The 121,896-nt window shown below is 51.9% G+C and overlaps 1 protein-coding gene across 2 annotated transcripts; it reads left to right on the top strand.

Annotated features, from left to right (window-relative positions):
* The first annotated feature begins 1,351 nt into the window (after window positions 1-1,351).
* AACS (acetoacetyl-CoA synthetase) lies at window positions 1,352-53,754 on the top strand. 2 transcript variants are annotated; one of them, XM_059893641.1, is made up of 18 exons: window positions 1,353-1,663; window positions 6,158-6,261; window positions 8,212-8,332; window positions 9,294-9,407; window positions 13,927-14,024; window positions 22,166-22,280; window positions 22,469-22,550; window positions 26,207-26,354; window positions 31,152-31,232; window positions 35,300-35,424; window positions 39,551-39,615; window positions 39,751-39,873; window positions 41,739-41,852; window positions 42,526-42,651; window positions 47,683-47,752; window positions 48,325-48,383; window positions 49,199-49,401; window positions 51,870-53,754. In XM_059893641.1, the coding sequence occupies exons 1-18, from the start codon at window positions 1,531-1,533 to the stop codon at window positions 52,005-52,007; spliced, it is 2,019 nt and encodes a 672-aa protein (XP_059749624.1). In that variant the 5' UTR covers window positions 1,353-1,530; the 3' UTR covers window positions 52,008-53,754. The 2 variants fall into 2 exon arrangements, with proteins under 2 accessions (XP_059749625.1, XP_059749624.1); XM_059893642.1 differs by lacking the exons at window positions 35,300-35,424; window positions 39,551-39,615; window positions 39,751-39,873; window positions 49,199-49,401 and having other exon boundaries at window positions 1,352-1,663.
* The last annotated feature ends 68,142 nt before the right edge of the window (window positions 53,755-121,896 follow it).

Genomic DNA, 121,896 nt, shown 5'->3' with positions numbered 1-121,896 from the left:
GATTACAGTAAATAAAACTTCAAAATACATCCCATCCCATTTTTCTCTCCATCTCCACAGCCACCATCATCTCTTGCAACATCATCGTAACCAGCCCCCCTGCTTATGTCCTTACTTCCTGAAGGCTATCCTCAACACAGCAGCCAGAGGGATTCCTACGACAGCTATAGTCAGAGCATGTCCTTCTGTTCACCACCTTCCAATGGTCTCATGTCACCCAGGGTAAAACCAAAGTCCTCAGCGGTCTCCAGGACCCACCTGAGCTTCCACCTCTTCCTTTATTGACCTTGTTTTCTACTCTAGGTCTCTCTAGTGAAAGACATTGGCCTTCCTGCTAGTTCACTAACCACGTCCAACACTCTCCTGCCTCAGGACCCTAGCACCTGCTGTTCCCTCTGCCTGGAAACTTTTCTCCCAGATACTAAATAGCTCACTCCTTCTTCAAGTTATCGATAGAAGTACCCTTTTTAATGGGACCTTCCCTGACTTTTTTTTTTTTTTAACATATTTATTGGAGTATAATTGCTTTACAATGGTGTGCTAGTTTCTGCTTTATAACAGAGTGAATCAGTTATACATATACATATGTTCCCATATCTCTTCCCTCTTGCGTCTCCCTCCCTCCCACCCTCCCTATCCCACCCCTCTAGGTGGTCACAAACCACCGAGCTGATCTCCCTGTGCTATGCGGCTGCTTCCCACTAGCTATCTATTTTACGTTTGGTAGTGTATATATGTCCATGCCACTCTCTCACTTCCTGACAATCTTTTTTAAATAGAAACACTCCTCCCATGTTTTCTACCCTCCCCTGATTTTTCATAACACTTATTACCTTTTATTATATGAGTGATAATCTACATATTACTCTATTATGTATATTATGATACTCATTGGTATACTGTTTTCTATTGTATATATTATACTATGTATGACATATATATAATGTATAATATTTGTTGATTGACTCCGCTTCTCCCCACACCTGTCCCTCACCCCTTATCTCTTGTTGACAGAGGGCAGGAATTTTGCTTCGCTCTGTGCTGTATCTGCAAAGCCCGCACAGTGTCCGGTACCCAGCAGGCGCTCGGTAAATTAGGGCAGGAAGAATAAATCAATCGGGAATGAATGAACATATGAACGAGCCGGCGGCCTCTGGCTCTTGCCCTCCGGCGCTGCTTTAACCCCTTCGTTCTCCAGGTGAGGTCGGGGAGACCGGGCCCAACGCGCCTGCGCAGCCCCACCCGGTCGGCGGGCTCAGGCTCTAGTCCCGGCGGCGGCAGCACTCCTTTGCGAGGCGCGGCGCCCGCGGAGGGTTACACTCGGGGCGGAACAGGACCTCCGGTAGGCGGGGCCTTCGGGGGCGGGGCTTGCTGAGAGTACAGTTAGGGCTGCATCTCCTCTTGCAGTTGCTCCACGTCGGCCGCTCCGCTCGGCCTCGTGTCCCGCGCCCCGGCTTCCGCCGCCGCCCGCGGCCCGGTCCCCATCCCCGCGCAGCCCCGGCCTTCCCGCCGGTCGTCCCCGTCGCAGCCATGTCCAAGGAGCCGCGGGCTGGGCGGGAGGAGATCCTGGAGTGCCAGGTGATGTGGGAGCCTGACAGCAAGAAGAACACGCAGATGGACCGCTTCCGGGCGGTCGTGGGCGCCGCCTACGGCCTGGCGCTGGGTGAGTGCGGGGCGCGCGTCCTGGGGGCTCCCCGGCCACCTCCCGGGGCCAGAAGCTTCCAAAAATCGGGCTCCCCCCTTGGGGGTCCGAGGGACCACCCGACAGAGGGACCCTCCTCCTGGGGTCCCGGGCGCCGCCTTTTTCTGGGCGTTGGTGTCAGGGTCCCTTCTAGTTGTTGGAACGGTCTCCTGATTTCCAGTTTCCCTCCTCTGGGGGTTGGACGAGCCACTGGACGGGGGGGGCCCCTCCCCAGGGGTGGGACATCTTCTGACTGTGCGGTTTTGCCCCCTTGTCTGTGCGGGTTGTCACCTCCTCTGCTTTCAGGGAGCCGGTCTCCTCTTCACTGCGGCCTCCATCTCCCGGAGAGGGTTCCCCATCTGGTCCTGGAGCCCCTGTGGACTGAGGGGTCCCTTGCTAGGCGTTCCTATCTGTGAGGTGTGCTCCCTGGGGTCTTGCCGTCCAACCTTGGGGGCTTCCTCCCCGACCCAGGGCCTTTCTGACTCTTAGCTCTTCCCTTCTGTTGGTGGGGAGTCACTTGTCGGCCAATAGTACCTCGTGCTGCCCCCTCATCCCCCCCCAGGCTGACCCTGCTAGAGGCCAGCATGGATTCTGGGCACTGGGGAGAAGGATGGTCAGGTGGGAGCCTGCCTCTGGGACTGGGGCCGAACTCCGTCCCCTCACGTGTTTACACTCCCAGCCCCAAACCGAACCTAGTCAAGGGCCCCCCTTCCAGCTGCCGCCCTGGCCTCAGGAGCCACCTGGCTGGGTGTGGACCTGGGCGAGGAGGCCCTTTTCCGGATGAGACGCTCTCCCCCCGCATCTACCTGGCTGGTCCACCTACCTTCTGCACTCTCCCCGCCTCAGGGGTTTTCAACTCATGATGGCCCTTTCCCTCCTCTTCTGGCCCCCTCCGCTGGCCGCAGGGACTCCTGTGTTTCTGTTGGGGGCATCACAGTTCTCAGGGAGCCTCACAGAAATGGAGACGGGAGTCGTCTGACTTCTTACATCGTCCCCTTTCCAGCCCAGTGTCAGCCTCTCCCCTGGGGCCCTCGTTTCCTCTTCCCTGAACTGGTAGGTTTTCCTGCTTCCTGCTTCTCCTCCCTCTGCGCTTCAGTACCGCCTGCGTGCGGGCTTTGCCAGAGCAGTCTGGATGCACACGTCTGACTCTGTCACGCCTGGGCTCCAGGGCTTACAGTGGCTCCTTGTTGACCGTGGATTTGCAAACCCTGCCGCCTGGCAGCTTCCAAGTCCTCCACAGCACGGGGGTGTCATAGCTTCCACCGAGCTCCGTCCCTTGGCTGGCCCAGCTGCATCCCTCTCCCGCCCTCCTGCTCCCTGGGCAGCGAGCCCCCTGTAGACAGGTGTGGCTTATTACTCTCCGGGCCTTCTTTCGGGTAGTAGTTGGTAATGTGTGTTGGATTGGGGGATAGACTTTTTTTTTTTTTTTTTTTTGCCACACTGCGTGGCTTGTGGCATCTTAGTTCCCCGACCAGGGATTGAACCCAGGCACTCGGCAGTGAGAGCACAGAGTCCTAACCACTGGACCACCAGGGAGTTCCCTGGGGGACCGACTTGCTTCCTAGGAAGAGCCAGGAGTGGAACTGCATTCTTCTTCTGTGTTACCGTGCCTTGGTTCCGCCTCTCTTTCCTCTGCCAGCTGTTCCCCCTGCTGCTTTACAGGATGATTTCACAGAAGGGCAGTCCTGTGAGGTGCGTGAGACCACGCTGTAATCTGACTACCGGGATTTTGAAGTGGCTCCACCACTTCCTAGCTGTGTGATCAGAAGGAAGTCACCCGATCTCCCGAGCCTTGGTTTCCTCACCTGTAAAATGGGCGTAATGAGAGGACCCGTATCACTGGGTGACAGATGATCGGGCCGAGCGCCTGCCCGCACCTGGCCTGGGGGGTTTGCTCAGTAGACACTGGCAGAGACACCAGTTGCTCCCAGTCTGCCTGCCCAGCTCCTCTCTGCCCTTCACGGCTGGGACTGGTGGTCTGCGGGCCATGTCCGGCCTGCAGACTTAGTTCGGGCGGCTCACACGCTGAAAGACCGCATAGGAAAAGTAAGATTTGCAACTTCTTTTGAAAACCCAAAGGCCCGTAATGCTGGGTCTGTGTCCTCACATGACAGCATCAGCTGAGCTGCGTGGGGCTCCTCTCTTGGTCTGGGGGTGGCTTAGACCTTGGTTTTTTTCTTTTCCTCCTCTCCCACGCCTGATGGTTAACCCACCGTGCTTCTCTCCTTTCCGTGGGCCTGGCCCTGGACGTTTTGGTCTTTGCTTTAAGAGCCAACTCAAATGCTGCATTCTCTCTGATTATTCTCTCTGACCGTTTTCTCCTTTCCTCTGCTCTCCAAGTGCATGTAATTTGGACTTTCAGCCTGTCTTGCCTGTTCATTTATTTGTGAGCATTTTTTTTTTTTTTTTGGCTGAGCAGCATGCAGGATCTTAGTTCCCTGACTGGGGATCGAACCTGTGCCCCCTGCAGTGGAAGCGTGGAGTCTTAACCACTGGACCGCCAGGGAAGTCCTCAAGTGTCTTTATACCAAAGACTGCAGCTCGCCTCTGCGTGCCAGCGTCTGGGACAGAGCTGGCCGACAAATAGAAGGCTTGGTCTCTGTTCTCCAGCAGCTCAGGTGTACTTGCGGGGAGAAGGCTCGTGCAGAGGTAGCAGCGCTGAGCTGCGGGCATAGGGGTGGGTGCTGTCCGCCTGCTGAGCGCTGGGTCTCTCAGGATGCTGTTGAAGGGCGCTGGCAGGATCTTGAGCTGAGACTTGAAGGTGTAGGCTGGTCAGGATTCATTCTCACAGCTGGAGAGGAGGAAGCAGGTGAAGTGGCAGGTGAGGCTTACAAACTCGGGTGCCTGCAGGGACCCGGCAGGTGACAGGGGTATTAATAACAGCTAATAGTTAGTGAGCACTTCCTGCACGCCAGGCCCCATTCGGGAACTTGATGCGGATTAACTAACTTAATCCTCAGTAACCTGGCCAAGGAGCTGCGGCTTTGATCTCATTTCCCAGCTGAGAAAGTGGAAGCTCAAAGTCTTGGGTGAGATCTCGCAGCTGTGAGTGGTGGAGCTGGGCTCAGTGCTCGTCACTGCTGTGTTAGGTTGCCTCTCGCATGTGTGTGAAGGGCCAGGTGGGGCAGCTGTTACCTGCTTGAGCTGATTGTCACCGTGTGGAGTGACAGGGCATTAGCTACCTCTTGCTGCATTGCAGATCACCCCAAGACTTGGTGACATGAAACAACGGTAAATGTTTAGTATTTCTCAGTTTCCACGGGCCAGGCTTCCGGGAGTGGCTTAGCTGGTGGTTCTGGCTCTGGGTCTCCTGCGGCTGCATCCACCCGTGGGCTGGGGCTTCCCAGGGGCCGGCTCCCGTGGCAGTGAGTCAGTGCTGGTCGTGGACGGGAGGCCTCCGTTTCACGCCGCCTAGGACTGCTTGAGTGTCCTCACAACATGGCCACCGGCTTCCTGCAGAGCAAGTGATCAAGGCGGAAGCTGCGGTGTCCTTAGGACCTTATGACCCAGCCTCACAAGGTGCACTCGGTCATTTCCTTAACAGTCCGGCTCAGCCGGGGGAGGGGACGACACAGGGACGTAAATACCAGGAGGCGACACTCGTTGGCCGGCTTCCGTGGCCAGATGTCCTGTCTTCTCAGGAGAAGCCAGAAATCCTGCACTTCATTTGGAAACCGAATTTAACTTCATCCCATTCAGTTCCTGAGCATCGCGCAGACTGAACTAAACGTGCCTGTGGTCCGTCCCCCGGGCTTCCAGATCGCAGCCTCTGAGCTGGGGGGGGACGGCGGGGGACACGTGTGGGCAGAAGCCCCAGGAGCCCCTGCTCGGCTGGAGAATCGTGTTGATCCCTTGGCTGAGTCGTGGACGGTGGGAGAGTGTCCGCTCAAAGCCCACCCGCTTCTCCGCCGTCCGCTGGGGTCCTCGCGATGCTGAGATGCCGCTGTGACTGCTCGCTCCCCGGGTCGGCAGGCTGGTTACATCCTCCGCCCTCCCGGATGCGGTGGTGGTGCCCTGTGTGATGATGGGCTGTCCAGGTCTTCAGGGGAGGCCCTGCTCCATCTCTTGTGTCAGCCCAGAGGAGTTTTTGGTGCTGGAGCTCTTGGCAATTTGTGAGGACCAAGGTGACTTAAAAAGCACTTACATAGATTGCCTGAGGCCTCGCAGCTAATAAATGGCCAAGCCAGGATTTGAACCCAGGCCTTCTGGGTCCAGAGTCCATGGTTTTAGGCATGCTGGTTAAGATATAAAATCACCGCCTCGTGACTTTTGTTCATTTGGGGACTAGCGGTGGTGGGTTTGCTTTAACAGAAACTAAGATACCCTGCACTCCCAAGACCCTCTCTCATCAGGTGCCTTTGAACCCCTCAGACACACATAACTCCTCAGGTGTATCCATCTTATCACTGAACCAAGACTTTCCTCCTAAGATTTGTTGGAGTTATGTGCCTTTTTTTTCTTTCTTTTTTGTTTCAGAAAATTACGATGACTTATATCATTGGTCAGTTGAGTCATATTCGGACTTCTGGGCAGAGTTCTGGAAATTCAGTGGAATTGTCTTCTCACGCACATATGATGAGGTAAGTAGAGATTTTGCTTACTCATTATCTTTTCGTGGTTCTGATCCAAAATGAAGTGTTAATTTTGAGGAAGACTAAATCATATCTTCTTTTAAATCCCCACATCATCAAAAAAAAAAAAAATAAATAAAATAAATAAATAAATAAATAAATCCCCACATCAGCGGGAAAAAGTCATTGCCCTAGAGAGTTGGCAGGAAATTGTGTTGGGGTCACGGACCTCATGGGGACTCTGCAGGCTCTGGACCCCCCGATGCGTGTGGACCCAGCCCTTGTCCTGGGAATCTGAGTGATCCGAAGAGTAGGGCATCGCTGTATTTTTATTTTATTGAAATTTTTTAGAATTGCGGTAAAATACACATAACACAAAATTTACCATTTTATCCATTTTAAAGTGTACAGTTCAGTGATATTCCATACATTCACGTTTTAAAAATTTATTTGTTTTATTTATTTATTTTTGGCTGCACTGTGCGGCATGCGGGATCTTAGTTCCCCGACCAGGGATGGAACCTGGGCCCCCCGCCGTGGAAGTGTGGAGTCTTAACCACTGAACCACCAGGGAAGTCCCCATACTGTAATTGTTTTTTCTTTTTTAAGTTTATTTATTTATTTATTTTTGGCTGTGTTGGGTCTTCATTGCTGCGCGCGGGCTTTCTCTAGTTGCGGTGAGTGCGGGCTACTCTTTGTTGTGGTGTGTGGGCTTCTCATTGTGGTGGCTTCTCTTGTTGCAGAGTACGGGCTCTAGGCACGCGGGCTTCAGTAGTTGTGGCACGCGGGCTCAGTAGTTGTGGCTCACGGGCTCTAGAGCTCAGGCTCAGTAGTTGTGGCGTAAGGGCTTAGTTGCTCCACGGCATGTGGGATCTTCCCAGACCAGGGCTCGAACCCGTGTCCCCTACATTGGCAGGCGAATTCTCAACCACTGCGCCACCAGGGAAGCCCCCTGTAATTGTTTTTTAAACTATCAGTAGTTTTGTTATTTACCTGGATTTTAGAGATTTTTATTTATTCCCTCAATAAATATCCAGGGAATAAGAAGTCTGTTGTGTGTTTGGTTTGATTATGGGGTGAGCCATTCTGAAAGGTTCACCTGGAGAAGAAACCAAGGTTCCAGCCCTGAGGGAGGAGGCACGGATCCAGATTCCTAAAAACTGTGGCGGGGTGTCCGGTGGGCCGTGCACTTTGATCTCCTGGTTTCCACGCTCTGGTCAGCCCTGGAACACGCGGCAGCTGCCGTGTCTGTCTCTCTGTCCTCTTCTCATCAGCATCGCTCATAAAGTAGGTGCTTAATAATTAACAGACTAAATTAGTGGGGCGGTGTTTTCCCTTGGCATTAATTTACTTTTAACTTTAGTGAGGAATAATTGATACATATAATTTGTTTTTTTTTTTTTTTTTTGGTCGCGCTGGGTCTTAGTAACAGCAGGCGTGCTCCTTAGTTGCGGCATGCGAACTCTTAGTTGTGGCATGCGTGTGGGATCTAGTTCCCTGACCAGGGATCGAACCCGGGCCCGCTGCGTAGGGAGTGCGGAGTCTTAGCCACTGGACCACCAGGGAATTCCTGATACATATAATTGTATCTATTTCAAGTGTACACGTGAATGATTTGATACACATGTGCCTTGTGGAAGGCGTACCAAGATAACTGACACATCCGTCACCTCACACAGTTACCTTTTTCTTTTTCTTTCTCTTTTTCTTTTTTTTTTTTCTGTGGTGAGAATGCTTAAGATCTACTCTCAGCAACTGTCAGGTACACATTTCTGTTCTGCATTCATTTCTGTTTTCAGTTTCAAGCCTTTGGGCCAGGTCAGCGTTCAGTCTATACAGCGATCTAGTGATGCCTTGGGCCGGCGAGTTAGCTGGCCTCCTGTGACGCAGAATCGCTTCTGTGTATCTGGTGTTGCTCTCACACACGTGCGTGTCTCGGTTTGCTGTCGTCCTCTGTAGGTCGTGGACACGTCCAAAGGGATTGCGGACGTCCCTGAGTGGTTCAAAGGCAGTCGCCTCAACTATGCGGAAAACCTCCTGCAACACGGGGAAAATGACGGAGTGGCCCTTTACGTGGCACGTGAGTCCCGACAGCTACTCAGATTTTCCTCTCGTGGTGTGACGGGGCCACGTGTGCAGAGAGGCTCCGAAGCACTCAGAACCTGCAGCGTATGATTTCCAAACAATAGCTCGGCACCTTTTTTTTTTTTTTTTTATGGTGAAAAACACAAAATACTAACTTTACCATCTTAACCATTTTTAAATGTACAATTCAGTGGTGTTAAGTATATTCACATTGTTGTGCAGTAGATCCCTGGAACCTTTTCACTGAAACAACTTTCCAAAGTGTTTAGTGGAACTTTTCCACTAAACACTGATTTCCCCTCCTCCTCCCCCAGCCCTTGGAAAATTATATTAAAAAAATCACAACCAGGGCTTCCCTGGTGGCGCAGTGGTTGAGAATCTGCCTGCCAATGCAGGGGATGCGGGTTCGAGCCCTGGTCCGGGAAGATCCCACATGCCGCGGAGCAACTGGGCCCGTGAGCCACAACTACTGAGCCTGCGCGTCTGGAGCCTGTGCTCCGCAACAAGAGAGGCCGCGACAGTGAGAGGCCCGCGCACCACGATGAAGAGTGGCCCCCACACCGCGATGAAGAGTGGCCCCCGTTTGCCACAACTAGAGAAAGCCCTCGCACAGAAACGAAGACCCAACACAGCCAAAAATAAATTAATTAAAAAAAAAAATCACAACCAAATCAAAGGATTCTTCACTTAATAAAAACATTCCCAATAGTAAAAAAAGAATCTTTAAATGGCAAATTCTGGGCGTGCGTCTCAAGGACGCCTTTTCCCAAGCCTTTCTTTTCTGGAACGTCAGGTAAACCTGCATCTGGTTTACGTCCCCTGCACCTGTGTAGCGTCTCCCGGGCGCGTATCTCTAACCTGTGTTTTAACAGGTGTGAGTTTTCATCCGTGTCTGTGACTCAGAACCTCTCTTTTTAGGATGGTCCGAGGATGACCTGTCCTTTTTCTCTTCCCAGGGGAAGGCAGGGAGGAGATCGAGAAGGTGAGTTTTGAAGAGCTGCGGCGACAGGTGGCTTTGTACGCCGCGGCGATGAGGAAGATGGGCGTGAGGAGAGGAGACCGGGTCATCGGTGGGTACTTCTGGCGCCTGTCACAGTGGGGGCAGGGGGGTGGCTTGGAAGGAAGGAGGTGGCGTCGGGTCAGATTGCACGCACACGGCTTCGCGTGTGTACACGTGCGGCACAAACCAGACGAAGAGGGACGATCGTTGCAAGGGCGGCCCAGCCACAGTGAGCTGGGCTGTGAGGGTCCCCGGCTCCCGGCCTCCACGTGGGCATGTCCTCCTGAGCCAGTGCTCACAGACGTCTACTATTATTATTAATAATAATTTTTTAATGCATTAGTTATTATTTTTTTTTAATGAAATGTGGACCTTAAACTAAACACAAACCAGAAAGTTCATCAGGTCCTTGATGACAGAGCCAGGACCCCTTCCAAGGTCGGGAAAAGCTGCTGCAGTTTCTGGGCCTGCCCACCTCCAACTCGATGCTTTCCTGAGGCATTCCTGAGGGCTGGTTTCCATTCTGTGATTTTCGCCATCTGTGCTGACACGATTGTAGACTGATTCCTAATCCCCAAAACCCAGCAGAGGGAGTTTTATCAGTGGAGAGACTCACTAGACTGATGTCCTCTGACCCACAGACGCCAGGGCAGGTGCCGCCAGCCTGCTTGTTTCCCAGATGAAAAACCGAGGCCCAGAAGAGAAAAGTAAACTAACCATTTTTTTTTTTAAATTTGGAAAGGATTTTATTAAAAAAAACGGGTGTTGATTTAAACACTATAGACAATTTCAGTTCATAAGGTCGTTAACTGAAAGTATGTGGATATACTCAGCCTCTGGAGATAATAAATAGAGAGTTACTTTTTTTTGGCCAAGCCACTTGTGGGATCTTAGTTCCCCGACCAGGGATTGAACCCGGGTCCTCGGCAGTGAGAGCACAGAGTCCTAACCACTCGACTGCCAGGAAATTCCCTGAGAGTTAGTGAGGCGTGAAATCTGACAGCCAGGACACTTCATCACACATCTGTTGAACAATGGATTGTAATTATTTGGTGCCGCGGTATGGCAGCGTGCGCCTGGGCCCGCGTTTCCTGGTGCCGGGCTGGTGGCCCTAGGCCACGCTGTTCCTTGGGATCCCCGCCTGGGCCTCCTCGCTCAGCGCGGCTTCTCCCACTTAGTTCTTCCTGGTGAGAATTTGTTTAGCAGCATCCGCTCCCTGGAGCCAGGAGACCTTCCCTCGGTGCCTGGCGCTGCCTTTGGGCCTGTGGGTTTGGATGAGGACTTTCTCCTCCCTGGACCTCGAGTTTCTGCATCTTTAAACAGGGCAGCAGAGAGGCTGAGGGGCTTGTTATGCAGAGTCTCTCGTGGGCGGAGAAGTTATGTGGGCTTTCTTGCCCCTGCCCATCCACACGCACCCCGGGAGGAGCTGGTGACAATGACGGATGTGTCCAGGGGTGGTTCCCAGTCTGGGTCCGGCTGGGGTTCTGTATGCTTTTTGCTGCAGTGCTGGGGTCAGAGTTTAAATTGCTCTTTCCGGGATCAGGCATCAGATCTTATTCTTAAACCAAAGAAGAGGGCTTCTCTGTCCTCTGGCCACACGACTTCACTCGTGGCACCAACCCCAGTGGCATCGATGGTGTCCATCCCCTGCTTGGAGGCTCGCTGACCCCCGCTGCCTCCAGGGTGGGAACGAGAACCTGGAGCCGGGTCGGCGGCCCCACGCGCTCGCTTCCTTCCTGCCTCCGCGCTCCCCTCCTGGCCCCTGTCCTATGAGTGTCCGGCAGAGCCTTTGTTGGGAAGCCGGCCACTGCCCCACCTGCCCCCAGCTCTGTCCCCAGATGGCCTCACTCAGGGAAGCCCCCTGGTTGCCCCTGAGCCAGGCCCTCCTGTTGGACCCTCTGTCGGCATCTTGTTTTCATTCTTCAAAGGATGCGTCATTGGTAGTCATCTGTTTGGTTTTGTGATTATTTGAGCATCAGTCTCCTTTGTTTGGCTCTAAAACCCACGAGGCCTGGGGGTCTGGCTGCTGGGCTGCCCTCCCCACCTCCGGGGGCCATGGGACCAGGGCTGCAGGCTGGGACGTCAGCAGGAGAAGCCACCGGGCTTGTTGGCGTGACCGTGCCTCTCCCGGGGGACTCACTGCAAGTGGGCACTCGGAGTGTGTTTGCAAAGAGGACAGCCTTACCCTGTGTAAACCACGTGAAGGGGCCAGACCCCGAGTCTCCTTCTCAGATGATGGAGCTGGGCATGGAGCGACCGCTCGCTGTGTTACTTGACTGGAGAGGAATGAATAGTAAAGGATGTGTAAGGGATGTGCCACATTATCGCCTGTCTCAGCCCTGGATGGAATGTTCTCCTACAGATCCAAGGGTTTACCCTGGTTCATTGAGGTCTCTGCTCAGAAGCCATCCGTGCTGTCCTGTGGAAAAATCCATCACCACTCCCTCTGCACCCCGCTTTATTTTCCTTTGTCGCCTTACTGCCTCCTTGAAGTCACAGGATTATTTGTGTGTGTGTGTGTGTGCACACGTCTGTCTGTCCTCCAGTACCAGAGGATGGGGCTTTGTCTTCTCTTCACTGCTGCATCTCAGTCCGCGGGTACCTGGCGCATAGTAGGTGTATAATGAGTGTTTATTGGATGAATGCATGAGAGTGCTGGGTCAGAGCAGGCATTTTTGTGGTTGAAACCTCAGTATCTTGGGTTCTTCTTGGTCCAGTTTAATTTGTCTAGAAAAGGAATTCAAAAGGTTCTTCTACCATCCAGTAATTTTTCTTCCCTCCAATTTTCATTTTTAAAAATCTCCCTTTGAAGCAAACGTTTCTTGAGAAGGAGAAACGGAGAACAGGATATACTGGGGCTCCCGCTTGGCCGTGCTTACTTGGGGGACGCCTGCTCCGTTGCCCTTGACTTCTCAGAATCAGGCTGGTGCTTGGTGACACCACCTTCTTGAGTGTCACATCTTGGATTCTAATTTGACCTGATCACAGTTACTAGGACAGGGGACTGTGTTTCCCAGAAGAGAGCGCTAGGGAAGAGTGCAGAGGGGGACTGAATGGGGAGATGCTTGGAGGCCTTCAAAGATGCAGTTACAGCTGCTCACGGCGCTGTTCCTCGTCTGTGAAGCGGGCATCTCCTGGCTGCGTGTCAGGCCCCACAGCCAGCAGGTCACCCAGCCTCCCTGGGTGGTGAGTCCCGCCCTGCCTGGGGCGACGGCACCGTGGAGGCACCTCAGTACGCTCACAGCCAAGTCTCTTCTCGGCAGCCGACGTCCGTCAGCGGGCCTGCTGTGTGCCAGGGCTGGGCGGAGCCTGGGGGCCGTGTGAGCAGTGCACGACCCCTGCCCCACGGGACACCCAGCAGGGGAGATGCAGTGAACCCAAAGAAACGAAGTGCCCACCGCTGTGGTCAAGTAGGCAGTTCAGCGCCATGGGAGGAGGGGCAGCGGGAGAGCTGTCCCGGGCACCTCGGGGTGCTGGAGCCCAGAGGGCTTCTGTGTCACCCAGGGAGCCGTGCTCAGGGGAGGCCCTGGACCTTCTTCTCCCTGGTGCCTCGTGCACAGATCCTTTCCTCTGGAGCGTTTAGGACGATCTGTTTAATTGATCGTAGTCTTCTCGTCCATAAAGAGTCTCTGCCGCTATTATCATAAAAGCCCAGAGGACTTCCCTGGCAGTCCAGTGGTTAAGACTCCGCGCTTCCACTGCAGGGGGCCCGGGTTCGATCCCTGGTCGGGGAACTAGGATCCCGCAGGCCGCGGTGTGGCCAAAAAAAAAAAAAAAAAAAAAAAGCTCGGCTTCCTGCTAGATGGAGGGCTGAGTCCCTGGCAGGGTTGTAGACGTCTTGACGGCTCTGCTCAGTCTTCGTTCCCCTGCAGCCTCTCCTTCCCTCCCTCCATCCAAACATCCACCCACCAGCCGGCCAGTAGACCAATATCTGCGGACCTTGATCGGCAGGGCGTACCAAAAGGCATTGGTAAAAGCAGGGAGCAAGACAGGCAACGTCCCTGCCCTCACGGGAGAACCAGATATGCAGTTGCCAGTTATAATGATTATACTTAGGTGATTATTATGCTAGATCTGGTGAGGGAGAAATCCGGTGTGCTTTGTGGGCGACTGGCCAGGGGACCTGAGTTCATGGGGTGGCCTTGGAGAAGGCTTCCCTGAGGGGGTTCCATTTGCCTTCAGAGCTGAAGGATGAGTAGGGAAGGCTGGTGTGGGTGGAAGTGTCCAGGCAACGCAGGCAGCTTGTGCAAAGGCCCTGAGGCAGGGGGAGCTTAGAACTGAAGGGAGGCTGTTGTGACTGAGCCCAGAGTGGGAGGCGGAGCGGAGCGAGAAGAGGCCGGCACCGTGCAGGGATCCCTGATCAGAATGCGTTGGAGGGGGTGGTGACGGGAAGTGGTCAGGCTGGCGGCAGCGATTGGGTCATCCGAGCAGGAGATGTCAAGGCGGGTGGGTTGGGCCTGGCCCTGCTCTGTGAGCCACTCACGGCCAGCCCCTCTCCCCACTCCCACCGTGACTCTGGGAGGTGCTTGTGGAAGTCCGCGGCATCCTCACACCCTGAACCAGGCTTTCTCCCTGTATCCCCTCCACAGGTTATTTACCCAACAGTGTGCACGCCGTGGAGGCCATGCTGGCGGCCACGAGCATTGGCGCCATCTGGAGCTCCACGTCCCCAGACTTCGGCGTGAACGTGAGTCGGGGTCCCCTCAAGTGCCCTGGGTGTGTGGCCCCCGCGGGGGAACATTCCATGTGATTTCCCCATGACATCTTGGGTCGGGGTATGGGCAGCCGCGGGGCAGGACCGGCAAGGCTGGGAGGAAACGGTGTCACGATGGCCTCCCGTCTCCCCGGCTGGTGACTGGAGATCAGCAGGAGAGAAGGAGCCAGAAGTAGCTGAATCTCTTTTTAAGTCTAAAAGTAAACGATCCTTCCTTCCTTTCCAATGTTCCTCACGCCCAGCCGTGTGTATTGGCTGCGTTAGTGTGTGTTACACGCGACAGGCGGTGTTGTGAGTATCCAGCAGGAGATGCCCGGTCACGGCTCCGGTGACTTCATGACCACGTGAGGTTTTCTGATGTTTATCCTCTGCAGATTTGCTCACGGAAGGTTGGCTTACGGAGAATTTGCTCCATAATTGCCATTTCTGACCTCTTACTTTGGGGCTGAGCTTTGTGCTCTGTGCGGGAGGGTGGCGGGCCTCTTTATCCCCGTAGACCCCAAGGGCACCAGGGACCAGGGTGCGCCCGCTGCGGAGTGGCCCAGGTGGGGGCAGGAAGCACACACAGAGCCCCACCATAGGGAAGGAAGAAGCGGCAGAGTAGGACTTGCTGGGACCCCCACTTCCTGATCGGGGACCTTTCCTGGTTGCAGAACCTCGGGGATGAGGGACCCTCAGGAGCCACGAGGCCAGGCCCGTTAGAGGACATGCCGGGCGTCCACGTCCCTGACCGTTCTTCCTCTGCTCTGGGCGTGGGCCCTGTGCTGGGCACCGGTCAGTGCAGCCCAGGGGCCAAGGGCTGGCCTGGCTTTGCTGGCCGTGCATCCCTGGGTGAGTTACTTCCCCTCACGTGCAAAGCAGGGGCATCAGGAAGAGAGAGCCTCATGATACGAGCGTAGACTGCGTGGGCCTGTGATTGACGCGGGAGGACTGATACACTTAGGACACAGGTGCGGGGACGGCGCTCTTCCAGCTCCGTGCTCTGCAGTCCACGTGCCTTGTCCACAGGCTGGGCATTTTGGGTGTGAGCTTGATACTCAACCTCTGCCTTGAGGCTTGCTCTTCTGGAAAAGGTTTTCAAGGTATTTCTTTGCTTTTTAAAAATATTTATTTATTTGGCTGCACCGGGTCTTAGTTGCGGCACGCGGGATCTTTTTAGTTGCGGCATGCATGCGGGATCTAGTTCCCTGACCAGGGATCGAACCTGGGCCCCCTGCGTTGGGAATGTGAATTCTTAACTGCTGGACCACCAGGGAGGTCTTTCAAGGTATTTCTCATCTCCCCCCACCCCGTGCGGAGGAGGGACAGACGTGCTTCTGTGACACAGAGGCCTGGAGCAGTGAGGCGATTGGCTGAGGCCGGCCCTGGCCCCATGGGATGAGGACTGGGTCCCGCTGAGTTCGGGGAGGGGGTGGTCACCCCAGACCTCACTGCTGGTGGCCCTGGTTGTGCCTCCTGGGGCTTTGCTGGGCCTCTCCCAGATCGCCTCCACCCCGGACCACCCAGGGCAGCCAGGACTGACCTGAGCCCGGAGCTCCAGGGGGCCTCTTGGTCCCGAAGGCCCTCTGTGAGGCCATGTGAGCTGCTTGGGACCAGGCCGTCCTCGTGGGGGGTCCTGGAGGGTTGGGACCCCGTCCCTGGGCACTGTTGTCCTTGGATCCCTCAGCAGGCCTTGAGCTGTGCTGGGAAGCCGTGAAGGAGCCTCGGGGCTGGGGAAGGCACGTGGTGAGGAGGTTACCAGCAGGCAGGCTCTTGCCTGGGTTTGAATCCGCCTCTGCCGTTTCCTGTCTCTGTGTCCTCGGGGACACACCGTAGGAGGGCTTGTGAGGACAGCACCATTGGCACCCATCTAGGGTTGGGACAGCGCTCGACCTACCCCCAAGCTCAGTGAATGTCAGCTGTTCCTAATGAGTAGCGAGTGGGCGTTCTCGAGTGAATTGGAACTTGTAAGCAGGTGTGATGTTGCAGAAGCATTGTGGAGCGTGGGGGCGTGGGCGTGGCCTTCTAGGGCCCGGACAAGCCCCTGCCCGAGGGCGTCACAGCGAGCAGAGCTCCTGGGCTGGCCTCGGGTGGTGGGTCTGAGCCACCTGGTGCAGGGCGGGAGGCTCAGGGGACGGGCTGGGGCCCAGGCACCTCCTGCTTGCCTGTAGCAGCAGCTGGCCTTGACCCTGCGCCCATCCTCGTGGGTCTGTCTTGTGCAAAATGTCACCACCGCAGGCCACTCTGGCTGACTCTGGTCCCAGGTCCTGCTGTGTAGAGGATGCAGCCAGCGGGTGGCTCTGGAGCGGCATCCCCGGCGTTCCTCCCCTGGTTTGAGGCTGGTTCGTGTTTTCCGGGGTGGCGGCTCTCGCTGGAAGCGCATGCGCACTAGACGGCAGCGTGGCTCCGCCCCGGCCGCGACCTTCAGCACAGGTGCTTGCGGGAGATCTTTGTGGGCGTGATGGCCTGAGCCTCAGGAGAGCCCTCTATTCAGTCAGAAAGTGACAGGGCCAAACGCCGTTCTGCTAAGATGCTTCGCTCTGTCCTGAGTTCCGGGAAGCGGTCCTCATTTTGCTGGGACCCTAGTGTAGAGCCAGAGGCAGGTAGCCATGTGCACGGTCCTTTGGAGTGATTGTTGAGCAGTGAATGACAGTTAATGTATCAGCCTGGTGCAGGGCCCCCGGCTGCTGGCACCACCTGCCAGCTCCCAAGGGTGAGCCCTCCTGGCCAGGAAGCCCTGGTCCGGGTCACGAGACGCAGCGCTTGCTCACGTGGGCACCGGTACCTGTGTGCTAAGGACCTGGGACAAAGCAATGACTCCAGAGCCTCAGATTTCTTCTCTGTTCTTTTCCAGTAGCTAAAATCTGCAGGGAAGCATCTAGAGTTAATGACGAGGTGCGGCCTGGGGCGGGACAGAGGGGTCCCGGGGGCCCAGGACTGTCCTCTTCAATGGTTTGCAAATCTCTGCTTTAAAAGGAGGCTCCTGGGACTTCCCTGGTGGTCCAGTGGTTGGGACTCTGAGCTTCCACTGCAGGGGGCAGGGATTCGACACCAGGTCGGGGAACTGAGACCCTGCATGCCACACAGCCAAAAAGGAAAAAAAAAAAGGGAGGCTCGTGTTCTTAATTTCCGACATCACCATTTTACACTTTAGATGGTCTCCCGGTTTCAGTAAAGGGTACGTTGCTGAAATTTGCAGTGAAACACGAATGTTTTTCCTACTTTGAATTATTTGCTGCAAATCACTGAAGAATTTTCTCTATAATAAAGGGAAAATTGCCACTCTCTTGCAAATCCTGATTTTAATTATTTGGTTCTTTTACAATGGGGTCACATCATTACTGACTGTGAAGTAAGTTCTAGCCCCGTGGCGCACGCGTGTGGGATGGTTACCAGGCAGTTTACAGGTATGGGGGCGGGGTCTCCATACACGTGGATTCACCTGCCCACAAATGCGGTGGTGACCTCCCCTCGCCTTGCCAGGCTGGTGATGAAAGGACCCCGTCTGTTGGCAGGCCGTATGCCTGTCTGTGCAGGCTGCCCCAGGGAGGGATGGGGACACCGCCTTTGCTCGAGGATGCTGGGGACCATTCCTCACTTCTCTTGAAGCCCCTTGGCTCTGCGTCTGCCCTGCCCCTGCCCCTCTCCTCACCGCGTGCCCCTTCCTCCACCTCTCCCATGTCTCCCACCCTATCTGCTTGGATTTCCCGCCCGCGTTGGGCTCGTGGGCATCTCCAGGTGCGGCGCTGCTTGTTCTTTGGGTCCCCAACCTGCCAGCCTCACCAAGACCTCCAGGTCCTGTGTGCTTTGACGTTTGGTTTTTTCTGTGTTTCACTGTTTACCTTTGAGTGGGGGGCTTTTTCACAGACATCGGGGGAGTCCGACCTCTGATATCCACACATCTCAGAGGGCAGCCTGGAGCCCTCCCCCTCACAGAGCCCTTTCAGGTCGCTGCACGCGCGTGTGTGTGTGTGTACACGTGCACACGTGTGCGTTTGTGCACATAAATAGGACAGCTGTTCTTCTCGCACTGGGTGGCCGTCCACTTGATCCCGCATCGGATGGGCTCTTGGTTTCAGGGCCTGACTGGTTGCTCAGCGTCGTATTTGGGGCAGCTGCACAATCACAGGTGTGTTCCTTTCATCGTGACGTGAAAGCAGTTCTCGACTGAGCAGCCCTCTCCTGGACCAGAGCAGGCCAGCAGCTGGTTTCTGACGCTCAGAGATCCTGACCGGCTCTTGACCCGCCAGGAACACTGCCACCGTGTCGTGGGGTCTCCAGAGTCTTTCCATGGTGCCAAGTTCTGACCTCTGGTTGTGAAACACTTGTCGTCTTTGCTGTCTGTTCTCTCTCCCTGTGAGGAAGGGCCACCTCTGTGATGTCTGAGCCCCAGGTCACTGCTGTCTGGTCCTCCCACCTGTGTGGGCTAGCCCACCAGGAGGGACGCTGGGCGTCATGGAGAAATCTCTGCCGCCTTCCAGGGCTCTCCAGTCTGGCCTCATCCAGCTCCTCCCTGGCTCCAGGCTTTCTAGAAATTCTTTCACTTCCCTGGGCCAGCTCCCCCTGCCCGGGGCTCTTCTCTTGGTGCCCTCTGATCAGCACGGCCTCCCCCTCCCTCCTGGCTGCCGAGGCCGCTCCCCTACATGCCCCTGGGCAGAGGTGCTCTCCGGGGCCTTCCTGGGATGCGCTGGCCATGGTTCTCGCGTCCTCCTCCCGATTCGGTGTTCGGGGACCCCAGTCCTGGCTCTCTTCTGCCGCCCTTTGGTTCCCTGTCCCCAGGGCTGGTCTTTCCTGTGCGGAGTCAGCGCTGTGGTTAAGAGCGTCACAGTGGCACAGCGAGCAGGCTGTAACTCCAGCTCTGCCACCGGCAGGTTGTGAAGCTTTGGGCAAATGACTTACCCTGGTCCTGTCTCACCAAGGATGTGGGGGCGATCGCAGCCCCGCCCGCTCCTGGGGGCCTGACCTCAGATGTGTGAGTGCCCGTCACCAGCTGGAGAGGCGCATGTGAGCGCTCAGTGCAGGTAGGGGTTTTTATTGGCAAAAATGTTCCTCCCAGCTAAAGCGCGGACTCTCTGTCCCTCTTAGAATCCTGGGGTCCAGGCATACTGTTTATTTTGCTGTGTGGAGTTTGTACATGGCCACCTTGCCGAACCCGGTTCTAATGGTTCTTCTGGCGGGTCTCACCGGCTTTCTTCGTAGCCCTTCCTATCGTCCGCTGCTTGGTTCCCTCCTGCCAGCTCCAGGCTCCTTGCTAGACGGGGGCGCCAGGAGAGCGTGGAAGTCCGCGCATGGAAGCTAGTGTCTGTTCTTTACCAGGACTCTTTTTTTTTTTTTTGTGGCCACACTGCGGCATACGGGATCTTAATTCCTGATCAGGGATCGAATCTGTGCCCCCTGCAGTGGAAGCACACAGAGTCCTTAATCACTGGACCTCCAGGGAATTCCCACCAGGACTCTTATCTTTACCATCAAGAGTGATGTGTTTGCCATAGATTTCTGCAAGACACCATTTGTCAGTGAGGAAGTTTCCAGCTTATTAAAGCTTTTTGGGAGGAAAGCATGTTGCATTTTCTTGAAAGCTTTTAAGATAATCAAAAGATTTTTCCCTTTAATCTCTTAGTGTAGTAAATTACTCTGGTCTAATCTCTTTTTCGGTTTGTGTGTTCTCTGTCTCTTTCTGTCCTCTGTAATGGTTTATAGAAAAGGAATGTCCTAGTGTGTGAGGATTTGGTGGCACTTGCCTGCAATTCTGTACCTCCCTGGTGTCTGTGTTAAGAGGTGACCTTTGGGGACTTCCCTGGTGGCGCAGTGGTTAGGAATCTGCCTGCCAGTGCAGGGAACATGGGTTCGAGCCCTGGTTCGGGAAGATCCCACATGCCGTGGAGCACCTAAGCCCGTGCACCACAACTACTGAGCCTGCGCTCTAGAGCCCGTGAGCCACAGCTACTGAGCCCACGTGCCACAACTACTGAAGCCCGAGCACCTAGAGCCCGTGCTCTGCAACAAGAGAAGCCACCACAATGAGAAGCCCGCCCGCCGCAACTAGAGAGCAATGCGCGCAGCAATGAAGACCCAGCGCAGCCAATAAAAAAAGAAAAAAAAGGGGAGATAGACTTTTGACTGCTTTTTCTCCTGTGGTTATTGTCTCTTCAGGTGTTCTGCTGCTTCTTGAATCATTTTTGATAAATTTATATCTTCTTGGGGAATCATCCACTTCATCTGGCTTTTATGAATTTATTAACAAAATTGAACATAGTGCTTTGTCATTTATTATTCCCTCTTTCTGTAGTAAAGTGTGGTTTCCGATTTTGTATGGTTGTATGCCTCAGTTTATCCATCTGGAATATGGGAATAATAATTCTATGTCAGAGCATTAAGTGAGTGAATATTAGTAAAGTGCCTAGGACAGTGCCTGATATGTAATAAGTACTATGTAAGTGTTAGCTAGAAATATCTGTCTTCTTGGTCAGATTTGTCAAGAGGCTTATTTTATTGATCTTTTTGGAAAAAAGATTTTGGTTTTATTGATCAAGTCCATCATTAATTTTTCCTTATGGCTTTAATTCCTTCCTTTCCCCCCTCCCTCCCTCCCTCCCTTCTTGCCTTCCTTCTTTTCGTTTTCCTGGCTACCTAAACCATGGATATAGTTCACTGAAAACAATTAGAAACTGGAAACAAAAACATTTATAATTGCTTTGCTACTCCCCTCCCCCCCCCCCCCCCCCACATAGATTATAGGTTCCAAGGAGAAAGAACTCTGTTTGGTTGCCTGGTACAGTAGATGGAATAAACAAATGCTTCCTCCCCCTCTCCGCCCGCAGCTCTTCTCTGTTAATTCAGCTTCTGGTCTTGAAAGTCCGACGGCATTGAAAATAGAATCAGTCCTTGAATCTTTAGCCCCGAGAGTCTCAAATTTTATTGTGCGTTAGAATCGCCAGAAGCGCTTGTGAAAACACAGATTGCTGGGCCACCTCCAGACCGTCCAGTTCAGTAGGTCTGGGGCCCCGAGTGATGCTGTTGTCGCCAGGACCCCTCCGAGGGGCCCTGGCCTCCCCTTGTCTTAGGCGTGTGCTTTGCTGACTCCTGGGAGCTCTGAGAAGCGGTGCCTGGCCCACTCCGGGCCAGTTAATTAGCTACCTAATGAGTTTAATTAGTCGTCACGCCACAGATGGCTGTAACCTGCAGCCAGGGTGGAGACCCTGCCCATCCGGTCCTCACACGGAGGCTCCGGCATCACTGCTGGTGCCCTTGGAGCAGCCCAGGCACTGACCTTGAGCCGCTGCATTGGACCGAGGGATTAGGAGTGCCATCTGGGCGATGCCTTCCAGGTGCTGTTCTTGTGGATGGAAATGGCTCCTCCATGGTGTGCACTTGGCAGGCTGGGAGGGGAGCGGGAGGGGAGCCCATCCGAGAGGGCCTGTACCTGTCGCCCTCGGTGTCACACGCAGGTTGTATCAGTGCATCATGAGGTGGCGTGCGGCAGTTCACAGCAGTTCCAGAAACAAGTTCCGCATGTGCACGGGGGCTGCGCCTTCTCTCAGGGAGAGGGGTGTGCTTGGCGGGACGGTGATTCCATGTGTGGAGACAGACAGCTGGGCGTGGAGAGCCTGCTTTTTCTCACGGGGCTTGTTTACGAGTGTACACATTTGTGAGTTCATGCATTTGCTTGGCAAGACGTATCATTCGGGGGATTCAGGTACCTCTTGGATTGAAGATGAAAGGAGGGCCTAAATATGGCACCACTTTGCATACAGAGCTGCCTTCTGGGAAGGTGAGTCTCCACTTACATATGCCAGAGGCGCTGTGTTGGGAGGCTCTTGCTGTAAAAAGGGGGATCTCTGTGGTCGTGCAAATACTCACCCTGTGTTTTCCCATTTGATAGGCTCAGTGTATGTCTGTAAGTCCATCCGGTGTTTCTTTGTACCGATGCTTTCTTTGAAGTGATGGTCCTGGCTCGGGTGCATGTCCCGTTTGCTTGGCTGTCTTTCTTGGCCCCTGGGTGACGGGGACGCAGGGACGTGGCTAGAGCGCTGGACACGCTGCTTTTTCTTTCCCTGGAGATGCAGCCGTCCCGTTGGCTGCTGGAGGATTTTGCCTTTTGGATGAACAATGACGACTCTTTCCTTCCACTCTAGGGCGTTCTGGACCGGTTTTCTCAGATTCAGCCAAAGCTCATCTTCTCCGTGGAGGCCGTCGTCTACAATGGCAAAGAGCACGACCACATAGACAAGCTGCAGCAGGTCGTTAAAGGTGCGTGGGGGGCGGGGGACAGGGGGCGGGGGGCAGGGGTGAGAGCCCCCCGGGGGTCCCAGGAGCCCTGCAACAACGGAGCAGTCTCAGTCCTAGGTTGTGTTACGTTTCAGCAAAAAAGAAAAAGATTAGCGACTAGGGATGTTGTGTCCTGTAAGCTTGTGTTTTCTCCTCCCCGCTGCTTTCAGGACTCGCAGACCTGAAAAAAGTGGTGGTGATTCCTTACGTTTCCTCCAGAGAGAAGATAGACATTTCCAAGATTCCAAATAGGTAAGCCAGCCACATGCTGGTCACTGGTTGCATGTGAAACCCACTCAGAGTCCCACCGGGCTGCAGGTTCTCTGGATCTTTGCACCTGGAGTTGGAGTGTTTTAGAGGTGCAAGATGTCTTAGTTAAAAATCGTCCTCCTGTAGGTGGGGACCCGAGGACCCCAGGGGGAATCCCTTGGGGCCACGTGGTAACTTAGTGGCAGAACAGAGACTGTCCCAGGCATCCTAACTCTTCCTGTCTCGTGTCCCTTGGAAGTGGTGGGCTTGGATGGGGCCAGGCTGGCTCCCTGGATTGGCCACAGCAGTGCTGGACGGTGACTAATGTGTATCCACAGGTGCATGTGTGTGTGGATGTGCATATGTGCACACACATATGTACACCTCTGTGTACGTGGTTCATATGTATGTATCTTTGTATGCATGTATATATACACACATGCATCCACACAAAGGTGTACACATACATAATATGGTTTTTTTTTTTTTTTCATTTTAAAACCTATTTTTTGTTGCCGTTGCTGTTGGCATCTTCCTCTGCTTTTCTGACATTTATAAGCCAATAGACCACAGGCCTTGACATGGAATAGAATGGTGAGCACCTTAATTCTGCACAGAAGTTAAGAAAATGGATTATGATTTGGTCCAAGTTGAGATTCTTCCCAAAGTTCTTGTTATACACCTTTTCATCTCTCTTTAAGCCATCATAGAGGAGAGAGTTCTGAGATCAGGTGTGTTTACCTGTGCAGGTAAACCTGTCCATTTAGCCTCGCGTCTGGGCTGCAGGCAGGAGTCTCTGAGTGGCCTCAGGCCCCATGAGAAGCGGCGGCAGAGCCGCGGGTGGGGATCCTGTGTGTGCCGTGGTGGGGGAGGCCTTGCTATTCAGGCAGCTGGGGTGGATGCGTGGCTCAGTGGTTCTCTGCAGGCGCCCTCTGGGGGGCACTGAGAGGGCTAAAGCTCACGTGCTGTCCCCCAAGTTTCCAGTCGAGCTGGGGGGACAAGACACACCTGCAGGAAGGGGGAGCTGTGACCACTCGGCCCAGTAGACACAGCCATGCTCACTGAGTTGGGGGACAGGAAGTGCCCAGGAGGTGAGAGAAGGGCGTGGTTGCTTCTCTGTGGGGCCTGGGGGAGGTGACACCTGAGGGACCTTGAGAGGTGAGCAGGGTCTGGGGACAGCGGCAGTACCAGGGTTCCAGAGGCTGAAGGGAGCTGCAGCAAAGTGACTGTTCCCTTAAGGCCATGGTCTCGAGCCACACTGCTCGGGTCAGATCTCAGCTGTGTGGCCCTGGGCCAGTGATCAGTCTCTCTGTCCCTTGTTTTCCGCATCTGGAAAACGGGGATAACAGTACCTTCCTCGCAGGCTTAGCAGTGTGCATGAAGTTAGCTCTCAGTAATGTCGTCTGTCATCGTGGGCAGGTGACAGCTGCAGGCCAGAGGGGGCTGTGTCCTCTGGAGCATCCGGGTCAGGATGTGCAGGTCCTTACAGGCAGGCCGGGGGGCTTGGACTGTCCCCTAGACTGTGGGAACCCTGCCAACCTTGATAAATTACACCCCCGCCGTGAATATAGCTCCCCTGGTTTTATTGATGGGGCCGTATGCACAAAGGCCAGGAGGAAAACAGGGCGGTTTGCTGGCCCCGTGGTGGCCCAGCTTTTATTTTTCTGAATGTGTTTATTGGTGATTGATAGAAAGTGAGAGCATCCAGAAGTAACATTAATCACTTCGTTTAACTTTGGGCAGTGCGGAGAGCTCCACAGCCCCCGTCCCCCCAGGAAGCAGGCCCCCAGCGCTCTCCAGCCTTTGATTGCTGGGTGCCGCAGATAAACCGAAAGCGTGTCTGCGCCTCTGTGGGGGGCCTGCCCTTTGGGCTTTTCCTTTTTAGAAGAAGCAACAAAAGTAATCGCTATTTACTGTGATTTATAGACCGATGGAAAGAAAACGTTTTTCTCTGTGTGGAGCATCCGATTCGATTGGGCCCTTTGTGTAAATGGGATTTGGATGGGAGGTGGAGGCGGAATGGGGCTTTCATTGGCTGGAAGGTTCCACAGTGAATAATCTTCCTGACACTCTGGAGAGGAAGGGTCTGCTTGTTTACCGCTCAGAATTATTTGGGGTGCCCGTTTCAAATGGCCGCACCTCCCCCAAGAGACATCCTCATCTTTTTTTCTTTGTTTAAAGATTTATTTTTATGTATTTATTTATTTTTGCTGCGCCGGGTCTTAGATGCAGCGTGTGGGATCTTCGTTGAGGCATTTGGGATCTTTCAGTTGCGGCATGCATGCGGGATCTAGTTCCCTGACCAGGGATCGAACGCAGGCCCCCTGCGTTGGGAGTGCGGGGTCTTACCCACTGGACCACCAGGGAGGTCCCACATCCTCATCTTTAAGGGAGCCTTTCCATGTGAGACAGCACACTTCTTCACTTGCGTGTGCATTCATTTGTATTTCAGAGTAATTCTCCTTGGCAGTTTGCTGCAGGCCGAGTTTAACTGACTTCTCCCCCTTCCTTGAAAGAAAGTTCCATTTGACAAAACGGTAGTTTCGATTTTTTCCCTTTCTTCTCCCTTCTAAACCAGTGGAGGAACAGGGCCGGGGTTTTGGAATCGATGTTTCCGCCGATCTCAGAATAGAGAAACCACGTCTCTCCCAGGGTGGCTTCGTGGCTTCCGCTACCCTGTTTCTGCTCAGAAAACAGCCCCTTCAGTGGTTCTTGGTGACATGCAGTGGTGCTTTATGGCAGCTTTGGGGGCAGGGTAGGGGCAGGCTGTTTAGGCTGGAGCCGATAGCTGGGCTTAATTTTATTTGTTCCTGGACAGATATTTGCATCTGGCCATTGTAAACCTCAGGATACAGGAAAATAGTGAGAACAATTACCCCGCAGGTTTTCTGTCACAGAAAGTCTCGAGTTGGGACCTTGCACCACTTTCTGGCTGTGCCCTTCAGGTGTCAGAAGAGCTTACAAGCCGGCACCTCCTCCCCTCCCTTCTCCTGGGGGGAAGGGGAAGAATTCAGACTCCCTGGACTCCAGCTTGCCTTTGGGGAACTTGGGGAAACCAGGTGTCTGCTAATCAGACAGTTCGTAGCAAACAGGAGGTGCGCCTGGGCTCCGAGGACTTGAGCGTCACTTCAGACCCCCTCCGCGGAGTCTGCATACAAACAGCCAATGTGTTAATTGCAAGGGGTCCTTCTCCAAGCGCTTAGATTCTCTGGAGAGACAGCCCTTGGCCCCATCAGCGGTGCTAATAAAGCAACCAGAAATTTTCGGGACTTCCCTGGTGGTCCAGTGGGTAAGACTCCGAGCTCCCAACGCAGGGGGCCCGGGTTTGATTCCTGGTCGGGGAACTAGATCCCGCATGCCTGCCACAACTCAGACCCAGAGCACCCAAAATAAATAAATAAATGTTAAAAAAAGAAAGAAAAAGCAACCGGAAATTTTCACTCAGTTACTTTGTATTCAATTAGCATGAATCCATGAGCCCCGACTTCTCCCTTCTCTCTTGGGAAGCTTCCAGACAAGGCAGGTCCCTGGAATCTAGGTCGTCACCCAGGTAGACGTAGAGGGGGGCGAACGGGAGGACTCGACAGATTTCCGCACCCCCGCCCCACCAGGCGTTCTAGAACCTTTACCGTTTGTCTCCTGCGCCTTTTTGCCCACAGCGTGTTCCTGGAGGACTTCCTGGCCACCGGGCAAGGTGCGCAAGCCCCCCAGCTGGAGTTCGAGCAGCTGCCCTTCAGCCATCCGCTCTTCATCATGTTTTCGTCGGGCACGACCGGAGCGCCCAAGTGCATGGTGCACTCGGCCGGGGTAGGTCTGCACCCCGTCCCTGCCTGGGGGCTTCCTGCTGGCTAGGGCGGCACCCCGTCCCCGCTCTCCAGGTGGGGTGCTGCGCCGCGATCCGGCCTCGAGCCGGGCGGTGGGGGGGCTGCTGGCCCAGCTGCCGTGGCCCCGTCGCCACAGGGTGCCGGGACTCCACAGCGCCGCCAGGGCAAGGCCAGCGCCGGGCGAGCCGGTGACAGTCGTGCCGCACGCCATGACCCCTCAGGGTATTGTGAGTTCAACAGAGGGGCCCTGCCGCATTTTATTTTATTTATTTATTTTTTAATTAATTTTTCTTGGAGTAGAGTTGCTTTACAATGTTGTGTTAGTTTCTGCTGTACAGCGAAGTGAATCAGCTATATGTACACATATATCCCCTCTCTTTTGGATTTCCTTCCCATTTAGGTCACCACAGAGCACTGAGTAGAGTTCCCTGTGCTATACAGCAGGTTCTCATCAGTTATCTATTTTATACATAGTATCAATAGTGTGTGTGTGTCAGTCCCAATCTCCCAATTCCTCCCACCCCCCGCCCCCCCTCCCCCTTGGTGTCCATACATTTGTTCTCTATGTCTGTCTCTCTATTTCTGCTTTGCGATCAAGATCATCTATACTATTTTTCTAGATTCCACATATATGCGTTAATATACGATATTTGTTTTTCTCTTTGTGCCTTACTTCACTCTGTATGACAGTCTCTAGGTCCATCCACGTCTCTACTAATGACCCAGTTCATTTCTTTTTATGGCCTAGTGATATTCTGTTGTATATATGTACCACATCTTCTTTATCCATTCGTCTATCGATGGGCATTTAGGTTGCTTCCATGACCTGGCTATTGTAAATAGTGCTGCAGTGAACATTGGCGTGCATGTGTCTTTTTGAATTATGGTTTTCTCAGGGTATATGCCCAGGAGTGGGATGGCTGGGTCATATGGTAGTTCTATTTTTAGTTTTTTAAGGAACGTCCATACTGTTCTCCATAGTGGCTTTGTCAATTTACATTCCCACCAACAGTGCAGGAGGGTTCCCTTTTCTCCACGCCCTCTCCAGCATTTATTGTTTGTAGATTTTGTGGTGATCGCCATTATGACCATGTGAAGTGATACCTCGTTGTAGTTTTGATTTGCATTTCTCTAATTAGTGATGGTGAACATCTTTTCATGTGTTTTTTGGCCATCTGCCGGCATTTTAAACAGAAGGAAACAGGTTAGGTGAGAATAGAAAATATCAGCGCATCAAGGGTCATAGGAGGTGTTGGTGTGGTTTCTCAAAACTGTCATGTAAGCGCGGGTATGGACGGTGCACATGCCGGGCGGCGTCGCGAAACTTCTGTCTGACCGTGGGCTGGGGTCAAAAAGTTTGAAAGCCGCCGGGTTATGTTATAAAGTGCGGTTAACCGAGGGAGGACTTACCGTGCTGTGTCAGTCAGCTCGGGCTGCCGTAGCAAAATAGCACGGGCTGGGGGGTCTTAAGCAACGAAGATTGACTTCTTTGTGGCTCTGGAGGCTGGGTGTCCAAGACTGGGGTGTGGGCAGGGTTGGTTCCCTCGGAGCCTCTGTCATCGGCTCGCGGGGGCCGCCTTCTCGCTGTGTCCTCACATGCTCTTTCCTCTCTGCACGCGCATTCCCGGCGTCTCTTTGGGGTCTAATCTTCCTCTCTTCGTAAGGACACCCATCGCGGTGGACGAGTGCCCACCCTGAGGCCTCGTTTCAGCCTCCTCCCCTCGAGGAGGCCCGAGGCTTATCTGAGTGGAGAAACCTCACATTGTCAAACAGCCTTCTAGCTATCGCTTGGCCAGGGGGCGGTATTTGAACGTGAAATATAAAATTTCTCTTATTCCAGCTCATTTAGCTTTTACAGCTGTTCTCTGCTAGAGCATCTAGAAGCTGTTTGAACCCCTGCCGTAGAATCACTCTAACGCCTTATACAGCTCTTTACCCAGTGTTTTCATCAGAACGTGGAAAGGAGTTGACACAACTTTGTCATTACCTGGCTTTGGATCCAAGGGAGATCCGATGGCAGGTTGGGAATTATAACCGCCAGGTACACACGAGCCTGTTCACAAGCAGTGGGTGACTTCTCCGGAACCACGGAGTGGGAGGGAGGGGACACCGGGGGCCAGAGGCTTGATCTCTGGGAGCAACGCTGGCCGGGCCGAGCCGAGCGGCCTCTCTAGGAGCGAGTTCTCGTTGCGCACCATCCGGTTTTATCACACTGAGTCGAGCGTGTTCAGGGCCTGAGGTGTGCCTGCTGGCCTCGTGCTTTGCCTGCAGGGGGAGCCCTGGTGTGCCTGGTCGGAGGCTCGATATCCGGCCGCATAGTGTTTTTAGAAACCTTGCAGGCCCGAGGGCGTTGGGGGTGTGTGTGTGGGAAAACAGCACATTTTAGGAAAAACTGAAATGCCCAACTGTACTTTTATTTTTAGTGCTCCTTGCCTAGTGAATGTCCCCTTTTTAGGAGTGGAACATAAAAATGTATTAGATAAAATGTAGTTTGCTCATAAAATCGTCGTGCTCAGTATATTTAGAATATGGAAAAGTCAGGAAAAATTATATTAATTCTGGCTTCGCTGGGCTCTTGCATCTTCAGAGAAGTAACTGAGCATCTTGCCTGTTTTCAAGAGTTATCTTGAGAGGAAACGTGAAAACAGCACGGTGGGACTGCTGACAGCGCCCCTGGGGCCGGCAGCAGGGGCAGGGTTGGGTTGGGAGGTTGTGATCCTCGTTTGCTGGTTTGTGTTTTCTAGGCCCACAAAAGAGCCCAGAAAACAGCTTCCCTCTTCCTTCTTTTAAATTACTCTTCTTGCTTGAGATCCAGAAGCCACGCTGCTTCTACTTCCTGACGCTCAGGGAAAGCATTCAGACTTGCCATAAATATTTAGAAATTAAGGGACGCGCTATTGACGCGACTCATTAAGGTTCATACGGAGAGAAGCAAAGGAGAGTTTTGTGCCATCGAGAGAGTGAGGGTACTGAGCCGGTGCGTGCGTGGCGGGTTATGAATAGGCCGGGCTGACAGAGGCAGACCGTACAGGCGAAGGTGCAGTAAAGGCCAATCTAAGTGAAAAGGGAAATGGGAGGGGGATTTGCCGCGGTTCCTGTAATCCAGGAGCTCCCTGTCCTTTCTGTGGATTTGCCACGTGAACACTTGGCGTTCATCGAAAGGGTTTCTGACATGTTTGTTGTCCCCACGTGGTCGCCCGCCGACTCTGAGCGAGAGCGGTGTGCGTTGAGGGACTTTCCGCGGAAGTCCGTGACTGTCCTGGGTGGGCGCGGGCGTGCTGTCTCTGACCCCACAGTGCACGCACGGTGAAGCCACCGGGCTCTTGGCTCCCGTGTGCAGACCCAGGGGGGCCTCGGGGAACCCTCAGAACGGGCTCTCCCTCCCAGCGGCCTTTCTACCGCTGTCTCTCCCACCCCCATGTGGTCCGTCCCCAGGGCAGGCGTCCCCGCTGCGGGCCTGGTGATGGGGTGCCATCCAGGAAAGACTCGGATATAGGAGCGCTGGCTCTTGAGTTAGAGAATTTGTTGGGTAGGATTGTTTCTGTTGAGCTTTGAAAGGGATCATCTCCTCCTACTGGCTTGTTTTTTATTTCTCTTGGGTACAATGAGGGTCATCAAGGCTGGTTTTAATACGTGGGTCCCGGTAGTTCCTAAACAACCAGGGCCACCGTTGCCGTCAGCCGGCGGCTCCCGTCTGTGGCCACACTGAGTGCAGCGGTCTGGCCTTTTCAGGGGCTTCGGAGGGGCCACGTCCCTGATGTAGCCTTAGGATCTTGTGCGAGATGCATTGAAAGGATGGGAAAGCCGAGAGATGACACAGCTGGTTCAGGGTCCCCTTGCTGTGCTCTCTGCATTGTGCTTGGGGTCGGGAAGCTTCCAGTCCTCCCTGTGAGCCACAGACGACACAGAGTCATTTGGAACTCTGGGCTCTGGGCAGCGGAATACTCTACAGCTGTACGAAAAACCGTGAGGGACGCTCCCTGTATTGATAAATGGAAAAAGCAAACTGCAGGACAGTGCGTCCAAATAAAAAACCAGCATAAATACATACATGCAGATCGGCAAGAAGCATACGTGGAAGTATACACCGGAAACGTATACGGTTACTGGTTGCAGAAGGGGGCGGGGGGCTTGTCATGGTGTATGCTTTCGAGTTTCGGTCCAGGCGAATATACTGCCCAGTAAACATTAAAATAAAAAGTAATAGATCACATGTCGGGGTTGGGAGAGAGGGGTCTGACTGGGCGTTTGAGCTGAAAGCCGGGTCTCGAGCCACCGCTCGGCCAAGGAGTCCCTGAGCTCGGATCCGAGGCTCTCGGAGCTGCAGTCCCAGCAGCGGCTGTGCACCCCGGGGACATTCTTGCTCAGGCATCCACCTTCCCCGCCCACCACGAGGCAGCAAGGCTGGCCTGTAGTGCCCTGGTCCGGAGGTGCAGGTGTCCCTGCACCCAGCCTTTTGCCCTCATCTTTGTGACTCTCCGCTCCGTGATCGTCACTCCTCTCTGCCTGAGGTTGGTGGGTCCCCTGTGCCCCTGATCACCTGGCGCCCAGAGCCTGCAGGCCGGCAGGGTCGGATGAGGCTTTCCTCTCGTGTCCCCGGCGAGTCTCGGGTCAGGTGGCAGAGGGACGGGAGCACTGCTCGTCACGGCGAGGACGCTCAGAGCTCTGCCTCTTCCCTGGCCTCTCCTGCCCCAGGGCCGAGCGTCCGGGCTGCGCGCGCGCCTCTGCGCCCTCGGAGGAAGCAGCCCGGTTCACATGGCATTCCCCCGCTTCTCCCCAGGGAACCCTCATCCAGCACCTGAAGGAACACATTCTTCACGGCAACATGACCAGCAGTGACATCATCCTGTATTACACCACGGTGAGTGCGGGTGCTGTGCTGAGATGGGTGCCCTCCCCCTCCTCCGTGCCCCTCCCAGGACGGGCTTTGGTTCATTCAGGTAGGGAGGCCTTCATCTTTACTCTTCTTTTTGCCTCTCCACCTTTGCACATGTCAGTAGCCAGAAGTGCAGCTCGAGCCGCAGGCAGTGTGCACCAGACCCCGGGCAGTGTGCGCCAGACCCCGGGCCGCGTGCGCCAGACCCCGGGCAGCGTGCGCCAGACCCCGGGCCGTGTGCGCCAGACCCCGGGCCGTGTGCGCCAGACCCCGGGCAGCGTGAGCCAGACCCCGGGCTGCGTGCACGAGCAGCCCCTTCTGCGGGACCCTTCGCTCTTGCTCTCTTTACCTCCCTCCCAGCGGCTGCCCACTTGAGTCTCGGCACGGAGGTCGAGCGCCAGCTTGGCCCGTCCCCCTGTGTTGACCTCGGTTGCCGCAGGGAGCCCTGGAGCCCTGGAGCCCTGGGGAAATCTAGAGGAACCAAGGAGACTGTTAATTCAGTCTCTTGAGCCTGTAGAGGCGGGGATGAGTGTCACCTGACGGAAATCTGCGGCTCAACCAGGGGGACAGGAACTTATCAGAGATGCCACGAGGACGGTCAGTTCTTGGTCATGTGCAATAGTAAAGGGGCTCTGACCAGTTGAGGCGGAAAAGGAATTTACTGGAAGGCCGTGGGGCGGCGTGCTGAGAGGCAGAATAATGGCCCCAAAGGTGCCATGTCCTCACTCCCGGAGCCTGTGCGTGTCACCTGATGCGGCAAAGGGGCTCTGCAGATGTGATTCGGCTGCGGCGGCTCCGGAGCCCGGGAGAGTGTCCTGCGTTATCCGGGGCCCAGGGTGATCACCAGGGTCCTTACACGAGGGAGGCAGGAGCGGTGGAGCCAGAGGGGGAGGACGACAGAGCAGAGGCCGGAGCGCGGTGGGACCATGAGCCAAGGAACGCGGGGGCCCCGTGAAGCTGGAAAAGGCAAAGAAAGACCCTCCCCTGGAGCCTCCAGAAGGAACTCCCAGCCCCTCTGACACCTGATTTTGGACACCCGACCCTCAGAACTCTCAGACAGTACATTTCGGCCCCTGGGGTTGTGGCCGTTGTTCACAGCAGCGAGAGGAAGGGCGTGCAGGGCGGCTCGAGCAGTTACTTCCACGGCTGGGGATCCAGGCGCGAGACCAGGCGGGGCCTGCGGGCGGCTGCGCGGCCAGACGAGAGCCGAGAGCCGCAGCTGTACTGCAGCGCCGGCGGGAGGCCCGCTCTCCTGCCCCCAGGACGGAGGTGGCCCTGCTTCCAGCCCTTCACGTGGTTTAGCGTGGAGCGGGCGTCATCAAACCAAAGCTTGAGCTCAAGGCGCTGGGGGTGTTCCTGACCCTGCTGAACCCTGGAAGGTGAAAGGTTAACAAGCGGAAGGAAGTGCTGTTTATCCCAAGGGAAGAAAACTCAAAATCAGCTTTTTCCAAGACCGCAAATACCAAGAGGCTCCAGAGTGATTTAGCTCCCTTTCCTGGATGACAATTGCGTTCTGAGTTTTCAAGGAAGCAGAATGCTGAGGCGTCGTCCTAACCTGGGAGGTCGAGGCCCAGGCCCTGCTGCTTCCCTGGTGCCAGAGCCCCAGGACCCGACGCGGACACGGGAGGGAGCGCTGACGTGCGACCAGGGGCAGGTCGCCCCGTCCCCCTGTGCCCCCTGTGCCCAGCCGTAAATCCAGGGCTTTGGGCCAAATGATTTGGGTTTCTTTCAGCTGCAGGCTTTCCTTCCATCCCCCTCCCCCATCGTGGAACGGTGAGTGGTGCTGGGCCCCCGCCAGCCTCCGGCCCTTTCACACAGGAAGCCCAGCCCTGGGGCGTTAATGGAGCAGCGTTTTGAATTGCAGAACCCCACCCCCCGGGGCAGCTACAGCTCCGCTGATGTCCAACTCAGCTGCCTCCCTGGGACACGGTGATTCCAAAACACAGGGTTTTGCACCGAGGGGACAATGGAAGGACTCGAGGATCCAGAGCGATTCTCTCAAAGGCAGTTCACTTTTCTGGGAAGCATCCTGCCCACGAAGGACGGGGCTGTTGCGTTTTTCGGTGGAGGACGCCAGGCGCCAGCAGCAGCCTCGGGTGCCCCCAGCCGGCCCCAGCCAGGCCTGTGCTGTCGCTTACTGACTCACTTTAACAGCTGGACCGTGAGGTGGCCAGGAAGCAGTGCTGCCTATTACAGTAATTCCTCAGGAACTCCCCGGCGGCCCAGTGGTTAGGGCTCCACACCTTCACTGCCCAGGGCCCGGGTTCAATCCCTGGTCGGGGAACTAAGATCCCGCAAGCCGTGCTGTGAGGCCAAAAAAACAAGAAAAGTAAAAAAGATTCCTTATTAGAAGGAACTCAACTTAGGATGTTAAAACCCTTAAAAAAAAAAAACACAACTCAACTAAATGGAGGTTTTCGTGTGACCCCTGGTTCCCTTTGCCGTTTCCATGGTGCCAAAGGGGGAGCATAGGTTGGTCACCGCGCTCTTACCCACGTCACTCACACTGTTGTGACCTGTCTGGGGATTCTTAACTGCCACTTGGGTGCCACCTCACGTGGCCGCCTGGTCCCCGGTGGCGGGATTCTGACCTGGGGACACCAGGTGACCCGGGACACTGGGCCGCATCTGCTCCAGGCTCGTGGGTGGGCATCCTGCTGCCCTCTTACGGGGTGGAATTGGGTTGTTCTGCCCTCTGGACAGAGATTCCTGCTCCCTTGTTCCGTCGCTATATTGCTTTAGGCCGGAATCGCCTACAAATTCTCCCAGCGTGGATGGGGGTGCCATTGTCAGTGGGGCTATGAGCACTCTTTGGCTGTGAAATTTTTTTTTTTTAATGAAATAATGCCATTTTAATCTAAAATAAAGTAAAACCAAAGTCAAACAAGCATAAAGTTATCTTAAGTTTACAAAAAAACAAAAAAGTATGTAATTTTTAAAAACAAGTACCTACTGGAGGGATATAGAAACTGAGGAAGGATTCAGTATGTAATAAGAGCAAAAGGATAAACACACCAAGTAGAACAGAATGTGAAATGTTTTTTAATTAAAAAAAAAAAAATGCTCTACTTGCACGTGGTAAGCATTTCGTGCAGCACACGGGAACTTGGTGAGAGGTTGGCGTCTTCCAGGGCCCAGACATCCGCCCCGCTCACTCCCCGGCCCCTCGGGCCCTTTTGCAGGCCCAGGGGTGGGGCTGGGGGTTCTGTATACGAATGGGGCGCTGCACACCCTCTGCCGGGCTGGCTCTGCCACTTTACGGTCTGTCTTCGAGACTGATCCGCACCAAGCCAGGCCTCGTTCTTTTTGACGGCTGCACAGTGGCCGACTCCTGAGTGCTTGCTGGGTGCCAGGCGCCGTTTCCCACGTCCGACCTGGGTTGCCTGCTCCAGCGCCCAGGGTTCCCTGCATGTGTGCACCATGTGACCACGCAGCGGGCATCTCTGTTGCCTTCGGTCCCTTGTTGTCACCAGTGAGGCTGCAGGAAACATTCTCCGACATGTCTTAGTGCACACGTGTGCGTTGATCCCTGCCATAAACTCTTTTAATTTTTATTTTGATTTTGGCTTCATTGGGTCTTTGTTGCTGTGCGTGGGCTTTCTCTAGTTGCGGCGAGCGGGGGCTACTCTTTGCTACGGTGCGTGGGCTTCTCATTGCGGTGGCTTCTCTTGTTGCGAAGCACGGGCTCTAGGCGCGCGGACTTCAGTAGTTGTGGCATGCGGGCTCAGTAGTTGTGGCACGCGGGCTCAGTAGTTGTGACGCACGGGCTTAGTTGCTCCGCGGCACGTGGGATCTTCCCAGACCAGAGATTGAACCCGTGTCCCCTGCATTGGCAGGCGGATTCTTAACCTCTGCGCCACCAGGGAAGTCCCTTGCCGTAAACTGTTGACGGGGAATTGCTGGGGCAGAGCGTTGTGCATTTGGGCCGGGCAGTTCTCGGCTCCTTTGGCGAGCATCGGGTGGTTTTCTAGGGATGTGAGAGGCTGCGTGACGGGGCCGAGGGGAGCCGGCCCGGCGCTGGGTTGACACGTGTTCCCTTCTGTCCGCTCCAGGTCGGCTGGATGATGTGGAACTGGATGGTGTCTGCTCTCGCCACGGGGGCGGCCGTGGTCCTCTACGACGGCTCCCCGCTGGTGCCCACCCCCAGTGTGCTCTGGGACCTGGTCGACAGGATCGGGTAGGTACCCTGGATGCTCAGACACAGGGCGGCCGCTCTCAGGATCTGGGTGCCGTCTCTGGAATGCTTTGCCACCCTCCATGTCCCCCTCTTGGCGGGGGTGGCTGTGTGAGGGTGTGGAGGTGCCAGGAGTAGGTGAAGCTGTCAAGGAGGGTGGGAAGGGGCGGGCGCCCCTGACAGGGACTGACCGCAGATATCTGTGTAGTGAGGAGGGGGCTGCCCCACCCCCCAGGGCCCAGGGGGGAGCTCTGAAACCTCGGGCACCGGGAGAAGGAACGTGGTCTTTTTTTTGTAACTCTGGGTTCTAAGAACTTGCAGAGCAGCGGCCCAGAAGAGAGGCAGACGGAGGGCTGATGAGAGCACTGTTTCACACGGGGCCCATGGCCGCAAGGGTGACAGAGGATGACCCAGGCTGAACGCACATACCTGTTCGGGGGACGGTGTGGAGATGCTCATCCAGGGGAGGGCAGGTCTGTCTCGGGGGCGTTCCCGGCGTCTGGCCTTCCCACCCGCCTTTCTGCGAGCCCTCAGGGCTGGCCGGCGCCTTGAGGGTCTCCCCAGACTCAGCAGCGCGCTTCCAGACGCCCTGCTGCCGGAGCTGCAGAAGGGCGTCCCCGCCTCCCCGCAGTCCTGTTAATAGGGCGACAAGCGGGCATCCTGTTGACAGAGGCAGCGGCCAGCTAAGGGGCGGTGTCGGGGGAAGGGTGAAGTGGCCCCGTTTCTCCCCCAGCCCCCTCCTCGTCGTCATTGCCAGAAACTGTCAGAAGACCCTGTTCCATTGGCACTTTCTTTGCTGATGAATCAATCATAGCCAGCTGATGCATTCTCGCCACTGCGGCTGGTGGTCACCGTTGGCCTAATGATCGTGTTTCCAGGAACGAGAACACGGAAGCTGGCAGAGCTCCTGTGGCCCAGAAGTCAGCCACGCTCTGAAATGTTCTAATTACTTTACCTTTGAGTCCATTTACTTTGGGGAAATAGAAGGAACCACTAATGTTCTTAAATCCTGGGGCATTAATATTTTAAGTATAACTTTGGTCTGGGTGATATTTAAATCCTGACATTTGGCTCACAATATTAGCGAGGAAATTTATTTCCTAATGAGCTTGTTGCCAGTGAAAGGTTAATCAAATCCCTGGGAAGATCTTTGCCCTGAATACCTGTAAGCCGGGCTCAGGAGGAGACACTTTGGACGTGTATGCCTGTGCTACAGGAAGAGGGATGGAGAGAGAAAGGTATATCCCTGGGGCTTAGAGCTAATGAAGTTGAAGGATGGAGGGCCCAGGGAGACCTAACTTTGAGTGTGTATACGTGCACAAGTGTGAGTATGCACCTGAGTGTGAACGTGTGTGTGTATGTGCATGTGCACAGGTGCACGAGAGTGTGAGCACGCATGTCTGTGAATGTGTGCATGTGTGCATGTGTGCACGTGTGTATATGCATGTGCACATACACATATGTGCACAGGAAAGTGGGTGTGTGAGAGTATGTTCACACGTGGGTGTGAGAGCACCCGTGCCTGTGGACGAGTGTGTGTGTGCATGCATGTGATTGTGTGCAGGTGCGTGTGCAAGCGTGCATGTGAGTGCGTTCGCAGCCCTGAGGTCTGGGTCTGTGTAGAACGCACGTGCTGGGCCTCTGCCTTACATCCCGGTTTGGCCTGTGCCCCGGACGCCAGCTGAGCCGTGGCCTTGGCCGTCCTCAGGGCCCCTCTGGCCTGGCCCTTCACCCGGCTGGGAGGGCTCATCTGCTGAGGTCAGCGAGGCAGGGGCCACTCTGTGGCCTGTGAGGGGCGCCCGAAGGACAGCACGGCGCTCCGGCCGCCCACGCGGGTGACAGGAGAGGGGGCAGGTCAGACGGGGCGGATGCCTTCATTCCAGCTCTGCCACCTCCCGACGCTGAAGCAACACCAAATCAAACGTGCTTTCACCTAAAATCCTGTGGGTTTGTGGCAGGAGGAACGACTCTTCAGCGCTGGCAGGGCGGGCAGGGTCCTCGCAGTGCTATCTAAGGGCCTCTGATGTTTAAAATAACGTTGATGCACTTAGGGACGAAATCTTCGTTGATTGTCATCGTTCAGCCCACAGGCTTACTAACACGTTTCATAACTGAGCAGTTGTTTTGCAGACGTGAACAAGGTTAAAGGACGGATTGTCCTCTTTGTTTGGGATGTGTTGCTGGGCTCTGCAGGTCTAGGCCGGGGAACATTCTGGCTGGGGTCAGGGCAGAACTCTGGCGTCTTTGTCCAGGTTTGCAACTGGGCAGGCAGTTCACGTTTAGGACTGCGGGACGCGTGTTCCGGGCTAGGGGAGCGGCGAGTGCCGAGGCCCCAAGGGGACCGAGGTGGGGGCGGTGCGGGGGCTGGGAGGAGGCCCTCGCGGCCGGATGTGGGCAGTGGATTCGGGCGGTGGGGCCGGATGAGGGGGGAGGGCAGGGTCCCCCGGGGATTTCGGGGCTGTGCCGCAGGGCGGGTGTCTTCCGCGTGACGTGGCACCCCGTTGGGGCGTTGAACTCGGGGGCGCTCCACGATGCCCCCGCGAACTGTGGGGTCGCGGGCAGACGGGAGACCGGGGCTCAGGCTGGCGGAGCCTTGGAGGGGCTGCGGCTGCACGCGGCTCCTCGCGGGGCTCCGGGCTGGGGCGAGCGGGGGGGCTGCCTCGTTCTTCGTGGGGTGCCTCCCAGCAGCACTCGTGAGAAAGACACGGCGCCGAGCACACAGGCGAGGGCGCCCGCGCTTCATGAACTCTGTGCTTTTTAAACCGCCTTACACAAGCCCTGGAGACAGATGGGGAGGCCTGGCCCTTTCTTCACACAAGCAGGCCTGGGGCCCAGCCCCGGGGACGCGGTGGCAGTCTTTACACACCGCTGAGGGCACGGTTTGCAGACAGACACCTGCGACTTGGGGAGGGGGGGGGCGGATGGGGGATGAGCAGAAATTGGCGTGCTGCTCCGTGTGGTTGGTGGCTGGAGATCTCTGTTCCTGTGGCTGAGGCTGTCACTGCTGTCCGTCAGCGTGTGATGGGTCCCTGGTCTCCTGCTGAAATACGGGTGACGCCTTAATTCTCAGAGGTGATCTGGAATTAGCTAATCAGACTACCCGAGTTCATGAAATAAGTGAGGAGGGGGTGGGGATTGTGTACGTTTCCTGATCCCCACGACCTCCCAGCTCCCAAAACAGCCTTCACCGGGACACAGCGACCCAGGAGGCGTCTGCGGTTTTAGTGGTGGCAGGGTGTCCCGGTGAAGTGAAGAGAAGAAGGGGACAGGAGGCACGAAGGACAGTAGTTTTGAGCCGTGGATCCCGCCCCTCGCAGCCCAGCGGCCCCGGTTCTGTGTCTGTGCCTCTGAGCCCTGTCAAGCGCCAGACAGCACGTGGCTGTCTCCCTGGAATGGATCTCGCCAGCCAGGCGCGAAGGGATGGGTTTTGCCGCCCAGAGGGGCGAGGAGGGGCCTGGATTTCGTGGCCTCCTTCAGCCCGCAGGAGAAAACAGCCATTAGTTAGGAAGGTAGAGCTTTCGTGGAAGGAAACAGAACATGAAGCAACGCTCTCCCCTTGAAAACACAGTGATTTATACTCAGCATAACGTGTTGTTCTCAGTGCAAACTCGGGGATAAAGGACTAGATTCTAAATGTTCAAAAAGAGAAGAAGAGCGGTTTTCTAAGTTTCATAAAAATGTGAGCTTATTTAAGAAAGGGGGATGGGTCAGGAATTCCAAGCATGGCACCTGTCCTAACAAAAGCTCCCACGGCCCTCTCCACTTCCCTGGAAGACGATCGCGAGCGCTCAGAATTTGAGGGGTCTTGATTCTGTGGCCTCCTTTGGTCCCCCCGAGAGAAAACATCCTGCAGTTGGCAAGATGGTGGGTTTATGTGCAGACAGTTGTTTTAAGTAGAGCCGAAGGTTAAAGCGAGCCCGGTGCTCTGCAGACGAGTCCGTGCTGGCCTCAGAGTAACGCAGGTGTTGTAACTGGCTTCCAACTACATATTAAGCGTTAATTCAACCCAGAAAAATGACGTGTCTTGGATTTTGCAACCTTGTCCGAAATGGGTCACTAATTTGAGAAAGCTTTGGTGCCTGGAACATGCAAGAGCCTTGACAAGTTCCTGGTGTCCTCTTAACTTCAGCATCACCATCCTTGGAACGGGTGCGAAGTGGCTGTCAGTGCTGGAAGAGAAAGACGTGAAGCCAGGTAAGCGTGCCTCCCAGGGCGTCTGTTCCCTGTCTCGCCAGCCGCGGAAGTCAGATCCACCCTGTTACCTGGTTCCTGCAAGCCAGGCAGAGGGTGTCGGGTTTGGCTCTAATCTCTCAGTGATTCTGGCTCTAGTGGAAACTCACAGCCTCCAGACGCTGCACACAATCCTGTCCACCGGTTCCCCGCTGAAAGCCCAGAGCTACGACTACGTCTACAGGTGCATCAAGAGCAGCGTCCTCCTGGGCTCCATCTCAGGTACGGCCCCCGCCATGTGCCTGCGCCGTGGAGAAGGTTCTGGAAGAACCGGAGGACTCGGGGACCAGGCTTGGCCACTAAGCGTGCTTCCCCTGTGACCCAGCAAGCCCCCCGGCTTGAATTTATCTGCGTGAACGGTCAGCAGGGAGGGCATGCACGTTTGCGCGGTCAGTGTTCCTTATTCTCGGTAGTTATGTTCTAGGGAGAGGCTGCAACACTGAGTCAGCCGTTCCTGAACCTTCGCCGGGGGTGGAGAGTATACGTACACACCGCACACTGATCGTAACCTTAGATCCTAAACAACTCGTCCTGGTGCATTCTATTTTCTTTACAAAAGAGGAAACAAGGTTCGCACGTGCCAAGTGACTGGCCTCAGGCCACCCACTAGCTGGGGACAGAGTGGGATTCAAACCCGGTCCTGCCGCCTCAGAGCCGAGCTCCCCTCCCGTCCAGCGCATCCCCTGGTCCTCCCCGGAGCCCGCCTGGTGGGCAGGGGTGCTGCGGTCGGATGGGCGCGGGGCTGTCTGCCGGGCCGGCCCAGCCCATCTCGGAGCAGCCGTGTCTGTTAGGCTCTCGGCCTGTCCCTGCCGCTGTCCCGAGCACCCCAGCCCCAATCCAGAAGCAGCGGAAGCGGCACTCCTGCTCCCAGCGCTGTGCTTCCCTGGGGCGCGAGGCTGCCCCGAGGTTGCCGGTCACGGCCGTGAACGCAACTCTCCCGTCTTCATGGGGCGCGCCGGCCGGTACCTCGAGGTGTCTGGAGGAGGGAGGCAGGCCAGCACGCTTCGATTCTGCCCGGAATTAATCCTGCCCGTTGTTGAAGCGTCGAAACATTTTATGTGGGTTTCGATCGCCCTGCCCCACCCCATTCATATACGCAGAGCATGATCCGGGAGAAGACACTTCTTAAACCACAAGGCTGCCTTTTTAGGTGTACAAACAGGTGTAAAGGGGAGCACGAACACCAGTGTCCGGATCGCCGAGTCTAGGAAGGGACCATGTCGGGGCTCCGTGTATGCCCCCTGCCCACGGCCTCCCCCCCTTTCCTCCCTGGGCTGCCGTCTCCAACCGCTGTGCGCCCCGGCGGGCCCCGTGCGTGTCCCTGCACCCACAGAGTACCCCGCACGCGGGCACGTGTGAGGGGGCAGTTGTCACCGGCTGGGCCCAGGTCCAGGCGTTAATGCCACTCCCTCTTGATGGCACCCGGGGTCCGACTCTCTTTCGAGCCCCTCCCTGAAACGGAGCGTTTCGCATCCAGCATGTTCTCTCTTGCGGGAGACTCGCACTCCAGGGCCACAGGGTTTTTGCTTGTCTGATGATTAAGTGAACATAAACCACGGCAAAGAGACTCTGCACGTGACCCATCTGTCGCGGCAGTTCCTGCAGACAGGTCTGATGGGGCGAAGCTTCCACTTTCGTGAACCTGAGTCTAGGATTTCCGTGCGACCACAAGAGGTCATTTATTTGGTTTCTCCTTCAGCACGTAACCCTGGTCAAAACGATAAATCACCCGGACACGGGAGGTTCAGTCCAGTTTCTAAGTCACCTCCCCGCTCCCTCCCTGAAGAGAAGCTCAGCTCTCTGGGAATTTTTCAGTATTTATCTGGAGAAAGAGTAGTAGATATTTGTTCTCCGGGGTCTTTCTCCTTTATTGTTCATTAATAAAAAACATGGGCAGTTTGTCTCAGCCTTCTGAAATTTTTTTTTTTTTTTTTTTTTTTTTTGGCCGTGCCACGTGGCTCGTGGGATCCTAGTTCCCCAACCAGGGATTGAACCCAGGCCCTCGGCAGTGAAAGCCCGGAGACCTAACCACTGGACCGCCGGGGAAGTCCCGGTCGTCCGAATCTTAAATCTCCTTTTTTTTGCAGGTGGCACCGACATCATGTCTTGCTTCGTGGGCCAGAATCCTTCCATTCCTGTGTACAGAGGGGAGATTCAGGCCCGGAACCTGGGCATGGCCGTGGAGGTGTGGAACGAGGAAGGTGACGGCCCCCAACCCTTTCTCTCTCTGTGACGAGGTGTGAGTGGTAACTTGGATACGCTTGGATGTGTAACTTTGCTTGGGGCCAGTTCTCTAAAACCGCTGCCGCAGCTCGCAGACTGCCGGCCCCCAGGCCTGGCTGAACACCCGCTGGGCTCCCCCGCCTCCTTCAGCCCCTCCGGCTGAGGGGTGGGTGTTGGCCTGCAGCACAGACGGAGGGCCACGTGCTTGGAACGCCAGGCAGGCATCCAAACTTTGGGGGCGCTGAGGCCACCCCACTGCCTCAGCAGCCTCGTGCCCTGACCCTGACGAGGACCTAGAGCAAGATGCAGGACCCGAGGGGCAGCGCGATACCATTTGTGCAATGTTTAGAAACACGCAAAATGACGTGTTATTCAGGTGCATGTAGATGTGGTAAAATTATTAATCCACAGAAGGGCACAGTACAGGATTGAAGTCAAGAGCGAGATCGGGGGAGTGTGGTGGGGCGGTTAGCGTGGCTTTCAGTGACGCCGGGGTGACGGGCATGTGGGTGGGGCCGGCCGCATAGCTTGGATGTGTCTGAAGTACTCTGCAATAGTTCATAGCTTAAAGAAGGAGAGAAGGAGAGAAAGAGAGCCGGGGTGTTTGGCTGTGGCGTGTGCTCAGTGTATCTTTCCTTCCTCCCTGGCCAGGCAAGGCAGTCTGGGGGGAGAGCGGTGAGCTGGTGTGTACCAAGCCGCTCCCCTGCCAGCCCACGCACTTTTGGAACGACGAGAACGGCAGCAAGTACCGGAAGGCGTATTTCTCCAAATTCCCAGGTGGGTCGGGATGCAGGTGGAGCTGCCCAGATTCCCGCCCGGGCCGGGCCTTCGGTGTCTAATTCTGGATGTGCCTGCCCCCTGCCGCCGCCCCCCCCCCCCCCCCCCCAACAAAGCCCGGTGAGGCTGCTCGCAGCTCATTCCGCCAGGGAGGCGATGATGAATTTTTTTTTTTTTTTTTTAATTTATATTTATTTATTTATTTATGGCTGTGTTGGGTCTTCGTTTCTGTGCGAGGGCTTTCTATAGTTGTGGCGAGCGGGGGCCACTCTTCATCGTGGTGCGCGGGCCTCTCACTATCGCGGCCTCTCTTGTTGCGGAGCACAGGCTCCAGATGCGCAGGCTCAGTAATTGTGGCTCACAGGCCTAGTTGCTCTGCAGCATGTGGGATCTTCCCAGACCAGGGCTCGAACCCGTGTCCCATGCATTGGCAAGCAGACTCTCAACCACTGCGCCACCAGGGAAGCCCAATGATGAATTTTTGATCAGTATCTTGTCACCGTCAGCTTGAAGCCATCTTACGAAACCCTAATCTGGGTTTAGATTACTCTTAACCACCCTCTGTGCCCAGAGCCCCTTGGCCCGGAGCCCCTTGGCCCGGAACCCTGCTCCTGGGAGCCCGCATGACCCGCTGGTTTGCCTGCGTAGGGGCGGGAGGCCCGCTCGCTTACCCAGGCTCATCTGCCTGTTCGGGGAGAGATGCGTGTGCGAGAGGTGTCTGGCTGGGGTCTCCTCTGTCTTACACCCCATCATCCAGTCCTCGTGGAGGTGATGAGAGAAGAGAGCTTTTGCAGCGGGATGATTAATTCCCGGCCATCACTCACTCAGGCTGCCACCTTCCGTTCATCTTTGGAGTGGTGTCTTGCCCCAGAGCTGGAAAGTCTTTTTATTTAAAGCTCTGATTCCTGCCTCCTTACCTTATTTCGTAAGCAACCTCGAGTGATTGCAGCTATGTAATTCATAATGTAGCAAGTCTTCTGCTCCAGAGTTATTTACACCTAAGTACTTGCTCTCTTCAGCCTCTAGAAAGGTAATTCTATTTTGCATAAACCACATGTGGTGAATCAGAAAGTGGCAGGTGACCATCAGGGGTAGAAGGTGCCACGGGTCCATCCCGTTTCTCTACTCGGCCTTGCGTGTTCCCGTGTAATGTCCCACGTGAAAGCCATCGCACCTGGCATAGCACGTTGCATATGAGGGTAGCAGGAGCATCCGTCCCCGCCATGTGGCCTGACCTCCATTGGATGCCTGCTGCATTTAAGCCCCACGTTGGGTCCTGCCAGTGTGTAGCTGTTCAGACAGACTAAAGCAGAATAGAGAGAGAGAGAGGGAGAGAGGTTCCTCAAATGACCTTGAAGAGGAGTCGGGGCTCCTGTCCTAGGAAGGGATTAGAACCTCAGCTTGAAGATCCATCTAAGAAATGACATCTCTTCATCTTCTGCAACACCGCTCTTTGAAAACTCTTTTCTGTCACTTTTTGTTATGTATGCAAGGGTTCGCGTGATAAATGTCTCTCAGGATTAATTTCAGAAAAAGTCTTTATTTCCAAAGCTCTGCTATTCCTTCTTGGAGGAAACAAATACTTGGTGACCTGTTATATTTTCCATTTTTGCCTTGGCTGCCAGGAAACTCAGAGCTGCCATCATTGCTCTGTTGTAGCAGTCCTCTCACCCCAGTGCAGAGTTTCTGATTCTTTCAATAATCCCATCATATAGTTGGCTTTATAGGTAGCTTCCTCAAATGCTTTCTGGAAGTAGGTGTGACATACGAATAAATATGGAGAAACAAGGGCAGATAAGATAATGGGATCTGAAGCTGTTGGTCATGGTCAGGGTGGACACAGGCTGAACTTAGACCACTTCGCCAGGCCCAGCACTGAGAAATTCTTGGACCGTATAGGACATGGCTCGATGATAAAAGAAGACAACAACAAAGGAGCAAGGTCTTCCTTTCTGCAACAGGCAGCTGACTTACAGACATCACTACCCTGAAAAATTAGGCCAGGTGAAAATGTAAACTGACAAGGTGCCGATATGGAAAAGTATCCAAGAATTTATTAAGTGACAAACAGGAGTTCAGAACCGAGGGCATTGTATCCCTTCTGTGTGAGTTTTTTTTTTTTTTTTTATCCATTTATTTATTTATTTATGGCTGTGTTGTGTCTTCGTTTCTGTGCGAGGGCTTTCTCTAGTTACGGCAAGTGGGGGCCACTCTTCATCGCGGTGCGCAGGCCTCTCACTATCGCAGCCTCTCTTGTTGCGGAGCACAAGCTCCAGACGCGCGGGCGCAGCAATTGTGGCTCACGGGCTTAGTTGCTCCGTGGCATGTGGGGTCTTCCCAGACCAGGGCTCGAACCCGCGTCCCCTGCATTGGCAGGCAGACTCTCAACCACTGCGCCACCAGGGAAGCCCTGTGTGAGTTTTTAAAAGGAAATGTATGTATGTATGTGTGTGACTAATATGAGCCATTTTGATTTTCTTTGTGACTTTTAATTATTTTTAAAAACCTAATAAAAATTTAAAAGGAACTTAAAAGCAGACTTTAGAAAGATTTAGATCATTCTGATTCTTCAAAGCAATGATTTCAGCTCTGAGTTTCCTGGTAGCCAAGGCAAAAATGGAAGTATGATGGGTACAGGTGACTGAAGATGACAAATTCCAAATAGGAGACCAGGCCTGCCCATGAGCCATCAAGATTTTGAGCTTGATGAGATGGAGCAGCCAAAGCTGCCATTGGCCCTCATTAGCAAAACAGGTCCAGTGGTCATAGGTCCTTTAATAAGAGAAGCGTGTATGTGCAATGTGTTGTTTATTTATATTTACATTTATGTACATGGAAAGCTGGGCCATCTTTTTTTTTTTTTTTTAATGTACAGGTATACATGCTCACTCTAAAAAGATTTGAGGCAGTAGACCTCCAGGAATTAAAAGCAGGAGAAAGGCTGGGTTTGCCCATTCATCCTGGTGTATTTGTTCACGGGTCCCATCACTGAAATGGGAGAGTAGGAGGAGAAGCAGAGTGAAGCAAAATCACCTGCCATGAAAACAAGAGAGTTTGAACTGCAGGCCCAGGGGCATGGAAACCTAGAAGGAAACCCTTAATTTCTCTGACATGGCAACCGGGCACCAGAGCCTCCAGCCACTTGTGGATTCATCCCCTCAGCTTTGGTTTTGCAAGAGGTTGAAGCATGTCATTTCATTTTCACAAATGAAAACTTCTTCCGGGAGATTTGCATCTTCCTTTTTCTTTGCATTTCCAGGGATTCAGTAAGGATCAGACTCATGGGAGGTCTGACTCCATATAAGTCAGACTATGCGTTGATCCTGGCACCCAAGTTCCAAAATGAAAAAGGATTCCCAGGAGGTGGGTGGGACAGGCCCTGCTGCTGTGTCTGCAGCTTGCTGTCTCCTGGGACCACCATTTATAAGCCTGGTTTTCTGAGTAGCCATACAGACGTGCTTCTGCAAAACTTTGGCATGTCATTTGCAAGCCTAGGAATGACTTTTCCACCCGTTTGTGTAGGGGAACCCTTTAAATATCCGATTAGAAAGAAGAAGTTTCAGCCACAGCAATCAGACAAGAAAAAGAAATAAAATGCATCCATATTGGAAGGGAAGAAGTAAAACTGTCACTGTTTGCAGATGACATGATGCTATATATAGAAAACCCTAAAGTCTCCACCAAAAAACTATTAGAACTAATAAATGAATTTAGTATAGTTGTAGGACACAAGATTAAGATACAGAAATGTGTTGTTTTCCTGTGCACTAATAATGAACTATCAGAAAGAGAAAGCAAGAAAACAATTCCTTTAAAGCTGCATCAAAAAGAATAAAATACCTAGTGGGGAAAAAAAAGAAAAGGTTTTATTTTTTAGCTTGGGGAGGAGGGAAGAAGGCCCTCGAGGCCTCCCGTCCTCTTTGCTCAGAATAAGTGAGCTCATGAGGCCTTTCCTTCTCTTCCATGGCCTCCCAAGCACTGCACGCTTCCTGCAGGTGGGGGACCTGGGCTTCATCTCCGGAGAAGCCTCGGTCGTGGCTTGTAGCCACTTGCTGGGATGAGGGCATCAACAGAGTATGTTGTCATTGGAGGGGTAGCAGCTCAGAGTCACGGGCCGACTGGGTTATTAGCACTTACAGTTGGAACGTGTGTCAAGAACTGTGAAGGAAGAGATGGCATCCGTGAGGACCCTGAGCTGGGCCTCCTGGCAGTTCCCCCGTGAGGCGTGGCTTCCCTCTGCTGCTCCGTGTCGGGTGGAGGATGTGTCCAAAGCTGGGGCCGGATCCCTGGGGTCTATTGCTTTGCTGCATCCAGGACGGGGGCCTCCCCATGAACGTCACCAGCCCAAGGGCCCAGCTGCACGCTGCGGGCCACGTCGGGGTGGCTCAGGGCGCACGGTGTCAGTGTCACCTTATTCTTCCCTCTTTCTCCGCCCTCCACGTGCCCTGGGTTTTACCTGCTCGTCAAGCCTCTGTCCCCGTGGCTGGTGCCTCAGTTCAGGCTTAGGTTACTGGGACCATTGCAGTCGCCTCCCACCTGGTCATGCTCCTTCTGTTTATTCTGTTACAAGGTGGGCTGGGCCCCAACCCCTCCAGACCTGCTCCCTCAGCCACCCCAGACCACCCTCTCTTCCCAAGGCGGGGCTTGTACTTTCCCACCCTCCATTCAGAGGCCCCCCTCAAAGCTCCGTCGATCTCCCCAGTCCCCCCTTCACGTCCTCACTGCTGGGGTTGCACTCAGCCCCCATGAATTCCCGCAGCCCTCGTTGGTACCTGCGGGAGGGGCGTTTCTTGCGCGCTGCCGCATCTCAGACCTGGGTGTGGGGCGGAGCCCACTGGAAGGCGTGCGCTTGGGGGCGGGAGATGTCTGGCTCACTTCCGCCCCCAGCCCCACGTCACGCCTGGTTCTGGGCCTCGGGCGTGTCTGTTGACGAGAGTTACGTCGGTGTCATGCCTTCCGAGGGCATCTGTCCAGGCAGCCGGTCAGGATCCTGTCCCCTTGGAGTGACCGAGCCCCTCTGCCCCCTGGCAGGTGTCTGGGTGCACGGCGACTACTGCAGAATCAACCCCAAGACCAGGGGCATCATCATGCTGGGCCGAAGGTGAGGGCCGCGGACTTGGCTTCTCTAACCTGGGGCCACGCTTCCCGAGGCGTCTGGGCAGGGAGAGCGGGGCGCTTCCCGTGTCCGGGACCCTTCCATCTGCTTGGTCTGCGGGGTGGGTTGGCTGCCCCACTTTGGGCCCTTCCTGGGTTCTTCCTGTGTCAGCTTCCCTGGGGTGGGTCTGGGCCTGACCCACATTTCTGTGCCCCGCAGTGCTGGGTCGGGGGGCTTTGGGGTGGGAGGCCCGCGGCCGACGTGCCCCCCCGTGTCTTGTCTGCCGTTGCTACGGCCCTTCCCAGAGTGAAGGGAGGAGGGGCGCCCGCACCCGGGAGGGGGGGAACCTGTGTGGCGGGGGGGCAGGGAGGTGGCCGATGTGCCCACACAAAGGGGACCCCCTTGATAGCTAGCTTTGAGTTTAGAGGGAGAAAGGGGGGTGGTCGGGATCAGGAGCTGGGGAGGCCGCCAGTAATGACGGCATGTTGTCGTGGAAAGGGGGTGACTGTCCCTGGGGCCCCTGCGACGGGCCTCACTCTGGAGCCGCCGTGTGTCCATGACCTCGTCTCTCTCTCCAGCGACGGCACACTCAACCCCAACGGAGTGCGATTCGGCAGCTCGGAAATCTATAACATCGGTGAGCATTCTCTGTCCCGGCATTGTTCTCAAGGCATCCAGGAGCGACGCAAGGACTGTCTCAGCGGGGACCTGCTTTCCAAAGATCCCACCTTTTGGCATAACTCTTGCCCCTTTGCCTCCGGGCGTGAGAATCGACACGTATGAGCATGTCCTTCTTTCTAGAACATGCCTCGTCCACACTGCTTGTGGCTCAGAAAACCTCAGGACAGGATTCTTAAGGTCCTGTGGCCCATCCCCATTCCATTACATCTCATCCTCACGGTGAGCTCCATCAGGTTGGTCAACTGTGTCCACTCTTTATGGGTGAAGAAAGACGCACAGAGAGGTTGTGTGATTGCTGACAGTCACACAGCACCATCCAGGACGCCAGATAAAGACAGTGGGCCTCATGGATGCACAGTAGAGTCACCTGTGAGCCTTCAAAATGTCCCACCAGGGCCACGAAATCAGCCTCCCAGGGAGGCGGCCTCATGCAGATGACAGAGTCCCAAAGTCATGTCAGGGTTGTGTAATCAGGGTGGAATCTTGATCCATGTGATTCCAGCCTTTCTTCCTCCCACGAGTGGAGGACCCTCGCCGCGGCACTTGATTCCTTTCCTTATTTTTAAATTTGTAATTGAGCAAGTAAGGCGGGTGCCCGGCTCCTTGTAAGACGTCAGTCCTTCCAGCGCGAGCTACAGCCCTCTGACCCTGCTGGGGTGGGTGTCCTGCTGCCTGTTCCCCGGGGCTCTTGCCGGGGGGCGCCAGGGGAGCCACGCGGTCCCCATCAAGGTGGGACGGTGTGAGAGCGAGGCCCTGGCCCTGTCTCCGCAGTGGAGGCCTTCAAGGAGGTCCTGGACAGCCTGTGTGTCCCCCAGTACAACAAGGACGGGGAGGAGAGGGTGATCCTCTTCCTGAAGATGGCTTCCGGCCACACCTTCCGGCCCGACCTGGTGAAGAGGGTCTGCAGCGCCATCCGCCTGGGCCTGTCCGCCCGGCACGTGCCCAGCCTCATCCTGGAGACCCAGGGTATCCCGGTACGGCCCCCCAAGAGCCCGCGTGCTTCCGGAGCTCTCATCTAGACGCTTGCTCATGCTTTATATATAGTTGGTGCCCGTTGCCTGGCAACCCCATCCTGTTTTCTTTTCTGCCATCTCCCTCTCTCTGTTTTTTTTTTTTTTTTTTTACTCTTCCTAAATTGCATGTAAAGCAACTTCTGCTAAACACCAGTCCTCAGAGGGTAAGCAGGCCCAGCCTGGCACGTCCAACTGGCTTTTCCCCTGTGTGGTTTTAGCGTGTGCTCAAATTATTAATGTGAAAATTAATTTTAACTTTTTAAAGAGTCGCTGGGGTGCCGTTGCTCTTGCCTTTTAATTTTAAGTTCTGCCTGCAGAAAGAAGATTTGAATCTATTTAGAGGCACGGCTCCAGAAAGCTGCCCCCCCTCCCGCCAATACTTTGTTTCAGTTCGCAGTGGGGGAGGAGATGCACTCAGATCGGATCACGGCTTTAACTTGTGTGCTTACAAAACAAAGGCCTCTGTCAGCCGAGAAGGCCTCTGTGTATACACGTGTGTGCGCACACAGCAGTGTAAGTGCACAGCGGGGCCAAGCCCGCAGAGTAGCTGTTCACAGAGGCGGGGACGGGAATGGGTTAACTGGGCCACCAGGGGAAGGAGAGTCTGCCTGTCGCTCCCCCAGCAGGGGCGGGCGTGTGAGGTGCAGTTAGAACCAGGGCTTTTTATACCGTCCACACATTTCCTTTCCACTTTGGTTATGCGTAGGACGGGCCCCGCGGCCTGGGAGCTCTCTTGTCTCACTCGGCGGGCGACTCCCGGTGACACTGTGCAGACAGTGGCTCTCAGGGAGAGGAGGGACTTCTTGAGTCAGTGACACTCACTGTCTTTTCCCTGGTGAGGGTCTTAGGCTTCCCTTCAGTGGATCAGTTCTGGATCTGGAACAGTTTGGGGAACTAGAATGTGATAGTCCCCTCGGCTTTATTTTGTTGAGAACGAATCTGTGTCCTTTGCTGCCGAAATGGTGATTCCCAAACTGTATCTGCTCCCAAGAAGAGTGGAGCGATTTGCTGGAAGGTGAGGAGCGTCCCGGCCTGTCTTTCTTTCCGTCCTCAGCCTGGCTCTCGCCCCCTGACTTCCGGACACTCAGTTCAGCTCTCTCCTCCTCCGTCCGCTTGGCCTGTGGAGTCGTTTCGAGGGTTCCTGGGGCTTTTTTCAAGTGCCCTTGTGTTCTCAGATCCCTGTGGTCCGAACTAATGGAGCACTTCGGAGAGGATTCGCCCTGTGTCACCAGGCTGGCGGGGGTCCGGCGCAGCCACAGGGACTCGGGGCTGGACACGGCCAAGGTCACGGCCGGGGGTCTGGTCACACCAAGGGGAACACGAGCGGGCATTTGAGGCCCTGCCAGGCTGGAGGGCCCGGCGGCCACGACTGCCCTGATCTCAGCAGGTCTTCGTCACTGGTCACAGCTGACGTGCTGGCCCATCCTGACGGGAGGCTGTGCCTTATCTCTTGGGTAGGGGGGGTAGGGAGGGGGCCAAGCAGGAGTCCAGGGACCTTCTGCCCCACCCCCCAGCCCTTCTCACCAGGAAGCAGGAGCAGGATTTCTTGTAAAACAACGCCTTGTTTGTTTTGTCAGCTGATGCAGGCTGTTCTTGGGGCTTTAAAGCACAGAAAGCACGCGAGACGCTTGCATTTCAGGGCGAGAGGGGCTGACGACGCCTCAGTGGCAGGTGGTCCCTCAGAATCCGGTGCTCAGATCCTTAATTAGTTCACATGTAGACCGAGGTTTTCAATGAATGAATTTTAATTACATCTCAGGATAAAAAAAAAAAAAAGTGCCAGTGCGAGGAGAGATCAGGGCACCAGCGGCTTTATTAAAGGGCTCTCTGTTTGTTCCAGAATTTTCCTGGTCCCTAAACACTCCAGCACAGCTGCCAAATGACCATTGGGGTTAAAGATGAAACGCGTGCTACGAATTTTAGAGGGGCCTTTGAGCATTTGGACAGAGTCCGACTATGGGAAAAGCAGTGCCCCATCTCATTCAGATGACGGTTCTGGGGGAAGATTTGCCGGAAGTTTGGTGAGGCTCTTGGACGAAGCTCACTTTCCGGTGGTCGGGGACAGTCACAGGAAGCCAGCCCACTCCTGAAATAAGCTAGTCTTTCTAGTATAATACAGTGTAAGAAAGTAAATGTAAGCAATAAAGAGGCAGTGTAACAACGAGGCACGTCTGAGAGCTGTGTGCGCCTTAACTCATCGGCTTGCCCACAGCCTCGGGGTGGTGCTCTGGTCCCCAGTTTATGTTCAAGGGGACAAACCCAGGTTAAGGAACTTGCTCACAGTCACCCACCGAGAATCGCTCGCTCTCGTCGCCCCAGGTCACAATGGTCGTTTCGGCTTGGATGTGCCCAGATGTCAGAGCTGAGGGACTTTTCTCCCCTTCGGGTCTAAATGCTCTTTCTGTCTGCTTCCTCCCCTCCCCTGGCAGTACACCCTCAACGGCAAGAAAGTGGAAATGGCCGTGAAGCAGATCATCGCTGGGAAAACCGTGGAGCACCGCAGAGCCTTCTCGAACCCCGAGACCCTGGATTTGTACCGGGACGTCCCCGAGCTGCAGGACTTCTGAGCCGGGCCAGCTGGCACGTCCCTGAGCCACACACGTCTGTCCTGTCACTTCTGTGTGTTCAAGAAGTTACTTAGAGGGACTTCCCTGGTGGCGCAGTGGTTGAGAATCCGCCTGCCAATGCAGGGGACACAGGTTCGAGCCCTGCTCCGGGAGGATCCCACATGCCGCGGAGCAACGAAGCCCGTGTGCCACAACTACTGAGCCTGCGCTCTAGAGCCCGTGCTCTGCGACGAGAGAAGCCACCGCAATGAGAAGCCCGCTTGCCGCAACTAGAGAAAAGCCCGGGTGCGGCAACGAGGACCCAACGCAGCCAAAAATAAATAAATGAATAAATAAATAAATTTATAAAAAAAAAAAAAAGAAAGAAAAGACTTAACCTACGGCTCTTCGCAAAGGAGTTTGCACCAAGTCCGTAGGCTGGGGAAGAACGATTCTCTGTTCTGCGGTTTCACCTGGTGGGTCCCTGACTCTTCCACCCGCCACAGGGGGATCCTGACCTTCAGGGGCCGAAAGGGAGGGTTTGGGTTGTGTGTGTGGCAGTCTGGAGAGTGTGTGTCTTTGCACACTCGCAGGGAGGAGCTGGGGTCTCCTGTGCGTGCACCGGCATGGCTGACACCTGGTCCCCATCCAGGGCCCGCAGGCATCCTGGTGACGGCTCACCCCAGGGCAGTGACCGGCCTGCAGCCTTGTACTGTGGCTCCGTTTCCCTCTCTTAAGGCCCAGATCTCTTTCTTTCCTCTGTGTTGGTCTCCCGGCTCTGGCCGCCACCCTTCAGGGCCCATCTGTCTGCTGTGGCACATTACCTGTCACGGGGCCCGTCCCAGGGGGACTTTACAGCATCTCACGGCAGATTCTCAGGACCCCGGGCCGACCGCTCTCCCACTCTCTGTGTGTCACGGATGGAATCTGGGCAGCTCCTGGGGGAACCGTGTGTCACACCCAGCCATCGGTGCTCCCCAGAAGATAGAGTTCCAGTTCCCTTTGGAGAATGAGTGGGTTTCACGTTTTAATAGGATCTCTTAATTTCCCGGGCTTTGAGTGGTTTGAAATTTTTTTAATGTTAATTAAGTGTGTGGTGTGTGGGTGTTTGAAGGCGTGGGTGATGCCCACGCCGTGGGGAGTGTCACTCAGGGATGCGGACGAGCCCCCAGGCCACGGGTCCTGCTGAGGCAGAGCCGCTGGGCCTCAGGGGGCGTGGCCTCACTGCACAGGGGGCCGGGACCTGCACATCAAAAGCTTGTCGCCAGCAGCTGTATGTACTTTTGAATGTACTGTTCAGTTCAGCCTCTTAACACACTTCTGTCATCGTAATGTTCATTTTTGTATTTTTTAAAACCGAGTACGGTGAAAAACTTTCTTGAACCCTTTTTCTCGTGGATTATAGAAACGGGGCAGCACTGAGTTTACTGGAGCTAATTTATGACCACATTTTAAATGCAGAGTAAAGTCCGGAAAAGTGATTCTATCCTGGGATAGTAAAGAGGTTTCCCCTCAGGTGGCAGCTCTGATAAATGGGTGATAGGCAGAGTGTCCCATTCAGAAGGACTCTGAAGCCAAATCTCAGCTGAAAAAAAGTGCATCAGGATTGGCCAGCAATGTCTGTCATGGCTAAACGATGGATTGTTTCTTGTCAAGTGTGAATGTCAAGTATAAACTGGGTATTGTAAGAGATTGGATAGGTCTCTGCCAACTTAAAGGCAGACACACACACAATGTTTAATAAACGATTTCGAACTTCATAAAAAAACGGGGCAGGTGCTATGAGGCATTTAATACAGTAAGCATATACGTGTATGTGCACACACCCGTGCGAGTGGCGTGCTGCGTGTTTTCTCTGAAGCCGGGGCTGGATCTGAGGGCCTAAAGCTGGTGCTGATGGGCCAGCCAGGAGCCGCAACCCGCCGGGAGATGTTTGGCCCAGGTGGCGGGGGCATGTCCTGGGTCCCTGCTAGTTAGTGGCCGTGCCTGGTGCCCGAATGGCCCCATAGCCCTTCTCAGTGTGAAGCCAGCCCCCAGAGGAGGAGGACTTTCCTCACCCTGGGCTCCCCCAGGGCTCAGGGCTGCTGGGGTTCTGGATGGCACTTCCTCATCATTGCAGGAGCCGGGTGGCACTTGGGTCGTTCCTGGCTCTGTGTTGCAGCATCTGGGCTGCCTCCTGGCAGGGCTCATTTTTCTCGCGTCACGGCAGGTTAGAGGCCGCTGTAGGGCGGGTGCAGGGGCGATAGGTGCCCGGCTCCTCCTGTCCCCTGGGCTCCGCTGTGCTCGCGTGGGGCTGCTCACCCCCAGCGTCCCATCTGTGTCCCAGGCGGGAAGGAGGAAGCGACCAGGGCTGGGTGAGAGGCAAAGAGCCTGTCCCTCCTCGGCACCCCCCGCCCTTTGTATCAGCAAAGCAATGGCTTTCCAGGAAAGCCCAGCCAGTGCACACCTGCTTATGCCTCAGAGGCCAGAACTGGCCACAGGCCACCCCTCCCTGTGGGGGAGTCTGGACAGCTGAGTGCTTTTAAACTGGGCCTGTTACCTTTGTGTACAGGCAGACCTCATTTTATTGCACTTCGCTTTATTGTGCTTCGAAGATACCGTGTTTTGTTTTTTTTACCAACTGAAGGTTTGTGACAACCCTGTGCAAATCTGTGGGTGCTGTTTGCTCACTTCGTGTCCTTGTGTCACGTTTTGGCGATTCTCGCAATATTTCAAACCCTCCACCTGCAAAAAGATTACAGTTCACTGAAGGCTCAGACAGAATTTTTTAGCCATGAAGTATTTTTTAGTTAAGGTACGTACTTTCTTTTTTTTTTTATAATGCCATCGCATAGCTTATAGACTACAGTATAGTATAAACAACCTTTATTCGTGCTGGGAAACCAAAAACTTCATGTGACTCGCTCTATTGCGGTGGTCGGGACAGAACCGGCCATGTCTCCCAAGTATGCCTGTATTAGTTTACTCATGCTGCTGTAACAAATTACCACAAACTTAAACCAGCATGAATTTATTATAGTTCTGGGGGTCGGAAGTGTGACGCAGGTCTCGCTGGGCTAAAATCAGAGCGCCAGCAGGTGGTGTTCCTTCTGCAGGCTCTAGGGGGCGCCCGTTCCTTGCCTTCCAGCTTCTGGAGGCGCCTCCCTCCTCGGCTGGTGGCTCATCCCTCATCCTCAAAGGCTGCAGCATCTGACACCCCTGCCTCCCTCTTCCACGTACAAGGACCTCTGTGATTACCCTGGCCTCACTCAAATAATCCAGGATAATCCCCTATTTTAACACCTACCGATTAGCAAGCTTAATTCCGTCTGCAGCCTTAAATGCCCCTGGCCACATAACCTAATGTTTTCACAGGTTCCAGGGATTGGGATGTGGGCATCCTTCTGGGGGTGGGAATGGGATTATTCTGCCTACTTGGCTTCGCAAACTCTGCCAGGTGCTGTAGGGCAGGAAGAGGGAAGAGTGGTGGTCAGGAAGGCGTGAGCCCCGAGCCGGGAGGGTGGGCATTCGGGACCCCTGGTTGCTGACTGCCCCCGGGCTGGGCTTATCCTCCCCCTGTGACCGGCCTGCCAGCCTCCTTCCCAGGGCTCAGGTCAGGCCCTGGACCCGCGGCCCTCTCCTCCGGCCGGGTGCTTGGAAGCCACTTCATATTGACTGTGCCTGAGGAGTCGTTAAGGCTTAGTCGCCGTGCCCTTTAGTTCTGGCAGGACGTCCCAGGCCGGCTGAGCCCACGCGTCCTTATTAATAGGCCGCGCTGGACAACTTCATTAACGAGAGACAGATGGGCTGGAACAACAGCCCACTCCATCGCCCGCGGAGCCAGCTCTCCCGTGGAGTGCCTTGGCCCCAGCATCGCTCTTCAAAACCCCGGCATCTGCCGGCCAGCTGCACTGAGCCTTCCTCCCTGCTCCTGTCCTTCCCGTTCCCACCACCCATGTCCCAGCAGCAGCTCCAGGGAGCCTTAGGACCTGCAGCGTGGCCTGGCCGGGGCTGCGAGGTTCTGTGCCCCTGGTCGCCTCCCACGGGTGACAGAAGAGAGTAGGGAAGGAGAAAACGGGCAAGCTGACTTCTGGAAAAGTCTTCCATCCACCCGGCCCCGGATGCAGACCCTCCCTGCCGCCCCCGCCCTCCCCCAGCGTCACCCTGTCACCCCGAGCACCACTCGTGCACAAAACACAAGAACGGTTCCGGTTCATCAAGCAAATAGGTGTTGAACACACAGCCAAGGTGATGGGGAGCCTGTCGGATTCCGCCGGAAGCCCAAGCTGGCGTTGATGAGCCGAGTTGCCGTTTACATCAGCACAAACTCCTTCTAAAAGCCTGCTGCCATCATGTCCCCAAGCCTTGAAGGCTGTCATAAATGGAAAAGAAAAGGCCCGTTTAGATGATGTTTAAAATGCACTACGAGCTAAGTGCTGGCTCCTTGTCACGGCTGATCATCTTGGAGCGTGCCCTTGGCCGTCACAGCAGTAAGTGGATGGTCTCATAATTTCATTAGATGACTTCCAGGGGAGAAACCGTTGTTAAGTCAATTCATTATGCTCTGGAACAATTTCCAAACTTTTTCATCTTGGGACGCCCTCCCTGTGCTTCCTCCTCCTCTTTCTTTCCCTGGCTCAAACTGTACATCATGAGTCAGGCTAGGTTCTGGGGAGAGGAAAAGGGACAGCTTGGACCCAGTTTTCATTTTCTGGGCTTCGAGCTTGCCGGTCTCATCCTTCCTGCTCACCATTTACCTGCTCAGCGTGGTCTCATTCCTTTTGGTGTCCGCTTGCATTTTTCAATCATGACTCAGGATTTTCCTGGCTACATGTAACAGAAACCCCGATCCAAACTGGCTCAGGCGAAAAAAGGGTATTATTGGCTCACAGTGCTGAAAACTCAAGTGCTGCGACTAGCTTCAGGTGTGGCAGGATCCAGGGGCTCCGTGATGTCATCAGTGTTCTCTGCCCCCATATCCGCTCTGCCCTCCTCTGTGTTGATCACATTCTCAGATGGCTTCTCCTCTCAGGAGAGAAAGGTGAATACAGCTCCAGGCTACGTCCTCACAGGGCTGAGAGGGGAGAAACATTTTTTTTCCCCTAGTAGTTCCAACGTGAGTTCCCATGTTGAAGCTCATTGGACTGTTTGGATCATGTGCCCAAACCTGAGCCAATCACTGGCCAGGAGGAGAGACTATGCTGATTGGCTAAGCCTGGGTCACATGACTCTCCGGCAGGCGTGGAGCCGCCTTCTTCCAGTAAGCGGGACTGAGGGTGAGGAACGTGGGTCCTGGAGGAAAGTGTGGCTTTTCTTTAAGAAGCAGAGGCAGGGACTTCCCTGGTGGTCCAGTGGTTAAGACTCCGAGGAAGACTCAGCGCTTCCACTGCGGGGCGAGCGGGTTGGATCCCTGGTCGGGGAACTAAGATCTCACAAGCCGGGTGGGCACGGCCCCCCAAAAAAAAAAAAAAAAAAAGAAGCAGCAGAGGCAGCAACGAGCCCCTGTTTCTTTTCATCTTTTCTTAGGTGTCAGCCCTTCTCTTCTTTCCTCCCTGGTTCCTTCTTTCTCTAGGAGAGACTCCCTCTAACCTGTGTCTCTCGCCCTGCTCCTGGGCCCCTCCCCAGCTCGACAGAATCTCAGGTTGCTTGGAAAACAAGCTGGGTCCTGGTGACTTAGAATGGATTTCCAGATGAAGGAAACAGGGGTGGGCTGGGGAGAAATGTGCTCTGTTTTTCCATAACATAAACTCTGCAAAGTAAAGCCCTGAAATCTTAGGTTTGCCTTTAAAAGTCTGTGAGACTCTGGATTAACATCTAGCTGCCCCCCTCTGAGGCCTCTGCAGCCCAGGTGCTGGGCCAGGGGCTGCAGTGTGGGCAGGTGGGCTCAGCCCTCCTGGGGGGCCGACACATTGCCGCTGTAACTCCTGCCCACACCTGGGGCCCCTGCCCCCTACTCCGCCTCCCCTCCCCTCTCCTTCCTCTCTTCTCCTTCCTCCTCTCTCCTCCTCCCCTCCCCCTTTCCCCTCCTCCTCTTCCCCTCTTCCCCCTTCTCTCCCCACCCCTCCCATCTCTTGACTTTAGACCAATCACTTTCCCTCTCTCTGCCTCAGTTTCCTCACTCAAGACGTCGGATGATAAGAGACAACCACCTGCCATGGCTGGGAGAGGCTGCAGTGAGGCCAGAGACGGAAATCACTATAAACAAAGGCACCGGAATTGCTCAGGTCAAACCCTGTCTCACCTGCCTGAAGTTCTTCACTCCTCAAACCACCCCTCCTGAAACGGACTCACATCCCCTCTCCCCGGGAAGCCTGTCCTGCTGTGCCAGTCTGGGCTGACGTGTCCCGTCTGTAGTGGACACACCCTACAATGACCCCATAATTCCCACCCTTAGCACCCACACTTGTGTGTTAGCCACTCCTCTTGATGTGAGTGGGACCTGTGACCTGAGTCTAACCGATCGGATATGGCAAAGGTGAAGAGATTTTGCAGATGCAGTTTAGGTCCATAATCTCACTTTGCATTAATCAAAAGGAAGTCTATCCAGGTGGGCCTGAAATAATGACATGAGTCCTTTAAAAGAAGTTCCAGGCCTTCCCTGAAGTCAGAGACTCCAAGTAGCAGAAATTTCTGGCTTTAAAAAAGCAAGCTACCATGTATTCTACAGCCACAGGAAGTGAATTCTGCCAGCAATCTGAGGGAGCTGGGAAGGAGATCCTTCTCGAATCAGGCCTCCAGATAGAACACAGCTGGACCTCCACCTTTTTTATTGGCTGTGCCACGTGGCATGCGGGATCTTAGTTTCCCGACCAGGGATTGAACCTGTGCCCCCTGCAGTGGAAGCTCAGAGTCCTAACCACTGGACCACCAGGGACTTCCCCTGGACCTCCTGGACCTTGATGGAGCCTTGTGAGACCATGAGCTGTGAACCAGCTAAGCAGTGCCTGGACTTCTGGCCAATGAAAATGGTAAGATAATGTGTGTGTGTGTGTGTGTGTGTGTGTGTGTGTGTGTGTGTTTTAATACATTTATTCATTTTATTTATTTATTTTTGGCTGCGTTGGGTTTTCGTTGCTGCGTGCGGGCTTTCTCTAGTTGCGGTGAGTGGGGGCTGCTCTTCGTTGCAGTGCGTGGGCTTCTCATTGCGGTCGCTTCTCTTGTTGCAGAGCACAGGCTCTAGGCGCGTGGGCTTCAGTAGTTGCGGCTCGCGGGCTCAGTAGTTGTAGCTCACGGGCTCCAGACGCACAGGCTCGGTAGTTGTGGCGCACGGGCTTAGTTGCTCCGCGGCATGTGGGATCTTCCCGGACGAGGGCTCGAACCCGTGTCCCCTGAATTGGCAGGAGGATTCTTAACCACTGCGCCACCAGGGAAGCCCCGTGTGTGTTGTTTTAAACCTTTTAAGTTTGTGATAATCTATTCTGAAGCAATAGAAAACAAATACACCCTCTCAATGGCCCTGGCCTCAGCAGGTGTGATCCCACTCCGCTTAGCACCTTTCTGTGTGTGAGACCTGTCTCCTCAGCCTCACTCAGGCCCTTGAAGATGGGACTCTTCCTCCTTGTCTGTATCTCCACCCCTCAGTCCCAACCACAGAGTAAGCCTTCAATAAAAATGCTCATTTGAACTGGGACTGGCACCGTGACAAAAAGCCATCTCTCATCACAGGCTTCAGGCACAGTGGGATCCAGGAGCTGGGATAATGTGATCAGGTTTCAGCCTCATGCTCTCATGGCATCTTGTAAGGGCAGTAGGGTGTAGTGGTTAAGAGCTTGGGCTCTGGAATTAGGTTGCCAGATAGAATACAGGAAACTCAGTTAAATTTGAATTTTAGATACACAGTGAATAGCTTTTTAGTGTAAGTGTGTCCCCAATATTACATAGGACATATTTATAACAAAAAAATATTCATTGTTTATCTGAAATTCAAACTTAACTGAGCATTCTGTTTCAGTAAGTCTGGCAACCTTACCCTGGAACCAACTGCCTAGATCTGAATTATGGCTCTTCCGCTGTCTGTGTGACCATAGAGAATTTACTTACCCTCTCTGAGCCTCATTTCCCCATCTATAAAAGTGAGGATTAAAAAGACTATGCATCTCACAGGGTTGTGGTGAGAGTGAAGTAACCACATTGCCTATAAATAGTGCCAGGCATATAGTAGGCACTCAGTAAACATCATCTACTACTATAAAATCTTGTCCCTACTTTCTTCTGCAGAGGTGTTCATCTTTGACTTATTGCCTAAGTTCCAACAAAAGACCTGGGGAGAAATCTCATTGGTCTGGCCAAGGTCATGTGCACAATCACTGTGACCAGGGGAATGGAAGGTTCTGATTGGCCCCACCTGGTGGAGTGTGGTCCCCATGTCGGAAAGAAGCCCCGGGTCGCCCTGAGCAGGGGTCCTCAACCTGCGGTGATGCTTCAGGACCACTGGTGGGCACAGGAAACAGAAACAGCGTTTGCCGGAGGGTGCGGCTGGTGCTTATTTCCCACCCAGGCTGCGCTGGAAGGAGCTGATGAATATCACACCGCATCAAGCAGACGGTGGGCCTGCAGCGCTGATAATGATGGCCTGGGTCCCCTCTGTGCGCTGACGTCCGAAGCAGGTGCCAGTTGCCAAAGGCAACGAGCTTGTTTCTCGTCAGTCTGGGCTGTCCTGGTGGCCAAGGGCTGTGGCGCCTGCTGGAGTGTCTGTTTAGCTGTCCTTCTATAATGGACGGGGCTCAGGACCACAGCTTAAGGGCCTGGAGCCATTTGTCTGGGCCTTAGGCTGGCTGGTGCTAATAATAGCCAACATTGACCACGTGCTGGGCACTGTTCCAAGGGCGTGATCCTGACTATGAGCCTGGGAGGTCAATATCATCATTATCCCCATTTTGCAGATGGGGAATAAGGCACCAAGTTCAAGGAACTTGCCTGAGGTCACACAGGGCTGGATTCCAGCCCACGCAGGCTGGTTCCAGACGCTGGTCCTGACCTTCCTCCTGAACCTTTTGGAAAGGGCTTGCAAAGAATGGAGAGAATCCCTTTCTTGATAATCAAAACCTCATTATGTGGTCCTTTTTTTGGGTAGTTCTTTTTTGTGGGGTGGGGTGGGTAGTTCTTGCATGTCTAGATTGATATAAAAAAAAATCACACCTCAGTGAAAAAGATCAATTGCCACATACGGTTTCCAAGTCACTTTGACGTCGTCACAAACCCTCTCATATGTTTGAGCCTCTAATTAGATTTGGAGGAGAATCAATTCATGTGTCATGAAATTTTAAAAGACAACGTTCCATGAGTGGTCCTTCCCATTATTCCAGCTTGATTGAAATTGTGGGTTTTTCACAGGCTGCTATTTATACTCTTAAGACAATGGAGCTTCTAAAAGGATTCTGATTCTTAGGTCTTCATATGTGATTTCTGGAGAAGCGGAAATTTTCAAATTTTCATAATGATTGTGTTTTTGTGGCTGTTTTCCTTTTCTTTTCTTTTCTTTCTTTCTTTCTTTCTTTTTAAATAACCTGACTCGGCAGTGTCTCTCTCCCCCCGATGGGGACCTCAGGTTCTTGCCAAAGTATGTATCACATAATTGCTTTCATGTTCAGACCCCGCAAGAGCACGTTGTAAATGGCTGCGACACAGATGTGACAATTCCATTAGGCCTGGGTCCTTGCATGGTTGACCTTGCAAATTGAATTTGGGGAGGTGAGCCCTTCTGCCTGGCTGCTAGATTTCACGTTCGCAGTTTGGGGAGAGGCCTGGGGAGCTGCCGGCGGAGATTTCCGTGCAGGGCCCGCATAGCCGGGCATTCACTCCGGTGAGCCCTGCACCCGTCCCGCGTCCCCTTGCGTCCCCGGCTCTTCCTCAGCTCTCCAGAGGAAGGCGGCAGCCCATGATCGATGGGCTTCTGCCCACTGTGGCATTATTAGCCACTCTGTCAAGGTGACAATGTCATTTTTAATATTCCATCTTCAGACCTGAGGTTTTTTTTTTTTTTTTTTTTTTAATATTTTACTTATTTATTTATTTATTTATTTATGGCTGTGTTGGGTCTTCGTTTCTGTGTGAGGGCTTTCTCCAGTTGCGGCAAGTGGGGGCCACTCTTCATCGCGGTGCGCGGGCCTCTCACTATCGCGGCCTCTCTTGTTGCGGAGCACAGGCTCCAGACGCGCAGGCTCAGTAAATTGTGGCACACGGGCCCAGTTGCTCCGCGGCATGTGGGATCTTCCCAGACCAGGGCTCGAACCCGTGTCCCCTGCATTGGCAGGCAGATTCTCAACCACTGCGCCACCAGGGAAGCCCCAGACCTGAGGTTTATTTTTAGGTTGGGAGTCAGCCAGCCTTCCCAGAGAGTCAGCCGCAAAGACTTTAAGGGCATGGTTCTCGGCCCTGGGTGCTGGGGAGCTTTTCACCAATACGCATGCCCACCAGGCTGGCCTCTGGGGTGCAGGAAACGTTCTATATCTTGATCCCTGTGGTGGTTACTTGAGCTTATCTATGTGTGTGCAAAAATTGAGCTTTGGTGAGGATGTGGAAAAATCAGAACCCTTTGCATTGCTGGTGGGATATAAAATGCTGCAGCTGCTTGGAAAACCGTTTGGCAGTTCCTCAAAAAGTTAAACACAGAGTTACCGTGTGACCCAGCAACTCCACTCCTGGGTATGTACCCAAAAGAACTGAATGCCAAGACTCAAAACAGATGTTTGTACACCCATGTTCATAGCAGCATTACTCCCAATAGCCAAAAGGTAGAAACAACCCCCAAATGTCCATCAACAGATGAATGGATAAACAAAACGTGGAATATTATTTAGCTATAAAAGGGAATAAAATTCTGATACGTGCTACAACATGGATAAACACTGAGAACATGATGCAGGGTGATCCCGTGGCTGAGGTGGGGTCTGACAGGGCTCTCCACTGTAGAGTTCCCCGCGAGGCCCCATTTAACACAGATGACAGGAAAGAGAATGAAATCATGCCATTGGCAGCAACATGGATGGACCTAGAGATGATCACACCAAGTGAAGTAAGTCAGACAGAGAACCAAAAAGATCATATATCACTTCTATGTGGAATCTAAAAACTGATACAAATGAACTAATTTACAAAACAGAAACAGACTCACAGACTTAGAAAACAAACATCTGGTTACCAAAGGGGAAAGGGGGGGGGAAGAGGGATAAATTCGGAGGTTGGGATGAACATGTACACACTAGTATATATAAATTAGATAATCAACAAGGACCTACTGTAGACCCCAGGGAACTCTACTCAACACTATCATAACCTATATGGGGAAAGAACCCAAAAAAGAATAGATATATGTCTGTGTATAACTGAATCACATTGCTGTACACCTAAAACAAACAGAACATAGTAAATCAACTACACTCCAGAATAAAATAAAAACTGAAAAAAAACCCAAAAAAACCTCAGACAGCAGTAGATGACATTGCCTACCCTCATTGACCTTCCTGCCAATGGGAGGGAAGGAACTAATATTTCCTGTACACCTACTATGTGCCATGCCTTGGGTTACACACTCACATCCACTATCTCATTCAAATTAGCCTATTGATGCTGGATAATGATTTTGGGGGACTTTATTCATTAGAAACCAGAGAAAGCATCCTTAGCTTTCTCTGATTTCTGAATCTGCCTCACCTCACTTGAGTACCGTTTTTTTTTTTTTTTTTTTTAAAGATTTATTTATTGATTGATTGATTGATTGCTATGTTGGGTCTTCGTTTCTGTGCTAGGGCTTTCTGTAGTTGCGGCAAGCGGGGGCCACTCTTCATCGCAGTGCGCGGGCCTCTCACTATTGTGGCCTCTCTTGTTGCGGAGCACAGGCTCCAGACGCGCAGGCTCAGTAGTTGTGGCTCACGGGCCTAGTTGCTCCGCGGCATGTGGGATCTTCCCAGACCAGGGCGCGAACCCGTGTCCCCTGCATTAGCAGGCAGACTCTCAACCACTGCGCCACCAGGGAAGCCCGAATTGTTCCTTAGTTATATTTTGTTCAATTACTTTAACAAGTTGCCAAATGGAACACAAAGCCTGCAAATAGCATTAGATAGTTGTAATGAGACACTCAAATGGGTTACAGAGCCTCGTCTTTGCGTGCATATTTTTTTCCTCCGAGGAAGACAAACAGAAGGTGGAGGCTGGCCCTCGCTCTGCCCACCGGCTGCCTCCAATCTGGGGGGGGGGGGGTGGGGAGCAGCCTTTGCTTTTGTACAAAGGTCAAGTTCGGGAAAACGGAAACGTGTACGGGTGGCGTTGGAAGCATTTTAGGTGATGATGGTCACATGTAACACTAATTACACAGCAGTCACTCTCCTAGGCACACTTACACGGAGTAACGCATTTCATCTTCCTGCCAGGCCCCTGGGGTGGGTGCTATCATCTCCCCCATTTTACAGATGAAGAAATCTAGGCACACAGTCTGAGGGACTTGCCCGAGGTCATGCAGCCCGAAAGTTCTGGAGCTGGGCTCAAACCCAGGTGGGCTGGCCCCAGGGTCTGTACTCTGGACCACCACTTTCAATTTATTATTGAATCTCAGAGAAAAATGTGATTACCTACTTTATCCCGTAAGAGACTATCAATGAGATAGTTTCATTTTAGTCACTTCATTGTTAATATCTGAATGTCTTTCAGAGGCAGAAATGTGAATGTAACTTCCTAACATTTGTCATAGAGCTAGATCACAACACTGTGTCACATGGCCGTCCTTGACCCAGTCGCTAGGGCTGAGGGGATAGAACGTGTTGACACAACAGGCTATGGTCTCCTGCTCAGACAGTTTGATCTGTGAAGATGTTTTGACGGGATTCCACTAACTAAAATATGCACTTGTTGAACTTAAAGAAGCTGACTTGACTAAGAATGTTAGTCGGATGCTTGGAGTGCAAGTGACAGAAACCTGACACATCTGGCTTAAGGAAAAGGGAAGACTTTATTGGTTAATACGACTGAAGCCCAAGAACGGATTTCAAGCATGGCTGGATCCAGGAGCTCAAACAATGTTCCAATGCTCTCCGTCCATCTCACCAAGGGTCTGCTGTCCTCTGTGTTGGAGTCACTGTTGGGCAAGAAGGCCACCCGCAGTTCCATGTGTCCCCACCAGGAGGCGTGTGGCTGGATCTCCTTTCGAGGAGGCGTCTGCCATCAGCACCAGGAGTGCAGTTTGCTGACAGCCTCCTGCTGTAGCTCCCTCAGGGTCTGCCTGAGCTTTTGAGGCCAGGCCTTGCTGATCCCAGGTGACCCCAGCCAATGGTGGTGGGATTAGGGCTTGGTCATTTCTGCTCAGTGCTTATGCTGTTGCATTGTGTGGTCAGATCTGCATGATGGTCTGAAAGCTTCTGCCCACTCCTGCTTCCCTCCCCCCCACTTCTATTCAATATCTTTCACAAGTGTCACCTCCAATAAATCTCTTTCTCTCCTAACCTCATCTCAGTGTCTGCTTCCCAGACCACCCAACTAACACACCAGGGTCATTTTCTAAGAGGTTGGACTTCCCAGGGGCAAGGAACACAACTTTACCAAGAGTTATAGCAAAATTCTCGGGCCTTGCTTCCGTTGGTTGAAGTTGGGTTACGTGCTTATCCTGGCACCCTCCCTGTGAATCTGATTGGCCAGACTTGGGTCATGTGGCCACTTGTGGGTGGGTCATCCATGTGTAAACATCTTGACCCAAAGAAGAGAGCTGTAGTCCCCCAAAGGAAAATCCGGTCCTCTTGCCAGAATAGAAGGGGAATCATTGCTGGTCAGGCACAAACATCAGGTCTGCCTTGGAAGGCTATGAAATCAGAAGGCCTGGCCTTCAGCCAGCCTGTCACATCACCTCTTCTGGGACTCAGCATCCACATCTAGGACATGGGCAGATGGCAAGTGGATCCCACTCTGTTCCTCTTTCTCACTCTCTGTCTCTCTCTCTGTCTCTCACTTTATTTCTCTTTCTCGCTCTGTCTGTCCCTCCCTCTCAGCTGATCTCTGCTCACGGCTCTCCTAACAAATCCATCTGAGCCCCATGCTGTTTGCAGAAGTCCCTTCCAGATGGTGGGATGGATTTGAGTTGATAGCTTGGTGTGCTAATGACACAGAGCTAATTCTTAATAATGATGAAATGTGATAAAATCCTCATCTGGATCAGCTCCAAACCACACTCTCCACTGCAGACCTGGCCGCTGTCACCAGGACAGGTGTGATTATTCTGGAGCCAGAACTTACCTTGCAGTCTCGGTCCCTTCCTGGTACGGCCTCAGAGTTTGGAAAGCCAGGGTCATCTGAATCCAGGACTGGTGAGTTGCAAAGACCAGAATCTCTCTCAAAGATGCTCAAGTCCCGAGGGAGCTTACTGTAGGTGCAGCGGCCCCAGAGCACAGGTGTGCATCAGATAGAGTCGTACCAGTCAGGGTACCCGGATGTGAGTGATCCGGGTACAGAGTCCAGCTGCTTCAAGCTGAAGAGGAATTTATTGAAACGATGCCAGGGGAGCTCACAGGGTTGTTGAGAAGCTGCAAAAATATACTCCCCAGATAAATAGAATGAGGATGTCCAGACAGAGAGAAGCATGCCACAGAGTCTGATGAGGCCACTGCTGCTGGACCTGGATGCCCCTGGACACTGGATATGGCTGCTGCCACCAGAATAGCTTCTCCATGTCTCTGCTTCTTCAGGTCAGGAGTTCTCAATTCAAAGTCTAGTCAGCCAAGCTCTGTCACACACTCATGCCCTTGCTGAAAGGCAGGTCAGGCGTTAAGCACACAGACTCTGGAGACAGACTAGGTGGGTTCACATCTAGGCTCTGCCACTTATCTGTGTGACCCTGGGTGCCATGTGTGCCTCAGTTTGCTCATCTGCAAAATGGAGATGGTAACTGTGCCTACCCCCCTAGGGGTGTGCGAATTAAATGACAGAATATACGTGAAGCAGGTCGAAGAAGTAACTGAGCAAGCATTCTGAGTTTTAGGTATTACTATTATGCTTTTAAAATTATCAATTGTCACTGATGATGTAAGGCAGCTGCTGTTTCTTATGAAGACTCAGACAGTGGGGAATTCCCCAGATGTAGACAGGATGATCTATGTGACAGATGTTTCCCATAATAATTCCCTTTCCTTTCTCTACCGCTCAAACTTATTGCTCTTTTGAGCCCCGATTCCCCTGTGCTTTCCTGATTTCTCAGTCAATCGGGGGACATGCCTACCTGTTCCCCAGGATTGCTCCTTAACAATGAAATCTGAATGCCATTAAGCAGATCATGCATCCTCCAGTTTACCACGGTCCATACCACTCCCTATTGCTCTGCACCTGCCCTGTGTCGCTCATTTATGTTACTTAGCTTGATTCCTGTGGGCCTTTGAATTTAGCATCCTAGAACTAAAGAGCTGGGGGTTTTGGAAGACAAAAGGATAAAACCTAAAGGCTTTTGTATCTGCTTTCATGGAAGTCACATCCCCTCCTTGAGATAATAAGCCAGTGTCTGTCACCTGCTAGATAGGAGGGAAAGGATAAAATGAGTACACAATATTATCCAGCCCTATATGGGTATATATATTACACATCGCCAAAATCTCTGCACTGCCGTCAACCCCAAGGAGACGAGCAACATAATCTCAAAATCCCATCTTTCAGGGTCTGTGTCCTGGAATCATTCCCACAGCGAGTTCTGTATCAGTCAAGGTCCAACTAGGAGACAGAAATTACATCAGTAATTTGAACAGGAAATGTTGGCTACAAAGAATCATTAGCTAGGAAGAGGCGGTTAACTAACTAAAGGGGTAAAAGAAGGGAATTCCCTGGCGGTCCAGTGGTTAGGACTTGGTGCTTTCACTTCCAAGGGTGCGGGTTCAATCCCTGGTGGGGGAACTAAGATCCTGCATGCCACGCAGAGTGGCCAAATTAAAAAAAATAAGGGGGGGGGGGTAAAAGAAGACCCTGAGGGGTCCAGAAGTAGCAGGTACAAAAGAACAGCTGAGGGAAAGAGGATAATGAACGGACCACAGTTTCTCCCTCCTTCCCAAGGCTGAGATTCTTTGAAGAGGGCACAGCGACCGCATGAACACGCAGTCTGGGACTTCCCTGGCGGTCCAGTAGTTAAGACTCTGCGCTTCCACTGGAGGGGGCGTGGGTTCAATCCCTGCTCTGGGAACTAAGATCCTGCATGCTGTGTGGTGTGGCGAAAGTAGAAAAAACAAAAACAAACAAAAAATAAACCCACGCAGTCTGCTGGAGTGCAGAAGCGTGTCAGAAGGTGAAGGTTGCAGCTGGTCCGTATATACAGTCCTGCACTGCTGGAGGATGTGAGCTGCTCTCTGGGAGTGGCCCACAGGCTGGGGAGAGTGTGGTCTGAGGGCGTATTTAGGGCTGCCAGGTGAGGAGAGCAGGACCGGGAGCGCTGCCGAAACTTCTGTGTGAGAGCAGCTGGGCTTCTGCTCTGAATAAAAGAGGCGGGGCTGCCAACCTAATGCCTCTATGGACAGAGCCCAACATTCTACCAGCTGGCAGAGGAGAAACGCTCATGGGGCCAGCTCCAGTGTCCTGCAGCAGGGCAAAGAAGGATGGATTTGGGACTAAGAGATAATAATGTGACAACTGGCTCAGGGAGAAAGACCTGGGAGTCTGGGAGAGAAGGTTTCAGGAAAGTCTGGAGGAAGGAGAGGAGGTATGAAGTAGGAGGGATGTAGATCAGGAGGAAAGGAGAATTTTAAGAAATATTTCTGTGGACCATCCTTTATGGTAAAGTAAATGTAAATGTAAGTAAGGACCTTGGGACTTCCCTGGCGGTCCAGTGGTTAAATCCCTGGTGGGGGAACTAAGATCCCGCATGCCGTGTGGTGCAGCCGAAAGAAAAAAGAGACCAGGAGGTTGTTATTAAAAAAAACAAACAAAAAAAGGACCTTGAGTTATTTTGGAATTTCTTTATGACTGATGGACAGTGTTAATCTGACCACAATATAGTCATCCCGCAATGTAGTGTCCAAGGAGCCTGCTTCCTAGAGCGCCTGCAGATACTAAAATCCTTGGAAGCTCAAGTTCTGTGTATAAAATGACCTAGTACAGTGAATACAGTCTGCCCTCACATTCGCTGTTTTGGCATCCACGGATTCATGGTTGGTTGAATCTGGAGAGGCAAAATCTGTGGATCTGGAGGGCCAACTACTCTTCTGAGACTGGACCACTTGGGTCCTGGGTTTCTAAATGGCTTATGACAGTTTTCTGTTGGTCTAAAGCCATAAAACATAGGTTTATCATGAAGGTTTTCTTTTAAGGGATCCTATTTTATACGATGGGTTCTTGTCTTTCCATGTGTTGGACTGGGAATTTGGAAGTCCAGGTTGTAGTTCTGAGTCTCAAGTTTCACCACATAGCTGTGTGATGCTTGGCAAGTCACTTCACCTCTCTGAATCTCAGAGTTTTTAATCTACCAGATGGGGAAACTAGAGTCTGTTCACCCAAACTCTGAGGGATGTTGTGATGATAAGATGAGATCATGGGTATGAAACTGCTTTGACAAAAGACAAAATTTTATTCACTTACATGGAGTTGTCTGTAACCACACAGCTTGTATATTGGTAAGAAATGATTTTTGCTTGGAGGTAACAGGAAACCTCACTCTTGTGGCTTAATAAGGATTTACTTTTCTCATATATCAAGAATTCTAGAGGTGGTTATCTTTGGATGATGATAAGGCTGCTCAGTAATTTAAGGGCTAATCTCTGATTCTCTTGGCCTTCTCCTCATGGTCACAAGATGGCTGCTGCAACTCCAGCCATCATGGTGACATTTAAATCAGGAAGAAGGGCTAGGGCCTGGTCAGGTACCTCTGTTCCTATTTCTGGGAGGCGAAGGCATTCCCAGACTATCTCTAGACCTCTTCCATTCCATCTTACTGGACGGAAGTAGATCTTCAAGAGAGTCTGGGAAAATGACTATTCAGCTTTCTCATCTCTAAGAGAGTGAGGAGGTAAGAGAGAAAGAAGTTGGGAATGGACGCTGGATTAGATAGCTAACAGTGTTTGGAATAGCTGGCAAGTTTTAGATGGCAAAAACTAAAATCGTTCTGTGATGGAGGGGAAACAACCACAGAAGGATTTTGATTTCCACCTTTGTGATTCCCGCTCCTGTTTATTTGAGCCCTTTCATGGGGCCTGGCTTCATTTGAATAGCTAACATTTTACTTTGGAGGTGGAATTATATTAAAAATCAGATGCTTGTCATTATGCAAATGACTGTCTTGCTATAGCTTAGGATTTTCATTTTTCCATGAATTATTCCTTTTTCAGTGCTTTTCCCCCCACCCCTTGGAAGAAATAAAAACAACCACTGACTAATCAGAGGAATTTTCCAATCATTCAGTCAATGGATATTTACTGAGTGTCTTCTGTGCCCCAAGAGCTGTTCTAAACTCTTTGAAATAGAGGAAGACATGGTTTCTGCAGTACTGGAGCTTATATTCCAGTGGAAAAGATAAGCAACAAGTAAATTAATAAATCAAATACCAAATGAGAATGATACATGCTATGAAGAGGTAAAACAAGGCGAGTAAATAGATTTGCGGGTGGGGCGGGCTTCTTCAGATGGGGTGGTTGGCAAAGGTCTCTGAGGAGGTGATATTTCAGGAGACACTGGAAAGATGGGAAGAGGCCAGGCATGTGATGATCTGGGGCAGAGAAAACAGCAAGTGCAAAGGCCCTGAGGTGAACAAGCTTTTGGTGTGTTTAGGAAGGGAAGGAGAGCCAGCTGGCCGGCACACAGAGAGGAAGAGGACAGCAGGAGACGGGGTTGGAGAGGCTTGAGAGGCTTCAAAGCCAGCAGTGGAGAATCTCACTTCCAGTCAGTTTTTTTTTTAATTACGATTTCTTATTTATTTATTTTTGGCTGCATTGGATCTTTGTTGTGGTGCGCGGGCTTCTCATTGCAGTGGCTTCTCTTGTTGTGGAGCATGGGCTCCAGGTGCGCGGGCTTCAGTAGTTGTGGCTCACGGGGTCTAGAGCACAGGCTCAGTAGTTGTGGCGCACAGGCTTAGCTGCTCCGCGGCATGTGGGATCTTCCCGGACCAGGGCTCGAACCCCTGTCCCCTGCATTGGCAGGTGGATTCTTAACCGCTGCGCCACCAGGGAAGTCCCGGATAACCTCCCTTTCTTAAAGTCAACTGGACCATATAACATAACCTAATCACAGGAATAATCCAGGACTCAAATCCATCATATTCACAGTGCTGGGGATTATACAGGGCCCGAATCTTAGAATTCTGCTTACCAAAGAACGCATGAATGAATCCACCCCCCAACCCCCCATCTCTCATTCTTCCTCCCCATTGGAAGCCATTTCCCAGCCCCTGCCAGCCCAACCACATCTCCTTGTTGGCAGCTACACCTTTTGTTTTCTGGTTGCTGGGAGTTACCTTCTTTGGTCCATGGTGTCTGCAAAGCCCCCAATCTGGGCTATGGGTCTCCATTTGTGCCTTTTTAATAGCAGCACCATCCAACCCCAGGGCCTTTGCACTCCTTGTTCCCACTTTCTGAAAGGCTCACCCCACAGTACCCATGTCTCACTCTTTTAAATATTTGCTCAGATGTTGTCTTTGCAGTGAAGCTTTTTCTGACTCCCTTCCCTTCCACTCTAAAAATACTTCTTTACCTGTTTTATTTCTCTTCTTTGCACTTATTTTCATCTGACCTGCTATATATTTTGCCAGTTTATTTGGTTTATAGTCTCTCTCCCCATGCTAGAAGGTCAGCTTCCCCTGAGCAAGGAAATTGGTCTGATTCTCTGTCCTATCCCCAATGCCCACAACAGTGCCTGGCACAGAGTAGGGACTCAATAAATATTTGTCCAAAGAATGAGTGAGTGAGGGTTAAGGAGGACAGTTTTGACTTTCTTCATTTGTTTTTCCTTTTTTTTTTTTTTTTTTGCAAAACCTGAACAGGCACAAGTCTTCCTTCCCCAGGCAGCTTGTTATATAATCAGAACCTTCGTTCTGCAAGAAGCTGTCAGCACTGCTTCAAGCGGTTATACTTAGCGTTTTCAGCCTCTCATTTCAGCTGCATGAGCTCTCCCGAGGAGCCTTGGAAATTAGGCCTCATTTCAACAGGGAGAGAGGGCTCCTGGCACCAGGCAAGGTGGCCCTGGGGGCTGACGGGGAGCTTGTGGGTGGTGGTGGCCAAGCAGCCCTGACCTCAAGATCAGCCCATGGCCAGTGTCATGCTCAGAGCTTCCACCTCTAGGGATGGGAGGCGAGTTCTGTTCTGTAAATCACAAAGATAGGAGAAGCCGAGGGCCGGAGTGGAAAGAGAGTGATGGGGGTCAAATCTAAGCTCTGCCACTTGTTAGCTGTGTGTCCTTGAGTGCCCTCAAATATCCCAACGTCTCTGTGGATTCAGGCAACACAGCATCTCCAACTCGGAGACTCACTTGTGTTTCTGAAACCTGCAGCAGACATCAGCAAAAGCCAGAACACAAAACAGTGCCCACTGTCCTGGCAGGAAGCACTCACACCGTGCCTGGGGACCTACCCAACGACAGTGGAAAGCATCAGCCTCTTCGAGAGCCATCTCAGCCACTGGCCCACTCCTCAAATCCCAAGGAGTCGTGTGTATGAAGGTTCCTTCCACGGCCAGTTTATTTGAGATCTACAGACTCAACCTCATTTGTTTTATATATTCATTTTTATTTATTTATTTATTAAAAAAATTTTTTTAAAGGAATTCCTTTATTTTAATTATTTAATTATTTATTTATTTATTTTTGGCTGTGTTGCCTCTTCGCCTCTGCGCAAGGGCTTTCTCCAGTTGCGGCAAGCGGGGGCCACTCTTCATCACGGTGTGCGGGCCTCTCACTATCGCGGCCTCTCTTGTTGCGGAGCACAGACTCCAGACACGCAGGCTCAGTAGTTGTGGCACACGGGCTTAGTTGCTCCGCGGCATGTGGGATCCTCCCAGACCAGGGCTCGAACCCGTGTCCCCTGCATTGGCAGGCAGATTCTCAACCACTGCGCCACCAGGGAAGCCCTATATATTCATTTTTAATATACACTGTTTTATGCAATTAATAAAAGATTTCCACTTCAGATTAGTTCATTATACATTATGAATTCGTGAATGTCAAGGAGATGATTGCCATGAAATTTAGATGGTGTGGTTCCAAGGATGCTATACCCAGGGGGACTTTCGCCACTGCATTTAATAAACTCGGTGGCATCCCCTGCCCCAGAACAGGTGCTGGGTCTGCCTGGGGGCCACCGCGGAGCTCAGTACTTTGGCATCTCTAATGCACATGAATTTTCATGCCAGGTCCCTGCTTTCCCAGCCAATCAGTTTTTGTATGTGAGGTTCCATCATCAGTCCTAATAGCGCAGGTTGTTATTTCCTGTTCAAGTTCAACATGGTGGAAAAGTTTAAGCAGTTCTCAGTAGTTAATTGTGTGACCAAACTAGCGAGTCAGCTCTTCTGAGGGGTGGATGTGACCCAGAGATAGTGCTTTATCCCTCTGGCAGGCAACTTTGCGTCTTGACATCAGGAGTAGCTTTCTGACGAGATGGAGGAAGAGCACTGCGGTGCCTAAGACAGGACTTTGGGGACAGCTGGGTCTTGGTTCAAACCCCAGCTCTGCTTTTTGAATGACTTGGAGCAAACTGATTAAACCCCTGAGCCTCAGTTTCTTGATCTGTAAAATGGGGATAAAACCCCCCTCTGACTTTATTGGGATGGTTAAGCGTTTTGTTACACTGGAAGGTCTTAATAAACAGTAAGACAAAGATGATCATATTCAACTGATCAGATATTAAAGGGCACGCATACCTGGGCACTTGAGCTAATAATGGAGGGTTTCCTCCTCTGGGGTAGGGTAATGACTGGACCTGAACATGCTGAAAATTTCATTAATGATGCTCTGGTTTGCGTTTTTCTCTGCTTGTATGTTTAACCAAGATCTCCTGCCTTACTAACAGGTGTTGCTGTGAAAAATTGGGGTACTCCAGCTCTAGGGTTCAAAGTGCAGGACTTGCTCAATGTAAATATGCTTAAGGAAATGCAACCACATTTAAAATTCTTTTTTTACACACTTAAAAGCATAAGCATGTCTTCACCTCCGTCTTCTGCCTGCTGAATGAACGGGCATTTGGGGATTGTAAGGGTGAGGCAGAAGCTCCCTCGTCAACAGCAGCGTCCTTTCCAGGTCTGTTTTTCACACGGAATCCACCTGCAGTGGACATCTGTCCTTTGATTCTCTATGTACCCATCTTCTGAAAACAGCACCTTGGCTCTTCTAGGGAAACTCACCTCTCCCCACCGTGGGGGTGCGGTTTGGGCAAGCTGATGCCCCTCCCAGCTCCACGGTTGGACACATGACTCAGGCCTGGCCAATTAGCGTATTCCACCCCCTTGGGCACAGTGACTGGTCCAGGAATAGGCATGTGACCTCACTGTGGCCAATGATATTCCTTTCCTGCCATTATGCTGACATAGAATCCTGGAACCAGCCAAGCCTGAAGCCATGGACGCTTTGATTGTGTGAGCCAATAAATCCCTTTTGACTTAAGCTTGTGTCATTGTAAAATGTAACACTGCTCTGAGCCCTATGGTCTCAGACAAGAAATCTCTTGGCCCTTTGCAGGCTAAATGCAGCGATTTGACAAGACAATCAATTCCAACTTGGTTTCTCTAAGAGTAGGACCACATCCACCAAGCACTGGTCTCGTTTTTCCATTGATGTTTCCACAGTTCCACCCCAGTCCTGTGTTGAAGGACACACATCCTGTCCTGTGTTGAATCATTTACTGTACCTCTGCGGAGCTGCTGTGCTTTGAAAACCCGAGAAGCTAATTAACATTAATCCTGGCGTGGTACTAAATGCTCTCTAATTTTCCCACAGGAAGCTCCCCTAAACAAAGACTAAAGGATAAATATAATTTGTGAGAGAAACAAAAAATATCTAAAAGTGTACACAGGCATATGTGGTCAGGAGAAAGAACTACACAGACAGAACAAGCCCAGTATTTTCCTGACATTGGTACCATATCATCCCTCCCACACAGATTTGACCAAAGGGGAGCGGCTTAAAAAATATGATAATGAGTGATGATAACATTGCAACTAGTGATGATTTCACTAAATTTCTAAATTTCATGGCTACCATCTCCTGGATGTTTACAAATTTATAATGTATAAAGAACTAATCTGAAGGGGAAATCTTTCATTAATTGCATACACCGGAGAATGTATATGAAAAATGAATTAAATAAAACAAACAAGGTTGAATTTGTAGACCTCAAATCCAGATTTGAGCAAATGGGCACTGCCATGAACTCATAGGAATTTAAATGGGTGCAACTTTCCCGAGAGGCACTTGATGTGAAGGTCCCTCAACTGCACAGGTTTTCACTTGACAATTTGTTTTTTAGGATTACACCCTGAAGAGGTAATTATGAGCATGTATAAAGGTGTAGGAATGAGACTGTTGCTTTTGAACAGTGAAAAATTGTAAATGACGTCAAATGTTAGCCACGTGAAAATTGGTTAAACAAATGATGGCATGTCCAATGATAGGATTGCACTCATTAAAACTGTCATGTAGAAAAATGTTTAAATGGCATGGAAAGATGTTCATAATGTATAATTAAGTGCAAAGAGCAAGTTAAAACAATACTTGCCGTGTGAGCCCATTTTAAATAAATTAGTGGGAAAAACATTAAGATATTAGGAGTGGTTGTCTCTGGGGGGCGGGGGGTTATGATTTTTCAATCCTCGTATCTTTGAATTTCTGCCAGGAACACATAATTTGAAAAATAATTTAACCCTCACAGAGTCAGCATAAAGGAAATACAATTTTCTGTATTTTTTCTACCATTTGACTTAAGTTATTTTGTTGAGTGGTAAGTGCATATCAGTCTATTTGGGTTTTTCCTGACTTTATCAATTAGGCTGCTTTTGGCTGCAAGTAATGGATGTCCAAATAGCAGTTCTTAAACGATCCAGTTTATCATATCATCTCAATGAAGTGGAAGTCTGCAGGCAGCTCTTCTGGGGCTGACACTGTGGCTCAAGGGTTGTCAGGAGCTCTCTATCTTTCTTCTCTGCCATCTGTAGTTGGTGGTGGGTACTGCAGTGCCTCAAGGTCAAAAGAGGCTGCCAGAGCCCTCCTATCACACCTTTACTCTACAAGACACCAAGAAGAAGGAAGGAAGTGTAGAGGAAAAAGGGCCCTTTGCCTCTTTCATCTGATCAGGGAGAGCAGTCTTCCCACAACTCTCCTTTACATCTCATTGGTCAACACTGGGTCATATGCCTCAGTCAGAAAAGTCCCTGGTATGAGGCTTTGTGGTTGGCTGAGACCTATGAGAATCCATACCCCTGCTCCCAGGGCTGGACACACTGCCGCTCAAACCAACTGGGAGTCTGTTGAGAAGGAAGATAGAGCTATGCTGAGTTTCTGGGGGTCCTGGGTTGTGCTGGGGCAACAGTGGGTGGAGGAGGTGAAACCCATCCTTCTCGGGGGCTAATGGATCCTGGAGTCTGACAGCCTGGGGTCAAATCTGATTCAGCCACTCCCTGCTGGCAGTGTGACCATAGGCAAATTGTTTCATCCCTCTGTGCCTCAGTTTCTTCAATCAGAAAACAAATGGATGGTTGTGAGTTAAAACATGTCAGCCCCAAAGAATGGACAACAGGTGTTGCAACAAAAACTTGGACACAAGTGTTTACAGCAGCACTATTCATAACAGCCAAAAGGTGGAAACAACCCAAATATCCAGTAACAGCTGAAGGGGTAAACAAAGGTGTCATATCCACACGATGGAATATTATTCAGCTATAAAAAGGAATGAAGTACTGATCCATACTACAGTGTGGATGGACCTTGAAAACCTTGAGTGCCAGAAAGCCCGACACAAAAGAGCACATGTTGTATGCTCCCTTTTATATAAAATGTCCAGAATAGGTCAATCCATAGAGACAGAGAGTAGGTGGTTGCCAGGGGCTGAGGGAGGGGAGAGTAGCTGGGTACAGGGTGTTTGTTTTGGGTGATGAAAAAGTTCTGGAACTGAATGTAAGTGATGACTGCACAGCATCGTAAATGTACTAAATGCCACTGAATTGGACACTTTAAAATGGTTAAAACGGTAAATTTTATGTTGTGTATATTTTACGACAATTAAAACAAACCATGCAAAGCACTTTGAGCAATCCCTGCCCGGCAGGTGTTAAATACCATGTCCTTGCTCCTGATGAGTCTTTGTTCTGCTCTAGCATCTTCATTTTTCAAAAATTTTAATAATATTTATTTGGCTGTGCAGGGTTAGTTGCAGCACACGGGATCCTTTAGTTGCAGCATGTGAACTCTTAGTTGCGGCATATGGGATCTAGTTCCCCGACCAGGGATGGAACCCCGGCCCCCTACATTGGGAGCTCAGAGCCTTAGCCACTGGACCACCAGGGAAGTCCCTACCCTAGCATCTTTAATCTTGCTAACAACCCCAGCCCTCTGGTGCCTTCCTCACACCCACTCCCACCACGGCTCCTGGGCGTCCAGGGAACTTCTGTTGCTTCCAGGCCATGCTGGAAGTTACAGGGGGAGCTGTTCAGGGTGCTTTCTGCATAAACACTCTAGGACGCCATGCTTCCCGGGGGTCTCCCCACCCTCTGGGGCCCTACCTGAAAGTGAACTCCAGCCCCTTCTGTTCTCCATTTTCACATGCTCATCAGGGCTCTGCAGCCTCCCTGGGCTCAGCCCTTAATCTACTGTCCTTCATTCATTCACTCAGTTGACCACTATTTATTGGACATTCCCCTTGCCCTCAGCACTGTTCTTGACACCAGCCATTTGGTGAACAAGACAGGGGTAGTGGAAGAGACCAGCAGTCAAGACGTTTCTTCCTGTACACATGATGCCAGTAGTAACTGTTATGCAGAAAAATTAAGTGGGGAAAGGGGACAGAGAGAGATGGGGTACTTGAGGTCCTGGGTCCCCAGAAAGGTTGTCAGAAACAGGCGCCCTTCTTTCCATCACTGGTCCAGATATCCAGGAACGGTATCATTCTTGATTTCCTATATAAGTGAGTTTGATCGCTTTTTTATTTTATTTTATTTTATTTATTTATTTTTGGCTGCATTGGGTCTTCGTCGCTGCGCGGGCTTTCTCTAGTTGTGGCGAGCGGGGGCTACTCTTTGTTGCGGTTTGCGGCCTTCTCATTTGTGGCTTCTCGTTGCGGAGGCTTCTTGTTGCGGAGCACGGGCTCTAGGCACACAGGCTTCAGTAGTTGTGGCACACGGGCTCAGTAGTTGTGGCACATGGGCTCAGCAGTTGTGGCTCGCAGGCTCTAGAGCGCAGGCTCAGTAGTTGTGGCGCAAGGACTTAGTTGCTCCGCAGCATGTGGGATCTTCCTGGACCAGGGCTCAAACCAGTGTCCCCTGCATTGGCAGGCGGATTCTTAACCACTGCACCACCAGGGAAGCCCCGATCGCTTTTTTGAGAGGCTCCCCTGCCCCACCATTTACGGATGGCGGAGACGTGATTGAGTCGATTCTGTTCCCTGGAGAGAATGCCAGCGACGGTTCAGGTAACCGTGAGCATTTGCATTGGAAAACGAAGACAGTTCCTCTTGGCAAAGAACATCTCAACTAGTGAGTCACGATGGGGATCGCCGCCCGCGGGTTGGAAACGTTGGAGGTGCAAAGGATACGGGGTCTTTTAAAGCCTCTCCGAGTTGGGGGAGGTGGGGAAATCTCTCTGCTTAGTGCCCCCCTTGCCCCCGCCCGCTCCGCAGTCTTTCTTCCGCTGCTCAGGCCAGGCCCGCAGTGCCAGCAACAGCCACGAGATGGCAATGTCGCTCTATGCTTGTTGCCCGGCGGGCGCGTGGGCTGAGCTGGAGCAGAGCGGGGGGCGGGGAAGGGCGCCAGAGGGCCCGCCTTGGGGGCGGCTGCCTGGTGGGTAGGCGGTGGTGGGACCTCGGGGAGCCTAGCCCGGAGGAGAGGGCCTTGGGCCGGGGGCCGAGGCTGGCTTCTAGCTGGATCTGCCTCCCCACATTTACAGAACGTAGGGCAGGACCATTCCTGGCCTCAGTTTCCCCATCTGTACACAAGGGGGGAGTTTGAACTGTGTAATTCTTATGATCCTGCCCCAAGCTCTGAGGCCAGCAGGCTGGGGGTGAGATTCCGGGATTTGCTGGGTGGGAGGATGGGGTGGGAGGCCTGGGATCTCCTAGGTCGCTACTGGCAGTCCCTCTTGCCTTGCCTGAGCACCTTCAGGATCCAGGAAGGCCTTTTCTGCTCAGAATAACCCCTGAAATACTCCCATTAGATAGAGACTCAGGGGCCTGATTAATATGCAGAAATTCTCACCCAACTGCGGGATAGGCTGAGGCAGGGCTGGAGTTCTCATCTCTACTGATGTATGAGCTCAAGAGAGGGTTAGGTGCTTGTCCAAAGTCACACAGCCCAGGCGTAGAAAAGCCACCTTCAAAACCAGATCCTTCTCAGCCTCTGGTTCCACCATCATCAGCGTGGATCAGGGAGTGGGGGAACCGTGTCTACCTCAGCTCCCGAACAGCAGGACTTAGAACAATACGTGAGCGGGGCTCCAGAGGGAGTGGGCTGTGTGGAGGAGTCTATTTTAGGTGGTGTGGTCTGGGAAGGCCTTTCTGAGGAGGCGACATTTGAGCTGAGATCTGAAGGGAGAAGAGGCCGCGGCGGGAAGACCCGGGAAGGCTGGGCCAAGAGTAGGAGACGGCGAGAGCAAAGGCGTAGAGGTGGGAAGAGGGCGAGCCCAGGAACCTCCGGGAGGCGGGGCCGGCTGGGGTGCAGACGTGGGCCGGGTGGCTCTGTGGGGTGCGACGGGGTGGTCCTGAGTGGGCGGAGGCAGGCGATCACTGTCTGCCGTCACCGGATACCATATAACCCTTGGCCTGGGGACTCACTGGACCCATTCAACCCCTCCCCATGCACCCCTGCTAGAAAACGACTTCTTCTCCTTGGCCACAGCCCCTCCCCCAACCCTGCTGCCTAGTCAAGATGCCTGGGGCATCTTGACATAGACACCGTGGGTCACTCCTGCTTTGTGCCCCTGCGGTGGCTGTCCCTCGAGGTCCCTTGAGTTTGGGTTTTCCCCTCTTCTGAGCTAGAGAACTCGCCCCTACCATCACCCCACACGGGCCTGGCACACAGTAGGTGCTCCACTCAGCAAATACTTATGAATGAGTAAGTGGGAAAGAGAAGAGGTGGCTTTGGCAGCTGGGCACGCAGGATCCCAAGAAAGGCCTGGCAGCATCTCAGGGGAGACGGTCACAGAGAGGGGACAGGCGGGCCCCGTGCAAGGCCACCCCAGGCCCAAGGAGACCGCCCACCGTCCAGCCTGTCATGTGGCTCTCCCTGCATCCCAGGCTCTGAGCCCAAAGGGGGCTCAGCCAGGGCATGGGTTCCTTGCATAGGGAGTCTGTTAGCTGCATGGGGAAAATCCCTTTATGTCTCGCGATCAACCTCAGGTGGGCCTGAGACTGGCCACCTGCCCCTAGCTCTTTCTTCGTTCTTTTATCTAGCAAGAGCTGAGTACCGCCTCTGCTAATGAGCTTGTCTGTACTAATGAAGCAGATGCCCTGTCTGCGCCCCCCCTCGCCCCCCAATCTCTCCTTGCCAGCTGGGAGGTGCAGAGGATTGTTCTGATGTGCGTGCTGAGCCCACAGAGGAAAACTAGATACATAATAATAATGACCATCATGATGAGAATGATAATGTGGACAGCGGATCCCTTTACATGAGCTCTTACTTCATAGGTCAGGGGCTTTAGATACGTGTTCTAGGACACCAGGCAGATGCTGCAATGGCTTCCATTTCTCAGATGGGGAGACGGAGGCTGGGGAGGTTAAATGACTCCCTCCAGGGCACAGCTAGAGTGGCAGAGCCGGGATTCTCTGCCAACACTCCATGACTCTGAAGTCTTCCCCAAATTTGTCTTTGCATCACTCTCCGTACACTGCCTTATTGACTGTTTGCAAAGAGTTTGACCCACTTTTTTCACGGAAAACCGAGACTCTGGAGCCAGTGGCTGTTGTGATGGGGCTGGGGGCAGAGCAAAAACTCCGACGCAGGTGGACCCCTCCCCCCGCCAGGCCCCCGCTCTTCCGGCTGTGGGGCAACTTTCAAGGCATCTGAGGCCTGCGGGCGGTGTCCGCACGTGCGCCCAGCATGCTTCATCCATTTTGTTTCGCCCCCGTGGCCTAGCCCGGGTTGGGGGTTGGGACGCCCGGGGGGGGGGGGAATCTAGGACTTCCGGAAAACGGGTACTGTGGCCCCCGCCGAGGCCCTGCCCCCGGGCTGGAGGAATCCGACCACCCGGTGCCCATCCCCGCCTCCGCTACACCCCCGCGCGGTCGCTGTTTGACCCCGCGCCGGGAACTCGTTCCGGGGACCGCTCTGGCCCGCGCCCCTCCCTCCGCGCGCTCTTAGGGCCTGCGAGAAATGGGCAGGCGTGGCCTCTCGCTCGGGTAAAGAAGGGCCCCCGAGGGTCTCCGCTTCTCGCCACCCGTGGGGCGCCATCCCTGAGGCGCCATCGGTCTCGCTCAGGACCCCTGACCGCGCCCAGCCGGCGCACCCAGCCCCGATCCTAGGGCTCTGTAGGAACTCCTCAGGTAGCCCCCGACTCCCGGAGGCCACCCCTGCCCTCCCCTCCCCACAGGCACCCCCAAGCTGTGCCAGATGTATCCCAGGACCTCTGGGCTGCGCTCCGTCTCCCGGTCCCCGTCCCCCGCAGACACCGACCCTCCAGACGCCGCTGCCCCATTCCGAGGACCCTCCCCGTCTCCCTCATCCCGCGACCTTGGGAACTCCCGCCTACGGCCCGAACGCGCCCGGATCTGTCCGCACTTTGCCCAGTAGGTCATCCGTCCGGCCGCCCCTGTCCCCGCCAACGCCCTGGCCACCCCCGCAGGGCTCCCCAGGCCTCTGCGGCCAGGCGCCCTCCCCCGGGGACGCCGGGAAGTGGCACGTCCCGCCGCCTATCGCCGGGCGGCCGCCTGGTGCCCCGTCTCCCGGCGGCGGGCCCCTCCCCCGGCCTCTCCGGCCCCTCCCCCCGCCCGCCTCGCCTCCCTCCTCCCCGGCGCTCGCGCGCTCGCTCACTCTCTCGCCGGCTCGAGGGGCGGCCAGCTGCTGGCGCGGGCAGAGGCGGCGGCGGCGGCGGCGGCGCGACCGGGATGGGACGGGCGCCCGGGCGCGGGAGCCGCGGCGGCGGCGGCGGCGGGGGCCGAGCAAGTCGGGCCAAGTGCGGGGCCGCCGGCCAGGGCGCCAGGCGCTGAGCCCCCGCGGCCCCCGGCTCCCCGGCCGCGCACGGCCGAGCCCGAGAGAGCGCGCTGAGGCGCAGCCCGGGAAGCGCCGCCAGCGCCGGCCGCCTGCGACTGGGGAAGAGCGGCGCCCTGGGAGCGAGCCATGCCCGGTGCCCGAGCGTAGCCGCGGGGGCCGCTCCCGGGAGCCGCGGGCCGGGCCCACCGCGCGCCGAGGACCATGCCGCCCCCGGGCCGGGCGCCGCCGCTCGGGCTCCTGCTGGCGCTGACGGCGCTCCGGTGCCCAGGTAACGCGCGTCCCCGGTCCCCATCCCCGACCCCTGCCGCCGCGCATAAAGTTGGCTCCCGCACGGGGCGGCCACCTCCTTCTCAAGTCCCCGGTAGCTGGCGTCTCCCGGACTTGCACAGATCTGGGGAGACTCTGGGAACCCAGGGGTCTCCAGCCCGTACCCCTTTGCCCAACGCGAGAGCCCGCCCGCCTTCCTCCCCAAACCCCCAGCTCCCCTGCGGATCCGTTCAGGGCGCAAGGGGGGCAACCGGCCGGGTGCGCTCAGCCTCACCAGGCGGGTTCCAGGAACCGAGTCCCCTCCCCGCCCCGCCTTGGGGCAGCGTCCCCCCAGGACGCGGTTCCCGCGGCGGTTTTGCGGTGGCAGGGAGTCGGTGGGCCCCTTCTGCCGGTTTCCTGATGCCCGCGGACGCACCGCCGGCTTTCCTAGGACACCTGCGGGGCCCCACCTTGAGGTCGTCTCGGTCGGAGCCGTCTGGCTGGTCCGCAGCCCCTCCCCACCCTCCTGCTTTTACATCCCCGCGGAAGGTGCCCCCTCCCCAGGTGGCCTCCCCTTGGCTGCTGCGTAGCCCGCTGATCGCCTCCTGCAAACGCGGGCTGCCCCAGCGCCCCGACCCTAGGGCGGCCGGGCAGTTCAGGGCGCGCAGGGCCGCCTGGAACGTGGTGCTGGCCAGAGCCATTGCTTGGGTACCGTGGAGCCGGGCTCCCCGCTGGCACCGGCGCAGCTGTCGCCGAAACCTAGTGAGTGGGAAAGGCAAAATAGCCAGGTATTTTGGGTCTCCGCTGGAGTTTGGAAAGCTTTCTACCACCTTGGTGTGGCTACGTGTTGGTCCTAGAGGACGTGTATCCTAAAATGCCAGTTCCTCCCCTCCTCCCACCCCAAGCCGCGGAGAAAATTCTAAAGGCTCAGAGGAACCGGGAACAGTCACCAGCAACATTCATGTGCATTTGGAGAGCTCGGTTCTCCAAACCTGTTAACATCAGGACCCGTGATTTGGGAGCAGGTAGCTGTTGCTTGAGAAGATTCTTCTCATCTTCTTAATAAACAAACCACACAGCCACCCAGAACGCAGCAGCAAAATACAACTGTAACTTTTCAGCTTTAACTGTCTTGGAGGGTTGCAGTTAGTAGCAAACCTTGTATGCCAACTTAATGTGTGATGTATTTGCTTGGAAAAAGTAAATATTGTTTTCCTTCGAGATGCCCTTAAGTGACCCAAAATATTTAATAAAACCTTCCACTCGGAGAAAGCCTTTTGTCAGAGACATCCATGGGCATTCAGCTTTGGCTCAATTTAGAGAGCGGTGTTGGGCTTGACGTGGATGAATCTTTAATCTGCTTGGCTAATAAGCAGCTCTGATAGCTGTTTTGCTCTCCGCGTTGCTGGGGTCGAGGCTGTTTCCTCTTAGCTGAAGCCCTGGAGCCCGTTCCCCAAAGTGCACAGTCCCTCGGACCGGAAAATCGCAGTTTTGTCTTGATTTTGTCCCTGCACGGGGGGTCAGTGCTCCTAAGTGAATATCAGAAATCTCTCAGAGAAGCTGCCTGCCTAGTGCTGTGTTAAGGGAACATGTTGAACCCTCCGTTTCCCCCTTCCCTAGCAACAGAAGAGCTTGTGCCTGGCTCTGGGCGGCCCAGTCCTGGTTGGGAAGGTATGCCACCCCGGAAACCTGGTGCTGGCCCAGCTCCCGAGTCTCCCTGGAGGGGGGGGTCTCAGCTGGGCAGCTCATTCTGGCAGGTGCTGCTAGAGCAGAGTCCCCAGTGCCGTCGCCAGGTCCTTGCGAGCACATGTAAGCCTTTCACCGGTCCCCACCAGGGACACAAAGAGACGACAGTTTGATAACTCTATATTTAGCACCAGTTAGGAGAGCTGGGGGAAAAAAAAAACAGGGCTGAAATTCCTGAAAGGTACTTAACTGCCTGCCGTTGGTTGAAAGGTTCGGAGGAATTAGCTAGAGCATCCTTCAGAGCTGGTTGGATTTTCTGGATAATTTCTGGCATGATTTCCCGACCACGTTTGGCTGAGGCTCCCGGAGAGGGGCTGGAAGAGTTCAGAGGCGAGGAAGGACGCGATCTCTCCCCCATCACACACAAGGACTGTCTGCTTTGTGCCCCCTCCCCCCTCCCGCGTGGGTAGCTGCCATGGTAAAGAGTGTGGTGGGTGTATTTCTTTCAGCCTTGCAAGCGCTTAAACATATGGAACTGTACTTGGTAAGAGTCAGCACAAATCCCCCAGCTTAGTGACTAGGGGGCCCCTGTTATTCAAGCCACTTTTGTGCCTGCTATGGCTTTGCAAATTAGCGGCTCTGTTACTGTCCCTGCTGGGGAAAATGGACGCGCCTTGCTCCATTGACCCATTATGCTCAAGGTCTGTAAAGTCAGGGTGGGCGGAGAGCCCCCGACAGAGGGTCCTTGTGAGTGGCAGAGCCTGCTGGTTGGAGGGAGGGGGGAGACTGGCTTCAAGGCAGAGACGCTCTTAGCCGTGCCTGGCACCTTGGTGTGGTGTGTGGTATATTTCTTTCTCGTTACAACAGTGATGTGTGTGTGGGGTGCCCATGGGTGGTGTTTCTTTTCAGAGAGGTGGCACTGGGGTTGGCGGGGAGCCGTGTACTAATGCTGTCGCCTCCCCCCGGGTGATTTAAGGGCCGGACCATGGAGGTTCCCAGAGTAAATCATTTCGTCCCTGCCCCGCCCCCGCCCTGGATGCAGGGAACTTGGGAGGCATCAGGCTTCTGCTTGAGCTGCGACGCTTGAAGCCAGTAATGAGCGTGGTGGTTGCCATGGTCCAAGGGAGCACAAGAAACCCCTCGCTTGTGGGTGGGTGTGAAGTCAGGGAGGGTGGCCTCTGGGTCGGCAAAGCCCTTGCAGCGGCCTTGTGCCCCCTGCGTTGTGTGCGGATGGGTGCCTCCTTTCTTCTCTTCTGGCTCAGAAATTGAATGGGGATGGAGAGGGTGCATTTCCCTTCGAAGCGATGGGATTCAGCAGATGCTTCGCCTCCCATCACCGTGGGGAGACGGAGGCACCCTGGCACGAGAGGCAGCATCATGGGGTGGTCGTGGTACCACCACCCATTCCCCAGAGTAAATGAGTGGACTTGGAGAGCAAGAAGTGTCTTAAAGCATCTCCTCCAACAGCTCCCCCTGCAGGTGGCAGAGGAGACTCGGGCATGGGAAGTGACTCGCTCAGGGTCACACCGTGAATTGGTGTCAGACTGGGGCTTGTGGCTCCCACAATTTCTGTTTTTTAAAAACTCCTTGCCCAGGTCTTTCTCACCCTACACAGTGGAGCCTTTCTGGTCAAGGAGTTCTACTGTCTGGTCCTTTAGAGGACTGTGACTTCATTTAAGGAGCCCAAGGTCAAGAGACAGACAGCCGCTGGGGGTGGCTAAAATAGCAAACGTCAACTCAGAGAGGCAGGTAGCAAATCATCACAATGATGATGATGATGATGATGATGATGATGATGGTGATGTGATGGTGATGATGGTGACAATGATGGTGATGGTGATGATGATGATGGTGGTGATGGCGATGATGATGGTGGTGACGGTGATGGTGGTGATGGTGATGGTGGTGGTGATGGTGATGATGATGATGATGATGATGGTGATGATTATGGTGGTGATGGTGATGGGATGATGATGATGATGTTGATGATGATCATGATGATGATGATGGTGATGATTATGGTGATGATGGTGATGGGATGGTGATGGTGATGGTGATGATGATGGTGGTGATGGTGATGATGATGTTGATGATGATCATGATGATGATGATGATGATGGTGATGATGGTGATGATGATGGTGATGTGATGATGATGGTGATGATGGTGATGGGATGATGGGGTGATGATGGACACGCATGCTTCTGAAGTCGCTCCCTGTGTTGTGGGCACCATCGCAGGCATTTCCTCATATGAACGGGGTGAAATACTCACCACTCTGGCAAATGGACACCCTCGGTATTCACAGTTTACAGATGAGGATATTGAGGTCCCGAGATGCCAAGTAACTTGCCTGAGGTCACACAGGGTCAGGATTCCAGCCCAGGCGCTGGTCTGTGCCTTACGCACCACCTCACACAGCCAGATTCCCCTCCACAGCCTCGCGCAGAACTGTGTGGACAGACTCCTGGACAAGCCAGACTGACATTCCAAGGTGGTGGGTGGTTATTGAGTCCCTTTCACTTCCTTTCTGCTCTCTCTCTGCAACAGATACACCTATTAATGCGAGCTAAGGTTTCCGGCCATAGAAATCAAACAGATTGGAGTCAGCTCTGCAGGCAACTAGGAATCCTTTGAGTTCTGTGCCCTCGAGGGATTAGACGGTTACGTTAAAGGGTGAGACTTTGACAGGCAGACACCCCCCTCCTTTCCATTTGGTCTCCTGCGCTGGTTCTCCCACGTCAGTGAGGCTCAGAATCAAAAGCAACACTGCAACTAACCCTGATCTACACGTACTGTGCGTTCTAAGCCCTTTGCTGATTTTACTTCGTTGAGTCCTCAGTGGCTCCCGTGGGGTACGGACTTCTGTTTGCCCCATTTTACAGATGAGGAAACTGAGGCCCAGAGAGGTGCCATGACCTGTCAAGGTCACACAGCCACAAAGGGATGGGCCGTGGATGTGAACCCACAGTGTAACCGTCTCAGAGTCAGGGCTCTTTGCTGCTGCCTTCTCTACGTTTGTAGGCACTTGAGTTTTGTGGGCAGCTTATGGATTCTGAGACTAATTTGGGCCCAGGGACGTGTTTCAAGTTGGGGGCAGAGCTGGGTCTTTTTTGAGAAACCGTTTTGGGGAATTTTGTCCCCTCTAAAGTCAGCTTGGAGTCCAGGGGTGCATCGGCAAGGAGGGGTTTGGTGTTTTTTTTGGTCCCAAATATTGTTTTATTAACACTTGATGTTTTCTAGGATTTAAAAGTTTATTTTTTAATTATTTTTGGAAATTTATTTATTTATTTTTGGCTGCATTGCGTCTTTGTTGCTGCGTGCGGGCTTTCTCTAGTGCGGCGATCGGGGGCTACTCTTCTTTGCAGTGCACGGGCTTCTCGTTGCAGTGGCTTCTCGTCGCGGAGCTTGGGCTCTAGGCACGCATGCTTCAGTAGTTGCAGCACGCAGGCTCAGTAGTTGTGGCTCGGGGGCTCTAGAGCGCAGGCTCAGTAGTTGTGGTGCACGGACTTAGTTGCTCTGCAGCATGTGGGATCTTCCCGGACCAGGGCTCGAACCCGTGTCCCCTGCTTTGGCAGGCGGATTCTTAACCACTGCGCCACCAGGGAAGCCCCAGTAGTACGTAACTTTTTTTAATTTAAATTTAAATTTTTAAATTGAAGTATAGTTGATTTACAGTGTTGTGTTAGTTTCACATGTACAGCAAAGTTATACCATATATGTATATGGTGTATATATGTATATTCTTTTTCAGATTCTTTTCCCTTACAGGTTATTACAAAATATTGAGTATAGTTCCCTCTGCTATACAGTAGGTCCTTGTTGGTTATCTATTTTATGTATAGTAGTGTGTATCTGCTAATCCCAAACTCCTAATTTATCCCTCCCCTTCACCCCATTCCCCTTTAGTAACCACAAGTTTGTTTGCTATGTCTGTGGGTCTATTTCTGTTTTATAAATAAGTTCATTTGTATCATTTTTTAAAAGATTCCACATAGAAATGATGTCATATGATATTTGTCTTTCTCTGTCTGGCTTGCTTCACTTAGTATGATCATCTCTAGGTCCATCCAGGGCTTGGCATTTTGGGAAATTGAGCCGATGTGGAAGGCTGCTGGCTGCCTTTGGGACATGTCTGGCTTGAGGGCTTCTCAGTTGCCAACATTTAAAAAGTGGGAGATGTCAATATCACCATCCAGGTTTCTGGCTTATCTTGAGAAATTGGGAGATCTGATCTAACCCCTTCTAGCCCCTTGGCCTCTCCAAGACTCAGTTTCCCCATCTGTAGAATGGGCCCTGCCATAGTCCATCCAGGCAGCTATAACAAAGTACCACAGGCTGGGTAGATTATAAACAACAGACATTTATTTCTTACAGTTCTGGAGGCTGGGAAGTCCAAGATCATGGCGCCAGCATGGTTACATTCTGATGAGAACCCTCTTCCTGGTTCATAGATGCCCGTCTTCTCATTGTGTCCTCACTCGGTGGAAGGGATGAGGGAGCTCTCTGGGGCCTCTTTTATAAAGGCACTGATCCCATCATGAGACTCCATCCTCATGACCTAATCATCTCCCAAAGGTCCCACCTCCTAACATCATCACATTGGGGGGTCACCTTTCCACTTATGAATTTTGGAGGGACACAAGCATTCAGTCTACAGCAGGCCCTGACCCACTGCTGATCTCATCACAAGGTTGGGAGACACCAGCAGGGTGACGACGGGGGTGAGAGGGGTGCTGTCCTGCGGGGCCTGCGGTGTCTCAGGAAGGGAGGGGCTGATGAGGTCTTCTCTGCATCAGTCAGACCTGTGAAGAGAAGGATAATGGCCCCTCCGCTGCCTACCAAGTGGTTTCTCACTTCAGGATTTCCCTGGATTCTTCCCTCTCACCCAGGGAGAGGTTAAGGGCTCCGATGTATTCCCAGATGGGAGCACCGAGATTCAGAGGAGCTCAGGGACTTGCTCAAGGCAACACAGGCCGTAAGTAGCAGGGCGGGGTCTCCTCCCCAAAGTCTCTGACTCCTGTCTCCCCTGCCCCTAAGGCACCTCCTTGTCCTGGAGTTTTGCTTCAGTTTCCCCGCCCTCAGTCTTAGGTGCCTGTGACCTTAGGGGCTTGCATTATAGGGCAAGTTTGGTGTGACAGAGCGAGGGATAAGAAGCCAGCAAATACATAAGCAGGAAAGTCTCAGACAGTAATTTACACTCTTCATACTCAATACAAAGCAATCTGATGGGGAGGGTCTAGGTGATCCAGGAAGACTTCTTGGAGAAGGTGGCCTTTACCTTATTTGAGACCTAAATGTGATCAGACCAGAGCCAGCCCAGAGAAGGGTGTCCCAGGCAGGAGGAATTCGAGTCTTTGCAAGGTTCTTTGCACAGTGCCTGGCACACAGCATGTGATCAAGAGGTCCCAGCTCACTCACTCACTCACTCACTCACTCATTCATTCATTCATTCATTCAACAGGCATGTATTAATCAGCGCTCAGCACTAGGGACACAGCAGGGAACAGAAGAGACGTATCCCCCATTCTGAGGAGCTGTCATTCTGGCAGAGTGAGACAATAATAAAACAGTGGACAAACAAATACATAATTTAATGTCAGGGGGTGATAGCGCTACCGGGAGAAATAAAGCAGGGTCACTCGTTGTCACTTTTATTCTCCATCTGGGTGCTTGTTTTGCATCTTCCTGGAAACTCAGGGGCAGGATGGACCCCTGGTGCCGCATCTCTGCGAAGGGAAGGCGGGAAAGGAGCCCAGGTTCTTTGGAGTGGAATTCCATCATCTTCTCTTGTTCATCTCGCCTGGGGCCGCAGTCGCAGTCGGTGTGCGCAGAACTCCCCCCCGCCCCCCGCCCCCGACATGTGACTCCTGAACTGATCAATACCGTCTCCTTATGTTTCGGTCCCAAAATAGTTACATAAAAAAATCAATAGAGTCCAGTTGGATTTGCTGTATTTTATTACTGAGGGGGATGGAGCGTCTAGAATTGCCCGGCGCTTCTGAGCCCGGCTGTTTTGCGGTGTTAACCTAAATTAACCTGTTGGGGGACCTAACTCACCATGGCTGCGCTTCGGAGCCCAGGATTCAGCGCCTCGGAAGGGTGACTCAGTAAATACTGCATCTCTGATGTCTGCTTTGTGCTTGGAATGCCTCCCACCAGGGCTCTTAGTGCATCGGAGCAAATGGACACATAAAAATACTGCTGTGGCTGCAGCCCCGGCTCGCGGGGCTGACTCTGTGGGCCTGCCGGAGGGTCCTGGTTTTCTTCCCAGAACTCTGGAGTGCCGGACTGGCCCTGCCCGGTCTCCTGGCTCTCAGAATCCGTGGCCCCCTTTGTTTGCCCGGTTCTCTCCGTGCTGTGTACTTGTCGATGGGTTTGTATCCTTGGTTTGCTGTGTTCCTCTGCGTTTGTGCCATCTGCTGCCGCAGGCTCTCCCGGGTGAGCTGGTGGGGCCAGGTGAGCGGGGATGGGAGCCCCGGGGCAGAGGGCTGAGGGTGCTGTGGCAAGTGAAGCCGTGGCCCGGTGGGAGGGGACCTTGTTCTCCTGCAGTCCGCTCCGAAGACGGCACGGGGAGAGGAAGGGGCGGGGCATGGTGTAGATGGAAAATGTTGTTTTGCCAGGAAAAAGGTGTTTCTAGGGTGGCAGTGCAGCGGAACTTTCCAGGCCGGTGGAGAGCCGCTGGCTGCCTGTGGGCCATATCTGGTCTGCAGGCTTCTCTTGTTAGTTACCGGCATCTAAAAAGTGGGAGATGCCAGTATCCAGGTTTCTGGCTTCTCTCAACAAATTGGAAGATCTGGGAGTGCTGGTGTGGCTCCTTGATCTCTCTGAGACTCAGTTTCCCCATCTGTAAAATGGACCCTACATCCCCCGCTGCTGATCTTTGAAACCTCATCCCACTCTGCTTCCTTCCTTCATTCTGCGTTAGTTCATTGACACGTGTTTTCTTGTGCACCTGTGCTGTGACAGGCATTGTACTTGGAGCTGGTGATACAGCAGGAACAAGACAGGCAAAGGCCCCTGTCCTTGTGGGGTTAGCGTTAAGGTGCAGGGAGATAGAGACTGAAATAGCTAAATAACTAAAATATACTGTTTATTAAGTGGTCATAAGTGCTTTGGAGGAACATGAAGCGGGGGAGCAGACAGGGAGTGCTGGAGGGATGTTCTGCCATTTTAAATAGCAGGTGTCACTCAGAAAGGTGACATTTGAGCAAAGACCTAAAGAGGTGAGGGAGCCAGCCAGGGGGCTATCGGAGAGAAGAGCGTTCCAAGCAGAGGGAATAGCCAGTGCAAAGGCCCTGAGGTGGGAAGGTGCTTGGCAGGTTCACGGACAGAAAGGAGACCAGTGAGGCTGGGCTGAGTAGTAGATGAGGTTAGGGACCAGAGCCTGATAAGGACTGTGGCTTTTGCTCCGCGTGAGGTGGGAGCCATTGGCAGGCTTGAGCAGAGGAGATGGTGCTCTCACTCATGGGAGCAGAAGCAGGGAGAGCCCCACGGGGCTACTCAGTAGTCCAGGCAGGGATGATGGTGGCTTGGGTCAGAGTGGCAGCTGGAGAGGAGGTGAGAAGTGGTGATATTTGGGGTGTAGTTTGAAAGTTGCGCTGTGGGGTTTGCTGATTGATAGATTCGTTCAATAAATATTCATCGGGAGCCAACTATATGCCTACTTCTGTATTGATTTGGGGGCCAAATCAATATTTGTTAGTGGTGGAATTAGCAAACAGAACTTATACCTGTGAGTTGGGCTTTTGCCTTTTATGTGCTCTTCCCAACAGCTCTGGGGAGAAGGCTGGGATGGATGAGCCCGTTTTTCTGCATCTGTGAGATGGACATAAAGACGTCATTAAGGAGAGTAAAGTCAAGAGGATCCAGTGAGACAATAGATGCAAATGCTTCTTAGCAAGTGCCCAGCACATACTAAGTGCTCAATAAATGAGGGCAATTATTAATAATGTTGGTAGGACAGTTGAGGAAACCAGGGCTCAGATGTGCTATTTGCCCCTGGAAATACGTGGAGGAGGAGGTTGGATCTGAGCTGTGACCTATCAGATTTAGCTTGGGGTTCATTTTTCTTGCTGGAACCACTAATATTCGAAGAAAAAAATTCTTCCTGTCTTCATGATGTGATTATTCTGGCATAATTTATTATTGTTAGGTTGCCAGTGCAGGTGTACTTGCTTTATTTAGTAGATGTGTAGGTGAAAAGTTGTGTGTCAATCAAATTCTATTTTCTCCATCCAATTCCACAACAGTTGAGAGATGTGTAAATTCCATCTGACCCTGTGCTGGCCTTGGCTCCTGTGTTGTTGCTTGTTATTTTCTGTACCCATTAAATCGGGCATCACCAGGCTGTGGTCCATGGACCAAATCCGGCCCTCGACCTGTTTGTGTAAATAAAGTTTTATTGCAACACAGCTATGCCTGTTTGTTTACTTATTGTCTATGGGTGCTTTCTCACAACAAGGGTAGGGATGGGTAGTTGTGACAGATCCTGTGGCCTGCAAAGCCTAAATAAATTACCTACTATCTGGCTCTTTTTTTTTTTTTTTAAATATTTATTTATTTATTTATTTTATTTATGGCTGTGTTGGGTCTTCGTTTCTGTGCGAGGGCTTTCTCTAGTTGCGGCAAGCGGGGGCCACTCTTCATCGCGGTGTGCGGGCCTCTCACCATCACGGCCTCTCTTGTTGCGGAGCACAGGCTCCAGACGCGCAGGCTCAGTAATTGTGGCTCATGGGCCTAGTTGCTCCGCGGCATGTGGGATCTTCCCAGACCAGGGCTCGAACCTGTGTCCCCTGCATTGGCAGGCAGATTCTCAACCACTGCGCCACCAGGGAAGCCCCTATCTGGCTCTTTTAAAGACAAAGTTTGCCTTAAATGGTCAAGCAGTGGTCATGTAAATGTGTGTTTATAGCACTCTATGGTCAAGACAGGTACCCACTTTTAATGTCAAAAGAATTATCCAGCTCATCTGAGCAAGAAGAATTGTGGGTTTGGTATCCCTTGGTTAAAAAAGAAAAACATATTGATTGAAAGTTGCCATCAATTCAGTAATGCTCTTGAACGAGTGGGTTTTGGTAATTACAGTAGCATTTATGTAGCATTTTAAGAATAGTAGTACGTGTGTGGGAGATAGTTTTTACTCTGCAGGCAAAGCTCCATGGCTCACAGCTCAGAAGACCCCTTGGAGGGATGCTGCTGGAGGGAACTAGTATTAAAGGAACCTACTGCGTAGTTATTTTATACTCAGAATGACTCCAATCAGTGGATCTCTTTTATGACCTTGTGTTTTTTCCTATTTGGTTGTTTTAAAGATGAACGTAGCCTTCTCTATTTTATCTGTGACGCCCAAGTCTGTGATATTTTAAGTTTCCAAATTTAAGATTTTAAGTGCACTCATGGAGATGATGTATCAAATGCAAAGGTATGTCAGTGGATTAAATCTGGATTCTCACAGTTGCAAGGGACAAAATGGGGAATTTACTAGTCCCTGAAGGTGGGAAGCTTAAGGAGGAAACAGCTTCAGGCATGGCTGGATCCAGGGGCTTACTCTCCTAATGAGAACTTCTGCTCTCACTCTGTCTCTTGGTTCTCTTTTTCCCTGTGTTCACCTAATTCTCAGACAGGCTTTCTCCACCTTATGGCAAAGTTGGCCACAGTTGGCTCTAGACATTCCTCTGACCAGCAGAAGTCAAATGTCTCTTTCTTAATTGTCCCAGCAAGAATCCCAGGACTGACTTTTACTGGACTAGTGTGGGTTGTGTGCTGACCTCTCAACTAGAGACGGTGGCTGTGGGGATGGAATCCTGCAGCCGATCAGTCACACTTAAGTGTCTCTGGAGCTGGAATTGGAAGCAGCTTGCTGGAGAGATAGGCAAGGGATGATTTCCCAGAGGAAAATCTGGGTGCTTCCACCAGAAGGAAGAAAATTTTACTGCGACAGGCTACCAGGTGAGGTGGGGACCCCCCCCCCCACCCCAGGTCAGGAGAGCCCTCATGCCTGGATTGACACCTCTGGTGCCCCTCCCCCAAGGAGCCAACACTCACCCCTCCCCTCCCGCCCTTTTGTGGGTTCTCTCTTGGCTGCTGTCCAATCTCCTGGGGCTTCTGTTTTGTACGTGTGACCTCTGATCCAGTCCAGTGATCTCACACATGTCTTAGTTGCTTTGGTTGAAAACATGGACTGTTTGGAATGTAATCTGCTAATATATATGAAAAGAGAACTTGATCTGTGACCCAGCAGTCTCACTTCTGGGAACCTATGTTTTCTAGAAATAAAAGCACCACTGGTAAGGTTGTATGTTCACGGATATTTATAGCAGCATTGTCTGTGGTGGTAAAAAAGAGAAAAAACCCTAACTTTTCATCAGTAAAGTAGTTCTGGACTAAATGGTGGTATTTCCATGCTTGGACCACCAGGTAGCTGTTAAAAACAGTGGGTTGGACATCCCTTGTCCTGGAGGGATGACCGGGGCTTATTGTCAAGGAGAAAAGTGAGTAGCAGGGTAATTTATCCTGTGCAATGTCATTTTAATATAAACCAACCAAAAGTCTCCTATGTGTATAAAATAGCTATATTTATATAGTGCTTTCTGTGTGCCAGCCACAGTTCTAATATAGCTACACATATTCTCAACAAGCCTGGGAGGTGTGTGGGTATTATTATTATACCCATTTTAAAGAAGGGGAAGTAGAGGCACCGAGAGGTTAAACAAGGCTATATAGCTAACGAGTGGTGGAGCTGGGGTTTTAATCCAGGTAGTTTGGATCTTAACCCTCACTCCATGCTGCCTCTTACACTGCCCACCCCAACTGCATCCCTTCACACACATGCCTTTATATTATTTTATTAGTGTGGAGAAAGGTGTGGCTGGACTACTGACCTCAGTGAAGGAATGAAGTGGGTGGTACTGGTGGGGTGGTGGGAAGGGAGTTGGTGGGGGCTTAAAGGGAGGAAACCAGGAATGTTTGAGACATTTCAGCCACAACAATGCTGATTTTGAAGTAGAGAGCCCAGTTCTTTCTCTTAGGGTTTCTGGGTCCCTGTTGGGGCTGGTGAGAATGCCTTAGTGGGGACCCTCTGAATTTGCTGCTGTGCTTTGCTGGTGCGGGGGGCTAAGGTGCGTGGAACTCAGACCCAGGAGGGATGCTGCTTGGTGTTTCACTGGGAGAAAGGAAGACTGGATATGGTGTGATGGGCATATTTGTTGAAAATGGGCTCATCAGTGAAAGATAGAGAATTAAAATAGTGATGGCTTGGGAATTCCCTGATGGTCCAGTGACTAGGACTCCGTGCTTTCACTGCTGAGAGCACGGGTTCGATCCCTGGTCAGGGGACTAAGATCCCAAAAGCTGCACGGTGCGGCCAAAAAAAAAAAAAAAAAAAAAGTGATGGCTTAAAAAGTAGGAGTTTATTTCTCTCCCAAGTCAGATTCTAGAGCTCAGAAGCCCAGGACTGTAGGTTGTCTCTGTTCCGTGAAATCCTCTTGGACCCGTGCTTGCTTTTACCATTTCAAGGTTGAGGTCTTTGTCCTCATGGTCTAAAATGGCAGCTACCGGTGCAGCCATCTCATCTTCATTCTAGGCACCAGGATTGGGGTGCAGATAAAGAAAGGGTAAAGGATATGCATCAATTGTCTTTTACAGAAGAGTCCTAGAAGCAGCCCCATGATGTTTCCACTTATATCCTATTGGCTGCGACTGAGTCACATGGCCACATCTAGTTGCAAGAGAATCTGGGAAATGCAGTCTTCTTTTTTTTTTTTAAATTAATTTATTTATTTTATTTTATTTTTTTAATTTTTATTTATTTTTGGCTGCATTGGGTCTTTGTTGCTGCGTGGGCTTTCTCTAGTTGCGGCGAGCAGGGGCTACTCTTCATTGCGGTGCGTGGGCTTCTCATTGCGGTGGCTTCTCTTGTTGTGGAGCACGGACTCTAGGCGTGCGGGCTTCAGTAGTTGTGGCACGTAGGCTCAGTAGTTGTGGCACACGGGCTTAGTTGCACCACGGCATGTGGAATCTTCCTGGACCATGGCTCGAACCCATGTCCCCTGCGTTGGCAGGCAGATTCTTAACCACTGCACCACCAGGGAAGCCCGGAAATGCAGTCTTAATTTGAAGTTGCTAAAAATCAAAAGTTCTGTTACTCTGGAAAAAGGAGAGAATGGATATTGGGGGGATAATTAGTAGTTGGTGATGAATACCCTATCAGGGATAGCACGGCATTTGAAGAGAAGGTGTAAACAGGATCTTTTATAATCATACTGTGTGTGTGTGTGTGTGTGTGTGTGTGTGTGTGTGTTTGATTTTTTTCTGCCTCCTAAGGTGGAAACCTGGGAAATATAGTTTTTCTGGGTGAAAGCAGTTTGGTGACTGCATAACATTATCTCTGTCAAAGATGTGAAAGTGGGGACTTCCCTGGTGGCGCAGTGGTTAAGAATCTGCTTGCCAATGCAGGGGACACGAGTTTGATCCCTGGTCTGGGAAGATGCTGCAGAGCAGCTAAGCCCGTGCGCCACAACTACTGAGCCCATGTGCCATGACTACTGAAGCCCACGCACCTAGAGCCTGTGCTCTGCAACAAGAGAAGCCCCCGCAACGAGAAGCCAGTGCACCGCAACGAAGAGTAGCCCCCGCTCGCCGCAACTAGAGAAAGCCTGCACGCAGCAACGAAGACCCAATGCAACCAAAAATAAAGAAAGAAAGAAAGAAAGAAAACGATGTGAAAGTGGTTTAAAAAATATGAGAGATAGGTCTGAAGTCCCTTTTGAACAATTTCATATCTTTCCAAAAGGTAACTGCTCTTTATCAGTTTGCTGTGTATTTTTCCTTGTAGGAAATATATATATATATATTTATAATATAATGTTTTAAATTTGTTTTTAATAGTATACATCGTGTCTCTTCTCCAATATCCATGTACATACAGAACTATCTTATTTTTTTGTTTATTTATTTTATTTTTGGCTTTGTCAGGTCTTAGTTGCAGCACACGGGATCTTTGTTGTGGCACGCGGGATCCTCTGCTGCGGCACATAGGCTCCAGAGCACGTGGGGTCTGTAGTTGCGGCAGCGGGCTCTCTAGTTGTGGCTCGGGTGCTCAGTAGTTGTGGCTCGCGGGCTTAGTTGCCCCACGGTATGTGGGATCTTAGTTCCCTGACCAGGGATCGAACCCACATCCCCTGCATTGGAAGGTGGATTCTTAACCACTGGACCACCAGGGAAGTCCCTGAACTATCTTATTTTTTTGAATTGCTGCATGGTATTCCATGGCAGGGAAATATCAAGGTGTATTTAGTGATTTTCCACTGCCTCAGAAGATGGAGGATTTCCCAAACATAGAAAGGAGGTTTAGAAAGATTTACAAATGGCCATCCTGCCCAGCAGGAACACTGTGCAGAAATCAGCATCCAACCAGGATCTGCAGACATTTGAGGAAAGACAGGGTGAGACTGAGTGACAGTGGATGAAAGAACTGACACTTGAAGAAGTGGAGTTAACAGAGAAACGGGGATGAGGAGGGCTGGTTCTTAGAACCCAGGCCGCTTGCCCAGAGCTGCTGCTCCTTGATGGCAAGGACTTGCCGATGCTGCCCGAGGCTCCATTCCCAGTGGTTCCGGCTGTGGATGATCCCCAAAGGGCTTGGAGTGCCAGTGCATCTACTCATGGCATTTCTCTAGCTTCCAGAAGCTTCCGTCTTAGAAGAGAGACATCTTCTGTTCCCCAGTCTGTGCCTCCATAGCACTTACCACAGACACATTTCTTTCTAATGCAAAAGCCTCTTTAGGGAGCACCATGAACTTACGATGAATTTTTAATTTCCCTATGATATTTTTTTCTCCTTCCACCCACTCTCCCCCCCACGCCCAGCCCAGTTAAAGTGTTTTTCTCTTAAATTTATGGGCTGAGCTGTTAAGAGGGTCTGTATATTTCAAGAGGAAAAGTGTTGGGGGCGGAGGTTTTGGCCTTACTGTTTGCACCAGCTTCACTCACACACGCTCCAAAGTGGCCTCATTTCCTACCTGATCAGTTTGCCTGTCATCTCGGGTCATTATGTAAGGGCGACTAAATTCTGCTTCTCTTCATTGTAGCGTAGAGGACAACATGAGGGAGGAAACTGCTGGAATTTCTTTTTCAATCTTTCCCATCCTGCAAGGTTCCCTACCTCCTCTTATTCCCCATCTTTTTAATTTATTTGGTTGTGCCGGGTCTTAGTTGCGTGAGGCAGGCTCCTTAGTTGCGGCTCCAGGCCTCCTTAGTTGCGTCACGTGGTCCCCATCTCTCCTTGTGAAAGTTTTTAATAAGTGTTTGAGTGAGGGAATGAACTTCTATAGCATCTCCTGTCAGCTTTCTATCTCTCACTGCTTGATTAGATATGCTTTGCTCCTCTGGCTGCTCTCGCAAACTGTTTCAAGCAGATCTCTGAAATTAAGGGCATGAACTCAGGTGGCAGACTGCTTGAGTTCAAATTCCAGCTCCACCACTTGCTAGCTCTGTGACCTTGGGTGAGTTACTTAACCTCTCTGTGCCATAGCATGTTCATCTGTGAAAGGGGGAAAGTAGGAGCTCCTACTCTTTGGGCTGTTGTCAGGATTAAGGGAGATGTTGTATAAGAATTCAACACAGTGCTTAAATCCACATGGGTCTGTAATAAATGTTAGCCCTTTTTAATCCTCTTCTCCAACCATCGAGTGTTTAGTTGAACACCTACTATGTGCCCTGGTGCGGTTTTTCTCATCTCTTCTTCCACATCCCTTCATACCAGATCTTGCGGTATGATAGTGGTTGACTGCTATTTTTTTACCTTTCTCTGTGAATAACACCCTGATTTTATTTTGGGGAACCACTCTTCCCCTGCTTTGTGGTCTGGGTATTGCTAACTTCCTCCTCCTCCTCCACGGGTGGGCTCATGACTTGTGCCTGACCAATCAGAACAGCTCATCTCCTAGGCTTCAAGGATTGGCTCAGGCTTGGGCACATGACCCAAGCTGGGCCAATGAGAGCCAGCTCTGGGATGTTTGTTGTAAGCATGGGGAGGGGTGGGGAAGGGCTTCCTTTTCTATTGCAGTTGCTAAGCTGGGAGGATGGGAGCCTGAATGTAGCAGTTGTTATTGCTGTGTAACAAATTGCCACAAACTGATGGCTTAAAACAGCCCACATGTATCATTTCACAGTTTCTGTGGGTCAGGAGTCCAGGCACAGGTTAGCTCTGCTTCTGGATCTCTCACAAGGCAGCATTCAGGGTGTTAGCCAGGGCTGGGCTCCCATCTGAAGGCTGGACCAGGGAAGAGTCTGGTTCTGTGCTTACCTGGTTGTTGGCAGGATTCAGTTTTTGTGGGCTCTTAGGCTGAGGGCCTCGGCTTTTTTGACACGTGGTCCTCTCCATATGGAAGAGAGTGGCTTCACCAAAGGCACTAAGTGACAGTCTCTTGTGACCTAATCACAGAAGTGATCTCCCTTCCACACTGAGGTATGATATTGGTCAGAAGGAATTTACTCAAGGGGAGAGGACCACGCAAAGCCATGAATGCCATCAGGTGGAGAATACTGGAGATCATTTTAGAAGCCACCTACCGGGGAATTCCCTGGCGGTCCGGTGGTAAGGACTCCCCGCTTGCGCTGCAGTGGGCCTGGGGTCGATCCCTGGTTGGTCCGAGAACTCAGATTCCTCAAGCCGCGCAGTGCGGTGCAACAACAACAACAAAAAAGGCAGCTACCTACCATTCTGGATCTGTGTGAGAATGAAGCAACATGGGGGAAAACAGAGCCGAGAGGGGGAGAGGGGGGAGAGTTTCCTTGTGACCATACTGGAGTACCCAAAAGTAGCTGCTTCTGGTAAGAGCTTTATCTTGAATTTCCCCAGTACAAGACCCAATACATTATTTTTCCCCTTAAGCTACTTTGAGTTGGGTTTCTGTCACTTGCAAGTGTCCCGATGAAGTCCTGTGAAGGCTTCTCACATTCCCTTGCCTGGCAGTGACTGCGCCTCCTTGGAAAGCCTTTGGCATTCTGTGTGCTTGACTAAAATCTAGAAAATGTCACATGCCTTATCTCCCCTCTAGGCTGAGCTCATGGAGGACAGAGTTGCGTGAATTTTTTTAACCCCTCTTTCTTGCTTTAATGCTGTCAGACACAGCGGATGCCATCTGCCAGTAATTACCGGCATGAGAGGCTCTTCTTCGTCCCTCCCCCTCCCCCTGCCAATCAAAAATGTCTCAAAAATGATCTCAGTCGTCCTGCACCTGGCTTAGGGTTGGGATCCTGGGTGTCAGAGGCGAAAACATCTCTGATGCTACCCGCCAGAGGTAGCGCACATCTGCACACAGAAATCGCAGGGAGAGTGTGAACTTCACAGCGTTGGGTGGTTCATCCTAACATAAATGACAAGTCACAAGCAATAGAACTGATCAGAGGTTGCGCTTGGCTGATTCCCTTAACATTTTAGATTTTAACGGATGACTTTTATGATGACCCTGTGCGAACTTTTACTGATACCAACACATTTCTTTTTTTAATTCAAAAAATTAAAAAAAATTGAAGTGTAGTTGATTTACAATGTTGTGCAATCTCTGCTGTACAGCTAAGTGACTCACTTTTACACATATATACATTTTAAAAAGAATATTCTTTTCCATTATGGTTTCCCAGGAGATTGGATATAGTTCTCTGTGCTATACAGTAGGACCTTGTTGTTTATTATATTCTAAATATAATAGTTTGCATCTACCAACCCCAAATTCCCAGTCCATCCTTCTCTGTCCCCTCCCCCTTGGCAACCACAAGTCTGTTCTCTATGTCTGTGAGTCTGTTTCTGTTTTGTAGATAGGTTCATCTGTGCCATATTTTAGATTCCACATGTAAGTGATATAATATGGTATTTGTCTTTCTGACTTACTTCACTTAGTATGATAATCTCTAGTTGCATCCATGTTACTGCAAGTGGCATTATTTTGTTCTTTTTTATGGCTGAGTAATATTCCGTTGTATATATGTACCACATCTTATTTATCCATTCATCTGTCGATGGGCATTTAGGTTGTTTCCATGCTTTGGCTATTGTGAATAGTGCTGCTACCAACATATTTCTTTTTAGTGATAGGATTTTATAATTTTTCTAGGGTTAGTAGAATTTTCTTGCATACCCAGAATGTATGATCTCCTATTGGATGCCAATATATAAAAAATATATGCTTTTTCCACAAAACCATTTTAATATGCTTTTCATTAATGTATTCAGTCCATTGCAACGACCCAACCTCGGAAGTCATTCAGGGTCACATCCAAGTGCATTTTATTCACTGGAGGCCAGCCGTAATCAAGGGAAGGGGAACCTGACTCCCCCCTCGTGATCGGAAGAGTGTCAAAGAATTTACAGATATATTTTAAAGCCATCACAAGTGCTTTGGAGAAAGATGGCTGCAGGCAGAGGGACCTCAACAAGGATTAAAAAGTGAATCGTCTAACAGACCTCTGACCAGTGATGGATGATCAGTGACCTCTGGTCAGTGATGAGTCTGACTAATGAAGGGGTGATGGGGTGGGGAGAGAGGAACGTCTTGGCTCCTGGATTCAGGAAGGCTGTGCTGTGATTGTTGGGATGGAGGGTGGGACTGCCTGAACCCCCAGCTGGGAGGTGGTGGACCTGGTCCCCTTTCCTCTTAGTTTTTCTTTTTTTTTTTAAAGGAAGTATTTATTTATTTATTTATGTATTTGGCTGTGCCGCGTGGCATGTGGGATCTTGGTTCTCCAACCAGGGATCCATCCCCTGCCCCCTGCAGTGGAAGCGTGGAGTCTTAACCACTGGACCGCCAGGGAAGTCCTCCTCTTAGTTTTTCTTGCTGTAATAATGTCCTGCTGGTCTTCCTCAGAGACACCAGATGCCCTGAGCCCTTTGCTGGTGATGTGCCTTGGGGACCTATGATTTAAACGTGGTCCCTTATAGTCTCTGGCCTGACTCCTGGTCAGCAGATTTGGTGTGGGGTTCTCCACCACGGGGCCACTAGCCACAGCCGCAGTGGCCTTGTGTACAGTATATCCTGGTGGTGGCTTTGGTACCCAGATATTTCTTCTCCACCTGCCTCTGTCTCCCTCTTTATTCATTTGCTCATTCGCTCCTTTCAAAGGGATTCTTTGGGAGTTCTTAGCATTCCGGGACGGTGGCGGGGCTATACCTTCCTCAGTGGGAGAGGCTTGAATTGGAATATGAATGTCACCTGGGGCTCCGCACATTGTTTCTGTGTTGAGCACACATCTAAAAGGGGAAGAAAATGTAATTGGCTCGTTCCTCCTGTGCCTCTTCCACAAGCCCCTGGGGGAGTGAATGGGAGGTTTTAGAGTTTCTGTGCCCTGCTGGTTTCTCCATGCAGGGTTCTGGAACTTCCCGTCCTGATGCACACGTGGAAGGAATCTTTGCTACCTCCTGATCCAGCGGCTGTAAACCAGTATCTCATGGCCACATACAGCCCAGGGGCATATCTGTTTGGCCAGCCCCGTGCTTTAATAAGTTTTGAGCTTTTATTCAAGATCTGGAAGATTTAGTGTTAAAATCTGGATTTTCGGCTTCTCTTTGGAGGGCAGTAGGGCTGGTCCAGAGAGTGACGAGTGGCTGCAGTGACATTCGCCGATTCATTTGCCGATTCATTCATCAGATATTTAGCTGCGCACCTTCTGTGTGCCAGGCACTGCTGTAGGTGCTGGGGATGCGGGCCCTGTAGTCGAGGAGCTTCCATTCCATCTAGAAGGCGTCGGTCATTTATGTCACCTGCCTGGTCACTGTCCTGTAGAACTTTCTACGGTGATAGGAACGTTCTTCACCTGTGCTGTCCAGTATGGTAGCCACTAGCCACGTGTCGCTGTGGAGCGCTAGAAATGTGGCCAACTAAGCAACTGAACTTATGATTCCATTTCATTAGAATTAAAGTGTAAACAGTTATACCTGGCTGCTGGCTAAAGTATTGGGCAGTGTGCCTCTAAGGAACTGAATTTGCATCTTCCACTCGTCAACTAACCCAACTCCTTCATGTAAAAGTTGGGGAAACTGAGGTACGTGGACTGTGCAAAGCCAGCACTGGAACTCAGATCTCCTTGATGGCTCACCTACGCTGTCCAGTGTGACGGACGCCAGTTAAACAGCGAATGGGTGGGGATGACATTCGAAATAGTTGGAGAGATGCCCGGGGCTGAGGTTATGCAGGGCCCTGTAGACTAAGGGGAAGAATCTGGATTTTTAAAAAGATAATTTATTTCTGTGAGAGTCACATACAAATTAACCATTTAAACATGTGCAATTCAGCGGCATTTAGTCCATCCACACTGTTGTGCAACCATCGCCTGAAAATGTCCCAAAACATTTTCATCACCTCAGCAGAAACCCCATATCCTCTATTTTTATTTTTTGTCTCTGCTGCGCAGCTTGCGGGACCCTAGTTCCCCAAGCAGGGGTTGAAGCCGCACCTTCGGCGGTGAAAGCGCAGAGTCCTAACCACTGGGCCGTCCAGAAACCCCCTCGCCTTTAAGCAGTCACAGCCCATCCTCCCCCTCCCCCAGCGCCTGGCAGCCACCAATCTACTTTCTGTCTCTCTGGATTTACCTGTTCTGGACACTTCATGGAGATGGAATCATGCAATGTGTGATCTTGTGATCTTTTGTGTCTGGCTTCTCTCACGTAGCATCATGTTTTCAAGGTGCGTCCGTGTCGTAGCAGGTGTCAGTGCTTCGTTCCTTTTTACGGCTGAGTCATATTCCCCGGCACGCATAAGGAATTTGGACTTGGTCTGAGAGCAGCTGGGAGCCACGCAGGGTCTCTGGCAGGGGGGTCGTTTCTTTCTAAGCGTTGCCGGAAGAAAGTCCCCATTCTGCAGCCCAGTGCCAGACAGGGTTTCCTCCCCTGGGTTCTCTGAAGCCAGTTCTCAGCTTTGCGTGTGGGGTCCAAGGCGCGGGGCTGTCCCAGCCGCCAGCCCAGATCCTCACACGCCCCTCACCCTGTCACCATGGGAACCCTCCTAGGACCCCCTTCTGAATTAATTTGAGCTTTGAGAGGTGGGGGGGGGGTCCCTTTCCACCTGCCTCTTGCCACTCAGATGCCCGCCAAAGCGCAGGTCAGTGATTCACATGAGACAAGTTATGTTTGGAAAATCGATTTGATTTGGGAAGGGAGCTCCCACATTGAGGAGAAGGATTTGTGCTCCAGGTGGCCTTGCCTGGGAAGCGGGGGCCAGTGGGTGGCGGTAACAGGCTTGGGGATTATTGTATTCCCATCTATTTCTCCCTTATGTCTGTTAGTATTTGTTTTATATACTTGGGTGCTCCTACGTTGGGTGCATATATGTTGATGGGTGTAATATCTTCTCCTTGTATTGATCCTTTTATCATTATATAGTGTCCTTCTTTTTCTTTCTTTGTAACCTTTGTTTTAAAGTCTATTTTGTCTGATATGAATATTGCGAGCCCCGCTTTCTTGTCATTTCCGTTTGCATGAAATATCTTTTTCCATCCCCTCACTTTCAACCTATGTGTGAGGCTTGGGGATGAAAGAGAGGAAAAAGGAAAACGAGACCCTCCATCCAGTGCAGCCTGAACAAGCATGAGAGGCGTTCTGTCTCTATAACTGAGTGCTGCGCCCGTGAACTCAGAACCTGGCCAGCCCAGCGCAGCTAGCCAGCGCCAAGTGGGGCACAGGCTCAGGGACCCACTTTCCCCCCGGTGGCCCAGTGGCCAGCTGGGCTTCCTTGTGCTGCCTCCACAGGACAGACATTGGTGTGGTAGAGGAACATCCTGGCCACGGGGACAGAGCTCTTCTGGGGGCAGGAGGCCACCAGGTTTCTGTCCAGTCGCCCCATCCTGGGTTGGGGGGGAATCCTTGGGGAGGGGGCAGATACTTGGTTGGCCCTGCCCCAGTCTCTGACAGAAGGGCCAGGCTCAAGGACCCCCGTCTCCTCTCAGTGCCCCTCTTTTCCTGGCCACCATGGTGCTGGTCACCCCTGGAGCATGGAGACACTTGTCCCTTGTTTGTCAAACCCTGCTGGTCATAGGTCTGAGCCATTTGGTGGAGCTCAGCGTCTCGGCGACTCAGCCTTCTGGTTTGTGGGGTGGCTCTTCTTTTTTCCACGAGTTTTCTTTTCTCTTTTACACTATGCAGTGCAATGGCTATCGATTTTATTTAAAAAATGAAATGATAAAGTTGTTATGTGTATATTTTCTCCTAGTAGAAAATGAAAACGTTCCCCAATCCTGAATGCTCTCCTCCTTCCCCGGAGATGACTACTCTTGGAATTGTGTGTCTTTCCAGATGCTTTTCTGTGAGTCTCACCTGTATTCATTCAGCACATACTAATTTACTGAGTATTTATTCTCTGTGTCGGGCACTGTTCTAGACTCTGCAGATGTATCAACGAAGGAGGAAGACAAAATTCCCAGCTCTGTCGTGGGGTGGAGATTCTAGGGGGGACGTGAGTGCTGTGGAGAAAAACAAAGCAGGGAGGGGTTGGGGAACCCTGGGTTGGGGGGTTGCCATTGAGAGGGTGGTCAAGGTCAGAAGAGAGTTGGCTGAGAAGGTAATGCTTGAGCAGAGGTCCCGGGGGCATGAAGGAGCAAACCACGTGACTGTCTGGGGGAAGGGTGCTCTCACCTGTGAGAACAGCAAGTGCAAAGGCCCTGAGGTAGGAGATGCCAGGTGTGTTCATGAATCAGTAAAGAGATGGGTGTGACCAGAGGGTCCATAGAGCAGAGGAGATCAGATCAGTGATGAGGCCGGATCACAAGGGGCTTAGCGATCCCTTGCGGTGCATTTGACTTGTACCCTGAATAGAAAGGGACCCATTGGAGAGTTTGAGCAGCAAAGTGACCTGGACTAATTCCCATTTTAAAAAGTTCCCTCCGCTGTGGTGTAGGAGACAAGCTGATCCGGGCTGGGGTAGGGTGGGGGGGTCAGGCAGGAGACCAGGGAGGAGGCTGCAGCAGCGATGGGGTGACACTGGAGGTGGGGAGCAGGGTGGGGCCGGGGATGTCCCCGAGATTCTGGCCTGAGTTCCTAGAGGAATTGATTTGCACCGAGTCAGCTGGGGGCAGTCTGAGGGTGGCAGCGGTTTGGGGCCGTGTTGGATCGCAGATGCCTGTTCCCAGCGGAGGTGTCAAGCGTACTGCGGGATTCATGGGTCTGGCATTGAGACCTTTACCTGCCTCCTGCCCCAGATATTAATATTTGTCACCCAGCCAGCCCTCCATCACTTTGTCTTCTTCTCCTCCCCCCAGGATCACCCTCCAACTCTGCAAACTACCCTGAACGCTGCTGCCCCTCCCGGACAGGAGCGGGGAGGGGGGCCCCTCCCTGCAGACCGCCTCCCTCTGGCCTGGGCATCTGAGCTGTGTCGGGGCCCGAAGGCTGAGTCCTGGAGGGAGAACTCAGGGCGGGACAGGTGGAAAACCAGGAGATCCAAACAAATAAGTTAAAAATCCTAAGGAAGGCCAGCGGGCCCATCCCGGGAGCCCCCCTCCCCCTCTCTTCCCCTCCCTCCCAACCACCCCATTCCTTCCTCGCAGTCAGCCTGGCTTCCTCTGTCACCAAAAAGAATAAAAGTCATGATTTCCTGGCTCCTTGCTGGCAGGGGTGAGTGAGGGATGCCCTTTCGCTTTGCTGTGTCGGCCACCCCCGGACTCCTCCTTTGCTCCTGCCTGCAAAGAGGGCCTGGGGGCAGGGCGGGGGGCTAGCGCGGGGTGGGAGGTGAGCACCATTGTGAGATGCCCCCAGCTTCATTCGTTGATGGGCACTAACGGCCTGTAGTGAAGACCGGAAAGAACCTGCAGCGCGCTTGTTTGTTTCCACCGGAAACGGTATTCGTGAACTGGGTTGTCTTTCTTCCTAACTCTTCAGAGCCCTTAGCTACCCCTCTCCCACCTCCTCTGCAGAGTCTTCCGTCTGCACCACCACAACCAAGGGGCTGCCTGCTCCATCTCTGGTCCCCATGCTTGGTGGGCTTGGTTTTGTTCTGGATGGCAGGGGTTACCTCCTAACCCAGGGCTTCCCTACTCTGCTGCCTTTAGAATCGCCTGCAGGGAGGGAGGGAGGGAGGGAAGGAAGGGAGAGGGGTTTCCACTTTCGGGGGCGGGGGCGGGGTCCGCACCTGCTGAATCTCCGTGGATGTGGCCTGGATACCTTTTCTGTTTTGTCTTTCACATATTGAAAATTCTGTTTAATGCTTCAGTATTTTTTTGTGTGTGAGCTGAAGTATCAATGTAAAATTAAGGTTTATGGAACTTACTGGCAACAGGGTCTAAGTAGCTAGCTCCACTATTTTTCTTAAAATTGAGGTGAAGTTCACGTAACATAAAACTAACAATTTTAAAGTGTGTACAATTCAGTGGTTTTTAGTACATTCACAGTGTTGTGCAATCACTGCGTCAATCTAGTTTCAAACTATTTTCATCACCCCAAAAGGAAAGCCTGTACCCGTTAGCCCTCACCCCCCGCCCCGTTCCACCAGCCCCCATCCCCTGACAACCACCAGTCTACTTTGTCTCTGTGGATTTGCCTATTCTTGATATTTCCTGTAAACAGAATCATACACTATGTGGCCTTCTGTGTCTGGCTTCTTCCACTCAGCCTCACGTTTTTGAGGTTCATCCACATTGTAGCCTGTGTCAGTGCTTCATTCCTTTTTAATGGCTGAATCACGTTCTGCTGTGTGGATGGATCACATTTCGTTTGTTCATTCACCTGTTGATGGACATTCAGGTGGTTTCCACCTTCTGGCTACTGTGAATAGTGCCGCTGTGAACATTCGTGGACAGGTATTTGTTGGAGCACCTGTTCTCCACTCTTTTGGGTCCACCTGGGTGTTTTTTAAAAGCTCCATATATGGTTCTAGTGGGCAACCCCTGTGAGAACCACTGGAACCACCTTTGACCCTGCCTTGGAGTGTGGGTGGGAGTGGGCCAGTATGGGGGGTGGGGAGCTGGAATTCTGAGCCTGCCAAAAGACTCTTTTATTGTTAGACAAATGGCTTCTCACTGGTCACTCTGTGGCTTCTTGTCCGGCGGTGCCTTCTCCAGCCCAGGCTCTCTCTATAAACAACCACCCTGTTTGATTTTTCTGCTGAGCCCTTATCACCATTTGAATGAATCTCTCTTTGTTGCCTGGATGGATGGTTTACTTGTATATGATCTCGATTCTTTTGCTTTAGACCAGAGTGTGGTCTCCATAGGAATAGAGACCAGGGCTACCTTGTTCACCCCTGTCTTCCCAGCACCTAGAGGGGTTCTCGGCGAACAGTGTCAGGTTAGAATCTACTTTATCTACTTTCTGAAAATGTCAGAGCCTGCTGCCAAAACTGCCTTTGGAATAACTCATGCAGTCATCAACCCATTCATCCATCCATTTAGTCATTTGACAAATATTTGTTAATGCTCACTCTGTGCCTGGCAGTGTACTTCAGTGCCGGGCATAGAAAGACAATGCCCCTTCCATCAACGGGCTCTTAGTCTGTTTGGAAGACAGACAGGTCCCAATATAGTGCAGGGAGTTAACACTGTGGAGGTGTGAAGCGGCAGTAGGAACCATTAGGGTTAGCTTCAGGAAGAGGTGTGTTAGTTAGGATTATCTTGGTTGCAGGGAACAGAAACCTAATTCAAAGTGGTATAACTAAAAGAGAATTTTAAAAAATTGTTTTATTGGAATGTTCTGTAAGGGCTTCAGGTATGGCTTGATCCAGGGCCTCAATTGATGTCATCAAGACTCAGTCTCTCTCTGTCTCTCAGCACTAGTTTCTTCTTTCGTGGCTCTATTCTCAGGCAGGGTCTTTTCAAAGATGGACACTAAGTAGGGCTCTCATCCTACCAGCTGAGCAACCACAGTGAGGAAGTGACCATCTCTTTCCAATGGTTCCAGCAAAAACCCCAGATCTGACTCTCACTGGTACAATTGGGTCATGTGACAATCCTTGAGCCAATTGCTGTGACTCTGATTGGCCAGGCCTGGGTCATGTGGCTTCTTCTGGAGCCAGGGAGGGGGTAGGACTACTCCACCTGTACCATTTGGACAGGGAGTGGAGGGGGTCCTGCAAAGAAAAACTGGGGTGTGGCCACCACGGGAAGAGCCAGAAACACAGGGGCCCACTCTGAGAGTCAGGCTTAAAAGAACTAAGAAGAGCTTATTGTGCTTAAAAAAGGATGTGCTGGACATTTCTTGGTTCCCTCCACTCAGATTTGTTCTGCGCCCTCTTTGCCCTTCCCTGTCCCTGGGAAGCTGGCCCCCAGGGCTGCATCATCTGGCCCTCTTTGTCCTTCAACTTCCAGTTGGATGTGGCCAGGGAGAGACCAGGCTGGGGGTCCAAGGGTGGGGCAGGAGAGAGCGGAGGTGTCTCTTCCCTGCTCCTCTTGCTCTGTCACCAGGTTTCTGCCCGGAGCTTCATCTCCTCCTGTTCCAGTGGGGAAGCCTCGCCTCCCAGATGTGACTGTCACTGGCTCCACCACACTGTGCTCTCTCCTGGTCTCCTGAGGCCCCGGAAAGTAACAACTTCCCGCTCCTGCCAGCATCTCGGTGCCTCACCATTGTTGCTGTCTGCTTGTGTCCTTTCATTGAAATCTCCCCATTTGAACCATCCTGGAGGGTGAATTCTCTTTCCTGCCAGGACCCTTATGGACTTTTGCTAGCATGTTAGTTTCCTATTGCTGCTACAACAAGTTAGCACAAATGTAGTGGCTTAGAAGGACTTGAGTTTATTATCTTACAGTTCTGGAGTTTGGAAGCTCAAAATGGGTCTTGCTGGGCCAAGGTGTGGGCAGTGCTCTGTTCCCTCCAGGGGCTCTAGGAAGATTCTCCAGGGGAGCTCCCCTGCTTCCTTGCCCTTTCTTTGTTTTTTTATTAAAAAATTATTATTATTATTATTTTTATTTTTGGCCACACCACATGGCTTGTGGGATCTTAGTTCCCCGACCAGGGATCGAACCCGTGCCCCCTGTGGAAGCATGGTGGCCTAACTACTGAACTGCCAGGGAAGTCCTTTCCTTGCCCTTTCTATCTTCTAGCAATGCATGCCTTCCTTGGCTTGTGACTCTTTCTACCATCTGCAAAGCCACCCCAGAGCATGTTCTTTTCTCTCTGACCTCTGCTTCCATCCTTACATCTCCTCTCTCTGACCCTGACCCTCCTACCTCCCTCTCACGAGGGCGCTTGTGATCACCTGGGGCCACCTGGATAATGCAGGACAGTCTTCCCATCTCAACAGCCTAAACTTCATCCCAGCTGCAAAGTGTCTTTTGCCGGGTAAGGTCACATGCACGGGTTCTGGGGATTAGGACACGCACATCTTTGGGGAGAGACCATTGTTCTCCCTTCCATAGACACCTTTGTCCATTTCCTCTTAAAAACCTCTTTGACCTCTGAACGTGGGCTTCCCTGGCAGCCTTGATGCCATCTGCCTGCTGTCGGGCTGTCATAGCTTGCTTGGGCTGCCATAACAAAATAGCACAGGTGGGCGGTTTAAACAGCAGACATTTATTTTCTCACAGTTCTGGAGGCTGGAGGTCTGAGATCAAGATTTGGTTCCTGGTGAGGACTCTCTTCCTGGCTTGCAGACAGCCACCTTCCCTCTGTTCCTCATGGAGGCGGGGTGGAGAGAGAGAGAGAGAGAGAGGGAGAGAGAGAGGGAGAGGGAGAGGGAGAGGGAGAGAGAGAGAGAGATAGAGAGTGTTCTTGTGTTCTTCTTACAAGGACACCAGTCCTGTTGGATCAGGGCCCCACCCTTATGACCCCATTTAACCTTAATTCCTTCCATAAAGGCTCTATCTCCAAAAACAGTCACACTGGGGGGCTTGGGCTTCAACATATGATTTTTTTTTGGGGGGGGGGGACACAAAACTCAGTTTTTAGCACCTCCCCTCCCTATGCTTCTTTCTCTAATCCTCAGCCTTGAAGGCCCTCTTTGTGTCTTTGTCGAGAAAACAAGAGCCGAGATCCCTTTTCAGTCTTGCCTCACCCTTGAAATTACTCTGTTACGTGGCCGGCTTCTCTCTGCTCTGTGAGTGGGGGCAGATTGACAGGATGTTAAAGGATGTTCCAGAAAAGGTCACTGATAACAGGCCTTTGATTAGTTCCTGAGAAGAGGAGTCGGTGATTCCTCTCCTGGGCTGGAACGGGGGGTGCAGCCTGAGGCTGCACAGATGTCTGGACAGAAGGGGCCTGGCTGGGTCCACCCCGGGCTGTGAGCTTACGGGAGGCATCGCACCTCCTCCACCACCCGAGCCGGCTCTGCGTGGAGGATGCCGTGGCCGCTGGCTGTGATTCTGGCGTTTTGCAAGCTGGAGCCGTCGGGCCCCTGAGTCGCTGAGCTGCACAGATGCCTTCTCTGTACACTCTGGTTTGTAATTAAAACACAACTTGCCACTCTGATTAGATTGAGCAGTTAAGTTCATCTGGAAGAGTTTTTCATCCGCATTGTGTAATTAGCAACATATGATGCTTGTATTAGCTCAATTAAAAGTTATGGTGATTAATATGGATATCAAAGCAACACCATAAATCAACAGATTCGGGGCACTTGGAGTTCAGGGGCTGGAAGGCAGAGAGCCAGCCGTGGCCCGGCCCCGGGGAGCGTGACTTAGATGCAGCCTGGCTGGGCGCTGGGTGGTGAATAAGCAGAGGCTGGAGTCTGGAACCCGGCTGGGTTACTCCCGACATCCCTGAACCTCAGCTTCCCCATCTCAGAAATGGGGGTACCAACACTTGCCCCTCGGATCGTCCTGGGATATGCTTTGCACATGATCTTTTCCCCTCTCTTCACCCTTGCTTCTAAAACGTGCCGACAGGCATTATCTGTCAAAATTAAAAACCATTCCTCCCTTTCCCCAGCCACCCCACGCTGAGATATTTATCATTCAGATACATTTCCATGTGTGCAAAAATGTGGAACTTGTGCTAATAGTGACGGCAGTGATTGTTCGTCACAGGAGAGATTTGGGAAGAGCCTAAACTGATTAAATAAATCATGGTATATCCAAGCAAAGAAATACTTTGCAGCTTGTAAAAAAACAAAACAAAACATGGCAGGTCCATTAATAGTGATACAGAACTGACTCTAAGATGTGCTGCTAGTGGATAAAGCAAGATGGAGAACAGGGAGTGTAGAGTACCACCGTGTGTGTGTGTGTATGTGTGTGTGTGCAAAAGAAAATGCATATGTAAGTGTTTACAAATGTTGATTCCCGTGAAATTGGCAGCTCCTCCTGGGAGCGGAACGGGTTGTCTGGGGGACAGGAGGAGAGGTGACAATTCTTGCCGTGTATCTTTTCAGTTTGGTGCCATTGTATATTTATTATTTATTTAATTAATTTAATTTAAAAATATTTTCGAAGAAAAATAAAAAAAGCAACCAACCAACCCACCTTCCCCCCCTAAAATGAGAAAAAAGTGCCTAGTCTAGTACTTTGTACAGATTTTCTCATTTAGTCCCTGTGACAGAGAACTTTCAGAGTGATTTTTCTTTGCTGGGAATTGTAACATTTTGTATCTGTCTTCTAGATTTTTAATACAGAAATGAAATCTAAAAATCCCAAATACCCGGGACTTCCCTGGTGGTCCAGTGGGTAGGGCTCCACGCTCCCAATGAGGGGGGCCTGGGTTCGACCCCTGGTCGGGGAACTAGATCCCACATGCCGCAACTTAAGAATTCCGCATGCTGCAACGAAGATCCCGTGTGCTGCAACTAAGACCCAGTGCAGCCAAAAATAAATAAATAAATAAATAAATAAAAAAGAAATACGTAGACTGAATAGTGAGGCTTCCAGCAGCAACTCAGGGACTTGTGGCAGAGATGGAGGAGTGCATTACCAGAGTTTGGACCAATATTCTGGATGATGCTGACAGCCCATTACAGTCTTTGCTCTCTGCCATATTACATAGAGGTGCTTGTTTCTTGTATATCCTTCTAGAGTTTCTTTGTGCACATCCAAGCAATTACTAATATATTTTTTTATTTTTTCTAATTTTCTTAAGGAAAAGAAGCATCCTTTTGCATTGCTCTGTGGCATGCTTAGTAATACATCTTGGTAAACGGAGGTTATTTTGCATGAGGGTTTGGGAAAGGGACTCCTTCCTTCCTCCAGACATCTTTTTCTGAACGGAGGCTTGTCCTAACCTGCATCTGTGTGAGAACCCCGGGGCGATCCAGCCTCACTGCCTGGAGATCTGTAAGGAGGTCTAGGGGATCTTGTTCGGCTGCAAACCTTTAACAAGCCTACAGATGACGCTATTTCATGGAGGCCCAGGCAATCCTTAAACAAGTACAGACTAAATCCCTGTGTGTTCAGTATTGATTTGATCTGGGCGTCCTGCCAGCCTTGGAGGAAGCCAAGATGGTGATGCAGGCCCTTCTTTCTCAGCAGCTCCAAGAGGTCTGGGATGACAACACTGGCGGGGCTTGTGTTTTCTGACAGTGGGTGGGGGCAACAGCGGCCTCCTGGCTTTGATGTTTTCTTGGTTGGGCAGGCAATCAGCAGGTCCTGGAGGCCGCAGTAGCTTCCTGGTGGGTCTCCCTGCTTTTTTCTTGTCCGTCTGTGTTTGGTTTTCGGATCGTAGCCAGAGTGAGCCTCTTAAGATGTTCAATCAGTTCGTGTCTCTCCTCTGCCCCAAGTCCTCCTGTGGGTCCCAGCTCACTAAGTGTAAAAATGCAAAGTCCTGAGCACAGCCCCCAAGGCCCCATCCCCTTACTTGTTATTCACCAGCCACTGGCCTCATTACCGGTCCTGAGAGGCCAAGCACACACCTACCGCAGAGCCTTTGCGTGCACTGTTCCATCCATCTGGAATGCTCTTCCTTGACATTTGCATGGCTTACTTGCTCAGTTCAACATAATTCCGGTCATATGTCATCATATCAAAAGGACATTTTTTTGACCATCCTGGCTCCTATAGCACCCAACCCTGTTCCTCCTTTCTCTTGCTTTGTTTTCCCTCAGCGTTTACAGTCACCTGCCCTAGAGTATAGTTCTCAGTTTATCTGCGTTTTGCACTAGGGTGTCAGCTTCATGAGAGCAGTGACTTCCTTTGTCTAGTTCATGGGTGTACCCCCAGGACCTAGCACAGCGCCTGGCACATAGTAGGTGCTCATTAAATACTAGTTGGAAGCATATTTAATGCGCACTTACTTTGTCGTGTACTTGGCACATGAGGATTTAGTGAGAATAAGACATGCCCCTTCTCTTCAAGAAGCTTAATGTCTAGTTAGAGAGGTGAATGGAATCATTTTATCCGTGTGTTTTACAGGCACAGTGCCTTGGGCTCACTAGTGTCTCTGGGATTATACCTCAGTGAAGCTGGAAAAAACTTGAAAAGTAGTTACAATAATCAAGTGTGTATTTAAATCTTATGCTTGGTATTCATACACTTTGTAATCTGCCCTCATTAATTTTAACGAATCAGTGGACATTAAGGTTGTTTCTGACTTTTCGCTCTTCTGTACACAGAGCTAGAAATAACTGTTTGGAAACAAATTAGAAGAAGAAACAAACAAAAGTTTGAGACCTGAAAAAGTTATTGGTTCCAAAATACGTAAAGAAAATGGTAATACCAAAGCTAGTGTTCATACAACCATAAAACATAATATAAAGTTGAAAAATTGATCAGTCAACCTCAATTTGCGTCAAGTCATAAAATAATTTTATATAGCATGGGTTGCAGGAGCGTTTCAGTATGTTTAGTACAGTGGAAGCCTTGAAAAGGAAGAAGCCTGGAAAAGTCTTAAAAAATGCTTTGGAGATAACTGGCCTGCCTGAAATAAAGTTATTAAACAGAGTGTAATTAACCCCTGCAGGAACAGTAGAAATTCAGAGAAGAAGGGAGAGCCAGGGGCAGTTCTGGGAAGACTTCCTGGAGGAGGTGTGACTTGAGTTAGGACTTGAAGGTCTGGTAGAATTTGGATAAGTTTTGGTGGCAGGGGAGACTGGAAGGGGGAGTAGATTTCCTGACTAAGGTGCCTTGGCCAAGCCAGTGAGCTTGGGACAATGGCGCCCTCTCATGGAGTGGTCTCCCTGCCAAGGGCTGCGGCTCAGACTTGTGGGGCCACTGCAGTCTGTCTTTTGAGGTGTGTGAAACTGTCTTGCTGCGGACCCATATAAAATCTTCCCTCTGAACATCTGCATAAGAAAAATTGGATAGCGGGACTTCCCTGGTGGCGCAGTGGTTAAGAATCCGCCTGCCAATGCAGGGGACACAGGTTTGAGCCCTGATCTGGGAAGATCCCGCATGTTGTGGAGCAACTAAGCCCGCGAGCCACAACTGCTGAGCCCATGCGCCACAAGTACTGAAGCCTGCGCGCCTAGAGCCCGTGCTCCGCTACAAGAGAAGCCACCGCAATGAGAAGCCCATGCACCGCGACAAAGAGTAGCCCCCGCTCACCTCAACTAGAGAAAGCCCACATGCAGCAACGAAGACTCAACACAGCCAAAAATAAAATAAAATAAAATCTTTTAAAAAAAAACAGTGTAATGCTGGGATGGGTCTGTGTCAGAAAAATATACCAAGAGAGACTGAGTGTAAATTTGGCCTGAGCATCCTGGCAGCCAGGGCAACAAAGGAAATAATCACAGGAAGCAGGCTTTCCATAAGCACAGGGTCCCGATGCAGCAAAGTGGATTCCTCCTCGTGGGAAGATTCCTTATTGGAATTACTGCAGTTATGTGGTTGCCTGGGGATTCAAAAGTGTCATAACATGAAGTACTTCCCAATGAACTGACTATTTATAAATTTAGTTTCTAGTCAACATTCTTCTAGGTCAGGGTTTCTCAGCCTTGGCGCTCTTGACATTTTGGGCTGGATCATTCTTTGCTGTGGGGTCTGTCCTGTGCATTGTAAGATGTTTAGCAGCATCCCTGGCCTCGACCCACCAGAGGCCAGTAGCAGACCCTCCCCACCCCCGCAAGTTGTGACAACCCGGAGTGTCTCCAGACATTGACAAATGTCCCATGGTGGGGGGCAAGACTGTCCCCGCTTGAGAACCACGGCTCTCTAGTAAAAGGTAATGTTTATTCCCACCCATCCCATTATATCAATATCTTTGTTGAAGGATTGGGCAGGAACTGTAGATTCAATACATTATAATGAACTGTAAAGTCAGTGCAGGTCAGAAAGTAAAATCGCAAGTCTTGCAAGAAATGTAGGATTTCAGGATGTCAATGAAAGTGATATTGGCGATTTGCCAGAACCACAGCAGAACCATGGACCAATGAGGAACTCTCAGAGTTGGAGCAGTTAACACGTGAAGAAGAGGAAACTGACCAAATTGCTAATTTAATGGATGCTTCAAAATAGAATGATTTGAGCTTCAAAGGATTAAGAAATGACCTTGGGGAAATTGATGATGCCATAAAATGTTTTAGCCAAACCACGTATCCTTATGATCATGTTACAGAAGTCAAATGAGCAGGGAAGGACATTGCATCCTGCTCTTAAATATTTTGTTGGATGAATTAGATGATTGCTCTCAACCTTTTACTCATGCTTTGGTCTAAGGATTGGCCCATAGTTGCATTTATAATTTACATTTTGTAAAACATAAGAAAACAGTCTTATTTGCAAAAGTTTTATTTCGTTTTTTTTTTTTTTTTCTATATAAAGTCCTAGTCAGGCATGCCTTTTTTTGTGGTGGTAAAATTCACATAATATAAAATTCACCATTTAAACCATTTTAAAGCGTACATTTCAGTGGCATTTAGTACATTTACAATGTTGTTGCAACTATCACTGCCGTCTAGGTCCAGAACATTGTCTTTTGTGGCTGTACCGTGTGGCTTGCAGGATCTCAGTTCCCTGACCAGGGATTGAACTCGGGCCCCGGCAGTGAAAGTGCTGAGCCCTAACCACTGGACCGCCAGGGAATTCCCTAGAACATTTTCATCACCTCAAAATAAAACCATATCCATTAACAGTCACTCCCCGTTTCCCTTTTCCTACAGCCCCTGGCAACCAGTAGTCTACTTTCTGTCTCTATGGATTTACCTTTTCTGGACACTTCACATAGCTGGAATGATAGAATATGTGGATTTACCTTTTCTGGACACTTCACATAGCTGGAATGATAGAATATTTGGTTTTTTGTGTCTGGCTTCTTTCACTTAGCGTAATGTTTTTAAGCTTTATCCATGTTTAGCATGTGTCAGTACGTCATTTCTTTTTATGGGTGAATAATATTCCATTGTATGGATAGACCACATTCTGATTATCCAGTCCTCCATTGATGGACATTGGGGTTGTTTCCACATTTTGGTTATTGGGATTAGTGCTGCTATGAAGATTCATGTACAAGGTTTTGTTTGAACACCTGTTTTCATTTCTCTTGGGTGTATACCTAGGAGGGGAATTGCTGGGTCATATGGTAATTTTATGTTAATTATGTTATATGCTAATTCTGTGTTAATTACGATACGGTAATTCTAAGTCATGATTTTTTTGCTTTTTTGGCTGCATTGCGTCTTCGTTGCTGCGTGGGGGCTTTCTCTAGTTGCGGCGAGCAGGGACTCTTCATTGCCGTGCGCGGTCTTCTCATTGCGGTGGCTTCTCTTTTTGTGGAGCACAGGCTCTAGGTGCGCGGGCCTCAGTAGTTGCAGCACATGGGCTCAGTAGTTGTGGTGCGTGGGCTCTAGGGCGCGCAGGCTTCAGTAGTTGTGACGCACGGGCGTAGTTGTGGCGCATGGGCTTAGTTGCTCCACGGCATGTGGGATCTTCCCGGACCAGGGCTCGAACCCGTGTCCCCTGCATTGACAGACAGTCAAGAGTCTTAACCACCGCGCCACCAGGGAAGTCCCGTTGTGTTTTTTTTTTAATCGGTGAAATTTCTGCTCTTAGCTTGCTATCAATCCAAAAATCCCATTTTTACCATGTGATGCATATTGGGGCTGCTTCCAGTCTTTGCCTTCTGTGAAAACAATGTAGCGTGCGTGTCCTCGTATGTTCATCTTTGTGTGCAAGTTCACATATACCTGTTTGGTTTTCATTTTAATGCAGCAGGAACAACTCCACATCCATTTAGTAGCTTGCTCACAGATATGGGTGTCAAAGTTGCATATGACGGAGTCCCACAGAGATGTGTCGGACCAAATTAAGGGGCTCGAGCCTGGGAGTTAGCACCGTGGCTTCCAGACCTAGCTCTGCCTTGGACCAACTACTAAACCTCTTCGACTTTAACGGGGTTGATTATGATATTAGCTGACATTTCTTGAGTACTTGCTATGTGCCAGGCACTGTTTTAAGCTCTTTACACAGTGATAACATTTAATCTTCACAAAAAACTTGTGAGAAAGGTACTTCTGTCTGTCCCATTTTGCAGATGAGAAAACTGAGGCACAGACAAGGTCAGCAAATTGCCCAAGATTACATAGTTAATAAATGTGCTCCTTAACTAGTAGAGTGATTGGGAGGGTGTAATAAAAAGGCTGCATGGGTGCGGTGGAAAATGGCTAGCCTCAGAATCAGTTCTGCCCTTCCCTGAGTCTCAGTTTTCTCATCTGCAAAGTGGGAATAAGGTTTACCTAGCAGGGTTTATTGGATTGGTCATTACTCCATTTATTCATTCAGCCAGGACTAAGCCTACACTGGAGGGTGATGGAGAATTGTTACAAGGTATCAGCTCTCACAGGGCCCACAATCTAGAGGGAAGGTTCCCTAGCATTAGAGCAACGGCACATTTAGCTCCTGACTGTACTCAGTGCTTTGTAAGCCCTTGAGGACTGGTAGTTATAATAATGGATAATCACATGTGTCATAAATGTTAAGTGCTGTACCAGTGTCAGGTAGAAACAGTATTGAAAATTCTCTTGTCTCTTAGAAGGTGTCTGCAGGGAGCAGTGATGAGAAAGGTATGGGGGAGACCCAGGTTTCTTGGGACTTAATATGAGTTACGTTTGTCAAGGACTGACTTTGTATCAGATCTGGAAGTACTTTACATGTATTAACTCATTTAATCCTCACAAAAACCCCACGGGGAGGGTACTATCCTTATCCCCGTTTTACAGATGAAGAAATCGAGGCACAGAGAGATAGAGTAACTCACTCAAGACCACACAACTCGTGCGTGGCAGAGCTGGGGTTCAGATCCAGGCGGTCTGGCTCTAGACCTGTGACTCTGATCATTTTGCTCTGTGGGGCTCCTGCAATGGGTCTGGAGTACTGGGGTAGGGTAGGGGTGCCTGCCGTGCCACAAGGGCAGACTCCTTCCAGGCCAGGAGGGGCGGCGTTGGCAGATGCTATAGGGACTCACCTGGGATGGTGTCCTTGTGATCCCAGGGCCACCTCTCTCACAGGATCATGCAGAATCAGCAGCTCAGAGACCAAGGCAAATTTGACAAAGTCTAGAAGACGCTGTGGTCCCTGCCCTCACCCCTCGCCACTACCATGCTGGTCCAGCATCCTACCACTGACTCCCGTGGGTTTCCTCTGGCCATGAGAGCCACTCTGCTTGTGTGTAAGGCTGATGAAAGGTGCCCGGAAATAATGACTTCCAGGAGTCCAGCTCCTTGGGATGGGATAACACTGAGTTTTTCCTGCACTGTCTCCCAGGGCTGCCCAGCAGGGTGGAGCCCAGTTGGTCACAGTGCTCCGTGCTATATCAAGGGTGCTCTAGCTTGGTAACACTCTCCTTATTGACTCTTCTCATCTCTGCCTCACTTTTAACTCCCCGCCCAATGTTTCCTGGGGTCACCTCCATCTCCGCTCTAATTCTTGTCTCAGATCTGCTTCTGAGGTTCCCAAAAGTTGCTGGGGTCAGTTCCACCATCATCTGGAGCCAGCGGCGCGGGAAGCCCACCCCCGCCCCTGCCCTTGGCTTCTGAGCCTCACTGCAGGACCGTGAAGCTTCACTGAGGTTGGACCGGCGGGAATTTGCATGGCCTCTCGTTCCCCGGCCAGCTGCCTTCATTAGCACCTCGGGGGCTCCCGGGACCAGAACACATGTGTGTGAATAACTGCAGATGGTCGGCGTGTGAGGAGGGATTTGGCATCTGGATCTTGATTAATGGGGAATTGTGGAGGTTGGCAGCTTTGGGGTGGGAAGGCAGCAGCAACTCTCTCGGCTGCTGACCCTGAAAAGATTTTGGGGAAAAGTCGAACAGTTTGGGCCTTGATGCTCTCCCGACCTCAGCATTTCTGACATGCTCCTGTGCCCACCATGATTCACTGCAAACCACAGGCAGCAGGAAACTCAGATGCTTTTGCAACAGGGCAAGAGGTCAGGGCTGAACCTTTTCAAGCTTGGAAGGCTCCCTTCTGTGGTTGGAAACCTGTGAGGGGGTTGGTGGTGCGCAGCGGCGATGGCTAGAATATTCTCTACCGTAGACATCCCTGGGAGCCCACCCAACAGCCCGTGTCGCTTCTCCTTTGTGGCTAGAATAATATTCATTCTGCAGATGATGGACCCCCATGAATCCTGATGGGTCTAAGCCTATGTGTCAACTAGCTCCTTCTTTGCCAGTGATTGGTCTAGAACTGGCCATGTGACCAGGTTCTAGCCAATGAGATAGAAGAGCAAGTGTGCAGAAGGCCCTATGAAAAATGCACTCCCTGGAGAGAGGGTCGTGTGGGCGCAGAAAGTCCTTCTTTGCTACGCGCTTCCTTCCTGCTTGGGATGCGGTCGTGTGAGGACGTGCTGACTAGCTGCGTAGCCACGGTGCCTTGGCGAGCATGCGCAGGAAGGCAGAGCAAAAAGCTGGAAACACGCCTGGGTCCCTAAAGACACCACCGAACCTCTGAAGCAGTCCTGCGGCTGCCTACCTCTGAATTTCTCTCCTTAAGTAAATAACACGTCCTTATGGCTTAAGCCACTTTTAGTTGGGCTTTCTGTTATTTCAGCCAAACACCGTCGTGATGGATAAGGTCACTTTCGAGAAGTCTTTCTGGGGGATTCTTTAGTATTTCAGCACTTGCTCCAGGACTTGTTTTTGAACTCTCAGCACTTTACAGAGTCAGAACTTACATTTTTCTCCCTCCTAGAAGACTGTATTGACATCTGTATTAGTCAGGAATCTTGGGGTTGCTGTGAAGAGAAACCCAACTCAAATGGGCTAAATAAATAATCTATTTATCTATCTTTCTGTCTATTGAAAGAATTGATGGGCTCTGCAATGAAAAAATCAAGGCACAGATTTTCTAGTGTTGCAACTTCAGGTATAGCTGTATCCAGGGGCTCAAACTGTATCATTGGGAATTTCCTTTCCTTCTCCTGGCTTTGCTTTTCTCTTGGCTATGTTCCTGGGCAGGTTTTCCTCTTGAGGTGTCAGAATAGCTGCTGATGCTTCCAGATTTGTATGTGCCCATCCTCCCAGTTTTGCAATTCTAGTGGAAAGAGAATGGCTCTTTCTCAGTAATTTCACCGTTTCTCCCAGAATTTCATCGAAGGGGCCCAGCTAGGGTCCATCCTGGAAATAGTCACTCTGCTCAGGACGATAGAGAATGCCGGTTGGCCTGGGTCAGGTGCTGGCTGGCATCAGTCTCCCCGAACTCCATGGGCTAGGAGTAGGGGAGGAGGGCCCCTGAAGGAGAGCTGGGAGTGATGAACAGGAGAAGGGGACGGGAGCCCAGGCAGGCGGCAAAAACAACAGATGTCTCCTGCACAGTCTAAGGTATTTTGGGAGGAGAGGAGACACTGCAGATTTCCTCTAGTTTCTTTTTTTAATTGCTAGTTGTAGAGCCTTTTGTTTTAAAAAAAACCTTACATGTGAGGCCAACATGTAAAGGAGAAGGATGTGGTG

Source organism: Balaenoptera ricei, chromosome 14 (genome assembly GCF_028023285.1).
Source record: "Balaenoptera ricei isolate mBalRic1 chromosome 14, mBalRic1.hap2, whole genome shotgun sequence".
Lineage (NCBI taxonomy): Eukaryota > Metazoa > Chordata > Mammalia > Artiodactyla > Balaenopteridae > Balaenoptera > Balaenoptera ricei.
The sequence above is the reverse complement of the archived record's forward strand: the minus strand, read 5'-3'. Positions and strand labels throughout refer to the sequence as shown.

What these genes read in the sequence shown, in the direction of transcription:
- AACS (XM_059893641.1), top strand. Translation starts at nt 1,531, where the DNA reads ATGTCCAAGGAGCCGCGGGCTGGGCGGGAGGAGATCCTGGAGTGCCAG. An exon ending in GGAGGTGTGGAACGAGGAAG is followed by an intron (nt 41,853 to 42,525) that starts GTGACGGCCCCC and finishes CTCCCTGGCCAG; the next exon opens with GCAAGGCAGTCTGGGGGGAG. An exon ending in TGGAGACCCAGGGTATCCCG is followed by an intron (nt 49,402 to 51,869) that starts GTACGGCCCCCC and finishes CTCCCCTGGCAG; the next exon opens with TACACCCTCAACGGCAAGAA.